The sequence below is a fragment of the Coturnix japonica genome, chromosome 22, assembly GCF_001577835.2.
Source record: "Coturnix japonica isolate 7356 chromosome 22, Coturnix japonica 2.1, whole genome shotgun sequence".
NCBI classification, from domain to species: domain Eukaryota; kingdom Metazoa; phylum Chordata; class Aves; order Galliformes; family Phasianidae; genus Coturnix; species Coturnix japonica.
Window position 1 is genome coordinate 3,021,922 of NC_029537.1, and position 144,179 is coordinate 3,166,100.

Below are 144,179 nucleotides of genomic sequence, written 5' to 3' on the forward strand. Positions count from 1 at the left end.
CTAAATCATCTCTACTCATTTGTTCCATGAATTTGCCTGATGAATGAATGAATTGCTTGTCTTTGTGAAGGAAGGAGAAAACACTGAAGCTGGAGTATGAAAGCATGAAACAAAGGGAGAGTGTAGGATGAAAGGTGGAAAAACCTGGTGGGTTTTACGCATTTCATGTATTGAAATAAGTACAATGTGCAGCAAAGAAAGAAGGCATAAACATACAGGCTATCAGCCTTCCCTCCCATTTCAAATAGCTGATGTAAATTCCAAGGTCTGCCAGCCTTGGTCAACGTTTGTTAATTGCAACTTTGGGAGCAGATATAACCCTGAATTTTAAGCAATTAAGTGCAGCAGAAAACCTTCCCTATTCACTGACTGAGAGCTGAAGTTCCACCTGCTGAGCTCTCATGGAGCCCTCAATTGAAATAGTTACAAAAATTGGCCACAATAGTCATTTTGTCCTTTAAACTGATGATTCTAATAACATAATTCAGGATAGTGCAGATGAAAAAAGATGGGCACAGAAGTAAATGATATCTATTTCTGGGCTCGTTCTCTTGTGAGAAGTAAAGAAATACAAAATGACAGGCGAGGTGCTGTTGATCAGCAGATAGATGTCCACTCAGCCTGACCACACAATTCCTCTATTACATTTTCCCACATTTATCAGTAATTCTACACAACAGCTACTGAAATAGAAATGCAGTAAGTTCCAGCAGGAAAGTTATTTCTATCTTAGTATGCAGGAAGACCATCAATATAAGCATCCGAGGAGTGAATATGGCACACCATTGTGTATTGGCCCCTTCCAACCACAGCCTGTGAATATTTTATGATTCCTTTGGTTCCATCTTTGCCTTCACATCTCTTGATTGAAGTAACGGCCGATCATCAGTAAAACATCCCTTAGCAACTTCATAAGGCAGAAGTGCCTGCAAACACATCTCTGTTCTCAGCATCCTTCCTAATGAATGTGGAAAGCTCTCTCTTCAGAGCTGTAAGTGTGCGAGATTGATAAAGATTCTATTTACTTTTTTCCCTTATAAGAACTTAATGAGACAAAATTGGTGGCTCGTAATCAGGCGTTGGCCTTTTCATCTCTCTGGGTTTTATTTACAAAAGCTTATTAGAGCAAAGCGCACTAAGTGATATGCAGTGATAACTGGAGTATTGCTTAACGATCCCTAGCAGGCAGCACAAAGCACAGAAAATTAAATGGAAAAGGTGATTGAGGGAATGTTACATCACGTAAACAGAACTTTTCCCACCACCAGGAGCTCCAGTTCTGGAAGCTGCCCCAGCTTACAGGGTGCAGTGCTGCCCATTGCTGCTCAATGGCCCCTGGAGCCCAAGCAGGGTCTGGCTCTGCACCTCATTTTCCTTAACACCTTTTCAGTATTAAGAAGAATGGGATCAACCAATGTTTACAGATAGAAGCTTCTCTCCATCTATACTTTGTTTTTTCTTCTCTGTAAATGGGAATAATAGCACTCAACTCTTCTAAACTTGGGAAGAGCTTAACAATCTTTTAAAAGCAAATGAAGAACAGGAAGTGAAAGTGAAGAGCCAAAGGAATTCTGCAGGGAGAAAATCCATCACTTGCTTTCAACAGAAACTGTTGCTCCTCTGCACACACTGACAGTTTTGCTTACAAATAGAGCAATGCAATTGCTCCCTTTCCCTCTATAATTTGCTGCTCTGGTTTCATCCTGATAAACAGAAACCCCATGCTTGCATAGGGAAAGAGAAGTTACTGTATCATAGGAAGCAATCGCACGTACACACAACAAGCACTCACAGTAATTAAAGTGCTTCCAGCCCCTTTCTCTATTCCTTTTCAGCATTGCACTGATGGGTGTTTGGTGCAGCAGAAGCGAAGGAAGCAGCAAGATGTTCTCACAGCAATCTGCTCACAGGAGGAGGGGAGAAAGGCTGAAGGCAAACACTGCGGTTTGGGGTGCCAGAACTCCTCCTTCTAAACAAATACTTGACCAAGGATGAGCTCTCCAGGCAGTTGCCCAGAGGCTGTTTTGATAGAGGCTTGCTGACTGGCTCTCTTGCCATCTGAAGGGCTCTGTGCTCTATGCAGATGTTTCTCCAGCACTGTAGCTGCGCTCCAGCTGTGCGGTAATTTGCACCTTGCTCTACTTTTTCCATCTGAAATGAAGATTTTTTGCATTAGAGGCACAGAGAGTTGTGCTGGCTGAATAAAGAACAGTGATCTAAAAGGAATAAGAGCTTTGATCCTAGGCAAATCAGAGAGTAACGTCCCTATTGCTCAGCTGGAGTGACAGTGAACTTCAATGACATACACAAGATCCCACATCAAGTGGGACGGAAATTGCCTTCCAATGTATTGTCCTCGTGCCAGTACATTAGTTACAAGGCCAACACTTTTATTTGCTTATTCTTTGTATTCAAATTCTTCAGGCCAGGGATTGCCTTTTCTGCCTTTGTGCAATGGGGATCTGATCTCAGCTGGGTTCCTGAAACAAGCAAGCTGAAGGAGCCCATCAGAATTCTATATGTGCAAAGCCACTGCTGCAAATAACTGATTGCCAAGAGTCTGAATGCAAAAATAAAGACTCCAGCAGGCTGAGGTTAGCCTACATTCTCATAGACCACACTTTGTAGCTCAGTTCATGCCTGACCCCACCTCAAAGCAAGTGGTTGGTGGAAATATGGGTCTTTGGCTTTGTGCCTGTTCCCCATTGACAGGCACACCACTCAAGTGCTCTCAATTTGCATCTGTCATTATCTTTTGCGTGCACCAAGGTTTAATGTGCAATAAATGTAAATGGGTGATGTATATTCTCCATTTTATTAGCTCTCATTTCTCTTGGCATTGTACACAGCTATGCCTCACAAAAGCTGCTTTCTGGTCTACCAGAAAGAGCCCCAGGTGGACATTAGTCGCTATCAGAACTGGATATTTCCTTTTGAAAAATATCAAGGCTACTCAAGTCAATTTCTAATTATTAATGAGGTCATAAACTCACTTTTCTCCCTGCTCTAACTTAGCTTTCAGCATCTTTTCCTTATGACAAATCTGACTGTTCAATAGAAACTGAACTGAAGAATCAGGACCATGGCCTGAGCTGGTCAAAGCACACACAGGTAGATTGTTCTCAGGCAGATCCCATTCGCCATCAGAGAGCAATACTCCTCTGTAGTCTCGCTCAGTTTTTACCTTAATTAAGACAAACATCCTTTGTCTACACTATAAGAAACAGAATGTTCTGTTCCTGCCTAAATTCCCCACCGGTGCTTGAAATCCATCCTTTCATCTTCTAAATATTCAAGGATGAAGGGGTAATATACAAAAAAACATAGCTTGCTTTGAAGCTGTTCAGACTAAAGACCTATAATTCAGGTAATGGTGATGGCCACAGACTAGCTCTTCAACAGATAATTTATGCCACTCTGCAGGGAGGTTTCACACCCCTTCTCCCAGTGTATTTTCCCATATGCAAAAGCCCTCCTGTGCTTCCATGCACCCAGCTGGCTCTCAGCACAGCTATAGGAGTGCAATGCGAGGGGCTGCTTCAGGAGAGAGGCTGCCAGATGACTTGTTCTGCAGCCTTCCAGCCCTCACTGAGCTCACACACACCAGGGGCAGCCGTGAGGGGTCTCAGGTTGATCAAGTGTGTGCAGGCACTGCTTTGTTAGCTCCGCTTGATGCAACAGAAAAGATCTTTATTAAATGTGCTGAAAGCCTCCAGGCTCACAACCATCTCCTTTTCCCAGACCATACTTGCAAAGGCACATCTAATACAGGCCCCAGAAGCTTTGCTGCCCTCCTCCAAGTCCCTCCACCCAAATGCAAACATGCAAGTCAGAAGGCACAAGCTGCACTTGCCTCCCATAATAACTGCAGGATGGATGCATCGTCGTTCATGTCTGGTGAGATTTTGTTCAGTGCCAATGTGGTTTGGGGAAAAATCACTCAATTTCCACTGCTTTTCAGATTTCACCCGTGAAATGGGGATAATAACCCTGCCTTTCTGCTCCCCTCACGTATGCACTATGCTTTTAGCATGTCATTGCATCAGGCAAGAAGCTAGCTCTCAGGTTATAGAAAAGATTCACATTCAAAAATAGCTACAATGGTTTAAATTATTCCTCTCACCAAAAATCACTCTCCTTTAAATCTCCACTGGTAAGCAGAAGACATGAACTCTTTTCATATGCTTTAGTCCAAAATTGGGCTTCATTTTGGTTGCTGCAGGAGGCACTGAGTTAGGGAGACCCACACTGCTTTGGAGCATTCCTACATGCTGGAACACCAGCAGGCTGATGGCAATAAAGGCAAGGCAGTAACATTTGGAACCCGCTTTGGCAATGAACATCTCATGGTCTTATCCTTGTTTTTGGAGCATTTGGCACAATTCAGCGTCTCAAATATGAGGCCTTTTCTATACTTCTGAAATAGCAGAGTATGCAGTGCATAAAGGGTATCTAAAAGGTATCCAAAAGGTATCTAAAGGGGTATCCAAAGCACCAGCAGCTCTTCAGCCCTTGCACCAAGTCTGGCAGTCAGTGACCAACTAGTGCCTCCAGGAAATGATGCCTACCATACAGGCCAGGGAGAGTTCAGAAAACACAGTGAAGAAATGGAAATGGAAGGCACCTCCAAAATCTACAAGTGCCCATAAAGCTGTGGGCTGCATCCACCTCTGAGGAGCAGCCGTAAGGTTCTAAGGTTGGCAGACAGCCCTGCTGTGCAGCAGCTCAGCAGGGGGACATTCTGAGCAGGAACATCACAGAACCTTGCTGCTGCAAAACACTGCCAGCCACGAGGCAGCTGTGTGCCGTGATTGCTGTTTATCACACTAATCACAGCCATCTCACTGACTTGCTGCTCCCCACATCTGTCTGCAGAATCCAGCTGTTGCTCCGTGTGTTGGACCATGAATGTTATCTGGGGGCAAGAGCACGAGGCAAGAGTTCAGGCAGACTCAGCAGCAGCTTGTCCCTGATCAGTGTGATAACAGAGACCAAGAGTTGATCATTCTAGGTACCAATTTAAGAATCTGATAGCTAGATTTTTATCAGTTCTGATAACAGTGACTAATTTTGGATCTAATACTCTCATGACAGCTACCAATATGTCTATTTCCACCATTACTACTACAGCTAATAGTAACACAATACATTTTTACCATCTATTTCATAATCAAACTACTTGTCTGCCTATTCCTGTCAGCCACTTTGGGATGCCTGCCTGGTCCCTCCTAAGGAAAGTTTCCACTGACCTATTGCAAGAAATAATGTTTAATTTTTGCACTTATGAACCCAAAAGGGGCAAATGAACATCGTTCTTTCACTGTGTCCTTATGCTGTCAGATCTGGAGTGCAGAGGACAGATTCAAGTGGAAAACCATCACTGCCTCACATAGGACTGCATTGCTTTGGTCCCCATTCCCTCTGCAGTCAGGAAGCTACACTAATTTTCCTTTGCAGCAAAAAGATGTGCTGTGCTGGTTGTTCCTTGGGAGGGCAACTGACTGTTTGTTCCAGTTCCTTTTCATGCCTTCTGGCTCTCATCAACAAGCAAGTTTACTCCAGATTTAGGAAGGTGTACGTGGTAGCAATGCCAAGGTGAGTGACAACGTATTAAAGCCTGGGAGCAGGAAGCAGCGACAGTCAGCAGCTCTGGTTTCCATGGGCAGCATTGCCACACTGACTCCTATCACCATGGATTCAGCTGGCATTCATCAGCTCCTGCCTGCATAGGAGGAGCTGCCAAACACGGCTTCTGGATATGAGCTTGGCTGCAGCTCCGTGCAGGCGTGACTCGCTGCTCTGCAAACTGCTGCAGGGCAGAACAGAAAGGGCACGAGTTCCTGTGGGCTCCTGGCCACAAAAACACACCAAAAAGGAAATAAATATCAGCCTTGGCAAAGCCACACACGGCTCAGATCATACTCGTAATAATGGGACACTGATGGTCTCCAACTGCGAGCCACATTTGCTTAGAGAGGAAGATACAACGTGCGTGGTATTCAGATTTATTTACAGTTTATGACCTTAGGACTCCTCAGCATGGATTCTGTGCAGCCATCCTGCAAAAGCAGCTCAGACTCCATCCAGTGTCCTCGTGTTGAGGCCGCACATTGTGTTGCAGCAGGAGGCAGAGGTCAGCTCCCCGTCTGACTCACTGTTATGTCAGAACTGTGACACTGGAAATAGTTATCGTTGAAATAAAAACCCGTTTTAAGTTTCTTTGTAAATTACTTATTTTATGGATCTTACAATAAAACTACCAAATAGTTTAATCATATACTTAAAAGGCCAGAACAAGCTAATAAAAAGGGAGCATATTGTGAAGATGGGTAAAACAATGCCAGCAATCTGCAGTTTAAAAGCTACAGTAGTAAAAAGACTTAAAGCTCACATTTATGGGGCAGGTTCACCATGGGTACAAATTACATGAGTAGAAGCAGAGGGAAGTTCACCCAAGGGGAGATTCTAGTGCTCCCAGAGATGCAAACAAACAACAGCAGATGCAATGAAAGAAAGGTTAAATAGAGTTTGACTAATATTACTCGTGCTTCAGAAGATGGGAGCAATGAGGAAACAGTCCTTGTCATCTCTAAGGTTATGTGTTTATGCCAAAGCTTATCTTGCATCACCCTTGTGAATTTGTTTTAAGCAGATCAATTACTTACCAATCTCTACTCCTCCTGTGATGCTTTGTGCTATTGCTCAATCCTGGCACTGCTCTCTTACTGGTGTACACTTGGTTTGCACAATGGCAGCAGTCTTAGGAGGGTTTCAGACCCAGTTCTTATTCCTCATTCTCCTTACAGATCCTTAAAACACGGAGCATTCCTGCAGATGTTTGGATCTGGAGTTAAATAAAAACATACAAATATCTCATGAATATTAGGAGGACCAAATGAATTCATTTCACATTTCATGCATTTAATCTTTGATCGTGGTATTTCTGCTATGAGGGCATTCAAATTAAATCAAAGCAGGGAAGAGATAAAAGCTTGCTGACTTCAGTTGATCCAACCATCCAGGGAAAAAGCATGCGCTGCCGCATCTGGGTTGCTGGTGGAAGAAAAGAGGACATGAAGTAGAAGAAGGCTCTGCAGGACTAAATGGGTGTCATTCATCCCTGTGCAACAGTCCCATGCAACACATGCAGCAATTTGGTCCCACTTAAAACTTGTTTCAGTGCTGAGGATGATTCCTCAGGGAACTACTCTGACTGTGCACAAAGTCAAACGCAAACAGCAGGGGAAGGTACTCGGTTGATTGCTTTCATTGGAACATTTATTGGTTCCACCAGGATGAAATGCACAGGAGCACGGAGTCAACTACAAAACCAGGCTCTGAATGACTCTACAAACAATGGAGAAGAATGCAGCTACATGCCTGCTAGCACAAAAAGCAATAGAATGCATTTAAAATCTGCTCTCAGGGCGGGTCCAAAGATACACATTACCATTGTACAGGCAGTAGCTTAAAGTAAAACAGGAAAATCATGCCAAATTCATGGAGAAGTCACAAAACAACACGAATTAGAACGAAACCAGAGTGTCTTCTGCAAATCCCTCACCCATCTCCAAAGTCAAAGCATGAAATTCCTTTCAGTGCCATCAGAAATTTAAAGAGCAGTTACTCTGGTTGCTCTTACAGTTAAGAGGTAAGGACAAGTATATCCAACATGGTAGACCTCAAGGATGAGTTGTGAGCACTTCTTGTAGTCAGCGACCTCCTATCTCCTCCCATGGGACTGACCAGGGATGGCACCTCCCATCACGGAGCCACGGCAGCTGCTGTTATGGGACGAGGAGGCAAGCAAAAAAATTATATAGTCAGCCTTGCTAAATTAGTTTACCTAAAATTGTATGTGTGAGTGATTTTAATCAAAATCTAATTTCCCCTCTTTTTAGAGTAACTGAAATGAGATTTTTCTAATTTACTTTTCGCGGTTCAAGTTTCTCATAATTCTTCTATGGTGGTGACAGCGCCGTGAAAAGCGTCTGCTGCTACAAAGCATTAAAAAAATTAGATTTTCAAATTGATGTGCTAAATTAAAAATGTTTAATGTTTCTCATCAAAGGCACAGGAGTATGCGTAGGGCCTGCAGTACAGTTAGAGGCACAAGACTTTTTTTCATCTGTTTCTTTAATTCACATCCCAAGGCAACTCTGCTGTGAAAATTAACAAGCTACGAGCAAAGAAAGTGTTGTAAAATAGGTGTCTTCAGAGAAACTACCTTTTAATTTCTTCCCCTCCCCGTTGCTGGGTTGACCTCAAGGATGTCATAATAAAAATAGATGCCGTGTTCTGCTTCTTGCTAACTTGAGATGGAGTTTTGCTGGATTCTTTCAGGGCAGCTGAGCCTCCGGGCAGTTTTAATTCTCTGGGCTTGACTTGCTAATTCCCACGTTTTAGGAAATCACATTATTTCTGTAAATTGAATAAAATTATTATTGCATTCAAATCTGGGCTTCTGACCTCGGTGGCTGCTTGCGAAGCAGCTCAAAGTTGAGAAGGGAATATCTGAGTTGCTGCTGCCTTACACGTTTCAGAAGTTTCTGAAGTGGTAAATGCTAAGGGGAAATGTCTGAGGTATTGCAGATTGCTCAGCTTGGCTGCTGCTGTCGTGCAATACAAGAGGCTTGGAAGCACAGAGCAAGCTTGCAGTTGACCCTATGGATTTGTGCTTGGGTCCCCTGAAGAGCAGAGCCAATTTAAAGAGGAAATGAAGATTCTCAATGAGATAACTCCATATATATCACTCACAACTTACCACACTGCTGGAAAGCATGTTTTCCTTCCAAGCTAAGAAAATCAGCCCAATGCTTGCAATGCCTACTGGCTCTTCATTCAGCCACAGCTTTTATGCAAGCACAACACTCATTACAAACAAAATGAAAGGCACATTTGCTCTATTTGCATAAATATAATTGCTTTGATGTTTAAATGCTTTTTCTTCTGCCCAGGTCAAGCATGAACAAAGCTGTCTGGATAGACAAGAGCAGCCATAGAAAATCTGTGTATTTCTCAAGCTCTGACCACCTAAGAATGGGTAAAACAGCTTTCTTGTTTCTTGTCATCCTCAAATACCTGGCAACTTGGTAAAGAAACAGAGGAGTCAGATACTGTGTGTAGTCAATGAGACCACTGAGCCGTGGCCTGTGTGTCCACTGAGGGAGGCAGCTTCTTTACCGCCTTTACAGGAACTGAAGAATATCAGCTTAAGAACTTCTTCCAATAAATTCAGAGCCAGTTCTCAGGAGCTGTTTGCAGAGCAGTGGCATTTCTGAAGCCCTGTCTGCCTCGAAGCATGCCTGTCTTGCAGAGAGAGCCTGCAGAACAGTGGATAGCAAGGCAACATGCAGGAGGGCTGCACTAGGAAGAAGAAAGCAAGGAGATCAAGCAGAGTATTTCTCTTTATCTCTGCAAGAGCAGAGATTCTGCCAAGAAAAAAACAAAGTGTGGCTCCTCCTTGGAAACAGGCTGTACCCTATGCTGGAAAACATCCCTTTTGCCTCCACATCTTACCTAGGAAGCTATCCACAGACCCCTACCAAGTGATCCTTGAACCCTGGGCATGTTGTGTATGCTTGTGCTCTCTGCCCTATGGGACTCACCAGCTGCACCCTAAGCTGTGTGCCTGACCCATAGCCGGACCTCCATCACTCAACCATCTCCCTCTCCCCCCACTTCTGCTTGATTACTGGGAACTGGGGGATGAAATACAAAGGAGGGAGCTATGCCAAGCATTTAGCATCTATCCCTAGAAGCATCCATGGATAAAATGTTGGACTAGTAGGTTAATAGTTCATTCAAATAACACAATCCCTATCTAAAAAAGGCAGTTCCTTAATTTAAACTCTCTAAGCTCTCAATTCCAAGTTCTGTGCTAACCCAAGGCAGCTCAGCTCAGCTTATCTGATTCAGAGAGAGGGAGGGAAGGAAATACATGCATACACACGCTCTTTATGCCATTCACAATCTGCATATGGCATATCCTCCTGCTGGTAATAATTCTAATCTACTCATGTAAAACCTCCTGAAATAGCGTTATCCTTCAGCAGGAGGAGATAAAAATAAGACATGCCAGACGCACGTTTCACAGAGCAGCAGTACAGATTCACATCCATTGATGTGGAAAGCTAAAAGTTTTGATGCCACAGGAAAAGGTTGGCTGGACCAGGATGTCACCTGCTACCTTCTTTCCATCGATCACTGACACTGAGGGTTGGCTGTCTCTATGTGGGGGGCACTTTCAGTGCTAATGGTTTCAGAATAAGCATCAATGATTGCATTCAAAACAGCACCTGAAGATAATTTGAAAGGTGTAGTAGCAGAAAATTAAACCCTGTAAGATACTGTCTGACAAATTAAAAGACATAATTGATTATATTAGCTCATTTTCAAAATTAAGTGCTGCTAATTGCCAGAGACAGTATTTATTTGGTACAGCCACTGTATCTAACCAGCTGATCTAAGTTTACATTATTGACAGGCAACTGAGCCAACGTTGCCAAATGTTTGTTCTTTGTTTTGTCCATGATTTGTCTCCTGGATACACAGAACAGCCATGAGGTTGTCCCTGACCTACCTACTACAATTTCCATTTGCAACAGAAAAAATTTCTGTGTGCTGAGATGTCAAAGGCTTAAACGTGCCTTAAAACTTTTGCAAGTTCACAAGAGGGCATTGATTTGGAATGCAAGCCTGTGCTGTGATGGGCAGCTGTATGCATAGCCCTCACAAACTGTCCTTGTCCAGCTCTAAGCTGATGTCTGCTTGCAAAGAAGGCTGGATTCAGGCCATCTCAATCCTACATTTTTACTCCCCCAGTATTTGAGAAATAAGTGATTTCAGTTGGAGTGCAAATGCCTTTGTCCATCCTGATATTTTGATCAGGTTTGCAACACCAGATCCAGAAATGTGGGACCAACAGGAATGGTTTGAGCTTCACCTTGTGCGGGTCTCCCTCAGCCCAAAGACATATGGAACTTCTCCATGCATTGCAGCTCTGTTATGACACAGATAACATTTCCAACTGCTGAATTCACTAATTAATAATATCTTGAACTAGGCTCATTATGTGTTCAGTGTACATTAAGGTTCCCATGAAAGACTGGGAAAGAAAGAAAAGAGACTCCCTAGAGGACAATCTGCAGCCAGTAGGACATTATCTACTCCTATAGAGCATCTCCCTAGTGAAAAAGTATCTGCTGCCTTTTGTGTCCAAACCAGGAGTGTCCCCAATGAAGGAAATCAATTGTTGACATACGAGAAGAAATATGGATTAAGTTTATAACGGTGTTTAGAGCACCGGGGGATGAATTAGCCTAATTGGTGTATTAGTCTCAGTTACACAGAGTAATCACTCCAGGCTGCCTCTGTTTTCATTAGAAATTTAATTAAGTTTATCAATGTTTGGCTCCTTTGGCCTTGTTTTCCACCATCTTCACAGGCACTCCTTCCTTTAATCAATATTTGTAGTGTGGTGGGAGGGAAACTTTTATTGTTTTATTTCAGACAAACAAATACCTATTGTTTTCTCATGACCCAAGTCTGTCCTCTCACACTTCAAAGCAGGTGAGGTCAAGGATATATTTGCTGCTTCTGCTGCCAAAATAGTGCTCACTGAAGGGACATCAAGATTCCAAGCTCAAGCACTTCATCATGAAGATGTACCTGTGCTGACCATGACCATTCCCAGGAGCACAGAGAGAACATTGGCTTTGAGTTCTGCCCATGGTGTTGCTCCTCAGGCATTTCTTACTGTGATGTAGCATCAGCATCTCAATCTCTACTCTCCCACCCTATCAACACGACTAAAGATCTGAAGACCAGTTTTTAATCAATAGAGGTTGGTGGCTGTAAAATAAGGCTTACAGGTGGTCAAATGGAACAAGCTGTGCCATTCTCTAATGCAAAGTGACAGAGTTGCATCTTCCAGTGCACTGGCATCGGGGCAACTTCCCTTGTTAACTCATCTCTTAGTGAACATCCTCTCACTTTATCTCCACAGCTTGAAATAGAAAACAAATACTTGACATTGCTTAACATTTGTCATTAGAGCAAGAGGTTGCAACAGTGGCTGCATGCCTCCTGCATTGTCTAAATTAATCCACTGAGGGATACTGAATCACTTAATCATGGTGGAAACTTACTGCCTTGGAAAGGCACGCTTTCCCTTCATTAGATTTAATATATTTCTCATTATACAAATCTGCCAGTGCAACAGTAAGTCTTGTTCATAAATCAGTTTGCCCTTTTGCTTCGCAGCCTCAAAAAACTTTCATCAAACAAGACATAAAAGGGACCTGTAAGATGGGAGGTCAGAGCAGCCTTAACCAGATATTAATATCTATTCATTAAGTTTATTTTAATACCACATTTTAATAGCTTCTGTGAAACAATTACGGGTCCTTCCTTTCTCCCCCCCTTCATGTTGGTATTTTTATACCTCAAAAATAAAAGGGAAGAAATGAATAATTACATCACTGGTTTTCATGGTTTGTTTTATAATAGAATCTGGAGAGGCCAAAAAGGTGTTTGGCCTCCTTGTGTTCGGTGCTGCACATTAAAGCTGGCTGCAGACCATTCTAATTTCATTTCTTAACATTTTTATGAAAGTTTTCAAGGAGATTTTCCCTGTAAATAACTCTATTTCAGCACAACATCATTTTGGCAATTGTTCTGTTCATGCATGTGTAAGGAGATGGCTGCACTTGCTCATAGCTTTTTCAGTACTTGGTTTCATGACAGCGTATCAGTTATTCTACAACATCTGGGACCAAGACACTATGAATTGCAACACAGCTGCACCCCAAATTATCTCAGTGGTTTCTACAATGGCTCCTGGAGTTAATTCTCCATTGGTGATATAGTACCAAACAATTTCTCAACCAAAACAAGAGTTAAGAAGCCCAAATTCTTCAGAACCTACTGCCAAAAATTCCTAGTGTTTCTTTCTAAGATGTTTCTTCTTTTTAACCTTTCTTAATGCTCAGTTGCACGAGCTACTCATGTCACAGTCGGCTGAGATGCCATCTCCATCACCTATTTCACTTTCTATGTTTCCTGGGGAAAAAAATCATCCCTTTATTTACCTCAGCCTTTCTCTGTTATGCATGGACAAGTTATGGGCTGCTTCCATCTTCATGAGTCATTTATCTCTAGATTTACTGCCTAACTCCATCTATTCACTCTCTCTCCCACACTCCATACACAGGATGAGTTTCCTCCCCACGAGGACGTCACACTAAACTTACCCAGTGGTAGCAATAAGTCTGACAAATAGCTCTGTCCCTCTGACCTGTTCTCTGGTGTTATATCCTGAGCCAATTAAGATGTAAGAACCCAAGGCAGCTTACACTATGGCTCATAGGCAGATGGGCTCACTGTAGTTCTTCAGAGGAGCCTCAGTGGAGCTGTACACAAGCTGCTCTTCTCTCTACCCCAAGTTTAGAAAGTCAGGTGTGCAGCAAGTCCTTTCAGCGCATGAGCTCCATTCATATCAGCAGGGCTGAACAAATCAGAAGGACCTTTTGGCTTTGTATACACAACATGTATGCCTAGGAATCTGCAAGGGGAAAGACTTCTTTCCATTACAGCAGCAGTAGTCATTGTTCATCTGTTTTTCCTATTTTTCTTCTTCATTACTTCCTAGAGAAGAAAACTTGTATTCTAATGTTTGTCGAAGTGCCTTGCACATCCACATGCTTGAGATACCTGAAGCTTTTCAGTTTCTACCATTATATCAATTGCACAGCATTGCTCTTTACATTTGCCATATGCTTTCAATTTTCCACTTTCTTTCTCCTTCCTCAGGTTCTTGGTTCTCCATTTAAGAGTATTTGCCTCAATTTTCCCTACACATCTGCTCAACAGCTGCAGTTCCTCACTCCCAGATGCACTTCAGATCAAGCTGATAATTACAGGAGGGGAAAAATATCTAGTGCATCATCTTTATGCATCTCCCTATGAGTCCAAAGGTGGCCCATTAAACTTGAGTAAAGAAAAATGTTTAGGACAGCCTCCATCTTCTATTTCCCGACATTAATTTCAAGGCTTTAGCGCTGACAGCTTCATGAGTAAGACTGAAGGTGTATTCAGCCATCTCAATGCTTAATGCTCCATGTCAGAGATTCCTTTGAAAGTTCATTATTAGGTTTAAGAAAAAAGGTTGCTTTAGAAAGTGTTCCGAGATGCACATTCCTATATTTCTAGCTCTTGAAAAGCTCTGTAGTCCTTCAGTATGTGCCACTGCTCATTTTACTATAAGGTCCTCAGGTGGGCTTAAGGTAGTTCTTCCTTTTCACACCAGCTGTATTCTCATCTCTTTGCTTTCCAGGCTTTAAGTAACTTTTCCTACACATTTCAAACACACTCTTCCCCCACAGCCCTTCTTTTCTTTAACCCCTAGATGAAACCTCTTGCTAGGGGATACTAAAGGGTTAAGTAAATGATAGAAGACAGGGACTTGGTGACCCATGTCTTTTAGCAGGGAGGGGAACATGGGAAGGAGCTGAGCTGCAGTTCTGAACACAAGTCAGAAGCCATGTTCTACTGTCAAAGGCACAGTTAGGGAAATCAGGACAAAGCAATAGAACAGTGGGAGTAGGAAAAAAAAATCTCCCTTGCTCAGGAGGGTTTGTGCACTTTAAGTGACAGTTTGAAATGTTACACTGAAAATGCTCGACTGAGTCTTGCATTATCTTTTTACTGTGGTTGCAATAGAAAAGGCTGGTAAGCAGAACATCCCAATGATCCTAACATTATGGTTACTGGATCACAAATTTAAGGCTTGTACTTCTAATTAAAAACAATTAGATATAGCACATGGTAAATATATGTGTGTTATCACTCAGTCTCTTCTAGGACTACTTAGAGCAATTCTACAGCAGGCAGAACGCACGTGTTGTAGTGCCTTGTACATCTCTCCCTTTGTAACAGTAAAACAGTATGACTTGTATCCTCATAAGGGACCTCATATGCTCCACTCACAGTACAAACAATAGAAAAGAAAACCAGCAATGCATTGGCATTGCAAAGCCACTCACCATCATGTGCCATGCTCTGATGCACAGACTTCCCCAAAGCATCAGGAGACTCTTCTTAAGGCATCAACACTCACATGGCAGGGATGCATTCAGTTACTTTGCAATTTTAACACTGGCAATGACTCCCAGGGTGCTCAAGAGCTGAGCTGCTTCTCTCAGGAAAACCAGCCCATGGTGAATAATGGATGTTTGTGGCTCATTTTTGGTGCCCTACAGTTATTTTTGTCCTTTAAAAGCGTGGTGGCAATTCAGTAATCTATTGACTTGCCTTTATTATTATTCTTTTTTTTTCCATAAACGCCCTGCCTGCTGGATGCATAATTTAACTCCACGCATAAACTGCGAGCTGTTTGCTTTAGCAACAGCTGTAATTTAAGTGGTAACCTCAGCAAAAGCAGTTCTATGCTGTCTCCATGTAAAGTGCAATTCAGCTTGGCTGTGCAATCTTCCTCTCTGCTATTTGAATTGGGGAGCTTTGCTCTTTAAAGAACTGCTTTTCTGCAGGGTTGGGTTTGTTCCCTTTTCCTTTCCCCACCACATGTAAACGAATGCTCTTGAGGAAGCCATTACAGCCACAGAAATGTCATCACAAGGCAGAGTTCCTTCATGCTGAGGGTCGGAGTGTGATAACAACAGCGAAGAGATGCACCAGAAGGACCTTGAAGGGCTGAGGGCTCCCAAGTACTCGAAGGGAGCATATAAACAGGAGGGGGAATGGCTATTTAAAAAGTTGGATAATAATAGGACAAGGGGGGAATGGGTTTAAACTGAGACAGAGGAGGTTTAGGTTGGATCTTAGGGTTGGTGAAGGGGTCGGTGGGGGGTCTTTGAGGGTATGACCGTTGGGGGCGTGGCCACATTGAAATCGAGGCTGCAGCAGTTTAAATCCTGTGGTGAGGGGCTGCATGGTGGGTTGGGGGAGGGGGAAAGAGCAGCCCCATGCAGCCCCATGCAGCCCCATGCAGCCCCATGCAGCCCCATGCAGCCCCATGCAGCCCCATGCAGCCCCATGCAGCCCCATGCAGCCCCATGCAGCCCTGTAAGTTTAAGGATGGTTGTGTCTGTGTTGTCTGGGAGGAAATGTGAATAACTAAGTATAATTAATGTGTTTTTGTGTTTTTTTTTTCTTAATTAATTATTTTTCAGGTGCAATTCATAGGCTATCACTGCAGTGCTGGAGTTGTGAGAGCCCAGTTGTAAGGCATGGAAATGGTGGCAGGCCTGAAGTTTGTGCATCTGTGGTGCAGCTGGATTCCTTAATGGAGTTATGAAGCTTTGGTAAGGAGGTGTAAATCGAGCAGTCCAATTGAAATGAAGGAAGAAGTGAAGCAGATTGGCTGTGCTGGGGGCTCTGTGGGTTGCAGTGCTTTGGGGGCAGCTCTGCACTAAAACCAAGGGCTGTGGAGCCAGGATCTCTGCTGGTTCTAGGAGCATCTCCTGTTTGAGCAGTGGAAAAGCTGAATCCAGTTAGACAGGGATATAGGAACCTGCTATGTTATGGCTGAGGTGCTGTATAGGGCTGCTCTGAGGCATCCTTTCCTTTGAGGCACACTGAGGGGGCTCTGTTTGAGAGATAAGTCATGCTCACATTTCTTACTTTATTCCTTCCAAGGAAGGGGAATAATCTTTCCTTTCTAACAGAAGCTTTGCCTGAAACCTGAATTAAAATTTCTAACCCTGAGTCCTGTTGGCAGCTTTTCAGCAGCAGAGCTGTGCAGGCCTGTTGTAAAAAGGGGAGAGGGAAGAAAACCCCTCAGAACAACCTTCAAAATCCACCGTCAATACAAAGGTTGTGCAACTCAAAGGCTGTGCAGCGGGCATTGGGAGTTACTCAAATGTCTAAGCTGACTATTGAAAAGCTTGTTGTGCCCAAGTCTGCAGGAAGATGCTACCTTTTCCCAGCATCCTGGGAATAGCAAAGATTGTAAGAGCTCATTTCTCTATCTGATATTTCCTGACCTTTGCAGCCTGCTCAATATGAACAGAAAAGATCAAGCTAAAGATGTGGAAGAGCTCTCAGATGAGCAGGTTATTTAGTCTAAAAATCCTGTCACAACGGAGCTTTATCTCATGCTTTAATATAGCTCTAAGCTTGACTTTGTCACTCTGATTTTTACCCATCCTTTCTGTTTTGTTAGTTCTAATTGACCTAGAGCCAACGACGGTGCTTGAAAGGGAAACGTGTGTTTGATTATTGCCAGGTTTTGCCACTTCAGCCTATGGAGAAGTGGATTTAAAGCAGAAAATCTGTAGTAGGGGTGGATGGGGAAAGGCTTTTATCATCGTGGAGGGCTGTTAAAGGGTGGGGAGGCAATCTGAAACAAGAACACCCAAATATCTGTAAAAGGAAGGAGGGCTCAGATATAACTGTTATGTGCATCATTTTAACCTGCAGTTTCCTTTCTGCTTCTTAATTTGGTTGAAAGCAGGAATGAAATTCAAAGACATCATAAAGAAAAATCAATGTCTTTCTTTGGGTACGTGGCAATATTACGACTTCAATAAGGGCTTTCTGTATAGTAATGTAGAAGTGTAGCTGGTATTTCAATATTTGTGTAATATTCCAAAACTGTTTGCAGATGGTTCTTCAAAACACAATGTTAAAATGTAAATGTTTTGTCAAGGCAAAGTTGGCTATTCCTTTAGTGCTTGGCTCTGCCCAGGCCCCTTTTCACACAGCTGAAATGCTTTGGTGTGAAATGCCTTTTTTCAGCCGTTTCCAGTTAACACTTGTCACCACAGCATTGCCCATGGAGTGGATGGATAAAGAGATGTGGCTAATGCCCAACTCCAGCAGTGTTTATCAGTGTCAAAACTTTCATTGTTGTAACTTCACTGCTATCAGTTTATACAAAGCTCATTCAGTGCTGCTACTTTTACCATCTACTTCCATCCAGTTGTATAACTTCTGTCATCAAAATGATGATGCTTAAAGACATAGAGCAATACATGTACTTCCCTGCTTTTTATGGGCCTCTTCCAGCAGTGGATGCCTCACATTTGGTCTCCATCATTGCTTCCATTCTTCCAAGAGCCTGAACTGTGCCTTGTGTAACACAGGGCTGCAACCCCCTGTTGGAGAGGAGGAAAGCTGTTACACAGGAGGTCTCCTGTTGACCTGTTAATTGAAATATTGTCTTCAATTGCTTTTAAGTGACACACTCTGTTGAGCTGAGATTTTTTTTTCCCCTGCTTCCTCTTAGCCAATATATCACTTTGCTCTTTCCTTCTGCGATGAGCTTTGACTTCTCCTGGCATTACAAACCAGTTTGCTCCTTCCAGGCTTGGCCAGGAAAAGCAGTGAGTGCAGTGGGGATTCCAGCTGTGCAGCCAAGGCTTTGTGAGGGATTTGTCATTGTTAGAGACAGTTTTATATTTCCTTAATGCAGTTAGCTGTTCGGATGCTGGTGGGGCCATTTGTCTTATTTAGTAAGGCTTTAGTTCTGGGCACGTAACATAGATTCACTGCTAGGGCGATGCTTATGGGTGTTTCATGCTTTTCACCATAGGTTTTGTAGCTGACTAGTTAGGATTTAATGCTATCAATGTCAATAATCGTAAAACTAAGGGGACTGATAACTTTTGGCTCCTTCAAGCAACATGATGGCTAGCAACTGCATCTCCTATCCTTGTAGGCATTAGAATAATGATAGTACATGAATATTTTACTTCATTGTTATCGGAATTGAATAACAGTAAACAGCAAGAGATGTAATACTTGAGGCGAGGAAAAAAGGAATGTGTTATGTTAGCTGTTGGCACAGAACAAAGGATCTAATTCTGACTCTTACAGTGCTGAAATTGCATTGGTATCTCCGTTCTATACTGCTCAGATCTTCCTAAATTACAGAAATCACACTGTACTTGAAATAGCCTGGTAAGGTATTGCGATGACATGGGCCCAAAAATTGCTGAAAAAATTTAATAATATCGTGTTTAAGAGTCAGGTTTGTCACCTGAAGGAGGGTCTCCATTATTTAAACGTTCAACTGCTTCCAAGATACTTTGCTTAAACCAAACTATTTTTATAACTATGTGCAGCTTATAACTAGAGGTAAAACAAGGGGACGTTAAAACCTGCCTTTTACTTTTTTGAAGCCCAATGTTAATTACAAATCCTTGAGGTTGCTAGGAAACCCTAGCTTAAGTGAATATACAAGTAATCAGGGTAGCTGCTGATATTAGAGATGCTGAGGAGATTGTCTTAGCCTTCCTTTCCTGAATGTGATGGGAGATTGATTTATATGTAGCCATGTCACTTTGGGATTTAGGAAAGTCATTCCTCTTCCAAGTGTACTGGAAATGCAGTAAGGGGTGGAGAGAACATTGTCTTTTATCACATCTATTTTGTAAAATGGGCAGTGCTGACAATACCCCTATTAAAACATGTCCTTGTTTCTTCCCCCTGCCAACCTCTTTGACTGAAAGCTTTAGGACTTTTAAAGACTTGTATTTCTAATGAAGGACAATATGGTTTATTGTTGTTTTTTGTTTTTCTCTTTTAAGGGAAGTATGGCTTGTCTAAATCAACAAGCCTAGAATGGAATTGTATAAACTAACAGTAGAAGAATATGCATCTGTGTGCTGTGTCTATACCAAAATCAGGTGCTGCCTGTCTCTGGTGCTTTGATGCACAGTAAAAGGCTACAAAGGCAGCAGAGCTGGGGTTCTGTTCAGCAGTGAACAAAAATTGGGAGCAGTGGGAAGGAAAACAGCCTGAGCATCATTAACAGCCTGAAAAATGGGCTGGAAGAAAGGACGTGTTCTATCTGTTAACCCCACATTCTGGATTCTGTTGGAAATGCTCTTTTGTACACTGTGTGCTTTTATAAATAAGCGGGTATCGTTCGTTTGCTTCAAACTCTGGTGGAAGTAACGTTGCAAAGTGGTTTATGTAGCTGTACCCTGTATTCATGCAGCCTATGTTTACTGCTGGGGCAAGGCAGCTGGGAAGGTAGGATGCTGAAGGTGACAGCTACAGAAGGAGGTTGCATTGAGTGGTCAAGATAGCAGTCTGAGGTGTGCCAAATGGAAGCTCCTTCTACCTCCTCTGTTTATTGTCTGTTAAAGACAGAAAGGAGGATGGCTCAGCAGTTTAATTCCATTGACTTTATTTGTTTTTGTCACAGGACAGAAATATCAATGAGATGGAAGCAGGTTGTAAGTCTCAATAGCTGGGTATTGATTTGAATTTCTTTGGTAAAACTGGAACCAGAGCATTGACCAAATAAGCATACCTAGTGCAGCAAATAGTTTATTGATGATCTGCCTGCAGTGAAGTCATGGAGTTGACCTTACTGCCTTTTCTTACAGGATTTTTCTGACTGCAGTGTTGAAAGGGCAGGAATAATACATTAATTTCATGTTAGAGCTGGGGGAATTACCTCTTTGGGTTTGTTTGTCATGTCAGCTTTGTTAATTACCCAAAGAGCTTTCTTGATGGTTATTATTATAGGCAATTTTATGCTTTCAAGCTCTGGAGACCAAACCTCTGTTAACAAAAAATATATGGGTCTGTTTGTACTACTCTCTGACCTGGGATTCTATTAATGTGTATATGTGTCCAGGGAATAAGTCGCCCTCATAGGAAGGGAACAAAATAAAGAATATTCCCAGCATGTGTCTGGAGTGAATGCTCCATTTAAAAGATGCTGCCTAGAAGTCTAATCTGCTGTTCCCTTGTCTAAACAGTAAACTCTTAGCCTGAAATAGATGTACCAAAGGCTCTGGGCAACAGTTCACCACTTAAAGAATAAATGACTAATGCAAACCTGTTTATATCATCCCTCTGAACCCAAAGCCTTCAGCAGTGCCCAGCACTTGGGAACCACAAAGTGGAGCATAGGGCTTCTGTTGTGTTCAGTATCCCTGAATGCTGCCTGGTTAGGGGCTCTGTGTGAGATATGTCTGCCTAGGTCTGCTTTCTGCTGCTTTATGTCACATCATTGCTCCAGTTCTAGATGATCAGTGCCTCTTATAGCCAAAGATCCATGGGGAGGAGGAGAGAAGACAGGAAAAATTCACTTGACCACATTAAGTCATTGGGTTTCTCATGTTTCTGTTTTTTCCACTCTGAAGTTAATAGTCTTGTAGCTGCTTGTAGCAGGATTTCAATGGCTGATCAATATTTATGGGGGCACCGCTGCCTTCTAATGGCACAAGGCATGTGTTCACGAGTGTGTGAGGGGGGAGCATACAGGGGAAAGGCTTAATGCCTTTACTTACCTCAGTGATTAGATCGAGGAGGAGAGGCAAGCTCCCATGATTTACCCAACCTCTCTGCCTAGCCAGGTAGATTTAGAGCCATTTGAATGGAAGAAGAAACATGGTTTGAGCTAAGGGAGGCTGGGGAATACAGGTGACTTCAGTAGCAAGCTGACCAATAGGTTTATGCTGGTGTAGACTGTAAAGAACAAAAACAGCAATAATGAAAGCCACCATTATAAATCTGCTCCTTATTGCTTACAGCTTCAGGCTGACTTAAAATCAACTTTTATTAGCTCCATATTAGGGGATTGTTTCCTCTGGATTTGATTACTAGGATGGATATATTTGAAATGTGCATTTCCATATAGATAGAACTGCTCTCATAACCCTGCTGCATTCCTGAGGAGGCAAAGGAGTTCACCAAGGCTGATTGCTTTTAAAGGAATAGTTGCAACACAGGCCAGGGAGGACATGGAGGTGAAGTATTAGGAGGGAAAATGTTATCTAGAATGAGTCCACCAAACATTGTTCTGTAATTGCATGGAGTTTTATTTCTATTAGACTAATGATTATAGTCACTGTCTGAGATCTGAGTGCTGTTACACTGAGTCTCACCTTTTGATGAGTAAAGAGATATGGAAAAAAGATCATCGTTGTCCAGTCCAGAAAATAAACTTAAGCAGAGATGATATTTTCCTACAGCCTTGTGAAGGGATTAAAGATGTTTAATGTGCTTTGAGCAAGACAAGAAAGCTTATCCTTACCCCTTGGTGAGCTGGGCTGCCACATGAGGGATTGTTCCTACCATCATAGAGTACTGTGAGAAAGATGCTGCCTTTGGAACACTGCAGCCTAAAACATTTAAGGGTAGTCTACCTATGGTAGACAGTGATGCATCTCCTGGGTCTGCTGTGTGGTGTACTGCATACAGAACTATGGTTTTGGGTTAGGTGAACCTTCAGACAGTGTAGGGGGAGAGCATGAGGGTTTTCTTTTCCTTTCCTGCTTTGAAGCCTTGCAATTTCACATCCTTCTATCTTGCAGCACTCAAGAAGAAAAATATCTGGGTGCTTTCCCCCCCCACCTTATTTCATGGAATGTTTTCTGACTCTGGTAAAAGGAATTCTTACAGAAATCAGCTGGGTTTAGGGACCTGTCTGCCCAGTGAAGACTCTGCTCTAATCCTACTGCAAGTTGTAGCTCCCAGCTGATGTGAGTGGAGTTTCCAGTGTTTTCTTTCCATCACTAGCAGAATGGGAGACCTCTGGGTGAACTGCTTTACTACAGAGTCTTTTGTCTACTTAAAAAAATAAAACATGTCAGTTCTTTCATGAAATTTTGACATCTGCAGACAAATAATGTCCCACAGCTTGTGCTGAATTCCCTCTCTTCATATGTAACCCTTGCTACAAACACCTTCTACCCTGATATTTTTAGTGACAAGTGGAAAATTGCTCTATTAGCAGAACAAGGAGAAGTTAATTCCTTCCAGCACCAGTTGCTGTTTTTTAAGGCCATGAAAACTTGGAATTGAATATGTAATAACAGGTAGAAAAGGACTGAGTACAATCATGTAAAAGCTGAATTACTCCAAATTGATTTTTGCCTTCCCTCTTACACTAATTTTGTACCTATTTGATATTGCAGAACTGTGCTGGCTTGGAATGGGAATTAATGTCAAAGATGCCCCTGAAGTCCAAAGCTGGAATTCAGATGAAAGACTTCTACAGAACGTTTTGGTGAGTAGTGATGCTTCCGCCTCCTCTGGAGGAGAAATGCTTATCTGTCTAAGTTAATGCTAGCCTACTTAGCTCTTTCAAATGGCCTCAGCAGCTTGTTTTGTGCCCTGTTGTGCAGGGGTTACAACACACTGGACTTACTGACCTTATAGTCCCTTTCAATTCTGTGTGTTCAGAGATAGAGAAATCCAGGAGCTGCAGGCCCTAAGTGTGTTCCCTAGGTTGCAGCAGTGGCACAGCAGGAGGCTGTCCTGTGTGGGTGCTGTTTGTTCTTGGATATTACAAGTGAGTGTGTCACTGTTTGGTAGGCAGATGTGTGAGCAGTTGTGATTTGAGACTTGCATTTCAGGTAAGTCTCTGAATGTGTCAGATTCAGCTCATAAACATGAAGGCAGGCTTGCAGGAAACTCACTTCTATCTCTTGTTGGGAGATGCCGGGTCCTCAGGTTTGGACTGAATTTTTCATGTATATTTAGTTCATTCTCTGTGCTGAACCTTAGGACAGAGCCATGTGATGCACCTGTAGCAGTGTAGAAGGAAAGGAAATGTATCTAAAACATGGTTTGCACAAAGATGCTTTCTTTGAAACAACGAGCTTTGTGTTGCTGGTCCTTTGGTGCCTCATAACATCAAATATTCATTCCTTGTCTGTATTTTGATTGAGATAATGTGATACGAGAAGACAAGGTGTTGCTTTAAGACAGCAAAATCACAGAGCTGTCTGAGGAGACTGCAGCTACGTGGAGCTCTCTCTGCAGAAGCAGTTAGGAGGCACATCTGGTATAAAGAACAGGCATTGGAAAAGCAGAGGGTACCCCAAGAAGATATAGATTTCTTGTGAAAGATGTGGTGCTTGGTTAGAAGATGTGAAATCTCAGTCCTTTTGTATATAGAGAGAAAAATAAATTTTATCTGCAAAACAACAGACTGCATAATAAACAGATACAGATACCTAAACTATTAACCCTGAACTGTTGGCTACTCAGGGTGTATAATAAAAGGTTCTACCTGTATTACCTGGAATTATTCCTGATATAACAAACTGCAGGTAATAAACAGGAACAATATAATATTCACCTCTTTCTAGAGACAGAACTATCATTTTTCCCCCCTGCTACTCTTGCCTTGCACTGTGCTACTGCAAAATGGACAGGTTTTGATGCTGTCACTTAGCCTAGGTCAGTAAAGTCTGTGTGGTTTCCTTTATGACAGCTGTTATGTGCCTGATAAGAGGAATTTTGGCAGTTATGAGGCATTCTCTGGTTTGAATAGCATTCTCATTACCAAAACCATTGGTATAGCTAAAACGTATCCATATGCCAGCAAACCAAACTGGCTGTATTATCAACCTCCTTTCAACAACTTCTAGGTTATCCATGCTGGGATTTTGCTGGTACTGTGTATTTTCAGCTTGGAAGAACTGATGGAGCAGGAGGACTTGTTGGCTGTCTCAGTGCTGAGAGTAAACCAAGGCCTGTGGTGTCTGGGTGTCAGGCTGGTGCTTTCATTCGACCAGCACTGAAAGGCTCCTGTGCTTTATTTTCCTAATGCACGTTCTTTGTGGCATCAGGGGTGTTGAGTTCATCTCCTGTGTTTGCCATAGTTGCTGGAGTTAATCCTACCTTTACATTCACCGGGGAAACCATAAAGGAGCTGTTAAACAGAGCTAGGCACAGGGGAAGGAACGTCCAGTGACCAGTCATAGTCAATAGTTACATAAGCTATTTCCCTTGGTGTTTTCTTGACAGCTCAACTTGAAGAACGGAAATGTAAAAAGACATTTGTCCTGACAGTTTTACAGTCTATGAACTTGTAAGAACATCCCTGTCAGAACTGTGTATTTGGCCTTGATCACAAGTAATTACACTGGACAACAAAGAAATGTTTATTAGGGCACATTAAATGAATGACCTGGTCAGGAAACAGCTAACTGCCTCTGTCCTGGGAGAGAACAGTCATTCTGGCAGATTAAAGCTCATGCAGGTTCTGCCTTGGGAGGGATGGATGGGGAGGCTTTTTTGTCACCCAGTGCTGTTGATGCTAAACCACCACAGCAATCTTTCCAGGCTGTGTCTTTGAGATTGTTTAGGCTGTGCATCTCTGTAAATGGAAAGTTGTATTTAAGGCACTTGACTAAGTGATAGGGTTTAATTCTAGAATTTGACATGCTTATATCATTGCAAAGAGGCTAAGAACCTTAAGCTTTCCATCCTGAAGTCCTGCATATGCAAGGTAAGGATAATGTTCCTAAATCTGACTTTTGCATTAATATTTCTTGTTAAATCACAGCTTTGATTCTGAGCTGCCTTGCTGCTACTGTTTTTGCACAGTGGCACAACAGGGCCCTGGGCAAAGGGCCTGGAAGTACTATGCGATAAATAGCTTCACAAAGCAGTGTGAAGAAATCCTAAGGGAAGGGAAGATATTCTGCATTCTTTAAAAGCATCAGAACAAACATCAGGTTTCATTTTGCTGAAACAGAATTTAAATATGTCTGTTTCAGCTCACTGATCAATACGAAATCAACATGGGGATGGAAATGAATCAGTGACACAGGATAGCAGTGGCCATCACCCATGCTGTTCTCATTCCCAAGTGCTAAAAGGAAAAGTGAACAGACAACAAATCAAACTGAGGGACGGATGTTCCCTGTTGGAGTCATAATCATCAACTGAATTATTTCTGTGTCTCAAAGGAACTTGAAGTTGATCCTCACTGAAAGTTATAATCATGAAAAGCTACAACAAGGCTTGTCTTAGTGCTGAGTGGTATAATCAGCCCTTTATGGATTTTTGGCAAAGCTCATCTTCTATCTCTGTTATATAAAGCTCATTATCAGAGGCTGTTCTGGAGATTCTTGGTGGTGGTCAAGATGATCTGATTTTTAACTGTTGAGATGCTGTAAGTGTGTAGTGGAAATGCTGAGTAGTGGCTTGAAGCAGGGATGGAGAACCTGGTGGGAAAGCAGGGCCAACCCAAGGGAGCTCAGCTGCATGCAATGCAATGCATTGACCTGGAGGGCTGGAGCCAGGATCCACCCCTTCCCAGCCCTCATTTAAGTGTTGGCAGTGGAGGCAAGAGGATTTTGCTGGAGCTCCCTGTATACCTGAGGCCTTCTGATGGCAAGCAGCTTTTTTCCTTTATTTTCGTGCACACGTTTAAGCAAATCCACACTGCTACAGCCTGGGACCTTGCTGTTCTGCTGTCATTACTGTGCTTTCCGTTGCATTACAAAGTGTTTGCTTATTTCCAGTGCATGTGGAAGTAGCTCTGCCTCAGCTGCCAGTGATTGTCAGTTTCAAGTATGTTTAATGTTACCCATTGCTTCGCGGTTCTGAACTCAAAGCTTGGAAACCAAAATACAGTAAGAAGTGAATCTGAGGGGACCATGACTAAGCTCGGGGTTTCTGCCAGTCTGACCTCTGCAACTTGATATTAGTGCTGGAGGAACAGCACAGAGCCAAAAACATGCTTTGTATTGGATGCAACTTAATGAAGTTCCTATGTGTTCAGTGGTTAACAAATCTACTCTGAACAATTTGATAGTACTTAGTTATTAGACATAACTTACTTTCTGTGCTCTCGCTCTGGAAGCTTGTCTGATTTCATCCATAAGAAGTAATGCAGTGATGGGCTTATCTGGAATCTTTGGACCTTTAAAGCCCTTCCTGCTTCTGGTTACAAAACAAAAAGGTATTCTCATGAGCTTGTGCTTAGTGAACTGTGCTGCATCTGTGTCTCATTTTCAGGCTTTTCTCTGACACAAGTGTCCTTTTTGGAATGTTTTCTGCTACAGTAGAAACTGCTTTTTCTCTTGTTGCTGTGTGACCTTTCATTGGAGGATGCCCTGATGGCGAGGGCTGTGGTCTGGTCCTGTGTCAGGGGAATTTACAAGCAGCGTTTGCCTCAGTGTAGAAAAAGGACCTGTGTGTTTAGAAGCTGATTTTCATTTACTTATGGACTTGAATGAAACTACTGGAGCTCCCATACCTCTGTGTCATTTGGAGCCAGAACTTCAGAAGTGTAACTGGAATATTTCCTCTGGCTCCTATGGGGCTCTGGCTGCTCAAGTTGACTCAGGGAGCACTCATTTGTGCCTGGCAGAAAAGCCATTTCCACTGAGGGGATGTTTATTCCAGAAATTGGACAGGTAGTTTAGAGAATGAAATAGATGTTGCTTATTATTTATTACAGTGACATCCCCAAAGGCCACAACTTGGAGGCAAGCAAGGCATCACAAATGCAGTCAGTCTATGGTCCAGCTGATGTCTCTGAGCTCCCCTCCTGCGTTAACCTTCTCAAACTGTTTGATCTGGATGATAAATAATAAGCCCAAGAGAAAAGTGCTGTGCAGCTCCTTGGTAACTGGTGCTGGTATAAACTTATCAATGAAAACATCAAATGAGGTGGTAATTAAAAGTAGCTATTTTATAATGGCATTACAGCTGTTGCAATTGGAATTATGATTTCCTAGGGAGGAAACAACAGTGAGTATGGTACAGACCAGGGTCCTCCTCAGGCTCAGAAATATGCTTCTCCCAAGGCTGTGTCTTTGTCCTTTCATGCAGGATCTCTAATAGAAAGATAAAACTGCTGTTTCTTTAGCTGCTCTCTGTTGCAATTAGCCCTCGAGAAGAAGGAACAACAGAGATGTAGTATTTCCAAACTATTACACACGACTCTGTGGAGGATTGGGAGTTTTAACACAAGAAAACCCACTGGCTGAATTTTATTTTTATACGTATATATTTTAAGAGCAATTTAAACACCCATAAAACTGATAAAACCTAACTTCATTAGCATTTAATAAAGCTGCTTGAGCAGTTTGAAGTTGGACGTGCTGAGCTGTCTTCCAGAACTGCACTAGTTCTATGCACATGCTTTCCAGGGGTTCAGTAGAGTTACAGCTGATTTACACCAGGGTTACCAAGGACATTTGAGCTCACGCTTGCTGCATTGCTCAGGAATGTTTTCTTTCCATCCCGTTTTCTCTGTAAGAAACACTAATTGAAATTCATGCTCATATGTCTTATGAACTATGAGTCAGAGGAATAAAAGCACTTAATCACTTAATGAAATTATTGCCTCTCCAAGCATGAAAGAGGTGGTGGTGGAAGGGAGGCATGAAATGTTTTGCGTGAATCTCTTCAAAAACAAGTCAGCCTCTACTTCTGTGCTATGTACAATTTGGTATGTTCCCTTCTCGTGCTGGCTCACAAAGAGAATAATTACCAATGCAGCTGCTGTTCTTCCTGAGCTGCTCTGAGGCTGGCAGAGCCAGCAGGCTGCCCCTCTGAACAGCAGCTGGATGGCGGCTCTGGGGAAGGTGGACTCTTAAGAGGGAATGGCTTTTCTGAGCTGGAAGGGTAGCTCAGGAGGAAGACTTGAATTAAATCATGACATGCCGTGGGGATGATAGTTTGTTAGAGCGGCAAGCGCTCAGCTCTTAATAGAAGGAAGAGCTGCATCTGTTTTCATTGCTGGAGTGCAGGCAAACCGTGTTGGGTTCACCTAGTCCTGCCTTCTGACAAACAGTTTAGAGATGCATCTATTCCCTTTATCAGCTTCCCTTTGTCTTGCTGCTCACCTGGTAAACCCAGGGGTTTTCTAAGCTATGCAGTGACACCTTTTGTGATTATGCAAACAACAATCTATGAGTTCTGGCCAAATTCCAGTCTGGCCAAGTCCCCTGTGTTCCTGAAGATGCCTCTGCTGTGAAACATGCTTTGCTACCAGCTCCAGCCTTCTTTGCTGTGCTCTGAATGCTCTCTAGCAGGATCTGTGTTCTGTTTAGATGGATGTGTGAACACTGAGCGAATTGATTCTTGTCAATTATAAAGACTGCAAGGAGTCTGGAGACTCCTTGAGATGAAAAGCACTGGGAAAAAAAAAAGATGTGCAACATTAATTATTTATCTCTTGCTGTCATTATTGTATAGGGTTTAAATTACTACTTCAAAATCATTTCTCATTACAGGGTACTGTCATCTTTGTAGATACAAAGAACTTATATACAGCAGATATTAAAGAACACAAGCTACTCTGGATTTATAAGGGAAGAGGATCTCCTCCCTTCCCTTCTGTTCGTCCTGCTGGCCTACTGGATTAGTTTGGACTAAATTAAATAGGCTCAAAGAGCCAAAAGAAAGAAGCAAATCAATATAGAATAAGAAATTAAAAATCCCTTCATTGAATTTATTTTAATCTGCAAAGTTGTAAAGTGCTTAAATTGCAGATCCCACACTCGGAAGAAATCCAAGGGGATTCTCAGTATGAATTTTGAATGCAGCACTCAGGTTTGTGGTTTTAGTGCATATGAAATGAAGTTTCTCTTGTTCCCAGCGGCCAACTAACTAGATTTGTACTTGAGGGTGGGTGTACATCATATGTTTTTGCGCAGTATCAATGCTTTGGTGACAATGAAGCCCTTTAGGTTCTGTGAAATCTCTCTCCCTCAAAATAAACAGCTGCTTTTGCTGGACCTGTTTCCCCCCTTAGATGGTGCATTCTTTCTTCCTGTGTAATACATCACTGAAGCAACTCATTCTGGTGATGAATTACTCGTACACGTTATCAGATAGGCCTGTTCTGATACTCCTGCATCATCCAGAGTATTACACTAATATATCAACAGACTGAACTGTTGCTCCGATTATGTGCCTTGGTCTCATATATCACAGCACTCATACATGTGTATGGATTCTGCTGGGACAGCACTGTGCGAAACTGGTGCATGGAGGGATGCCCCATTCGAGTGTAGGCTCAAAAGCCAGTGTGTGTAAGTGGGCTGGGGCTTCTGAAAGGGATCAGCCAACAACTTGTGTTTGTAAGGAGATGGAGATGTTTAAGTAATGTGACCCAAATATTAATTAATGCCTTTCAAAGGCAATGTATCTATAAAGTTTGTATCTCTTATGAAATGTGCTTATACTAAGCAGCTACTTCTGAAGCCTCAGATTTCCCCTCCTCTTTTCTGCTACGATCATGGCAGTGTTAACTGTCCATTATCCTCTAAGTGATAAGAACGCTGTGTACAACACATGGGGGCAGGCAGAGCTTGGAAGCAGAGCATAGATTTCTCAGGTTTATTATATTCAGGGACAGTTTGGGCAGGGAGAGTTGTTTTGCTTCCCGTGTTACAATGGAAGACTGTACTGGTGCCAGATTTCCCTGCTAATATTCCAGTGCAGGCTTCTGCCTCAGGCTGATCTATATTTGGATAGTTTGAACTTGTCTTTAAACTTGCATTTCTGAAGGCCTCTACTTTATCTCTAATCCTGCTTGATGCTGTAGTTACTTAGCTTAGGTTTTGTTAAGATTATGTTCAATTCCTCTTCCAAAGCCAATCTAAAATAGCCACACCTCACAAGCTTGCAAAATCAGCCTTTAAATTGGTAAGAACAGGGTTTATTCTCCTTAGGATCCTGGGACCCAAGCCAGAACTTGAAGTCAGCAAAGGTTGTTCTAGAGGACACTGGGTCAAGTGTCTGGTATGGAATAAAAACTGTGCTGAGCTGGCTTTGCAAATCCTGCCATACAGCTGTATTTTGTCCTAGGTAGTCTTTCCCTGCCCTGCCATATGTGCTTCATGATTGAGATCAAGATATCCTTGCAACCTTGACCTCAGGTACTTCTCGCTAAAGAAGATGCAGCTAAGAAGGCTGAGTTATTTGCATCTTAGATAAGATGTTCATGGATTTGGGAATAAGTTTAGAGATAGTCATTTTATATTCAGGTCGGTCTTTTGTAGTTGTTGCAAATGGATTGCAAAATCAAAATACAAAAAGCAAGCAATTTGTAGGGGAAAATATGTCTGGAGTAGGAAACTAGAAAGTAAATAACAAGGATTGTGCCACAGCCTCAGGACAGCAATGTAATACAAAGCATACTGTAAATACAGGACTGATTGGAGCTCAGGTTTGGCCACTTTGTGTTTACATGGGAATGTTCAGTTCAAAACTGTTACATCCTCTGTGTGTTTGGGGACAGAGATTAGAAAAGTGTCTGTGGAGGTGTCTGTCCTTATCAGCTGGCCCAAGCAGAGAAGGAATTTCACAGCACTGTAAATAAACTGCTTGTTTGAGTTATGTTTGCATTTAGTTGTGGTAACTTTCTAGAGATCTTTAGTCCAAAGAGATAAGAGGTGAGCTACTGGAAAGGTCAAATGAAGACGTTTGATAAACCTCAGTTTATACTGAGGTATACTTCTGATCTTTATCTGTCTTTTGGCACAACTTCAGGCAATGCTTTATGATACTGAGCTGGCAGTTGCATGTGGAAATGTAAATGTATAAATATCAAAGATGTAGCAGGTATTGGTGACCACACTGACCATTGAATTGGAAGAGAACTCTAAGCTGTCATCCCAGTTCAGGCACTGACAGCCCCACTTGTGTTGCCTCACTCAGGACTGCTGCCATCTCTTTGCACTGCCTGCCATTCCAAATGAACAGAATCTTAATGAATCAGTGCCTCGTGTTTCCTATGTCCAGGTTATTAGTTGTATGATTTAGGACTTATCACTTAAAAGAACCACCACACAACAGAATGTGAAGTGATCTTAGGGTGTATCCATGCCCCATCCCATGAGGACAGGAGTGTGCTCCTGGTGTGAACAGAAGTGCTGATAATGACAGTGTGAAGCCTCCTATCCTTGGAAAGGTAGCCCTGATTATTATTACATTTGCTGATGGCATGTTTAATGTGCCTGTTCTCACCAACAAACTATCATCAATCTTGAAAGATGTTAAAGCCAAATATGCCAGGCAGAATGACTTCAGTAATTATCCAGCCACTTTTACTCCTTCTAGATCTACTCAAAATGCTTAGAAAATAACTGCCTCACTTCAAGGATGTCACCTTTGTCTAAATGTTTTCTCAATACCCAGCACTCGCTGTGCACTTTTCATCTGACACAGCTATAATTTATTTGCCTGGCTATCTGATGTCTTCAGACATTTATATTGTGATCCTGTGCTGACTGACCAAGGGCATCGTTATGTAATTAAAACACTGAAAGTACGAATATGTATATTGCTAATCTACGCGGTATAATTTTGCATTAGTATTACAGCTTCTAACTTTGTTACCCCCTGACCAGTTTAAACATCCAAGGCAACCACACGTTAAGAAACACAGCAGACTTTTCCACTTCTCCTTTGTATGAATGCAGCAGAGATCAAATGTGATTTTGAATGAAACCTATGAGAACATTTTCCTCTTTTCTTCTCACCTTCTTTCATAGCAGTAAATTTCCACAGGATGTGGATGGAAGTGAATGGCTCCCATTCATTAAACAGGGGAAAAATGTTTGTACTCTTCCTGCTCTGAAGGTGCTGAGATGAAATCTCTTGTGCTGGGTGTATGATGCCCAGCAGCCCCAGCTCTCAATATAATGCACATCACACATGATGTCCTTATGGTTTAGAAAGAGCATGCCCACTCTGAGGCACAAACCAGATGGACATGAGCATCTGACATATATGCAAGCTATTTAAGTCCTGCATTCAATCTGCCTGGATTCAGCTGGCATGACAATTTGCTCTGTACTTCATTCTGAACGCTCTTTCTCCTCCCACAATTCCTGCCGTCTGAAAGAGGACCGACGTGTATCAGTTATGCTCATTAGCTTTGCAAAATGTGACTGTGATTCATAATCATCTGCTGCTTTGAGACAAACAAAAACCAAAAAACATGTTTCATCTTCCTTCGTTGGCAGTGGTTGTCTGGGGACTCAGACTGGAGCCTGGAAAATCAAAGCCTCGTGGAGATGTTAAAGCTGAAGGAAGAAACAAGATGGAACTGTTTTTCCAGCTTATGGACTCTGTTTAGTGTTGAGCTAAGCTAGGAAACCTATTTTATTTAATGTCACTAGGAATTCCTTGTGTGCTGGCTGCTTAGAAGTGCATCTGGATTAATTTTGGATACAGGAAATGTTTGCTGTTCTACTGTATGGCATTTGCACTGGAATCGTCTTCAGCATCCCGGTTGTTCCTTCATCCCTCTCAAGGGCTGTGCCCGTGTTGGGGAGTGGTGGATGTGGGCACGTTTCTGTATCCTCAGAGTTAGGAAACAGCAGCATTAGTGTGCTGGATATCTGCTGCAAGTCAGCCAGCTGGGGGAGCGCAGAGCTGCTCATACAGCTTTTCAGACTAGCTTGATGTTTTTCTTTGGTTTTTCCTATCAGTATTTTCCTACTATATATATATTTTTTTTAATTTTTTTTTTTTTCAGAGTTAGAGGACTATTTCCCTTCATTATTTTGAAATAAATTAGGACATGCTGTCGGGAGGGGTGGCTCAAACCCTTGGCAGCGTATTTCAGTAATGTGAATTTTGCCTCATGCAGCATATAGCAGCTCAAAGACCTCTTTTTGCTTGCTGGCTGCACACCCGAAAGCTAAACTCTACTCATTAACAATTAATGATGCTTAGGCTTCACGCTCCTAATAATGTCATTATTGATTACATTTTTTAACTGGCAGGACCCAGTTGCCAGGGATAGCATTGCAAGTCTGCAACCATCCAGCATCTCGGCACCAGAGGGGTTACTGGAGCAGGAAATGTTAGCTGAACAGTAGCATGACAAAGGGATCTTCGTTACCTTTCACTGGGAAATACATGAGTCATTAACGAGCTGTGGAGAACTGTAGCTGGCATTTTTAATGCAGCTTAAATAGGGCGTTGGGGAAGGTATGGTGCTATGTTGTTTTGCCACCCTTAGTGCTACCCAGGAGAACTATTCCCATTTACTGCTCCTCTAATTCCTGGGTCATCCCTCTCCACAGCATGTTCCCCCTGTGTGGAAGTGTTCCCTGTAGGGCCAATGTTAAGGGTCCCTAATGCTTGAGGAGTGGCCAACATAAAAAATGGAAAAGCCTGATGGCCAGTATGCTGCAATCAGTGACCAAAATCCAAAGCTGACTGTCCAAGCTCAGAATGAAGACGGTTTTCTAAAACCAGCCTTCACTTTTGTTTAATCAGAGCAGTATTTTTCATATTGTTAGAGGTAATGGTTTGTGAAGGAGGTTTTTGTGGTAGAGGAGAATACGAGTCCAGAAGAGGATTGTTCCGGGTGCCTGAGAGGACAAAGGCAAACTGAGAATCTATCTGGGCCATGCATTTTTATGGAACTTAAACATTTGAGCAGCTGGGTGACAAAAATGCCTGGGGACTTCTCTTGCACAGTCTCACTGCATAGTCTGCTCAGTGCCAGCTACCTAAATATCGCTAGTTATTTTACTGAAGTTATCCCTAGAGGGGCTATAATGAGGGAGATTGGGGAGTATATTTTGGAACCAATTAGCCTTAAAAGTCTATACTTTCTTTTCTGAGTGCAGTCTTCAGGGAGCTAAGTACAACATTGTCTAATGGGCTGGGTGTCTTCTATTGCCTGCACTCCATCTTCAGGGATGGCAGCTAAACATGAATCCTTGGCATCTCAAATTAGGTTTTAAAAGCCTGAGACTCAAGGAGTAAGAGGATGAAAATAAAGGGCTTTCTCAGCCTGTGCTTCAGTGTGCTGCACTTCTGCAGAAGGGAAGAATAAGAACCTTAAGGGAAAAGGAGGCACCCCTATAAAATAAGGAACGTCATTGAAATTAAATCTATTAAAATGGGTGGTACAGCCCAGACCCTTAATAACTCACCTCCCATGTTCATTTGCTCTCCTCACCTCAACTTTTATCTTTAATAACTGCATCCCATGAAGAGGGATTTGGGCGCTCAAGTGCTTTTCTGAGCTGGGAGCCAGGATGGCTGCTGAAGCACTGAAGTCTGGATTGGTCTTCAGCACCTATCTGTGTAATGAGCATGAGGTCATCTTTGTGTGAAGCAGTGAAACAGAGGTGCTGTGCTCAGCGCCAGCTCTGGAGATTAGGCAGGCTTAGAGCCACCAGAGCCTGGCAGGGCTGCAGACATGGCAGAACAGCTCGTGGTGGTTCTTCAGTGAGGCTCTAAACTCACCTCTATCGTCAGAGTTAAAAAACAAACACAAGCAAAAAGCCCAACTTATGTTACAACTGCAGCTGAAAACGTCTTTTTCAAATGAATATTAATGCCTTCTTTTCCTTCTCTTAGTAGAGAAGATGCTCCGTACCAGAGTATTTCGTCTAAGGAAGAGGCTGTTGCCTACTTCATGTACAAACCTTCTCTTTGCTTGAAGGAAACCTCACCTTGAATGTCCTCTATCAGGAAAAGATCTTTATTTTTCTTGATGTTGCTCTTAGCAAGCTGCCACCAGCGCGGTGCATGTAAGATGCATACAGAAATGCTCAGAGCTGACTGGCTAAGTTGCTGTAATAGCTCAAATACCCGTCTCTGCATAGAGTTTAAAGAGGCCTGTGTGGGAAAATGGTACTTCCAACATGTGGGACAGAATACAGAATGGAAACTTGAATTCTTCCACCAGAGTTGATACAAAAGGTTCTATGAGCCATCAGAGTCTACTTTACTTCTGAAACATCACAAAAGGAGTTTAATATAATATATATACAAATGAATGAATTATTTATTTTAATTACTGAAATGAATCAAGCTTGCTGAAAATCTAAGCTAGGTTGTAGCTTGCTTTCAGGGTACATTTAATACCATTCTGATAGCACAAAGTGACCACATGAGACCCACCTGAACATCTCATCAGTAGAGCTGTACTTAAAAGCATGGAATGTAGCCATAGTGAGAAACCTCCTGCTAGCTGGTGGGTCTGCACTTCTGTTTTCTTCAGCACCCCATAGGAAGTGGCTAAACTATCTTCTTGCTTTACCTATCCCTCTATATACTGAGAGGGATTGTATGGAAGGGATGTTGGTCTTGCATTGTCCCTTTGCTGCATTTTAACTTGCTCATTAACCTCTTGCTGCTACGCTGGTGCTTTTCTCTCCATGTGCATACCTGGCTGCTGAATCCTCTCCCATTCTTCCCCTTGGAGGCACTGCACGTATCCCAGGGGATGCAGGGAGCTGACAAGCTGCAGGCAGATAGGGGCTGAGATCCCAGCCTTCCCCTGAGTTTCAATCAATGCTCTGAGATTCAGCTGATGTTTGGATGACATAAGCGTTTGTGTCAAAGGTTGAGGAGCACAGAGCAAACCAAATCTAATCCTGAGCTGTGGCTGTTCTTTTTTTCATCTTCCACCTGCTGAAATCTGATTTGGCACCTTGGCAGCAGAGTGTGTGTTTCACTTTTTTAATAGCAGGAGGAGAAGCCTCTCTTCCTTGACGAATTCAAGCTGGAGTTTGTCTATCAGTTAACTAAGGAGGGGGGTTTATTTGCTGCTGCTTTTCAGTGTAGAACGCTATTCTGTAAACTAAGCAGGGAAGCTAATTAAGAAACAATGGGAGAAAAGAAGAAATTCTTATAATTATTCAGCACTGAGCTGAGTGCTGATTTGATATCATACAGCCCTTGTTATTGTGGGCTAGTACAGCATAGGAAGCAAACAAAGGCTTTCTTGAGTGTCTGAATGTTGTAGATTAAACCAGAAGGGCTGTGTGCACACCAGGCGCAGCCATGCAAAGCAGAGTTATCCCTTCCTGTGGGACTTAGCTGATTTAAGAGCATCGTGTTGGCAGAGCATAATTCCTTATCGCCAACTTGTGAGGACCTGGCGTTCCCGACTATCCCTGTAATCCAATCATTGCTATGAAAAACACAAGTCTCTCCAGAAGCTTCAGAGTCCTAATGAAACAGTTCAGTCAAATGGCAGATAAATTTAGCCTGAGTTGAACATGACTTCCAAAATCCCTTCAAGGTTTCAGTTCTGTGCAGGATTTGGGGGCTGCAACATGGCTTTTAAATACCACCTGTTATTTGGGCTGCTGGCAAACCTAAAAGACTTCTGAATGCTTTTGGAGGCTTCTCTGCTGGGGTAATGTGGGCACCACCTGTGAGCAGGGCTCTCCTTCATTCATATAGAAGGGATATTTCTTCCTCTTACATGATTGCCCATTTCCTAGCATGGGGAGAGAGCAACCTCAGCTCCCACACTTCCCCTCACACAGAACCAGGTACCTGGTAGGAATAAGTAATGTTTTTGATTAAAAATAATAAAGAAGCTGCTTGGTGACATCCAAGCCAAAACAAGGCCATCTGTTCCTGAAGCGCATGTGGGTTTGTGTTCAGCATACTCATTAATCAAAGCCAAACATTTTGGAAAACTTTCCCATCCTTCCCCTTAGAGTGACCTTCCAAATAACTTCGCAGCAGTTTTTCACCTTTCCATTAAGAAACATGGAAAACATTGCAAACTTATTATTGTTATTATTATTTTAGGAAACACCTCATTTAATTCAAGTTCCCATACTTAGCTTTTGATATGTTAGAATTTACAGGTTTCTCCCAGTCACAGAGTAGCCTGGTCTATGAGCTTTCTGGAGCACTGCACCATAGCTAGGGGGGCATTGCTGGTGCCAGGATTCTTAGTACAAACACAAGCTAATTCGGACTTCTATCACTTAGTATTTTATCTGTTTGTCTAAAATAGTTCTACTCGCAGGGAAAAGTGCGAAGCCATGAATTAGCTGTGCTTTGAAACTAAATGATGAGATGGGAGGCTGAGGAGATGCACCAATTTAACTTTTCCTTGGTCCTCACGGAGCCCTATTTTACTTGCTGGCCTGTCATGCTCTCAGCTTTCCCATCTGTTAAATGATGGCTATAATTAGCCTGTCTTTCACAACTTTTCATGTTTTGGCACTTTTGATACTTATCTTGCTGTATTTTGATTCCTGGGGAATATATGTGAGAACAAAACAAATAAGCCATTATCATTTCTCTACCTTTCTTCCTTCTGGCTCTTCCCTTTTCCTCTTGCTCTCCTGCATTGCCCTGCTGAACCTGAGGGCTTTAGTTCCTATTGCTGTTAAGTTGCTGTGAAATGACCTTGAATGATGAATATTTAATTTGAAAGCCTTACTAAGGACTGCTGCTTGCCATGGTTACCTCATGATTGGTTGCATATGCAAATAGTCTCTGGGAAATAACATTACGGAGGATGTATTATCTCAGCTGTAAGATCTGTTGTATTTAAGCACAGAAGCAGTGAGCAGTGGTGAGCTATGCAGTTCTATGCTCGCAGCAAGAGGAGCCCAGCTGTCTGAACAAGCTGCATGAGCCTCTGCTGCTGGGTAAGGGTGAGAAGCAGGGTGTCTGTGGGACTCGTGTGTGATGTGTTTTATGTGGATCATCAACAGAAATGTATCTTACGAATAGAAGCAAATTCCTCTTTAGCAACCTGAAACAAATGGATTAGGGGAGGGAGGGCCTGCAGAGCAGACAAAGTTTTTATTGCCCTGATATCAGCCTGGGGGAGCAGCAGCCCTAGGGCACCATATGGCCGGATGCAATCAGCTTTCTGGGGAGGCTGATCTATGTAGAGATGTGGGGCAGTAGAAGAAATAATTTGTGTGCAATAAGAGTATCACTTTTCCCCTACATCATACGAACATCTTAATTTGCAGGATTAATTTCACAACCCCCAACTCAGCATCCCCAAATAGAGGGGGTGGCATTCAGCACCTTGAATGCTTATATAGCATTCTATATGCATTCTATAGCATTCTATGCATTATATAGCATTCTCTTATAGAGAAGACTATAGAAGTGTCTCTTTGTCTTGCACTTGCGTCCTTCAGACCTCACTTGTCTGTTGCTCAGGAGGTTCTGGATGGTAAATCAGTGACATGGGCACTCTGTAGAGACTCCTTTCTGCCCAGCCTCTAAGAATGAGCTACAGTGATTCATATCCCCAGTGCTTTTCCTCCTGGACCTTTACACAACTGTAATCCGGTGACATGTCAGTCTGGCTGGAGCCAGAGCCCTGTAAGAGAGCTGACCCTGTCGTCTGCATTGAAAATATACGACTGATTACAGTCATACGGCTGCCTTGGAGGGCTCTAGCTGTAAAATACTGCCTAAGGGACTGAAAATGGAACAGAGATGATGAACGTGTAATTGCAGAATTGCAATACTTTCCAGTCCCAAAGTAGCATTTCACAGCTATTACTGCAAATGAGAGAGAGCATTTACTTTACTATTCATGTTTCTATCTCTTAGAGTGATTTTTATTTATTTTTATTTTGAAATGGGCCTCTGTTCTTAGATCTAAAAATGAAACACCATATGGTTTCAGGGGAAAATTGAGAGTAGGCTCCTGTTTTTGCTTCACAGAGGGGATGAAAGGTTTCCTTAATCTAGTAAAGAAAGGCATAAAAAGAACCAGTGGAATAAGCCAAAGTAAGATGGATGCAAATTAGGTGCAACGCTGTGGTTGGTTGCCAGTGGAACAACTACCAGGGGAAGTGCTACCTTCAAAACGAGACAGGGCTCCTTTTCAGAAGACTTATTTTAGTCAAAATTGGGTTTGTTCCAGGGCTAAATGAATAAAATGCAGTGACTTCTGTTATATGTGGGAGATCAAACTGAAGTGTTTGTTTCTCCTGGTGTTGTGGTCTCTGAGGAAGTTTTTGTTTTTCTGATTACTGTTTGACAGTCCTCCGTTGGATAAACTGCTGCATAGATCTGAAGTTTAGTCTTAACTACAGAGAAAGTGTTTTCCCTGAGTCGTTTTATGTTTTGTTGACACTCACTTAACAGAAATGCTCAAACAACCTTTTACTTAAAGAGCTTTTAAAGAATATATTCACCACCAAAACGTCAAAACAAAAGAATTTAAACAGCTGTTAAGAGCCTGTTAAGGCCTCATTAATAACAGGGAGCAGAGAAAATGGGGTGGTTTAGTGTTGGTGAAGAGTCCTGGTGCAATAAATGAAGAAACGCTTTCACATTTTTATTTATTTTTTATTATTTTTTATTTTTTTCCCCACTTTCACAGAGACAGAATTCTATATAAGAACAGGAAGATATGAATGAGATGTTAGAACTCTTGATTGCTCTTAGTGGGAACTGCTCCATAGAGTGAGGTTGCTGGACTTGGGTTGCTCATGCAGAACAGATATTATGTTGCCTGGAGAAGCTGTGCCTCCTTCCCTGGAGGAACTGAAAAGTCTCCTGGAGGATGTCCAGGATGGGTTGAATGACCTCCTGAGGTCCCATCTGACTCAGGTTGTACCACTTTCCCCCCTCACCTCATACTCCTGGGATTCAAGCACAAAGATGGATGTGTGAGTGGAATGTTGCTTCTGCTCCTCTCTGTCATCAGATCCAAAAAAGTACTGTGGACAGGACAAATGATCCAACCTCTGTGTGACACAGGGAATGAGCAGCAGGGAGATAGATGGGTGCAGATATGAAGCATGCAAAATGTCAGTCAGTGGGTTTAAAAAGAGTAAAAGAGTCCCCAGAGAGACTCTTTTTGTAACCAACTTATAGGATCTGACAGTCACACGCTCCAAAATTGAATTAATAAATCATTCACAGTGCTGGTTGGAATAGTTAATACGTGTTTTGTGCCCCAGCAGAGAGGAAAATGGCCTGCTTTCCTTGCTTTATGACATATTAGGCCTAAATAGAACTAATGATAAGGCTTTCTTACTTTATTTACTGTAGAGAAGAGCTGTTTCTAAGGGAATAGTAAAAGGGGAGGGGAGGAATGAGCTATGAATAGATTACATTCCTAATATAGGATTTTAATAACATGCAGCTATTGTATGCATTGCTACGTATGCTATAAGTGTGGGATTTGTCGGGGAAAATGACTTCACATGTGGTGATAGGAAGAGCTGCGCTATAAGACCAGATGGCAAGGCCTTGTCATTGAGCTCAGGTTTTCTCAAGAAGAAAAGCTTAAATTTTTGGAGTTCCATTGAAATATTTTTTTGGCATTCATTGAACTCCACTGTAGAGTACGGTGTTCCCAGAAGCCAGGATGCTTTCCTTGGAAAAAAACTAAAAGTGTCACTAGAAAAATTACCTTGTCTTGGCCCTTGCAGCAGTTTTTTGTCTCCCAGGCCCATGCACTCACCAAAGGAAATCATTTGTTCCTCTAATTGTCTCAATACTTTTGTCCATGCAAAGAGATTATAGAGCAGAGGACAGTACGGCTAATTAAACAGCGAAAGATGGAAGTAAATAGATAAATCAGCTTTTCCCCTTGTTGCTGTTGAAGTTAATTATTAAAACGTTAAGTGTATCAGACCCAGGGAATAATTAAGCCAGACTGTAAATTAAACATCCCTTTGACATAAGAGATTGGAAAAGAACATATTTCTTCCATTCCTCTGACACCACAGTGCAGTCCTTCTTTCCAGTGTGAGGAGAAAACTTTCCCTTCCACCTGCAGCACTGAATATTGTCTCAGCAGCAGCTTGCCTCTTCACTTGGCATCCTTTATTTTTCCCACTACTGAGCTTGAAAAACTTTTGAAAAGGATCTTAAAAGTTGTCTGGGAGATGTTTACCTGAGTGAATGTCAGATTTCCTTGCTAACAACAGGAGCAGGGAGGCTGTATTAGGAGATGGTACGTGCTACACTTGTCATGTACCTTGCATCCTTCCTAAGCATCTGTCAGTGGTTGCTGGTAGAGAATATAGAGCTAGCAGGGCTGGCTTGGCTCAATAGGAGTTCTTTCCAAGAACACAGCATCAGCAGGAAAGTCATGCAACCCTTCCTGGGCAGGATTTGCCTCTGTCTGAAGGGGTTCATTATGCTTTCATGATACACGCTGGGTGATAGCAGGACATAAAACCATGCTCCTTCTTTTCAAGGTGCTGCTCGATACCTCCCTCCGACTTTTCCTTATATCAGTTCTGTGTAGGGAGTTGCAACCAAAGGGTTTGTATTGCTTGTACCATTTATTTCATATTTGTTGTAGCTTTCAGATGAAGTGCTTGGCACTCAGCAATGTGCTGGATGCCAGAGGTAACTGGAAACACATACATAGTCTGTTTGAACTTGTAGCAAGTTCCTACGTGTTTTCCTTAAGAAAAATTTCACCGTCTTATAGGAACTCTGTTTTGTGGACCCAGCTGCATTAGACACCTTATGTTGGTCCATTGCAAATTCAGCCTATAATGTTTGTTATCCAGCAAGAATTTAGATGAGTGGTGTGGCTAGAGCACTGCTGTGGCATGCTAGGTTAGGAGGTGATGTATGATTTATGTAAGGTACAGACTGGAGAGCTTCCAAAGGAATCTTCTTTTCTCAGGTGAGGTATTTCAGGGCAGCATGATTCTGTCTTCTGCAGATCACAGTTTGAGATATTGAAGTGTTCTGCAGTATTGCACTGGGCTATCAGCTGCAGTAACAAAGGAGGGAGCAGAGTTCTTTGCAGCCTTCCCTGTTAGCCTGCCAGTAACCCAAAGCAGAGAGGGCAGGTGGGCACAACAGAGCTGCCATGAGATCATGAGTCAGAGCCTTTGGGCAAAGCTCTGCCCAATAAAAGAGGAGGTGAGCTGTCAGATGTTGGACATTGTTTCCTATAAACTTGCTGTAGAAAACGAACCTCATCCTAATGATGTTATTTAATCTTCAGTGTCTTTGAGAACAGGGTGTGTGATACAAACTGGAAGCAGACGAACTGATAGATTTGGACTTTTGGCAGTGTTTAGATTCATTGATTTCTCTGATTATTAACAATAGACAAGTTCCAATATATTCAGGATGCTACTCTGTTCTAACTGCTGTGAGGAAAGCAAGAGCAGTCAAAGAGTGGAAGTATAGCAAGGGGTCACGACTTGCTATTAACTTTACCACTTCATCTACATGAAAAGAAATTACCCTTATTTCAATGGCAAAAGTGCTACTTATTTACAAAACAAAACTACACCTAAGAGTTAAAAGTGCTTTTCAAGCTCTTTTTGATTTTCCCAAATGTCTTGCTGTGCATAAAATCTGCCTCTTTAAATAGCATACATCAGCATGGGCACAGTGATCCAAGGCAGGATCTGGCCCTTTCCATTAAGTGAGGCTGTGGGAGCCTAAAGCAGCTGCATGCATTGAGTGGTCCGGCAGCACAGTGCTATTGAGTGGATCCTGGTGTGTCAGTGAGCTGAAATGGCCTTAATATGGTCACAGTAATTCCTTCTGTAGTTTGATTCTTAACATCCTAAAGCCACAATTGGAAAGAAATGGCAGAAAGTTATTTTGCGTAGATAAAAGTAATGATTTTTGAAGCAAGCTGTCTTTTTTTTCTTCACTGTCTACATTTTTTTCAAGGTAAATTAATGAAAAATTCATCCAGTGCCACCCTGGACATGAACTCATCCTACAGCAATTCATTCAACCTTTAATCCGACTTAAAAGAAAGTAATTGTCAAATTAATTCATCCTGTAGAGATGTTATTTTGGATCAATTTTTACTCCCAAAGAGCCAAACCACTAAGAAACTGCAGTTCCTCAAGGTTTACCTTCTTGTTTGAGAGCTGTAATGAAAAGGTAAAGCAGTTCATTATGGCCTGAATATTCTGTTTAAGGAGGAGAGCCCTCATGTACACAAACACATCAAAGTGAAACTGGTTTAATTTTTCCCTGTCTGGAAGGGATTACTGAGGTCTTTCTTCACCTTGAACAAACGAGACTGCAAGAAGTGCCCTGTGTGTCAGTAGAGTTCATTGGTGGCTGAATGCAAGAAAGATGCTGGTGTATAATAATAAGTGCAGCTCTAATTTAGAGGGTCTTGACTGTTAGTTTAGTGTGATGTCCACAACAATTATGTGTATTTTGTTCTGAAAGATGGAGTCCAGTTTAGACAGGAGGAGGAGGGGATTTGGAGCTCTCTGAGCACAGGAAAATTGATGTCCTTAGTTCTGTGAAGTCATCAATTCCCCTGCGACTGTGCACAGCTCCACTGTAAATCTCAGACTACAATGAGCTCATTCTCCAATCAGCTTCAACTGAATAACCAACTTTAAATAAAACTGCTTTAATTCTGTGGCTGTTAAAAAAAAAATAGACAATGGTTCCTTTTTGGATCTGAAACTGGCACCATTTGAATAGAAAGGTAAAATGCTTGCTTTCATTATTTTAACTATGGTGGCTATAATGACACCTTAGGTAATAGCAGAAAGATGTCTCTTTCCTGACATTATTTCTTGTACACATTGTTATTACTACTTACTGATAACAGTGCCTGAATTTTAATGGACAAAGCTTGTCCATGTCCTTTAAATTCTGAGCAATCTGCTTTTGGAATGACTTCAGTCTCTATTTAAACTTCAGCTGATAAAAGCTTTGCTGTCATAGTTCCAGTTCCTCCCTGCAGTTAGCTTTGCTGGCTGAAGGACTGCCAATTATGCACATGGGGCAAAGGCAGACGGAATTCAATGAAGGCAGAGAATTTTATAAACTTTAGTTTCTATAGTCTGATGATTTGAGTCTTCGGTAGAGAAGGGGCTGAGTTGTGTGGACGCCATGTGTATTCATTACGAAACCATTGTTTGTAAATGTATCCATCAACTAAATGGATCTAGTGTAAGTTCTGTGGTTGGTTTAGGTCAGCAATGCTTTGGATTGCAATTTCTGTCTCCCTGAGCAAATAATGAGGCTCTGAGAGGAGTATGGCTGGCAAGCAGAACTGTTTAATGCTGCTGATACCACTGTTCATCCAATGGTCTTTTCCAATGTTTTGTGACACTTGCATATGGTAATGTCAAAATAACCTTGTTAAGGAGCTGAGCTTAATCTGACCTTCAAAGTACTTGGGCTCTTCTATTTAATGAAGTATGATTCATCATTACATCTGTCATCTGGAGCTCTTCAAATCAGTATGAATGGCTCGCAATGATGATATAACTTTGAGAAGAAACCCAGGGCCACATCATTGCTTGATGTGTGAATAAGCAAAGCTTCTCTGATGTGGAGGAAGCCAGTGGATTTACAGCAGCTGAACACCCAGCTTTGTGGTCTGGCTTTACTCAGCTAAAAGGGAGCTGCTTAGAGTTTTCATTCTGGTGTTGATAGAAAATATATAAACTTAGAGATTACATTGGTTTTGTTTTCTGGGTATAATGTTTCAAACAAATATGGAAAACTTGTATATTCTCTGCACTTTGCAAACAGCTTTTGAGTGTGGCATAATGTCCATCATGGCGATCTTTGTGTGCTTCTAGGAACTCAGACTACCTCATTTTATGAACTGTGGATCTCTATCAGCAGCAGAGTGCCTCAAAGACATACAAGACAAAGAATGGCTTTGCTAGCTGAGACTACTATACACTCCCAGACAGAAGACAGCAGAAGACACCTGGAAAGGTAAGGTTACATCTTCCTGGGTGTTACCTTTAGCTCAGTGAGAGGAAGCTGAATGATTTGTGAAGCAGAGTTGTTTTCTTACATATGGCATATTGATATGCAGATATGATGCCACAACAACATAAACTTCACACTTACTGAAGCAGCCCACTTGGTGTTAGGATGTTACACCTCTGTTATTGTGCACGTAGCCCATTTGCCTTGAAATAAGACGCGTTCAGGCCATTCAAGCTTCTATCTATTATAGCTCTTTAATATTTATCTCCAAGTAACAGGTATGTTTCTTTGTGTTAAATTGACCATCTTCTAGTTGATTCCCTTTAGCTTGCTAATTAGAGAAGATAATAGGCTCTGAATTAATAATTCTGCTGTTGGTTATTGTAAGCATTTTACTTGAGAGAAAAAACAGCCAGTTTGGCTTCAGTAGGCTGCAATGAAAAGAATAATCCATTTGGAAAAGAAAATCTGAGACTGTATGGTATGCAAAACTGTTTTGACATGTGGAAAAATTATTCTCGATTGATTCATTTTACTTTTCTCAGTGTTGCTGCCTAGAAAGGTGTTTTATCTCTTTAGAATTGAATCAGTACCTTCAGATGCACAAGGTCTGGGCTCTGAAAGAATTAAGCATCTCTGAAAAGAGGCTATTGGTGTAGAAGCAGTGAAGTAATAATATTTGTCCATGTGTTTTGAATTCTGCTTCGTTTATCAATAGCTTTGGTTGTACTTAGAGCAATATAGGAGTTGAAATATGGGACATATTTTGAAAAGCAAACACTTTTTCCTAGTCTGTTACAGTCATGTCTCCTTTAAGTCATTCTCAGTGACTGCATTGAGACAGATTTGTGTTTATTACTCATGCTCTGACCTCAAGCAAAGGTTGAAAACCAGAACTGAACTTGTGAGGTAGGTATGATTTAGAAAATATTTAAACTATCAGCATTCTGGTTTGATCTGACATACTGCAGTTATTGCTGCAAGCTTTCACTGTCTGCATGAACAGTCACCTTTAGTTAATGCCTGTGTATCTGATGGTTCTGTGCATTAATTGCATTTCTTAATTTTCTTATAAAGATTTTCTCATTGTGTATTTTGTGGAAAGGTGCCTAGGAGTGTACTTCTTGTTTTTAATGCTATTTCATATTACGTATGGTTTTTTAACGCTTGCTGTTCCTCTATTTAAAACAAAGCCAAACTATTCTTGATCTAACATAAGCAGATGTAGCTTAGTACAGTCTTCTGACACCCTTGCAGTCAGGTGAATGATATTACACAACGACCTTGATGAAGATATTAATTAACCTTGTAGAACAAATATGAAGATTCCATTGCTGAATACCTCATGATCTTCATTCAAGGGCTTTGCTAGTAGCCAGCCACTGTGCTTAATGTGCTTAAACAAAAGAATAACAAATTATTTGCGCTTTGATGTGTGGGCCAAAATGTCACTCCCTTCCTGAGATAGTGATGCTTGACCTACTTACATCTTTATCTGCCACGTGCCATGTCCATTTCTCTTCCTGTACCACTTCATTTGTAGCCTCGCTTGCTCCATCAAGCCTCTAACATACACTGCAGTCACTTGCTGTCAGAAGCATTCACCCTTTCTTCCATCACTGCTCAGGAAGCCCGTATCAATAAGATACTGTTGTTATATAGCTGTCATTTCTGCCCTCCAACAAATCTTGTCGCTGCAGAGTGTCTGGAGGTTGCAGATGCCTAATACTGTTCTTTCCTGCTCTGTCAATTGATTTCAGGGCTGTGTACCCTTGTCAGACCAAATGTTTAGTGCAGGGTGCAAGGAGCCCGCCTGTGCTGAGGATTGTGGAGATCCTGGCAGTTTCACATAACACCCATTTCTCTGCTACTGTTCATGTTCCCCAATCCCCTGCTCTGGTATTAATTTCTTAAAGCTTTGTCAACACCTCCCTCCATTCTCCACTGAAGCATCACTATGTTTGCAGAGTAAAGTGTATGTGAAGCTGTACCTGCAGAGCCCACATCAAAACAAAGTCAACAGCCAAAAAGAGCATTCTATGCATACATATAAGTCCAGTAGTCTGAATCTACCCTTAGGGGTTTGAAACTTTGTGATATTAGAAGGTTCTGTTGTGGTTGTATTATGAGACATGTCCGTCATCTTAGAATATTAAAAAAGTCTTGCAGGTTAACCTATGAAAAGGAAAATTCTTTCCTATCACAACCTGTTAAATTTCTACTTAAATTTACAGGGATCTGGGGAATATAAAACAGCTACTTTGCGATAGAGGCCTCTTCACTGTCTTACAGTGCAATGCGATTTTAGGCTGCAACTTGGTAGAACTCACCAAACAGCCATTGAATTAATAAATTAGGAGGATTGGAGGAAGTCCTCTTGTCCATAGCTCTCATTAATACACCATTTAAGTCAGATCTGTTGCCTAAGTCTGCAGTGTGCTGCACATGTATACAGGTATATGCACCATACACTTGCATTCACTCTTTTCAATAGACTCTCTTTGGTGTTACTGATATTGTTGTTTCATGCCGGGTCTTCTGAACTTGTCTAATACAATCAGTAACAAGGTATATTAATCTAGAGGATTGAGAGGATGAGCTGATAAATCAAGACATAAGTGTAAACTCATTTCTAATGAGCACACATTGGGTAAAATAATGGTGTATTACTGACTGGGAGATAATTAAAAAGACAAGAGGAAGAAAGAGGGAGGAAGATCTCTTCAGTGGGTGGCTAATGATAGGTAGTCTCACTGAAAGCAATGTGCTTTTACTCTGGAAAAGGGCGAGAGTTGTCACCTTGTGCTACGTGCCTACTTTTGTCTCTGTCTTGCCTGAGCTCTTATGAAATGGCGACAGTTGAACACTGAGATGAGCTTTCTACAGCTGCTGGGAGCCATTCTCTGCCCTGAGCGTGGCCTGCTCTATCACCTTTCTGATGCTTCCTTATTGAAGTGCATGCAGACCTTGCTTGGAGTGTTTCATTTGGTGGGGGTAAAAAGCATCTAAGGAGGAGAAAGAGAGTAAAAGAGATTCCAAGGGAATGGAAGAGCTGAAGAGGGGAGGGTAAGGGTTGATAATAGCTTGATAGCTAGAGTTTTTTTGGATAGTTGAATTGTTTCCTTCCTGCCTATAACATGTATTACTGGTTTAAGCAGGAGAATCAACATAAAACCTTAAAATTCAGGGCCTCTGAGCTCTTCAGTCTTGACAGCAATTAAATGGAAACTGAGGCAAAGAAATATGGTAAAGTGAAGAACAAATATTAAGACCTGTGTAGCAGATGGGAAAATAAAATGCCTGAGATCTTGATTAAAAAGCATTGAAGAGAAAACATCTACATCTTCCTGAATTAAGGGAATTTTTGGGCAGGCTGACATGATTCCAAATTGAATTTTTCATTTGTGTCCTAATGACATGAATATTCCAGTGACAATTTCAAGGTATTGGGCAACTCGTTTGAGAGAATTTTCATTCATCACGTTGACAGTGATGTTAATCAAATTGACTATCCTTAACAAAAAGCCCTGCTTCATTTGAAGTATATTGCTTTTCTGCCTAAGGGGAACATTTATGCAATTAACAAAACCAGATCGAATGCTAATAAAGAAAACAAATGAAGATTTATGCATAATCTACAGAAGGACTGCAATTATTTAATTAAAAGCATATATAGCAGCCTTTGGAAGAGATAAAGTATTCTTGATAGTAAATGAGAAAAGGCCTTTGTGTGTCCAGATAGCAGTCGAGGAAGTGGTCGTCTGCTTACACAACTTTGGTTGTAGCGCTGCAGAAAACACCAGTGCTGATGAGATTTCATTGCTTTAGATACGTTTCAAACTTGACATTCGTGCTTGGGTAGCATCCTGTTTAGGAAGAGAGTTAAGTGATACCATCTTATGGTACATACAGTTTTCTAAGCCATTTAACTTAGCCTACCAGGTGGACTGCATGAGTGTCTTATCACTATAATCACACTTTTGCAGCTCTCGTAACGAACACTAATAGGTTATCAAACACTAATAGAATATCAAAAACAATAAGACAACAAAATCTCAATCCATTATGGGTTCTTTCCCCTCTTTAAAACATCAATTCCCTTCAGTTTCTGTAAAATAAAGAAATAAATGCTTACATTTTCACATTGCCCTGTGGGAACCATTAGAAGTCCTGAGTGTTTCACGTTCAGTTACAGAGTGCACATGTAGGCTGGTGTTCCTATTCTGGTTAGCCAAGGCTGAGTGAAACTGAGGGATGCTGAGCACAAGGTGGATGCTGATTTTGGTGGGGAAGTGTAAAGCTGTGTGGTCGTTGTCCTTTATTGATGGCAAATCATCTATTTATCTATTGTGACACAGACATATTAAAAATTGGAAGAAGGTTCTGCAACCTTTAAATCCTTTCATGTCACTTTGTGTTCCTGCTGTTAAGCTTTTGCTATGTTAATGTCATCCTGGGTTGGTAATATTTACAGCATCCAAATCAATGTTGAGGACATACAGAATATTGAAGGATCAACTCTACTTATTTCAAATGCACTTTAATATTTTGACTGCCTGGCCTGAGTTCGGGAAATCACTGTGGTAGAATGATAATGAGAAGTTTAACAGTTTTATGATGGTTGAAGCGGACTTTATGGAAGTTGATAAATTTCATCTTGTAGGTTTCAATTTCTCATTCCCTACAGAGAGATGGAGAGAATACATTGATACTGCATTTCAAATTGGCTAGATAGAAGGAACAGCAGCTAAAATCCATTACAACCCAATTACATCCATCAGCTGAAGCTGTGTGCATTCATTCGTGAACATCAGCATTTAATCCATAAAGAGGAACTAATGAGAAATTTGAAAATGGAATCCATGCATCAGTAACTTTGGAGAGATTTTGCTAGGATTAATGAACTGCCAGAACATTGTCAACACACTGAAAACCTATTCTCTCTAGGTTTGTTTACTGACCAAAAAGGTTTTTTTTTACTATTCTTTCTTCTCTCCAGCATGGTTTTGTCTTACAGTTGGATTTCTGTTGTTTGTTAGTTTGTTTTTTACACTGTTGGTGCAGAAAATGACACTTTTTTCACTTGAAGGATGAAATGCAAGTTTCTTTTCCATCTGGCTGGATGCTTGTCTTGCTTCTAAAGTCAGAGACGCTGCAGATTAACATCTACAGTACCTCTACCTGGCAAAAATATTCTCTTGTGCAGATTTACAAACCCAGAGCATGTGGGCAGAATCATGTGTTGTGACACAGAAGGAAAATGGAGATATCAGCGAGTAGATTTTGAAGAGTACTGCAGGATATTTGTTGGAAAGTTACTCGTGTTCATTCTGAAGTTCACCTTTAAGATTCCTTTGTAAAATGCCATGTATGTAATGGATTTTCTCTAGAGCTACCAGTAGGTCTTTTTCCAGAATACAGATTAAAATGTGCCCACAGCAAAGCTGATCTCTCTAATGGGAATTAAAACACATAGTAATTGCAGAGATATGGTTAGGCTGCTGTGTATAAACAAGGCAGTAAGCCATCACTCATCAAGACTGTGCATTTAAATGACAGCAAGTGCAGACGATTTTTCTAGATGCTCCAGGGTGTAATGTTGATATCCATTTCTACCACTTAATGACATAAAACTGTAATTATATTTGGGCTACGGTTAAATTGTGTATTAATTTCTACATGCCTTTTACCTGGAGATGCTTTAAGAACATGCAGGTATTTCAAGACCAATCAGTGAAAATTCTCTTGAGCTTTTCTGCACATAGATGCTCTGCCTGTCCAAAAATAAATCTCCTTTATATTCTCAGCCTTATTTTCCCTTGCTACCCAAGTGGTCTAGTAAGGTTTGATGGCTTAATATTTATTTCTTATTTATTTTGATAGATCTCTGTCATATCCACCAGCTGGATGAAGTTCCTATGCTTAACAGCAATATAGCAATTTTTCCTCCCAGGAATCATTCCTTTCCACATTTAAGCAGCAGAGCTGATCTCCAAGTAGACAGATCTGACAGGTAGCTCCTCTGAGATCCCCTTTCCAATTGCACTCTTGATGCAGACATGACAGGTTCAGGAAGAAAAGGATGGCAAGGAGGGGGCAGGAGAATGGAAAACAGGAGAGGGGAAAGAAAGCAAACCAGATAATGTGCAATATATTTCAGTACTAAGCAATAAAGGATGGAGAGAGAGAGAGATGAAACAACTGCAGAGAAGAGAACCGGGGTCAAAACGACCAAGCGATAGCGGCATTTATCACATCAAGCAAAAATATGGAGGGGAATGGAGTGAGAAAGGAAACCTGAGTGACTCCTTGGGTGAACTGGGGCAAAGCACTGAGACATGATGTGCTTTGGTCTCTGCCTGCAAAAGCAAAAACATTCAGCCAACTGAACAGCACGCAGTGTGTTCAAAGTAACGTCTGCGCAGTTCAAACAGTTGCATTGTGAAGGATCCATGTTTCTCTGAAGGTGCTGAGCCAAGATGGGAGCTGGGATGCTGTGAATGGGAGCAATTAGGTTAAGCACAGTGCTGCTTCAGAGTATCCATAAAGCTTCTAGCTGAAGTGATGCCTTGTCTACCTCTGACTTGTTTTACCAAATGCAGATGTGCCCCCAAAGGTAATTTTCACTTTTTATCACCAAGCTCATGTTTAGGCAGTAGGGATGGCAGTTGCTTTTCCCCCTTCAGCCACTTTGTGACTTTGAGCAAGTTGTTTCCCACCCTCCTTCATCATTTTCCACCTGTTGTTCTGCAATATTTGCCCTTTAAATGAACAGTTTTCTTCTTTTGTGGGGAGCGGTAAACAGAGACTTGAGTTGTTTAAAACTGTGCTTCCAAATGTTGCAATTCAAGATGAGTAAATTGGGCTCACTTGCTCAAATACAACCACAAAAAAACCTTTACAATGATACTTTGGGATAGAAGGGAACAAAGAATTAAGAGAACGTAAATGTGAAGAAGGGTAAATGTTTTCACAGCTGTTTTAACCAATTGTATCAACCCATTTCCTTAAATCTCCTGGGGTTTGAAGCACAGAGGTTTTTTCATTCCTTTTCAAATGTTTAACAAAATAAAAACTAGGAAAGTTTCCCCAACAACTGTTGCCTTCTGCCTGACATATGTGGCCACTGTCTGCCACTGAGTTGTTATTTCTCAGCTGGAGAACAGCACTTGAAAGAAATACAATCCTTTCATTACTGCTTCCCTTGCACCTCACGTTGGGGTGTAAATGACATGCCTGATATCCCAGTGCTTTCCACAAGTAGAATCGAAAGCAGAAATGTGCAATAAAAGCTAATGGGTAAGAAGTGAAGCTGCATCTAGAAACATCTCTCAGTGTTCGCTCCATCAATGAGATATCTTAACTACTCTTCAGCAATCAATAGAATTCAGAACTCCGAAGGTGTGAAACAAGTACTGAGGTCCGTTCTGAATTTCTCTGTTTGACCTCTGCTTTGTGCTTGCTGTTTGTGCATCCACCCTGGGCACTCATAGGGGTCTTTAGGCTGTGATGTTGTACTGAAGGTGAGAAAGCAAGGGTGAGCTTCAGTCTTCTGCATAGGGGTGTCCTTACAGAACACTGCTCTCCAGTTTTGCTTGAGTTTTGCTTTAGCATGACTGGTCTCTTCTATTGCTGTTTCCATGGCAGAAGTGGAAAACAATTGAGATTTGATCTTCCCGATCACATTAGTAACATACTAGGTTTGGTATCTGTATATGTAATTATGTCGGGAAATTGTTGTGAAAAGGAATGGAGCTAAAAGATCCTTTGTTAGTTTCATCTGTTTAATTTAATCAGAATTAATAGACAGTCAAGCTGTGAACGTGAACTAGTTACTGCTCAGCACGTGAAGAGCTGGACGAAGCTTAGAGTCAGTACAGACTGCTTTGTTTGCTTTTGGGTCAGTCACCATTAACAGTGTATGTTCTGAATCTCAGAAAAATGAGACAAAAGAAATTGGAATACTTACACACAGATACAGCAAATCCTGAATTGTAACAGCTTCTATTACCTCAATCTGCAGAGAGCTTTTTCTCCTCTTGTCTAAGCAGAAGCTACTGACTCAATAGTCCTTTTCTAAAATAAAACAAAGAACAGCAGCTTCGGTTCTTAATGTTCATGGATATCTGTTTCTTTTAAACCAGAAATGTGAGAGAAAGTGGGAGAGAGGATATGGTTGCACCTGATGTCTTATTAGTTAGGAGCACACAGTGCAGCGAAGACTGGCAAGTTCAAACCAACTCCAGATTGCAGAAGGCAGTGTTTACAGTTGCCTTGCTGGTTGTAGGATGACAGACTTGCAATAATAGGTGAAAGCAAGTAAAGGTAAAAAGAAAAGATCAATAGGAGCAAGAGGATTATAGCAGGAACATACCGTCTCTGTTTGAAATTGGGGACCATAAACCAAAGGAGCACAGGTCCCTGTCCATCCGTTTCTTGTCTCACCCAGTGATCCATCAGTTCTGATGTTGGCACCTCTGAGCCAGGAAATGGGGCTGGGAGGATGCACGGCCCTGCTTGCAGTGGCTCTGCAAGGTGCCCATTGGAAGTGGAATGCACACACCTTGGTAGGACAGTGTTTGCCACTTGTTCCACAGATACAAACGTTACTCGGAAAGTAATGTTTCATATTTATTTCCATCTTTGTTGGCTTTTTTCCCCTTTCTTTTTGCTAAGAACCAAACTGTTGCTGCTAATTAAGAAAAAAAAGTAGCCAAGAAATGGAAACCTCACAGAGCTGACATATAAAAGCATATGCATTTCTGTGTTTCAGATTTCTCTTTAAATAGAACAGGCATAGGGGTGCCTTTATATTATTTATATTCTATCCCTGGCAGTGTTGGATTTCTCGCTGCAAACTGTACTCAGTGCTCTCTGAAGAGTAAATAACAGAACTCTTTTGACAAGTACACCAACCGTATCTCGATTACCTTCTCTTGCTAATGAGTGCATCCAAGATGTTATAAACATTTTTTGACTTATGTGTCACCTGTAGAGAAAATTTTAAGGGATCTGGAAGACTCCAAGCTTGTGGGTATCTGCCATGTTTTGTAGGACTTTGAGCAGCCCAGAAATGGGATGGAGGAGGTAGAGCTGAATGTCCTTTCCAGGAGCAATTCTTTAATTTCTTTTTAGCACAAACCTCACATGCCTGAGTACAGATTGCTGCTCATTGTTGTGAATCATCACTTATCGTGCTTCAGTAGAAATATGCTGACCTGGAATAGCTGGGGGGGGGGTCCTCTCATAATGTCCCTCATGTTTAGGAGCACCATATTCTTTATCCTTCTTTATCGACTTTAACCAGCTTCGCAAAATACAAATAACAGAATCTTGTAGAGGAATCAATCTGCTTGGTGGAACTCCCACTTGTTTCAGATTTCTGAATGTATGCTGGTTTCGTATCAAATTCATGGCTGTCATAAGAAAACCTCCATAAATCATATTCCAAGAATGGATCTTAACTACCGACCGTTTTCTTTTCAAATACCTATTGTTAATCATCCTGACAACTCAGACACCAGTGGCTAAAGCTTTGAATGCTGCTCATTGCAGGCAGCCCGAAGCTTCGTGTCAAAGGGAAGGATGTATCCAGCATAAAAATACAGTTCACCTGGTGTATGTATAGGTTAACCTTTTGATCAAGTATATAACATGCATGCTTTACCCATACAAATTACTCAAAGGACGTTATGCAAATATATACACGAGTGACTTGTAGATAAACAGTGATGTACATGATGCTGTGTATGAATATCATGTTTTCAATGCTCTGATGGTTTTACACTTTAAAATAGTAGCTAGCACTACCTGAATGTTTTCAGCTTTTCAAATCATCCCAATATTGCAGCAGGGTGTTTAAATCCTGCTCTCAGTTGACTTCTGTTGTTGTGTAGATGACACTGAAGCAATTATGGTATAAGATCATGTGGTGTTTTTTAACCTCACTTGAAAGGTGTGCTGAAGAGGTGATACAAGGGTTGGCTTTATATCCAGAGGTCCAAGATCAAACCAGCTGCTTAGCTGAGCTCGCCTTCAGAAACCTGCCCTGTGTGCAGGTGTGCAAAGCTGTGCAGAACAGCAGGGCAGCTTGGCTGGCTCCCTGTGGGATCAGTTCTGCTCTCACTGAGCCTTCAGAAGTAGAAAGCACAGATGGCTCAGGCCTCTGATAGAGAGTGAATCCCAGGTGCATCTTTCACTTACTAACATTGTCAATGTGAAGTTTAATTCTGACAGAGGTCCGATTACCAGCAAAACAGGTTTCTGATACCACCTGGAGGCTGCAGTCCCTTTTATAGGGCCACTCTCCCGTCCCGCCACCAACTTACTTCATCTATGTGCACATTTGTCCCTAATCCTTCCTCTCTTGGAAATTCAGTGACAGGAAACAAGTTGGAAAGCAAATCCTGTCTCTACTGAATCTGATCGCTTCCAAGTAAATATTTGCTTTCCAAGTTGAAGTCGAGGTGAAGGGATAGATTTTGACAGTTTCTAAGATAAATTCCCCCTTCAACTATCCAAACACTGGGGGTCTATTTCTACTTCTGAAAATAAATTACTTAAAATAAACTCAGTTATGAAGTCTGTAACTGAGGACCTAAGTGACGCTTAGGAGCTTATTTGTTTGATTCAGTGATGTAGCCAAGGCTTTTTTGGCAGCACACGTTTTTCCTTGGAATGTTGTGTGTAGAGCCAAATGCTTTTCAGGGATACGGATCAGTTTTGTCAGACTGGATCCCAAGATCAAGTTAGAATTTCTGAAAAATAGCTGTCTTGAAGGAGTCAAATCAGCAGAGAACAGTTAGGGCTGAAGGGCTGGTAGCAGACTGTATGGGTTAGGAACAGGGATTTAAATCATAATGGGACTCAGAAGGGAGCTGGAATGTGTAAGGCTTTGACATCCCACCTCTGCAACCAATGGCCATGATTGATGCTTCCATCCAGCTGCCCTGGCTGCCCGCCCTGCCCTGCCCCTTACACTGGGAGGAATGGGAGCTGGGCTGGGGGCAGAGTGCAGTGCATGGAGTGGTTTGTACCATGGCAGAGTACACAGCAGCTTCAGCTCAGCTGCAGGCAGGAGGGCAGCTGAGAAGGGCAGCATCCTCAGTCATTTCTCTTTAGTCTGGGGAATTCCAGGTGGGAAAGATGCCCAAATCCTGCTGCCAGCTCCTTTGATAATGCAAGACAAAACCTGATCTATTATTACCAAGCTCTACATTACTCTGAATTCTCATATTTCTTACTAAAGGACGACCTGCCAATGGTCTTTTCCCTACTTACTGCGCCAGGACTGTGTGGAGTATTCTTGTCTCTTATTTATTGCTGAGCTCCCTGTATAAACTGCCACTGGCATCACATTCAAGAATTTTCATTTCCTCACTGTTGTTAAACTATTGTTCTAATTAATTCTGTGACCTGAAGTAAATGATTGACTTAGCAGACTCGCTCTTGTTTTCTGTGACAGGTCCAGCAATAAACAGGCCATTAGCAATTCGTAATGAGTATCTCCTGTTTGTCTTCTGTGTGTGCTAATTTTGTTCTCTCTCCCTGACATCTCAGCCTGTCTCATCCCTTGCAGGCTTGAGAAGAGTGGTGCTGGGTGACTCTTGTGCATTATGCTTCCTATCAGGAAAAGCACATAGACTTCCTGGATAAACAATGAGTGAGAATAATCTCTACACCCAGTCCTTAATACCAGAATGGGAAGGGCATACATTCAGTCCTTGATCTTGAAGTCTGTTTCAGAAAAAAGATTTTAACCCTTCTTTATATCATGTAGACCTGTAATGATTATATTGTCTGGTTTCTCTAACATAATATAAACCAGTATATTTCATGTATTTATTCAGCTAGAGTCCCACTAGCTTGTCCTTGATGGATCCCAGGACAGAGCTTGATTTAGACTAAAAGCATTGATTGAGAATTCCCCCATACCTTCAGTAGTTTATTTCAATTTTTAATAGCTCCCAACATGGGAAAACTCATTTATTTCAGCCTCAATGTGTACGAGTCAAGCTTTAATCTTTTCTCTCTTATAGCATCTGAAATTCAGAGTAAACTTTACTGACTGAAATGCAGTTATACTTCTGTAAAGCATGACGGAAAAGAGTGAATGTTTTTCCTATTCTCTTGCTTATGGATTATGAGATCTGCCTGATATTCTCAGAAATGCCATTGAGACTACGTGTAAATCTGAACAAACCGTGTCCAGTATGTCCTTTACTTCTGTATCTGCTTGGAAGACATGAACTGCAATGTGAGCCTGATTTCTATCCCACTATGAAACTAAATTTATGTAAAGCTCTCCAGGCTAGATTCAAATCTCACTGTGGTAAGTGCTCTGGAACTTATTTATTTGGGCTTTTGCTGGTAAAGAGATTTTTTGCAGTTTCTGCTCCGGCTGTAGGAGGCTGGAGAAATGAAGAAATACATTCCAAATGTGAAAGCCACTAGACAAATTAACACATCACTCTGGCTCAAGGCAGTGGCCCTTTGCATACATGCATCTCATCTCCCAGGCCTTACTTGAAGATAGGACACGCCAGCTCACATGGAGATGTGAGCATCACAGGGATGCTGCCTGAACAGCTCAGTACCTCCTTGATTCTTGTGCAGCCAGCTCCAATACTGACCATGGCATGGTCAAATTCATACCACCCTGAATATTAGGTGGTATGGTTAGGAAGAGAAGCCAGGTTAAGAAGAGAAGCAAACTTCAGTCAGACTGGAATTCACAAGGCAGTTCTGTTTGCTGGCACTCATTAATTGTGAAGGGTGGAAAGGCTATTTGAGCACAGGCTGACCCATCTCTGAGTACAGGCAGAACAAAGTGTAAGCTGAGAAATGTTTTCATGGCACAGGATTTTAGCAGCTTTAATCTCTCCCTCTAAAGTTTACCAGCTAGACTTGCACACCTCCAATGATTTACAAGCAGAAATGCTGCCACTTGGATGCCTAGCCAATAAATGGATCCTGTCAGTTAATTAAGTTTCTACATGGTATTAATCAAGCTTCCAGTTGCAAGCCACTTGCGTGGTCTAGAAACTAAGACTTGACTTCAGGTATGATCCGGTAGTTACAGGCTCTAATTCCATTTCTGTCTACAGACTTGCTCTGTAACCTTGGAAACTAAGTTGTCTGCAAGAGGTGGGGGAATGGTGCAGCAGAAGGACTGAACAAGGTGTGCTCATGGCTGAGAAATGGGGGCAGAATGCAAGAAATTGAGATTTAATTTCTCATCTTTTCTGCCTGATTCTGATCATGACTCTTGTGGCTGGGAAATATACAGATACTACAGTTGTAAAAAGCCCTGATAACGCCTGGAAAGGTGTCTACAAACTGCTACTGCCAAAAGAAGGCAGGTTTCTAGAGTCTGTGACATATTTCTTTTGGGAAAGCCTTTAGTAGCTGAGAACTGAGTGCAAACAAACAGTTAAAGCAGCTGATACAGAGATACTGCAGTATATAACCACAGGAAACGTGATCCTTGGAGATAAAAGCTTTCAGTTTTAAGGACATATGTAATGAATGCAGTCAAGTGGAACAGCAACATGGCACTGCATAAAATAAGTGGAATGTCACGTAAATTGATGTGAAAATTACTGGTAGTTATATGAGTCTCTGACAGAATGATTCACATTATTTCAAGAAAAAATTTCCTTTCACTGTTAATGTAATGCCCAAGCACAGGGGTAACCAGCTGTGAAAAGGGCCCTGGGAAGGCACCACTCTTCTCCCTGCTCTGACTTGTTCCTTGTGCTTGTGGAATCGTGAGGCTGTGTGCCTACACAGCAAGGGGAAACTCCACCATCATGAGAGGGAACCTGTATGAAGTGCATAGAATTTGTCCTTTCAGTGGGATTTTGGATCTAAATGAGCTTTTATGAAGTGTTCATTTGTTGCATCTGATCACTTTTTGCACGTGCATCAGATCATGAAAGCTTTGCTTTGTACTCTCAAGTGTTGCTGTGCATTCCATGCAGCATAGAATTTTTCCTCTTAAGCTCTATGGAAAGAAAGTCAAAGCCCAATTCTTGCAGCCTTTCTACATGCCATTAAATGTGCATACTGTGCAAATGCAACTTAACTTAAAATAGAGCAGATCTTTTCCTAATGTTTTTTTGGCATGCTAAAGGAAAAGCTTGAAAATCAACTCAGAAATAACTTCTACCTGTGCCCACTCTCTGCTCTCTCTTGAGATATATTTATTGTTAAGAAAGATGGGAAAAAATAAAGATAATGTTATAAAATGATCATTTGCTGGTGAGGAGCTTAGAGAATTCCTGTCAAGCAGTTCTCCCTCCAAAGCACTGATGTTAATAGTTTCCCTGTTGTCACTCAGACCTGAAATAAAGTCTATAGGAGCTGCTGGCAACCGTCTTTCAGTCACAATTAGGTTTTGCACTTCTAATGCATGCAGGCAGTGAGGCTGGCTTCTCTGCTGTGGGAGAGGTCAGCAGCACGAGCAGAAGGTCATCAATTCCATCAGTCATCTCTGGTTATCCCATATCCATATCCATATCCCATATCCATATCCTATATATGGAGCAGAACTGCTGGGATCTCAGGTTGGTGCCACCTTGGCCAGGTGTCAGAGTGTGCAGTCTTAGGGAATGCACACAGAAGTTCAGATGCAGAATGTGCACGTATTTGTATTCGATTTTAATCTCTTCCATAGGTTTTGAATAAGAAGTACATCTGCAGGGCTCCATAAAGAAGCAATGGCTGCTGGCTGATGGAGATGCTGAGAGGAGCACACAAAGGGTCCTCTTTGTCCCTGACCTCATTTCAGAAACGTTTCCCCTTTGTTTCCTTTTTTAGCATTTCAGATCTGACAGGTGCAGATTTGCCAAAATGAATGTTAATTGCCTATTTACTGCATCCGAGCTTGTTCAATTTACTCATAGATCACTTCCTATTCAGAACCCAGCAGCAAATTTGATTTTCTCTCTCTCCTGTTAATCTCTTTACAATGTAGGCAAATGCCATTGGAGCAACCTTCTTTGCACATTAAAAACATAAAAATCAATTTATCTGCACCATCCCACCTTGCAAAGCAGTGAAGCAATTGTGAGAAGCTCCTCCTTCAGTCTCTGGTGCTGCAGTCAAAAGACCATTTCTCACCTGTGGCTGCTCTTCCTCTGTTGCTCAATGAGGGGTTACATTTGTGCACATGTTAAGGATCTTATGAGCATTAAGAGGATGGATTCCAATTGTACCAATAAAATACTCCATCAGTATGAACTGACTAAACAGCATTTTGTTGCAAAAATGACAGCTTTCACTGTGAACTTACTCCGTGTCATTGATGGATTTCTGTTCCATGATAGTAACCAGCTTGGAAGAGTAAATAGGTGGGAATAGTTCATGAAATACATCAAAGGTGCTAAAGACATCTTTCCTTCCATTAACCTAAAAATAAGGGAGCGTTTCAAGCACCAACCAAACAGGTGCAAATTGCAACATCTGGTATGTTTGCTGAACAGGAGCCCAAAAAGGATCAAACAAGGAGTTCTGAGGGAAAAAGTAAGAGTTTGTATAACAAGGTTAACTTCACTCAGGATTTGGAAGCTATAGAGACAAAACCCATTAATGATGCTGTGATTTTCTTACATGCTCTCCATATGTGACTGAAATTGAGAACACTTTTGTACTCAAGGAAATCTCTCTGCTCTAGGACCTCAGTGTCCATTTTAACCTCTTATTTTCACAGAGATTTACTGTAGATCTCATTTCCATTTACTGTAGTGGCTGCGTGGAGACAGAACCAGAGTACAGTAGGATCACAGCTAACAGTTAGATATGTTGAAAGCCACCTATGCTTAGAAACAAAGAAATCCACACATCTGGGGAACTGTGGTGCTTTTAGTGCATTCTAGAATGTAGTTCTCATTGGATCAAGACATATTAAAGCATTTTAAAACTTCAGAAAATCCCTTTAGTGAATCTCTCCAGAAGTCTAAATACAGTAATAAATGAATAAATAAAGTCCCCCAAATCTGGCTCATGAAAGCCTAAGCTGTAACAGAGGTACTCAAGAGCTTAAGCATGGGAATTCCAAAAGTATTTGTGTGATCTGATAATTTAAACCCTACTAGGAATCAACAAGACATATATTCTTAAATGCCCATCGGCTGCTGAAAAATGAGCTTATTGCTCATAATGTAGTCACTGTTCTTCAGAAGTGTTGGCTTATCAAATCCTGAGGTACAACAGCCAGCAAATACATGTGATTACAAAAGAAAAAATTAAACCCTTTGCTTCTGTGTGTATTCCCTTCTGTTTCTAACAATGTTGGTTGAAATCCCTCGACTGCTTTTCACTACACTATTAGAAGCAATAATATAGAATCATTTAAATTTTTCCCCAAGAATGATTTATCTGTCCAGACTAAAGAGAATAAATAAGCAATATAAATCTCTATTGCCTGAAAAAAAAAAAAAAAAAAAAAAAGGAATTAAGTCTGTACTGTTCAAATAACATTATATCCTTCAGCACTGGTAATATAAATCCTTCTTTTCCTATGAAGAGCTCTGTTTGGTGCCTAAATTAGTTGTCTGATTCGCAGAGCATCACTGGATGTGCAAGTCAAGCTGAGATGCTGGGTCTTGTTCCCAGCTCTGCCAATGGAATGCCATGCAGCTTGCTTTGCCTCTGTGTTCCACTGGTGCTTTGCCTGTCACATAGGATAAAAAGGTATTTAACTGCTATGAAACACCTTGAGCTCAGTAGGACTGCACGTTATTACTCTGATTGTGGTGTCCTTATGGGGAGTTAGAAAGGTTTAACAGCCGCAGCACCACAGTTATATCTGTAGTTGTTTTGTGCTGGTGGTCATCAGCACCGGGTCTGCCATGTGTTTGCAACTGTCTGGCTCTGATAACTGTCAAGCTACAGTGAGAAAAGGATCTTTAGCTTGTCAGCATACTTGAAATCTCACAAGGAAGTTGTGGAAGCTTCTGGTATGACTGCTTTATTGTCCACTATAGAGAGGAGCGTGAATTCCACCTGGGCTGCAGGAGGAGGGCACTGCTAAAAGCTGTCCTACAACAAGCACATGGCAAAGGGATGCTGCTGGGCCTCCCACAAATTCCTTGTCACCTTTGCTGCCCACGGGATGAACCTCTCTCACTGTTCCTCTTGCACAGGAGGGTTTGTCAAGTGCCAGAAGCCAAAGCCTTGAAAGACATCTCAGTGCTGCTCGCTTACGTAACGCCAAATCTGCTCGCACAGTACGAAAGCCTATTAAATATTTAAACCCTGTCCTTTCCTCAAAAGCAGAACAGCAGAGATGATTTTCCATGGAATTTAACATTAAACTCTGGCAATTTGTACAGCTGTGCATATAAATGGTTTGCACATCATCTCCAGAGGCTAAGGTCACCGTGCCTCATACATTTCAATGCTGCAAGTTACATAGCAACAACCTTCCCATTTCTGTTTCCATGTTATTTCTTGAAAGGGACTTCAAAATTGGGATGGAGTACCATTGGGTTTTGAGATGAATGAATGGAAGTTGATTGTAATATTTTTTCTTAATAGCTTAATTTTTGTCTCTTCATAGAACATAATAATGGTCCATCAGCGATGGGGACCGGGTGGTATAAAGCCTTTTCCAGGAGAGGAATCAGAGCAGACAACTGCTTGATTTCACTTAATGCAATTTGTTCCATGACTGATCTTCAGACCCCTGCTTCATTACCTTACACAAACTTAAACCTGCCTTCCAAGAAGGAAAAGCTTCTTATTTGCAATTAGAACCACCCAATTACACACTACTCATGAAAACACCATGCATATTTGGTTCCAATGGATGACAGTTGACTTTTAAAATGGCAGAGATATATTTCTTCAAATAATAAGAGCTTAAGAGTTAATATCATGGAAGTGTTCTGCACCAAGAAAGCACAAATATCTCAGAATTGATTTTCACTCCTCGTACATAAACAGCTCTGTAATATTGTTAATGTAAGGGCAAATTCTATAGGGCAGCATTTCCCATGGTGAGGGTCTGTTGGAAAATAAAGACAAGATGGTTAATTAACTGAGATTGAGAAGATCTGATCCTTTGCTACTGACCAGGAATTGACCTAAGGAAGATGGTTTCCTCTCTGTTGCAGCTGTAATCTGCACCCTTTGTGTGGTCCCAGCTTCAAGGTATTACAGAACAACTCCGGTGCATTCCCCATTTTCATTTGCAATCTACCTTCAAATAGCAATTGGATATTGAAAAACACTTTTCTCCATATTGTTGAACTCTCCCATGTTCATTTTACATGGAGCCAATATTTGCTTATTTCATTCCTGAACATTTTATGTACTTCTTTATCATTTGGGTAGAAGTATGCTAATTGACTCACTGGTAATTCAAATGCCTCCTGCTGTGGATGCATCAGATGGAATTGGTTGTTTTTGCTGGCTCTCCAACTTGTTAATTGAGAAGCTATTCAATTATAGGGAACATACTTTTATTGCTAATAAGATATTCTGGTATCAACAACATCCCCAATTCTGAAATTAAATTTGCAGGAATGATAAGAAATTTGAAACTACTCAGCAAAAAGGTTCCAAAAATTAACCTCATATAGAAGTACTTGAATAACCAGCAGGTTTAGAGAAGTGAAAAGAAAGTCCTTGTTATTTACCTTATTTATTTACTCTACTTTGGGATTGTTTTAGGAGGAAAATCGGTGAGAAGGACAACTTGCAGTCATCTTTAATGCAGATTATCAAAGAAGATATCTAAAACCTGGTTAATACTGCTCTTTATAGTCTAATTTGCCAAGATTCTTTTATTCATCAGTTCATAAGCTCCTCGTGAGCTCTGGCATTAGTTCTGAAGAACATGCTTGGTTCTCTTTTTATTGATTTACAAAACATCTGAGCCCAAATCCAGCCATGGTGCTGTCCATAAAGGTGATATGCAGTTATTGGCAATGTAATTGTAGGCACTAATGGAGGCACTGTGCCTGGAAGATGTGGCCAGACTACACCCTCAGTATCCAAATAACAGTTTTTGGCATTAGTTTTCTTTCCTGTATTCTGAATTTGAGTCTATTAATGTAGCTTATACAGAAAAACAAGAAAAAACAGAAAGCTCACCAACCCCACGGAGCCAAATCCAGAGTCTGTGAGCTTTATTTTCAATGGTACTGCTGTAAATCAGCAGCACTGCTGTTATTCAGCAGCATTATGCTGTTGTGAGGTTTTGCTGCTTCCCATGCAGCCAAAGTGTGCTGTTATGGTCTGCCAGAGGCCCGCAAGGATTTTAAGGATTTAGGACAGGTTTGGGGTTTATGTCAAGTAAAGTTGAAGCAAATTTATGCAGTTACTGGAAATCAAATCTCCAGTTAGTGCAGATTGTTGTGCATTGTACCTGGATGGAACGTGGCCTGGTTGTGCCACCAGTTCCCAGATCAGGGTAAGAACTTCTTCATTGCAGCTGTCAGAACACTGTAAAGAAAATCATATCTGCATTTATTTTATTGCATCATAAACTTAATTGTTTTGTGATTTGCATGAGTAAGCACACATGTTTTCTGCAGGTATACATTCAGGCTTGGGTCATATTTTGTCTTAGAAAAGTGTGCATGTCTATATGAACAAAAATTCATTCCTTGCTCCTACGAAAGATGAATCCACAAGCTGCCATTTTCTTTTCACATTAGACTTTGGCACCAAGAATGCATCTGAATTTTAATGCCCCGCTGCATTCCCTGAAATATTCTAAGGTGCTTTACTATTCTGACCTTTCATTATTTCATATTTTCATTGGGATGGCCATTCCATGCTGCAACGTGTCTCATTGGAGCTGTAAAATGGTGAAATGAGTGGAATGTGACTATAGCAAGTCACAATACCGAATACTGAAAAGGTCATCACAGCCCCTTCTCCCACACTGTAGCTCATGGAATATACAAAAAATTCAGTATTAGCTGAATAGAGCTTGTATTGATCTGTGTCACAGTGTAGGCAATGAGCAGATCATGGTTGAGAAATGGTAAAGTTATTCTCCACTTTGGGGTCTGGTGCTTCCAAGAGGCAAATCATTAGTAGCATCGCTCAGATTCATGTCTGATGCCATTTCAGTGGTGGAAGCAAGAAAACTGGGTTGTATTTTTCAACATCTTAAATGGATAGTTGTCTTTCAGACAATGAAATCCAGAGTTAAGCACCGTCTGCAGTTTATTTTCTTCTCTCTTGGGATCTTATGAGTGAGTTTTTAATTTTCAGCAAAACCTTTGCAGTTCACCTTTAAATCAAATTTTCTCTCTTGGAGGAACCTCAGCAGCTTCCCATGGGAGACTATTCCTTTCACTTAATGAGCTCAACCTCTGGAGATTTTCCCATCTTTATTGTAGTCCCAATGATACACCTTTTATGTACGAGTCTTACTGATTGTTCCTTATTTGTGCATGCATTCGGTAGGATTTGAGCTTCTGATATAAACTAAGTAGATTTAGGTTTGTAGTTACTCAAATCTTCTTTGAAGACAGGCTCTAAGAGTTGAGGAAATTGCATTGCACGTCTTCTAAGGGCTTGGCTAAATCAGGTTCCTTTAAAAGGTAATCAAAGGGATGTGTCTTTTTAGAGCCTTAGAAATGTGATTCACTTTGCCTAAATCTGACTTATGACCCACTCTGGAAAAGGCAAAGCAATTGTCTATGTTGATCAGCAGATCCTGCCTTCAGTTTGGCCTCCTTGGAAGTTATTCACTTGCTTAAGGGAACAAAGTGAGAATCAGTCCAAAGAGTCCCCTGTGCTCTGCTTCCTTCACCCCTGTGCCACAGGCTGCTGTTCCTCCTCTGTCACCATAAAATGGTTCCGTAAGTACAGCATTAAGAACCACTGAGTGGCAAATCGATACAGAGCTAAACTCAGGCTTTGCTGATTTCTATTTCTACCTAAGCAAGTTCATGCTTTGGTTGATTTCAAATGTCAGTGTATTTATCTATTTGTCTCTCTTCATTTTTTCCCCCAAAGGCAAAAGATGTTCACAGCTACAACAAAAGGAAAGAGGAGTATGAAAAGATTAGTTTGATCAAAGGAGTATCATGTCACACCAGAAGATTGATTTTCCCTTTCCTCCTGGACTGCCTGGCCCCTTCTCTCCGTGCTGCCCGTAAGGCAGCTGCAGAGCTTGCTTCCTTGTCTCACCATGCCTTGCATGCACGTCGTTTGATTATGGCTCATCTCCTTTTAATATCAGACAAACAAGGCTCTGTCATGTCCCCAGTGCTGTCTGTCTGACCTATTTGTTCTGTGATGGAGAAGGATAGAGAGTGCTTCAGTTATCGTGCTTTCCCTGCAGGTAGGAGCCTCGGGACAGGACATTCAGTCACCTCTCCTCTGTCCTGTATTGTTTAGGAAGAGCAGATAAAGGAAAGAAAAGTCTGAATATTTAAAGGTGAATCAGTGCAATGCTGACCATCTTTTTTGTTTACACCAGCGCTGGATCTTCGTGTACAATGAGCTCCCGCTGTGCTGCAGAGCGCAGGCTGGAGTTTTGATGGACAGGGAGGCATAAAGCAATAATATTTTAACACTTGGTATCAAATCACCTTTTGTTTAGTGGAGATAAGGAAACAATCCAATTTTAATAATGCCTAAACAAAATAGGGGTTGGGGATGAGAGGCTGCTAAGAAGTGTTGCCTGCCAGGGGGAGAACATGTTTTAATCCCATGAATCACAAAAGGAAATTGCTAAGGCTATGTCCCGTACAATTAAGCCAATTTAAGCCTGGCTATTAGGGGGAAAGGGCTACTTGTAAACTGCATCATTTCAGCACGGAGTTGTGCAGCAGCTCTGCTCTCACACAGCCTCAATCTGTGCAGGGCTGCCTTTCTGCACCCTCACACCCAGGGCTGCTGGGAGCAAGTGGAGTTTTGGGGAAGTTCAGGGACTGGCTTACACAGATTCTGTTCTCCTCCAGCATTCACCTGGAGCTGCCTCCCCTTGCAGCAGCAGGAGGGTGTGGGGGGACTGGGGAGCATCACTCGAGAGCCATTCCTTTAGCAAAGCTGCCTTGGAGACCTCTCTTTATTTCTGTTATCCATTTGTTTTCCCCTTTCCCAGTCAGCTGCCACAAGCTGCTGCCATAACCAGGAGCTGCATTTCTGTCATTTCAGCAGCTTTCTCCCCGAAAGCTTTTCTGAGGGGGAAAAAATTTACAGCTATTTGTGATCTGTCTTTGCAATATGCTCCACAGCTTGAGCACTTCCAGTATAACAGATGAATTCTCAATCTCTAAAAGCAAACATTCTATATAGCGAGAGGGCTTTCATTATCAAAGTGGTAATACAGTATAGGGGGGGGGAATTATGTTTTGTGTTTGGGTGGCTGGATAATAAACAGGCATTCTTATTTAAAAAAGAGAGAAAAAGGAAGAATAAATTGCGTGGGTGATTTTAACAGATTGATTTTATCAGCCCTCCGCTGGAGCTTTGATAGCTCTCTGAGTGGCTGCACTATAGGGAACATTGCAAAGAGATTGAGTAGCTACAGTTTGGTTTCCCAGAGCAATCCCAGAGCAAATGAAAGCTCTGAGTGACCCGATATTAAAAAAAATCATAATAAAAGGCACGACAACAACTCAAGAGATGCAAACATGAAAGTGTTTGTTAAATTGCTGTTGCAAAGATTAGAAAAGTTCAAAGAATAAGTTTTTAAAATTGCAGCCTTTTTGTTGTTTTGTCATGACAAGCTGTGAAGACTACAATGAAATAACAGATGCAGAATCTTTTGTGATGCAGATGGTTTAATCTGAGACTAAATATGAATAAACAGCACTTGTTACAAGAGACTTTTGCTGCTTCACTGCAGCCTATTCTGAAAACAATAATACGCATAACAGTGCTTCATACACTCCCATGAAACTTTATAAGTGTTTTACAATGTATGAGGAGCATCATTATCTGTATATGACTACAGGGAAGCTCCCAGTCACATCCTGGAGCTGCATAATGGCATCCTTTGCACCTCACAAGATAAGTGCAGCTGTTCTCTTGCATTAGTTGGGTCCTAAGGTGTCAACATTAGTAATAAATGAGGGAAGGATCTGGTGGAACCTTTGGTCTTTCCTTCCTGTTGGTTGGTATGGAACCTCCTCCATTCCATTGAGATCAATCGTTATTCTCAGGTGGCTTCTGCATGCCCTGAACTCATCCTGCTGAGCACTGTGAAGCTCAGCACAGACTGCAGACCTGTTTTCTGTTTAAATCTGAGTAGCTTTTATCATCTGATTCTGATACGGTGTAGTCTTAAGCTAAAATCTACCTGACTTTACTTAAAGTGTTTTAAGTTAAATGAATGTAAATTAATTTTCATAACTGCAACTTTGACAGCCACGTAATAGGACTTTAGGGCCTCATGAGCACCGCCAGGCAAGAAGTCAGCACCTGCATAGATGCTGGAATTGGTAGAAATTGCCAGTGAAGGATGTCTGGTATCATTTGGTGTTGTTAGGTTTCTAGTTCAATTCAAAATAAATCCCTTCAGTGGGCTTAGAAAATCAAGGAGGTGTGTGTACCTCCCCAGGGTCTCTGTCCTGATGGAGACTGGTGACTCCACGCTGAGTTCAGTGTTCTGACTGATTTAGAGATGATTCAGAGTCAGTTCAGATAAATGTCATGCCAAGTGATGCTGAGAGGAACAACTCGAAACACTAATGCGTGTTCACATGCTGCCTGGCCTATAGCAAAATCTTCAGTCCTTTTTTTCCTTCTGACTTTCTGCCTCTTAATGTGACCGTAAAGCTAAAATCCTTACAGCAAAATTTTAGCTCAAGCAGACAAACCCATGAAATGTTTCAGGTTTGAAGAACTGTACTTGGTGGCAAATGCCCTGACTCCTGGAACCCTGAAGCTGCAGGATGAGACCCCTATTGTTGGGATCCATGCACACGTACAGCCAAGGAATCACCGTGTTTCAAAGCCTAAAGTATGTCCCAGGGAAATATGAGTGTAGGCAGGTGGCACAGTGCCAGGTAGTTACGCAGCCATAAGATTATACCATAAATAAGTGGGCAGAATTAATATGTTATCTAAGGAGCTTTCAGGAGCTGAGGATTATTGTGGTACGTATGGTACTGGTACCAAGGTAGGGATGGCAACATCAGTAATTTGGAAGAAGCATTTCTGGTTATTTCTGTGTGAGGAACAAGTCAACAGTGCCCTGGAGGGTGTTCATTGTCATGCTGGCTGGCTGAACAATTAGCTTCTCTTTAGAAGGCAGTCTACCAAAGCGTGTTCTATTTGTTTATCACTATGAAGAGCAGCATTCATCAGCATCACTGAAACGAATATTAGAGTCTCAAAAAGCATCTTGCTGTTCTTTACTGTAAGTTAACATTTAAAGTATTGAAAATTGCATTTCAAAATACGTTTTTTAAAGATAAAATTCTTTCATATCCAATTATAAATAATAACCAATATTCCGTAGAGCCCTTGATAATAGCTCCTGTTAGGCCTGTAGAGCAGTCAAGCAAAAAGTACATTGTAATAAGGTCACAAATGCTGTAAATTACTGGGTTCTCATCCTTGCATACACCTCATGGTGGGCCAAGAGAGTTTCACTTCATTAAGCGTGAGAAGTCACAACTCATACTAAATCATGCTATGGCGTCTGAATCATCAAATAGAGAGCATAGGAAATTGCACTACGTGGAAATGTTTCTCCTCTCTTCTTAACCTCTTATTTGCTATCAGCACAATTTCCCCTGGCTTTACAGGAATATTGGCCTACTGACTCTTGGCTGGCCATAGCAGCCTTTGGATAATTAGCTGGTAAACGAGTCCAAAGACAACTCTGTGGTGGGCTGGGGGCTCTGCAGCCCATAACAGCTAAGCAAGCCTGTTCTGTTTAGGCAGAAATACAAATGGGCCAAACGAGATGCACTTATTGTTCAGTAGTGTTGCTTCCTACTCTAACTGCATGAGTATACGAGCTTATGGCTTCCATCTGTGTTGTCTTTGTTATAAGAAATTGTTCTGTAGATAACTATTACTCAAAGTACACATTGCTTTTCTAGCAAACCACCCACAGCTTGTATTCTGGATCTCTTTTACATTCTGTGAGTCTCCACGTGGCCTCTGTGTTCTGCCATCCATCATCTTAATCTGCACTTCAGCTTCATGTGCACGGTGGCCCAGAACCACTGCTCAGAACTGCGAACCCACTCTGTGCTACAGATCTCCCCACTGAGAGCGACAGCCCATAAATATTAATTGCAGGTCTATTAGGCCGCTGCCAAGGTTCACTGTCCTTGGACAGGACAAAATTTTTCTCTGGTCTGATCCTCTTTAGAAGCTTTTAGTTCACACCAGGCTCTTTTTCATGCCCTGTCTCCAAGCACTGTCTTCTCACCATAGCGGCAAAGGTGATACTTCTTGATCTCACCCCATCCTTATTTCTTTTCACCCAAATGCATTCCGTGTTTCCTACAAAGTGATCTGTTAGAAATTCATCTGTTTCACATCCACTTTTATCCTAGATGTTTAATCTGGGACAGTTAATTAAGTTGCATTGTATAGAAGACGAGAAATAAGCTGGAGATCCTTTTGCTCTGCGCTTCACTTCGATCTTCTGTTTGCCTCACTGAATGCAGCTTCACACCCACATCAGCAGCAGGACAAAGTCAGATGAAGCACTGCTGTGAGAGCCACAGCTGGGCAGGCAGCCTGCTGCAATTGGTGAGAAGCACAGCAGTCCTACACAGCAGTTTGGCAGCAGGTGGATGACCTCAGTTCTCAGTGCCTTTTAATTATCATCTATTTGCATTTGCAGCTTTTGGGGTAGGGAAAAACTTCTCATGTGTTGATGCAGCTCTTATCAGGATAAAAACCTCGGCCAAATTCAGTATCCCATGTGCTGCCAGCATATAAATAGCAACTGTTTAAATCTCCAGGCGCCAAACCTCTTGAGTACCCATTATATTGAATGAGATTTGTGAGGGCACAGCAGAGCAGAAGTGCGTGGCCTGTGATCCTCTTGTTGCTGCTTGAGAGGATTTGGCTTAGATGGTGCTCCCTAAACTCGGGTCCTAACACTGGGATTTAGAACCCAGAAGAAATGCTGCTTTGGCAGGAGAACCATTTCCTTCCATCATAGTTGGAAAACTCAGTCTGTTGCAGCCATCAGAATTAAATTAGAGGCTCTTGCCTGCTGCAGCATTCACTTCTAAATATTTATAGATGACTGTAAGACTTCCAGAGCCTCCACTGAAGGGCAGCTACACACAAACACAGCTGCTGCAATGCAACTGACGGTGCTGTGGCTCTGACCTCAGCCTACCACTTTGGTATTTTTCTTTGGGAAGAGCTTGATTAGCGCTATGTCTACAGCACACAGCTGCCTTATACTTTAGATTGATAGTTTGGGGACAAAGCCCATCCCTGTCAGTCAGTTTGTACCATGTCCAGAAAAGGACTGGGAGGCTGAACATGCAGATTTAGTACCTTCAGGTTAAAAGGAGTCCATCCAGTTTTAAAGCCAGGAAGTATCTCAACACTGAGGACTACAGGACTTATCCAGATCAGTTCCTGCTTTATATATAGCATCTGTACTCAAAATTTACAAGCAGTACTGGCATAATGTGCCAAAGATTAGATATGAGCATTTAAAAAGAGGGGAAGGGTGGTATATATTTCATCTGAATTTATGTAACTTCAGCATTCAGCTTTCACAGCTCCTTGTGTCTTTGTCAGCTGCTATCATACTGCTGTGCTCCCTGCCAGTACTTCAAGATTACTATCAAGTCATCCCCAACTGCTTTGTAAGGAACTAAACCCTCTCTTTGATGAGCTAAAACTTTAAAGAAAATATAAAAGCTTATTTTGGTCAAAAGATTCTGAAAATCACTGACTTATTTGTTGTTGTTTTAATAATCAGAGTTATTTTGATCCGTTATTTTGAATTCTGTTCCCACTCAGAGGAAAATTCAAAGAAGATGAGAGGGAAAACATGCCACTATTAGAAATCCAAACTTTGATTTTAGCTCATAAATCATGTGCGGATGGAACAGAGAAAGCTAGGTAATAGGATTCATCAAGTTTTGCTGACTTTAATAATAAAAGCTGCCACCCCAAAGAAATAAAGTACATTCAGCATGCAAAGGGAATAAAAATATGAACTCATCTTGGCTAATGGCTCTGAGAAGTAATATAAAGATATGCATAGATTACTTTGAACCTTAAAAAAAGAGAGATGCATCTAATTTGCATAAAATGTTAATAGTAATCTTAGGGGTAAGAGATTTACTTTGAAACATAGGGATCATTACAGGGAATTGTTAAAGTGAAGTCTGTCCTTGAATGTTTCCTTTGGAGTTCCATTAAACATGGGTGATGAAACCTCTGTGGTTTGGTTCTGCTGAGCCTGGCTGATGGGATGATACCAAAGCCCAAAGCTGCCTTTTTGGGTGGGAATTTCTTCCATGGAGGTAGAAAAATGTGTGGATGGGTAGAAGAAAGTGTGAAGATTAAACTGATCACTGTTGGCTAAAACCCAAAACAATGCATCTAATGGAAAAGGCCTCTTGCAGTATTGGTTCAAACTGATCTTTAATTGTCGTGAGCAATTTTCAGTATATTATCAACTGTTTTACATTCAAGAGCTTAATTATTTTTGCAGTCTTTAGTTTACTCCTAATTGGGAATTTAAGAGAAAAGACCCGAAAGTTCTGTGGGATCTCACTTGCAGTACATGTGTGTGAATGCTGATATCATCCTGAAGTGAACAGGAGGTGCAGGTGATGCTGGAAACTGGTTGTTCATGTCACAAATGTAAGAGTTCAAACTGAACTGTGGAGCAACATTATTCTGAGGAATGATAGGAAATAGAAGTAATACCTAATAGCGCAATGATTGGGCTATTAAAAGCTGTGCGTTATAGAGCATAATAAGTCTAAGTGAAAGAGATGGAGAGTATGAGTATGTTGTTATTGCTAACAATAGTGGAGTATTTCTTCAGGCTTGGGCAAGGGCAGAAAATATCTATGAACTGGAACAGTAGAAATGAGAACCAGCAATAGGTTTTAGCAGGTGCTAATATTTCTAATCATGAATCAAAGCAAATCACAAAGTAAAACAAATAACAGAAAAGCTTTTTTTCCAGCATGGAGTTCAATCCTCCCTCAGTTCCTGGGGCCAGGTGCTCTAAAGGTGCTCTAAAGGTTGCTGTCATGATGCCCACAGCTCTGCCCAAGTGAAGCCGGGTGTGACACAGCATGCACAGCAGCAGCCAGCTTCTGCCCAAATGCTTTGTAATTGAAGTGGACACTACAAACAAACAACAGGAGCGCGGCATTATCATTGCTCCAACCTCAGTGAACTGGAAAATGAGGAACAGGGAAACTAAACCATTTACCAGAGATCTCACAGGGAGTCTTTGGCAGATACAGTGGCGTGAACGTGGCAGCAGCTTCATCCCTTCTGATTTCTCCTTCATACCCACAAGGGAAGCAAAGGAGCATCCCCAAGCGGTACATCTGTCCTGCAGCAGCTGCCACCTGGGAAAAGCAGAGCTGGGATTTGGCCCAGTGCATACCCAGTTGTGCCCAGTTACTGTCCCAAAATCCCCCCTGCTATCCTCAGGAAATGACTGCACATGCAAAATTAAAATAAGAGAGAGACAATAAAATACGCAGTTTAGATTTGCTCTGCAAGATACGGGTTTTATTCCAATCCATCCTAAAGGTTCAACTGTGAAACCTTTTTCAAGCTATTATTTTCTTTTCCATCTTTCTTCTTTGGCCACCAAACAGCTTTGTTGAACTGGATGCTTCTTTATTAATTACCCCTTTCCTTGGCTTACCATGTAGATCTTGTTATTATTATTAATGTTTCTACAATCATTTACTAGAGGAGTCTCCTCCTGCCTCCCCTCGCAAAAACAAACACACATTTTATCAACAGAGCTAACATGATTGCAGTGCTGCCGTTATGTTTTATTTATTTCCGTATAGGTTTGATTCCATTGCAGTTTCTCATTTTTGCCTGATGTATTATTCATGATTTATACAATATTGGAGCTTGTGTAGGACACCCTTATTTTATTAGCTGTGCTATAATTTTCTGAGGTATATAAAAATAAAACACAGTAGGCTCTCCCTCATTTTCTTGTGTGCGCTATTTGCAAGAAAGCAATAGCTATAATATTTGGTTAAAACAATTACCAATGCTGCTTTTAACACCTCAGTGACTGAAACAGTGCTGAAATGAAGGACCATTGTACTTATTGATGAATCTTTAGTGATGTGATGGCCAGTTGTATCAAAGTTGGTTCTGTTCAGTACATGCAGACACCTTGGCCAAGGCAAGAGCAGTGCGGTGTCTAATTTCATGAACGCATGGCGCCCTTTTGGTTCAACCTGATAAATTGGACTAAATAACTGTAGTTGTATCTATTGTACAGATGTGAAGAAAAAAAATGGGATTTAGGGTCTTAAATTATCCCGAGTGCTTTATAACCAAATTCTGCAGTACAGATACATTAAGTCAAATATCTGTGAGTTCCTCCAAGGCCTCTTGGATCATTTCCTTCCTGATTTGCTCAGGCAAGGGAACCTGCAGCTGAGGGGAAATGGAACCAGAAGGTTCATTTGTAACTGCAGGAAAATCCCTGCATGCAACAGTCTTGGAATTTTAGCAAGTTAAATATATGAAGGGCACAATACGTAGAAGGAATAAATAACACAAGAGAGGGTTATGATAATACATCTGATTTGTCTTTGTAGGAGATCACTTTGGAGAATATATACATTTCCACTGTTGGGATTGAATCTCACCCGCAGCCCTCTTTAACCACACAGCAGCTCCCACTGTATCAGCTCTCCCAGCCTGAGTTCTAGATCACAGAACTATTTCTTCTTCTCCCATTATTGGTGAATATATTAGATCTAAGTAGTTCTGTCATCACACTCCCCAGATGATAACATTTTCCCACCTTAGAGTGAGTATAAAACTTTGATATTATTGACTTGAGCACATTTCAGCCAAGCCAAGGTGTTATTGATTTAATGACTGTCTCCTCTTTTCCTTCCTCTTTTTATTCCGCTCCACTGTTAATTCTCACTTTATTAGAGCTGCTGGTTCTCCAGGCTTTTTACTGCATTAGTATGAACTCATTTCTGAGCGTGAAACCATAAATTACCCACTGACCATTCCTATACTGAATGGGAAGGTAATAAATATGAGGAAATTCAAAGAAGTTAAACTCAGATCTATTTGCCCTCTGTCTCTGGAGTCAAGTCCTCTCCCTGAACAGCCATGCTAGGCTGCGAAAGAGATACAAATGTGCTGCAGCATCTTAATGCCCGCCAGCAGCTGGTGGCGATGTACAGAAAGGGAATGCTTGCATAGCTGGAATGGCAGAAGGGCCTCATGTTCAAGAAGCAACTTGGAGCAGACAGCTTCCAAGGTTTAGCACTGACACTGCATTAAATTCCTCTGCAGATGTTGGAACCAGGCTGGACCAAGACTGAAAGTCTTGAGGGCTTAGGAGACTGGTTCCTATTTTATCATGGGAGAAAAAGTTACTGGCAGCTCAGGCTTGGTGAAATTCTCACAACAATACCCCACTGTAATTCCAGCTAGAAGAAACAGTGGTAGGAGATTTCCTTTTGAGGTAGTCAACCAGATCTCTGCAATAATCAGCCAGCTTGCATTATATTTGGTATGAATGCATTGTTTAGTGTTGTCCTGGGGGATGAATTTTTAAGAAATAATGGATGCACAGTTATTACTGGTCATGCTCTGCTTCTACTCTGTTAGGTCTGGGGAACTGAGAGATGGTCTGATGGGATTATAATTGGTTGTAAACACAATGCATGATCTCACAGAATACATTTTTTTTCTGTATGATGCTGAGGGCCACAGTCATCAATTTAGTATACTTTCTGTCATATGCTCTGTCATTAAGAAAAATTAGTTTGTGTGCATGTCTGAAGAGTTAGAGGTCAGTAATACACCAAAGGATTTGTTTTCTTTATTACATGTGTTGAATATATGCAAGATACAACTCCACACCACAACCTGTCCTCCACAAGATCACTAACAACTTGGTGCAGAGCTAAATGGGGTTGCTAGGGAGCAATGTGATGTAAGGATAGCCTTAGGAGGGCATGAGGAGAGGTAATTTAAATAGAAGTATCCAGATCTATTCCTGGTCATTGTTACACCAGCGTAGCTCCAAAGATTTCAGTCCTGTTTTTCAGCAGCTGTGGAAGAGATTCATTCCCTACAATGTCTTCTGCTTCTCACTGAATCACTTAGTAGCAGAACTGATTATTAAAAAAGAGAACAGTAGGCAGTGGATCACTTTAGAAGTGTGAGCTTGTTTCACTGTGGGTCATTAATTGCATTAAAATACAGGAGGAGGCACCTGTGGTTTGCCATCAAGCCTTCAGTCCCATGCATTTTTGTTCAGTGCAGTCTTACTCCCTTGCACAAGAGACAAAAGCTGTAGTAATAATGGATGCAATAATGAAAGTGTTGCTAGTCCAAAGCTGTTCCACCCAGCAAAAATCATTTATTTGTCTCACTGTAATTCTGCTACAGAATGTAAAGGGTTAACATATAAACATACCTTATTTTTGCATAAGTTTTTCCACATGTGCATGTTTCTTTTCCATCAGAACTTCAGTAGGTGTCCATCCATGGCAAACACCCAACAGGACAGCAGGGAATGCTGACAAAGGGAATGGAGCAAGTTGCAATGCTTCCTGGTTACTGCATGGAGCCAATGCAGATGGAAGCATAATGCAAACCAGTCTGCAGGGCTGAACTGCCACCCCTGTGCTCAGCAGGCTCACAGCCACTGACTCCTTGGATAAGGCTATTAAGGGAAAAAGAGCAGAAATTTCAAAGGTTGCGGGGAATAATAATTTAGAGATGGGGAAGGAAATGAGTGAGCTTTAGGAGGTCCTTTGAATCATTAACTGAGGTCACTTTCTTCCTGCCCTGTAAGAAGGCAGATGTGGGGGAGCATTGCTCAGGGACAATCACATGAAAACAGCTTCTACCACAGCAAATGTTTAAGCTGGGCTGGAGTAAAACAAGGTCACAAATACAGGAGTGGAGAAGAAGGATTTGTAGAGTAGAATGGGATGTGCATTAAGAAGGCTTCATCATGAGAGGGGACCAGCCCAGTAATTGCCCACCAGTATTATCCTGACCTTCATTGTGGACACATTATGAGGCACATAACTTTGTGACCTTGCTCTATCAGTTGTGTGGAGGCACAGGGAAGTGCTAATGCATTAAAACCCATTGTTTTACCTTTGTGTAAATCAACTATAAACTGCAGCAAGGGAGGTGGCCCCATCCTCCATCACTTTTAACAGTAGGAAGAGTTGAAGAGGCTTCTCTGACTTTGCTGTCACAATTTGGAAACGAAAGGACAGTCCCACCACAAGGGCTATGGCAATCCAAGTGACATGAAATACTGCTCTGAGCACAAACGCAGATGCGGAGGTCTCTGTGATGCTCTCCCATGCTGCTGGCTGCTGTCCTTAGCTGTGTGATGAACAGGATTAACGCACAGCCTAAATGTCATCTGTGGTGGGTTTTTAGGTTGGTGGGATGTGTCTTCACTGGGGACAACATGGTCAAATCTGGCAGTATCAGCACTGTTGGTGCTTCATACAGAAATGCAAATGCCCAGAATCAAACAATGGGTGGATTTATGTGCAGATGAGGGAGGGAGTAGAGCTCCCTCTGACCTCCTGCACCATCAGCTGCAAACTCTGTAGGTTTGGGAACACGCTGCTTAAATGATTAATGTCTTGAATAATGAATCACTGTACATGTAAATGAGCTATTGCTATAACAGTTCTGAATAAGTCTGTTTCTGGCACATTTCAATGATTGTTTGGCCATTAACTTTGGTAAATATAAGAATGGGAAAGGAAAAGAAAAAAAACAATATATAATTTCCTTATTATTTAGCATTGTTTTAAATGAAACCCTTGGAAAGATTTATATCATTTTAATTTTAGTTCCAGAGGCTTTTATGTAAATTAATAGCATTGGAGAATTGGCAAGAACATTTATTCAATTTAGAACAGCCATGATTATAAGCTTTACATTAATATAACAACAATTTAACAGTGGCTGATAGATGGGACACAACCATGTAATTATCAAAAGTGAGCCACTTTCTTGATCCCTAATTAGTTCTATAAGCAAATATAGTTTTGCTGGAACTAATTGCTGTGTTATAGCTGGCGGTGAGGTGAGCGCTGAACCTGCGATCAGGTGCTGAGTATCGAGTGTTGCACATCCAAAGGTTTTTCTATTTTCTGATTAAATCGGATATATAATTCAATTATGCATGCCGGGCAAAAGCAAGCATTTGTGCGTGTAGGAATAACCTTCTGTTTGCTGCAGTCTCCTTTGACTGCTTTATTAATAGACAGCCATGACCTAATTTGGGGTTTGTTTCTGTCTGGGAACACAGGTATAAGGAACTGCCATTACACTGAGAATTATGGGCAGTTGGTATTTCACCCCTGTTTAGCACAGACAGCACAGCACGTAAAGGCAAAGGAAAGCAAGACCTGGATGGAAAACAATCATATTTTCCCCTTTCCTCTGCATTTTGAGAGATGAAATCTTAATTTGGCTAATCACAACCTTGTCCATCTACAGCTTTCTGCTGCAGGGGACTCTCACTGAGGCTGCCCATGGTTGGTCATCATTCAACTTCCACTCATTTATGGCCTCTCATTTGCTTGGCTGTTCTTTAGCCACATAGCTTGGTTTGCTTTAAACATCCATTTTCACCCCGGCTCATTATTTAATGAAGCTAAAAATGGAAGTCAGAGAACTCACTTCAATTATTCATAGAAAGGCAGAATAATAATTCTGTTCTTAATAGCGCTGTAGTGACACAACTCTTGCACATTGCCTACGTGTGATTTTCTGTTACAGGACCTCTAAAGCACAGCAAGTGAGAGCTGTGTCCATGTGCTGGAGAGCACTGATTTTGTGAAGTCTGTTTATTCCTGTCATTGCACCATAAGCTGGATTTTTTTGCTTTTATTGCCTATATCTTCTTCAGAAATACTTTCCCTCACTGGAGTAAACCAATTACCAAGTGCCAGTGCTTTGTTCCAGCTCAAACTGAGCAATTGTCCTAGTGCTAATTACTTAAGGGCAACTACCACGATCTATCAAGATCATCGCTGGGCAATACTGATGCATTTAGTGCAAAGATTATTGAATTTACCAAGCATTTGACCCAACACAGCTTCTAACAAACGCATTTTGTGAATATGACAGTCCTGGTGAGTGAATTACACACCCATTCCTTGGGCTGCTAGAGCCCTTTGAATGGGAACCATGATTCTTGTCAAGGCCATTAGCTCCTCTGCAAAACAAGGGCTGTCATTTCATTAAGTAGCTGTGCACTCACAGGCTCTAGTGTACAATCCAGTTGCTTCCCATCTCTTCAATAATTCCTTATGGAACCTGAGCTTTTCCTGTCCAGGGACTTCTCTCTAGGTGAGGTGGAAGCTTTTTTGTGCAGGAGAGGTGCTTCTGTTGGATGCAGAATAAGTTATCAGGTCAGCAGACAGAGCTGAAGTGAGCAGCGTGAATTTACATTACTGTTGTGAGGAGGAAATAACAAGGATGGGATGGCAGCTCTCCTTGGGGTGTATATAATTTTCTTCTCTGTTGTTTATGTAGGAAAGGGCTCCTCTTGTCTATGCACGGCTCCACGACCTGCACATCCAGAGGTTGTTCTCTAGTGGAATTAAAAGGAAAATAAGAGCTCTCCATTTTTGTGTTGTGTCACAGTGGAGAGGAACTGTGTTGTTCTTTGTGCTGAACAGAATGAACCCGACAGACCTGGGATTTTGTATCTTTGTTTACTTGATGCAGTCCGTGCAGTGGGGACCGTGTAATTACAAGTGCATGAAAAGAATCTAAACAGTACAGATAGGGAAGCTGTGAAAATGAAAATAAAGTGGAACTCATAGATCTGATTGCTCTGCTCTATTGTAATCCCATCTTCACTTTAACTCGTGTTAGTGATTCAAAATAGGAACACTGAATTTCCATCTTTGCTGTTTCTATTCTCCCTGGTACAAAAGCTTTTGTGTTGTTCTTTTTGAATGGCACAGTGCAAACCCAGCCCTGGTGACAAAGGCACCTGAGTGCTCAGAGCCACAGGGGTGAGTGGAGCGATGGTCTCCCTGCATGGAGAGCAGTGTCAAAACTTCCTCTGTCTTCATCAGCATGCAGTCGTGCTCCGAGAAAAGAGAGATATTTCATCTCCAAACTTCCAGACAGTTGTTTTATAAAGCATAGAAAAAAGTGCTTGAGGAATTATGAATAATGCCCCCCTCCCAGCATCTTTGTCACAATTTTCGAGGTCAGGAATGCAGGCTTTGTTGCTGTCGGCGGGGCTTCAGTCTGCTGCTGCTCAGCTATCACTCCTCAGAATTCCCCTTACCCTTCCTTGCGTACATTCATTTTCAAAGGATGGGATTATGAAGCAGATCTGCAGATCGAAAGGTTTTTCATTGCCTCCTGTGATGTCAGAAATACTTGGCTGGCTGACATCTCTTCCCTTCCCCACTCAACTTATGGTCCTGAGATCTTCCAGTGCTGGAGGTAGGTGCAGTCGTGTAGCCCAGGGCCATTTTCTGGTCCATCTGCTGTGGCTGTAAAGTATGGGCTCTGCATACGGGCCTGGCGGTTCTCTGGTGAGCTGGGGCTCAGAGCAACAGATGGTGTGCAGTGCTTGCAGATCTCTCACCATGGCACGTCACAGAAGATGTACGCAGCCTCCTCTTCCTGCAGACCCTAACAGGTGGCCTGGGCTCAGCTCTGGGCAATTGTCGGCACATGGCTGCTGCAACCCCTTTTCAAATGGGAATATTCTACATTGGAAAAAGAGCCTGTACTCCAAGATGGAGCTATTGGGGAAGAAATGAAGCTATTGTCCTTGGGGAAAAACCTCATGTTTCGTATAGCTCAGAAGATAGATCACAGCTACTTCAGCTGGACAAAAAGAGCAGAGGAATCTCTGTATTGAAATTCTATAATAAGGAGCAATAGAATATTATGATCCCAGGATGAAGTTTCCTATGTCTCAGTAATGACTCATTTGTGCTGTGCAAAAAAATGTACATAGCTGTTAATGCATTTCTAGGTTTAGTGATTTTTTTTTCCGTTGTTGTTACTCTTAGTTCTGGGTCATTAAAATAAATGTTGATGTGCCAGATTTGTCTGGGGGACTACAGAAGAAATGCTGGGGATATGTCTGCAGTGATCACTCACAGGTGATGGAAGCAGCTGAAGTGCATTGTGTGAAGGTGAACATGCAGAGGACCCGTTTGCTTTGATTGCTTGGTGTGGGCTAGAGAACTCTCATGTGAACAGGTGATGAAAGATCTGTCCATTGGAGCTGCAATACAGCTGCTTTCGAGAAGCTCCAGCTCAAAATGCCTTCAAACCTGCATCCCCAGCATTTTGCAATGCATGCTGAGGGTTATTTACACAGTCTGTGATTTTCTTTGGATACTTGTAGCTGACCACAGCAGCTCAATTTGTAATTAATCAGGAATTCCCTTCTGTTTTCTCTGTATCATCAGCTGTAGCATCTGCTTATGGTTTGCAGGGGGTACTTAATTCTGAAATCATGCAAAAAATAATTGCTTCATGTCGAAAAGCCAGAGATGAAATAGTGGTTTTAGGAGAAACTAAAGTATAGCATTTTAATAACTATGATTGTTATTGTCAAAGCATCACCCAGAGTCATGAGAAGCATTTTTCTCTCCTATCTATGGATCTTATACCTGTAGATAAGCAACTGATACTCTGTAGTGTGGGTCAAGAAGTGAGCAATAACACTAAGAGAATAATAATCTGGTCAAGAGTGCAGGGGAGGAAATTTCATAACTGGAAGAGTGAAATTATTCAGACTGGAAGATGTCCAGCAGGTATGGAGCACTGCCAAGGGCCGGTGAGAGGACTTGATGGATCAGCCATCTGATGCAGCCTGGCAAGACTCACCATATGCTTCCACATAAAGGAAATGTATACCATCAGCAGTCATCTCCTGACTCGCTGGGCTTGACTCTCAGTTATCTAAAGGGACTTTTTGCAAAGCAAAAGCAGAAGAAAGATCAGATTCTTTGTGTTCGATGAAAATAATATGTAAAAATGACAAAGATAGCCAGAAATTGTCTTTGTGTAGGGATCTGCTTCAATTGAAATCAGTAACTGATTTCATAGAATACCTAGTCAATCTCTTATTGGTTCATGTAAATGTATTTGGGTAATTCTGGGATAAATTTGATGTTAAACACCTACTGGGTTGTTTTAAAAGTATGCATATACATGTGGTAATCCAGTCTCTTCCTGGGAAAATGCAAACTAAATAGAAATGCTCCATCAAATTCACCTCATTTGTGAAACATGTTCTGTTTGTTATCTATTGTCCAGTAAGTCCCAATTGACTGTACTAACAAGTGCTTGAACTAGCTTAATTTAACATGGAAAAAGTGGAGTTAGTTTATAATTTCATCATAATATACCATAATAATCATGAACCTTGCATTATTATAAAAATTAGCCATTCTTCATCTTTGTTCTGTATTTCAAGGGTTTGCCTTTTTATTTTAAAGTAATTGTCTTCTTTCCCAGGTGACCGTAATTTATTTCTCCTTGACCTTTACATAATAAGGAATGCTGTTATTTTTCGCTCTATTAGCTCTCATAGCTTTCTGCCTATGAACTGTTGTTCACCTCTTCATGACTGCTGATGCAAACTGTGCCCTGAAAGAAGAAAGAAAATGGGAAGAAAGAGCAAAAACCAGAATAGATTCTCAGCTGATATCTGAGTTTGCTCTGGCTGATACAACTCACTTGATAGGTTATCCCATTGAGAAATCAGAGCTTCCTGTACACTTCTACTCTTTATCCTGTCATTTTACTTGGAAAGCCACTCCAGTGAGGTTGTACAACCAACTCCTCTGAACAGCCTATGCCTATTTATCTGTTTATCTACACTGAGGACTCTCTCAGGTTGCACGTTCTATTTGCTTTCCAATAAAGATCTTTCATTGCTATGTTAGTAGTAACCTTGGTACAAGGGCCCACAAATGTCCTGAGGCTTAGTTAGAGCAGAGAAGTCTTCGGTGATCCTTAACCACTGATACTGCCCTTCTATAATGAGGAGAAAAAGTCACTCTTAGAGATTCTCATAGAAACCTTCAGGGTGATAAACACTCATATCGCTTCCATCGACCACTCTTGTAGCTGACTTTTCCCTCTTTGGAGAACTGAGACAGGCTCTGCTTAGGTAAGATTGACGTATACAGGTCCATTTCCTACTGGAGCAGACAGATTTTCTCTGCACAGCGTCACGGCTGGAAGCAGGAGAGCAGGAATTCTGCTCTTTGCTTTATCTCTTGCTGCAGATCATAAAGGATTAATTAAAATTGTATAAAGCTGAAAGAGTGCCCAAGGTAAACATCAAACTACATGAAACTGTACTGAGAAGCACTTAAAGTGCTGTTTTCTATGGCTCAGGGCTGGGACCATCTTCATACAGCACTTCAAACTGAATATACAAACTAGCAGAACTGAGGCATAAGAACATTTTGTTTCTGTTATTTTTAAACAGAATCAGAATTTTATTTTGAGTCCTGAATTGACTCAGCAAAGCAACACACTCCAGTTCTTTCAGCCCTGGGAACAAGACCACAGGCACATGGATGCACTCCTGAGAACACAGCTCCTTTCTTCCTGGCTCTTCATAATGCATCTTGTCTCTCATGCACACCTACACACAGAGCTCATCTTGAAGCTTGAGCACTTCAGGTACCAAGGTGTCTTTTAAATGTCATTGGTATTTTAAATTAGATATAGGGGTGATAGGGGTGATGTGGCAGGCCTTTATGCTGCAGGGATAATTAGATTCATTGCAACTGCATGGAAGGGAAAGCTGAGGCATGCTTCCAAACCTCCAGGTACACCCAATTGCAGTAGAGCTGAGCTGTCCTGAACCACTGGGCTGCTTGCACTGCGAGCAACGTGTGCAGCCTTCACCTCTGCCCAACTGCTGCAACACCGAATCTCTCAGTGCCAACACCTCCACCCTTGGCTGAGTCTGATGTCTGTCTGTAACAGCTGCAATGCTTTATAGCAGCACACAGGCTAGGTGTAAAGAAAGCACAATCATTATTTCTGTTATTATTGCTGGTAGCAGTGCAGCCCTTCCATTAACTTAAACTCTACTCAGACACCCATGGAACACCGTTCTACTCTGTGCTGAGAAGATCCACGCAGGAGATCTCTCAGCCCTGTGCTGAATGGATGGCACAAATAGAATTCAGCATTGGCTATGGCTGCTTCTGATATTCTGAGATTATTTGTGTGACCCCATAGCTGGACAAGTTACTTTTTTTATCTGGCCTGCCATAGCGCAATCTGTTCTCTCAAGAATATGCACAAACTACAGCTAATTGTGAACCATTAATGCTGGGAAAAAAAAACACCAACACCAAAACAACATATGAATAAAGGGCTGATTACTGTTCTCACCATGTGCGAATGAAATGACCTCTGTGGGATTTGTCTAGCCTACATCTTTTGTGCTGTGAGCAGAATCCAGCCATAAGAGTCCAGGATTTATAATCCTGATAAGTTGGTCTCATACTCGGCGCGCTGTGTGTGAGAGCTAGCAGCTTTTCTGCACAAAATAACTAGGTTTGCCCTTTGCTTTTCTAATTCCAAAATAGCCTCGGGCACCAGTTCACCTTCTGGAAGAATAGCTTATAGAAACCTTTAGAAGTATATAGACACATAGATTTTTAAATTACAGCACAATGAAAGAGGAAGGGATGCAGGGGCTCCTCCAGGGCAAGACAGATATTTTGGCAAGGTTGTCTGGTATCCCTGCTGTGGGGTAAGACAAATAGGTCTTTTGTGCCACTCAGACTTGTGACCCTTTTTAATTCAATACTTTCTAAGCCTGCTTAGATGTGTTTGGTACCGGTGGTAGTAAGGACTTGGCGAATGGATTTCCAGAATTCTAAAGGGACTCACAGAATTTGCAGTGGTCTAAGTCAGTATGAAGTCACTGAGTTTTTGGTAGACAAACTACCAAAGATGTTCACCTGTGTGAGTGCTACTGATGAGCCAGTGATGCTCTGAGCTGCAGTGCTAGAGCTGCATGCATGGAGCTGCCCTGGCAAAGCTCTGCAGGCACTTGGATTCAGTCCCACCTGCACAGCAGGGACTGCTGGAGGCTGCTTGGGAGCCTCAGCTCCTGAGCATACTGTACATCACAGCTCACAGATACAGGGCTGGTAAATGAACATCAGCATCTCTACCTTTCAGACCCAAATGCACTTCTCCTTTCCATGAATGCTAAGTGTCACCAAGCATTATCCTCTGCAAAATTAGCAGTGCACTGATGACTTCACCACTGCAGCACAGATTGCACAGCCTCTTCCTTCTGTAGGTGTTGCTCAATGCTCCCCTGCAGCTGGAGTATTTCCATATGTCTATGAATAAATAGTCACAGTTTGTGTCGAGGTACACAGCTCAGTGTAGAGGTCTGGACCTAAATAACACCACAGTGTTCACAGACAGCATTAGGGAACTGGACCCAGAGAGCAGAGGTTATAAAACACAAACAAGGGTTCTCGTGGTTCTTCTGTTGCAAACTCTTGTTGGGAAATCCATCCACTTCTTCAGCACTGCCCCAATTTAGCACGTGAGAAAAAGCCCTCTGGATTGTTTGTTCCCAAGAAAGTCAATTTAATTACCCCAAATTAGCAACCTTATTATTTAGACTCCGCAGGCAAAGATGAGATATCCTTAAAAATAAAAATAGAGCAAAGATGTTATTTATACGAGGTGACTTTTTCTGTGACTCCATGATCAGAAGTTTCACTTCACCTTTAATACTCCATAGTGGTGAAGCTCAAAACAAAATTTGCTTTACAGCACTTAAAATCCCATTTCCAGATGGATAATTAACCACAGACCTCCTGTTAGCTTTACATACACATCTATTGCAGACAGAAATATTTATATCTTTCTGTGTTACCACTGTTTGGAGCGATGTGGAGGAAGGAGCACTATGTGGTTTGGAAAGAGCTGTTAGGAGCTTTGTGTGTTTGGGATATTTTGCTGTAGTGTTTTACTGCGAAGGAATGGGAACGTGAGCAGCGAGAAGCAGTGGGGTATGGAAACCCAGGTGAAGAGTGAGTGAAGCAGATGGAGGAATTTAAAATTCTATGCAGCACAAAGACCTTGAAAAACTGAAGAAAAATCAAAAATGCAAGTTGACTTTTCAAATGCATCTTCAGGCAGGGAAAATAGATGGCAATTAAGTTCTTCCAAGAAGACTTCAGTACCTCTAATGATAAGCTTTAAAAGACCAGTGTAATGAAATGTCACAGGGACACCAGCTGGAACAATTCCCTGTATCCCGGCTGCCAAGCAGAGCTTTACCTGATGGAGGACAAATTACAGGGGGGGATAAGATAAGTGAGCGTTAGCATCTTTATCCCTGCTGTAAGCCCATTGAAATCAATGGTGTTATACTACAGATAAATTTGGCTGTAGAATTTTAAACAGAAACAACTACAAAAGCAAATGCCTTGAATGAGAAGCAGCCAGGCTTCTCGAACCAAATAGGAATTTTCCGTTGTGTTATTGTTTAATTCCCACTAGCTGTTACCCAGAACCTCAGGCTAAGATACACAGCATCTCTCCGTACCTCTGCTGCCGGTTGGCTCTGCCTCAGGTTTGCACCTTAGTGATGTTTTCCAGATGCAGAAATGTGCCATGGGGCTGAACAAAACGATGGTGCCTGAAGGTTCCAAGGGGCAGTGAGTGCCATACAGCTGTTCCTTCCTTCCTGGGGTGACAAACAGAGTATTCCTCCTCTAAAAGAGATGTTCTTTGCTTCATGTTTTATGAAGCTTTCTGATATGAGCACTGCGTCCCTTTGTATTTGTGCACTCCATCTTTTTATTTCAAAGCAAAAGGTAATTTCCTTTCAAAGCCTGACTGCAGTTCAGGATATTCAGACTCACCTTCTGGCTGTGCTACGAAATACCTTTGCACCCAACAATGTCCTTCTTCTTCTCAGATGTACTAGTAGCCAAATTAATAAAAACTGTATTAAAATTGCAGCAAGGAGGTGTCGTTGTTGGGCATTAGGAAACACTTTCTGAAGTTAAGACTGATAAAGCACTGACTGCAGAGGCTGTGTGATTTCCATCACTGCACATCTTCAGGAAGAGGGCAATGCTCTATCTGCAGTTACATTGGTAGCATCGATTCTGCCTTCAGGCACATAGGTGGACGAGATGATATTTCAAGACACAGCCATGCCTGTCCCTGTACAGCTCTGATCTAAAGATGCTGCTGTGATGAACACGGACATCTTGGAAAGGCAATTTTGGGGGCTGTGTAGGACACGCTGCAGTTCCAATTCATTGTAGCGTTCTGAAAATGCCTTCTTCCACAGATAGGTCTGTGAATACTTTGCTCCTCTGTCTCCACAAAAGGCGCTGGCAATCACAGATGATGACAAAAAACACGTCTTGTAGCTTGAGCTGGAAAATCAAACACACAGTGGGGTCATTCTACACATAAACTGCGCCATGTTTTAATCCTATCCTGAAATCCCATTCTGCAAGTGCAACTCCCTCGGGGCAGGAAACTAACTCTGAATGCATCTCTTCTGACGACCACATCAACCTGCTTTAAAAAATATCTATCTATATTTAGAATGCATAATGCTAGCATCTCATCTTCTAAACAAGAAAGTAGGACACATTCTCAGCCAGGATGAAAAGGTAAAATGAAAGAAAGAAAATCTGAATAAGAAAGTTGTGAGAGCGCCAGTAAGGTAAATGCAATGTCAAACCAGCAGGTATTTCTTTAATAAGATTCATGTAAATACAAATACAAACACACGTTTCTGCACAAATCACATAAATGCGGATACACAGCACAAAAGGGAATGACAAAAAAGATGGAAAGAGATGAATGTTTTTGCATCCTGCCTTGGCTTCTGGTGCACAGCTCAGGCGGCGTTTTGGTCTGACTCAGTAATTGTTCTTAAATCTCTTTGATGCAGAGGAAAACCTAAGTGGAAATTTTCGCAGGCTCCTATGAGTCAGCAAATGTAAACCAAACTTTAATGCCTGGAGTTCCTAACTTCCATTGGGCTTTTAACCACAGCAAGTAGCTGCCTTTCCAGGAAGCAGCTTGAATCCACCATTTAGACCAGTTTTGTGCCATTGGACTGGAAAATTTGTGTCCCTGAGGTGGAGTTTCCAAAATCAGGGCTATTAGAAGACCATTAAATCTTCCACTGACATCTCCTGGAGCAGCTACTGAGAAGGACTCAGAGCACACTGTGTGCTGCTCAGGCATTGGGGCAGTCCTGCCTTGTGGGCAGCAGGAAGGCTGAGGCTGCACCCCATGTATATCCACATGGCAGCCCTGCATCCCCTGAATGTGGGGGAAATCACTTTTTCCTTTTCTCCCAGAGGATGGGAGCAGCTGTGGAGTGATGGAGATATTTGACAGGACAAGGCTCGATAAAACCACTATAAACAAATGGTTAAAGGAAATGTTATTGAATTGTCTAAGGAAGCATTTTAGTGATGATGATGTGTAGCTATAGGGTATTGCTCATGTGGGCTACGTAAGAGAAAATGATTTTTAAGATGGGTTTTATGTTATTACCAATTTTCACTTGTGTTGGCTTAAAAGTATGTTACAAACTTCAGCAAGAACAAAAGAAAAGCACAGGTTAAAACGTGCCAGTGACTGTGTGGGTAATGAGGCTCACACTCCTTGCTCTAAAACATTATTTCCCATAATTAGATTTGATAACATTTTTGCTATTCATTAGGAGCCACTGAAATTACCAGTGTTATTAATTTTGCATCAGTGGCAATGAAGCCACAATGTGTCAGATGTGATGGATCCATGTGAGGAGCTGGCTGGGCACGTTATGGGTCTGTGCAGCTTCCATGCAGGGCAGTGGGTGTGCTTTGTGTGTGATCCTTCAGGGGCTGCTGGATTATCCATCCACACTGTAAGGGGATTTTTATCCACATGGGAGCAGCTCAATGTAATTGGTGGAATGTCCCAAGCTGGGAAGGACCGTGAGGGACTCTTGAGTCCCACTGCTGGATCTACAAAGACCTACCTAAAAATGACACCGTGTGTCAGAGAGCATTGCCTGGAGTGCTGCTAGCAAAGCAGAACTCCAAATCAAAGCTGTCCATAGGAATATCCCATTTCAGAGTGCTGAAGATTTTCAGCCTATGCAGCAGTTACAGCAGTCAGGCTGCAGCTGCCTCCATCCAGCAGCATTACAGAGTACGTGCACACAAACCAGTAGCAGCTACCCCTTCCCCCCCACCAGTGTCTGTCACTGTGCTCTCAGGGCAGCCCTCACTTTCACATCCTTTCCATTTCCAGTAAACACCTCCGACCTGGGGCAGCTCCAGCAGCGTCTTGCTAGCACTCAGTGAAGTGTTCCATCACTTGGCTTCCTCCTTGCCTCTCCCCCTCTCCCTCTTGCTGTCCCTGCAAGCGTTTCCATCGAGCAGCAGATTCACATGTCAACAGAGAGTGTTTACAGACCTTAAGTGCACCGTGGACCCATGGCAGCCTGCAGAGCCAACAGCAAAGCTATGGCAATGTGTGCCGGCTGCCAGCCGTGGTGCCTGGCCATGGGGAAACCAGGAACAACAGCAGCTCTGTCTGCTCCTGTTAAGCTTGGGCTGCCAGGCAGGGAGCTGCAGCTCTGCCCCATCACTCATGCTTCAGTCTGTTCCTGTTGAAGGGTAGATCACACCTTTTTTGTTGCTAACCAAAAAGAAATGATGTCTCTCCCTTTTTCCTCTACTTGTTGTCATTGGGAAAGTTGTAACCTCTCTGCAAATAGCTATGGGAAAAATGCATGCTGGTCTTACACCCAAAATAAGTCTTCATGTCTGTCTCTGGATACCAGCAGTGCTCTGCAGGCAGCATGCACTAACAAAACACTGTATTTAAAATACAGAGGAAGAGTTATAGGCCTTGTTTTTACATTAATGAGCAGAGGCAAAATTCCGTCCAGCACAAAGCACCAGCACAACCTGTATGCTATTTGGGTAATTGGAGGGAAACTTGTTTGGCATTCACTCATACAGATATTGATTCTGGAACACAAGGAGATTTTGGCATGTCCTCCCTTTAGCTTATCTCCAGCTGGCCCCACCAGCTCTCAGCACCGCTCGAGTAATTTCTAAATCAGCATATCCTTTAATTTCTTTACTATTTGCCATGCATGATGGATTTTGCCATGAATAAATCAAGACCTTCAGATTTTACATGTGGAAGTGAAGCCCGATGACGGATTCCTTGATGGCAGAAGGATTAAAAAAAATTACATATTTTTGTATGCATTCACTTCAATGGCCAGATCAGTTGGAGCGCGCAGCTCCCAGGCAATAGTACCCTTGTAGCTTGTTTGTTTAATTGATTGCAATGCTATGTCAACTGTCCCACGCAGAAGCCTCAAATATTTGCAAACTGAAATTCAGATAATGTTTGGCATGCTTTGAACCTCGCTGCACCGCATCTGCAGCTGCTGTAGTTTACACAACGGAGACTGGAGGACAGGAATCCAAATAAGCTAAATTAATTAGGGTTATGTCCATAACCTTTATTTAGTTCTGTCAGGTTTGTGTAGGATTGCGTTCCCTGCTTGAGCTCAGCCCTGTTGGTTACACAGCCTGGTTTCTGCTTTCTCATTTGTGGTGTTAAAGACCACCGGATGATTATAGCGCCCAGCTCAGCAAATATTGGCTTTCTCTGTCAGAAGATGCCACCAATTCCTCTCCAGCCTTTCTCTTCTATAGAGATTCATCGCACAGCAGCTACTCCTTAAAAGCTGATATTATAAAGCAAAGATTGTATTGGGGGGGGGGATAGCAATGGTTGTGTGTAACCCATAGGAGGTAGAAAATACAGCACCCTCAGTGTGAGCCCTGAGTCATTTCTGCTCACATCCCCATCAGTCAGACAGCTCCAGGACAATAAGCAAATTGTGCTGTGGATTCAGAGTGGTGCATTGCTCTCTATGAGCCCACAGAGCAAGCAATAAATGTTCCTCCATGACACCAAAACAGTGCCAGCTTATTAACTGTTATTACTTTGATTAACCATGTTCCATCTTTTAAACTGAGGGAGGGATAATTCATAAACATCCGTGGTGAAGTCTGTTGAAAAGAAACTGCTTCCATAACTAATTTATTTCCCTTTGTATTTTCTCAGAGATGTCCATGTAGATGTTTATCCAATAGATTTCAATCCAATTAAACAGTTCATCAGCTGAGAAAATCAGCATTTGAATAATCCTGCTGCCTTTAGTGGGACTAATGTGGGGCTTAAAGTTATTTCAGAAAAGCAATTTGTCACTGCTTTTAAATATCTTTTCACCACTGGCCCTTTTAATTTTCATGTCTGTCTGAAAGCAGCATTACTTCTTGGATGTGTAACAGATGAGCAGGAGCTGCTCTCAGCCTGGCAGGCACGGCACCGACTGCTGAGCCTCTTCCCAGTTGGTACAAATAAGAATTTGGCCCTAAGAGTTATAGTATTAATCAAAGGCTTTGCATGTTGCTGCTTATTTTCTGTGGGGTTTTATCAACATCTTTCAACACCGAGGAGTAATATCTGAATTTACTGCAGTATTCTTTGGGTTGTGCCGGTTTGATGTGATCAGTGATTCCTATTGTGATCATGAAAGTCTCACCTTTCCAATTTATTTCCTGTTGCTTTCCTTATGTTTGATACAAGAATCATAGAATGGTTTGAGTTGAAAGGGACTTCAAGGCCATCTGGTTGTTTTCTGGTCTCCCAGACCTCTTTGTTCCTTATATACTCTAGAAGAATTATCGATGTAACTGACCTAATGACTTTGCAGCCAACTTTCCTATCCTGACACCGAATTATGACTGTGTATGAAGAAACCTATCTGATATAAATCTGCATTATGTAAATGAAAGTTGTTTTATTTTACAAGCTAAATACCTTGTTATGTGTTCTCTTAGAAGGGTAGGGAACCAGCTGGACAAATCCAATGGGGGAGCAAACAGGAGTAAGAGTTCAAAGAACTTTTTGATATATTATCAAGTTTGGTAGAACCAAGATGACAGCACCACGACTTGTCTGTCCATCCGAATTCCCTACAAAGCTTTACATATCTCCCAAGATAGCCACTGCCTTTACTCTTTCTTTCCTTTTTATTCTCCTCCCTTTCTCTTACTTTGGTGGTAGCTGGCCCAAAATCTGAATCAATTTACCATTTCCAAAAGAAAGGATAATAAACCTGTCATCTGTGGCCTGAGCACAGAGGTTGCTGCAGATTCACTGACATTAAAGCTGATTTGAAGAGGACCAACCATTTCAGGAGTTGGTGTCATCCTAAGAATCCAAATTATTACAGGGGAAAGAATTGCAGTGACCCAAAGCACGCCTTGAACTGCCAGGGTGATTGAATTCTGACCTAAAGGAGAGTATTGCTAAAATATCTTACCTCTGAAGGTCTGTGTGCAGTCCTTTATTTTATTTTATCCTCCTCTGGAGGGGTAACGGAATGTCAGAATAAAAAGCAAAGAAGAGGTTTGTGTTTTGTCTGTGTTTGTTTTCAGCATCTGAAATATTTCTAAGCCAGCTCTTGGAAGGATTTACTGAGAGCAGCCCAAATCTTGGGATTCTCCAGAGAGATGCTTCTGGGTTGCTCGGTTCCAATTACTCCATGTAACCTAGAGCTATTTCTTCTATCTGACCAAAAAGCGAATCCCTTGAGTGGTGAAACTTTGCAGTCTTGGACAGTGTATTTCACTGTAGGATCTTGTAGTAAATAACTTTGTTAGATCCTGTCCCTACTAATTAGAAGCTGGCTCATCGACTGACAAAAAAGGTTTTAAGGTGCAAGGGTGGTTTTGCTGCAGGTGGAAAGTTATTCCTTAAGCTCTTATGGACTCCGTTTCTCCCTGCATCGTCTCCATCCAAAGCACTGCAGCCATGTTATGTGTGTGCGATGAAAGCCTCAAACATGGAGTGCTCTCCCCAAGACACGTTTGGGTCATGGATGGAGCCAAGAGACCACAGAAAGTCTGGAATGGACTTTCCTCTATTGTAATGATATCAGCAATTAAGCAGGAAGATATCCACATGAGTCCCTTCAGTTGTTTCCAGCGATGTGATTTGCACTGCACATCCATCATCAGATTATGTGCTATTTTCTATGATGCAACTTTACAACAATTTCGCAGGCCAGATATGCTTCACTGGGACAAACTGCAGCAGGAAATTGCTCCGAAACACAACTTTTTCATTATTTCCTAGCTTTGTGCTTTCACACTGTGCAGAAATATGCTTTCCAATCTCACAAGTCACTCTCTGTGCTGACATATTTGCATGTTTTGTGGAGCAGCCTCCCCCTGCCCCTCCTATCTCTCCCTCGCTTTCTGCAACATGCCCTGCTTTCCGTTATTAATGAGTTCTCAGTGTTCCTACACACTCTCCTGCTGAGAGCCTTACATCTCCCATCATCAGAGAGGGCTGAATCTGCCCCACATCTCCTTAAACAGATTTCACCCTGTGCGTTTAGGAGTTCCATTCCCCTCCAGGACAAGCAGAGGGCTGGATTAATTAATTATAGTTTTTGGCCTACCCAGGATGACACAGTTAAATTTAATTAGCTTATTCCTTTCTTTCCAAATCTTTTCACCCACCCCAGGGAGATCCTTTTTTTTTCCTTTTTCAGTTGATTTCTATGATAGATGGGGAGGCCAACCTGCTGTGTGTAACACACAGGAAAAAAGGTAAAAAGGAACAGGAAAGCAATGGAATGAATGTAGGGCATAGAACGCTTTCAGAAGAAAATACATCCAATATCATCATAATCTTATAATCACAGGTGTCACTTGTACCACTTGCTTTGCCCTGACCCCGTTACAGTAATGCCCTCATTAATGTAGTTGCCTGCTTTGTTGTCACATCACCTCTCTGAATCAGAGAATCATTTTATCCTTATTTAAAGGATGAGGCAAACACTGATTAAGGAGCTTTGAATAAAATTTTGCATAGTGGTGAAATAATGTTCAGAATCACACACAGGAAAATGTGCAACACGTGGTTGTGATGTAGAACACAAACCTCAAACACATCCATTTCAAATAAGAATTCATTATGAATCTCTACATACACAAACAACATAGATCTGCTCAGCATTGCATTCAATGCATTTTCATTGCTCGGTGCTTTGTTCAATGCAGTTTTTAAGTACTTGCTCTTGTGAAGCCCCAACCCAAGGTGCTGGCTGCATACTTGAAGGTACTCTCTGTTCTTCCCTCTATGTCCCACTGTAACCTGCAAAGGAAGAGAAGTGCTGGGAGTGAATGGCCCTCATGGAAAGAGCCTGCTGTGATGCATCACTCTTAATGCGAGTTCCTGACTAGTGATCATGTCTGGAAGCAGCAATAGCATCCCAGGAGCTGAGATCCTTTATTTCCTATGAAGAATATTTTCTTTAAAACAGAAAGTACCAGAAACAACTGAGATACCTTTGTGACATTGCAAAGGGGAAAAATGCTGTCCCTTCAACAATCACAACCGCAGCCGTGACAGAATGGAGCTGTGATCATGGGTGTGTAATTTCTTGAAGACGGAGCTGGGCTCCCAAGGTACCCCTCTTCTAATTAGATTAACTGTTACTGTCAGGGCTATCTAATTGCTTGTACTGAAGAAAGCAAATTGCAGACAGTACGTATCAGTGTAAAATCAAACACAAAACAGGTGTTTGCTAATTAAAACTGAGATTTTAATGAATGACCTGTGTGGTTTTGGAGAATAAATACCACTCTCAGCATCTGCTGTGTAATTAGGTTCCAACTTCTTATTTATTTAATTATTTATTTATTTTCTCCTGAAGTACCTGTAAATAGCCACAGAATGCCAAGTTTAGCTGAAACTTGGTCATCTTCCTCCTTTACTGGGACAAAGGTGGATGTTTCCTTCCCAAGAATAGCAAGCAAAGAAAAAGAAGTGAAAATAAATTATATTTGAGGATTTTTTTTTTTCTCTCTCTCAAAGGTTTGTACAATACGGGATGCAATAATAAGGCAATGCCAGATTGGAGGGAAAATATTGCATGAAATCCTAATGCTGCCATTTTGTGCAACATTTGAAGAAAGGCAATTGACTGCACCGCTTTAACAGGGTGACTTTGCAGAGCTTGGCAGGAGCAAAACGCTTGTTGAAGATGATAGGACCTCTTCCACAGACCTTAATGAGGTGCAGATAGACGGTAGGGCAGTGCCATCATCCATCTTGTGAGCTGGGCCATGAGATGCTGGGAGAGGAAAACATAGGTCCTTCTGTGACCTGTGTAATGTCCACTAAAGTTCTGTGCAATCAAGTCTAGGGAGGTCTGGCAAGCCTTGACATTCATTTTGCTTCTCTTCCTGCAGTATCAAGGCAGCCATCCCTGTTCTTCCCTCTGTATCACCGGAGATGCAAGTAGATGTACACAGGTTAATACAAACCCATGATCCTGTTCTCCTGTTACTAGAATCCAGCTCCATGGTAGGTAAGGAGTAGCCCCTGTTGCAGCTGTTCTGTACTATTTGCAATGGAAGAGCATTCCCATCTTCTGTGTGCAGTTTAGTCACGCTTTGTAATTAAGAGGAAGAGCTGCATTTGAGTGACTCAAACTTATATTTGCAAAAACCTGCTAATGTGGCATGATAGATGCAAATTGCACAATGAATTCTACTACATATGCACCTTTCATATCGTATTTAGGGAAATCATAATACATTAGTGAGACATTCTTGAAGCACCAAGAATATTAGCTGCATTTCCAAGAGCTGGAGAATTTCATTTATCATCTTTTTTAGACTTTAGAAGCTCTGCTATGAGTGCTAATGCCCAGGAAGTCATTCAGAGAATTCCACTAACAAATTCCATGGAGTTCATATATAATGATAATACCCTTCAGAGGTGAATTCTACCCCTGTGCCACAAGGCAGCACGTTGCTACTTTACATCACTCACATCTCTCTGAGGACTGCAATACTTGTGAAAGCAATATGAACATGGACGGATGTTGCTCCACGAGTAACAGGCCAATGGAGAACTCTGGCTGCAGGAACAATTACACGAGCCCTGAAGGGCCTCAAAAAGCAAGAGTTATGTGCACCAGTTCCACGTTTATGAACTGGCAATCACAGGCTTTCTCCCACTGTTTGTTTTATAGAGCTTCTGTTGTTGCACTACTGATGCACAGAGCACCTACCTACCTGAGTTCTGCCTTTGGTACTGTCTCAATATAAGCAGTGCTAACTAATGAGACTGTAATGAACAGAAGGAATTCATCCACTGGGAAGAAAGATGACAGTTTCGCACTACAATCCCTTGGATGTTACACACAGTGTATCTAAGGGGAAGAAAGTGTGGGTGGAGAAGAAAATGAGGCTCAGCTGGTCTTCTCCAATGAGACTTCACTTAGCAAATTGCAATATTGCAACACTGAGACTCGTTGCTTGGAGTTTGAATGCTGAATAGAAAGTAACTGCCTCCCCCAAAAGAGGGCACGAGAACATTACTTGATTTGCAGAGATTAAGGTTTGTTTATTCGCTGTGCCGTAGAGATGAAGGTTTATACAATGCTTTTATGTTTTAAAGAAATATTGAAACCTTGGTCATTGTTCTTCTCATGAATTTCTGATCACAGAGAAAAAATAGATGAAGAAAAAGAAAGGTGTCAGTGATGAAGGCTGAGGATAAATCCCTTCTTCCACCCGCCTCCAGGCAGGCCTTTCTCCTGATCATCTCAGGCCATAAAAGAAAGAAAAGTCATCTAAGTGACAGGATTTAACATTTTGCTCCTCATTTTTATTTAAGTAATAAAGCATTTCCAGCACCGATCATGCAGCATTCATTGGCTGGGACCCAGAATGAGTCCTCGATCCTTTCTTCTGCTTCTGGTTATGTGAGTAACATCAAAAGTAAATAAGAACCATTTGCAATGATGCATAGGAGCCAGCAGTGCTGTTCTGTAGTGTCTGGGATCAGAAGCGCTCAGTGGGCTGCGTGTGTTTTGTGCTGCACATAGAGTGTCAAAGTTCTTGCCACCATCAGAGGTGTGAAGAGATCCATTGAGATGAATCAGGGAATGAGATCATTTCATGCCAGGGCTTAAAAATGGATCTGCTTTCTGTGAACTTTTTGACTGTACATTGTTTGAGGAGCAGCTTCTCTCACCCAGCACAAGTACTACACGTGGCATAACAGAAGTCTCTCTTTTGGATAAGATGCAACTCTCATTCAATATTAATTTGGAAGAAGAAAAAGATTTATCAAGAAAAAGATGTTTAAAATGCCAGGGTGTAGAATATACAAAGACATAATCAGATGTAATCTTTACTGCAATAAAAAACAGATTAGAAATCAAGATCCGCAAAGTATTGCAATTACTTTAACTGTCAGAAATATCGGCAGGGCCGGGGTGGTATTTGCTTTTGCAAAAAGTGGTGAACCCTTGTAAAAATCCATAATATCTCTATTACTAATTCATAATCTTAAGAGATTAAATGTCTGAGTTTTTGTCTTGGAGCTCTGCGGATCCGACAACACAGCACAGCACTTTTGGGGAGAGGGAGAGACTGAAAGAATTCAGAGATCTGTACCCTTAAACTCCCTTGTTTCTATGATAGTTTGTTATGAACGTCACATCACCTCTCCTGGATGGCAGAGAGTTTCACCTTACTATTTCTGGGTTCAACTTCAGATTTAAAAAGGCTCTGATCTCAGCTGTGAGAAATGTAGTGGTGATGAATGCATCCACTCTTTCAGAGTTAAATTATTCTTAAAGAAGCGACACTGTAGTTTTGTGCATTCTGATATTTCTCTTATTTTGGATGAACTCCTCTGAAGCTCTTGGGGAAGAGTGACACACATCAAGTGGAGAAACCTTAAAGGAGAGATCTCAAGGGTTTCCTCTCCTGTGTTCACCACACAAAAGGAGTTTAGTAAAATGGCCTAAACCAATCTAAAACTGTGATTAATATGCTGAGCCACATGGCTGCACCAAATTACATCCCAACGCGGGGCAAAAGGCTGCAGGGTTATAAACAAGAATCTCCGTGGCTTCATCTCTCCAGATGCTAACGAAAGCACTTGACATTTAGCAGAATGCACTTGATTCTCGATAGAAAATGGAATTATTGCTTCTTCCCAGCAACTGCCCACAAGGCACCTTTCCATCGACGCTCCTTTGCCAGATGTGCTCTGCAGGCCAAAGTCAAACCTTCTCCTGGGGACGTTCTCTGAACAAACAATTTAAAATGATTATATATCCGTCCAAAAAAAAAATTAAAATAAAAAATCTTCTGATTTTTATTTCTTTACCTGCAGTTTATTTCAGGAAGGAGATTGTTTTTGTGGAAAAGCCTCACCTGCCTTCAAGCAATGAGCACCAAACCACCAATGGGCACCATCCCAGCACCCATTTCACCCAGATCACTGCTATAGAAACTGGATGTGACCCAGTGAATACCAGTATCTCCATTTGATGAAATAATGCACTGTTCTTTACTCCAGGCTTTGCAATATTTCTTCTTTCTTTCCTTATTTTTCTTTCATGTGAAATATGGGGCGGTTGGTGTGAGCTCTGCATCTGGTGACTTGCAATGCTTGGCATACAAAAGGCGTGCTCCCACCATTGTCTTATCTCATAATCTCATGTATGCTAGTTACTCGTATTGTATTTAGGAAACATAAAGCTAGGGAAGAAAAGCCTGGAGATGGGGTTCTGGGGGGCTTGCTTAGCAATTGACCCTTCTTTGAAATGCTAAGACTCTCGCATTCAATGATATTGCTAGGCAACTGAACAGACATTTCCTTTCAGGCCGTAAGTGGATACCAGGATTAATACACAATCAGTCAAGATACACATTTATTCACCTTCCCTCACAACAGTAATAGGATTTTTCTGGGCGCAGTTTAATTCAGTCGATGAGGCTGACACTGAATTAAAGCTGCTTATGCGGGTTCATAATAAGGAGGTGAGAACCCAAGGAAGGGAGAGAGGGTGATGGAAGCGCACGCCCAATAGTGCATCAATTGGCAAAAACAGAGGATTAGAAGTCCTGGTGGAGGAAAAAATACCATTTAATAAGATTTGAAAAATCCACTTCAAGTCATTCAACTTCATGCATTTGCTCTCCCTCACTGCCCTAAGCTTCAATGCAAGAAGCTGCAGCCCTGACACGCAGTCTGCAGCAGTGGCTGTGGTGCTGACTTTATCAGTCTCTACTTGTAAAGGGATCTTACAGGGAGTGGCAGGAAAACTTTAAACCATTATGCACACAGCATAAAGCAATGGCTCTGCACTCCAACAAATCATTCTCTTTGTTGCTCTTTGTTGTTTGCAGTTAAATTAAAGGCCAACAGCTTTTCCTTGTTTGTGGTACCACCCCTCCTCTCTGCACTCCAGTTCTCTGCAATTTCCAAATGACTGCTGCCTTTAAACTCAGCCTTTGTGCTTCCACTGTCCTCAGACACCTTCTGATGTGGCCATTCCATAAGGGACAACATGGTTCTGGAATGCAACCACTGGTCTGTAGCACTTCTCTGGCAGAGGCAGATCAGCCAACACAAAGATTAATTTTTTAAATGGAGAAAGGTCTATTAATCTATTATTAATTAATATTCCATATGCCGTCTCGGAGGCAGAGTGAGTCTTTTGAAGCCATCTGGTTTCTCATTGCACTGGAGGAAAACTATTGCCTGTCTCATGCTCTTGAATATGGTCTGGAAAATGGAGATGTGATGTGTGTATTGTCCAGATGTCTGCTTATCTCTCTGCTCCTTCAAAAAGAGGAAGCAGAGACATCTGGATTGCAGCATCAGTCTCATTAGAGAGTAACATGGCAGCTGCATATGATCACATTTGCCTTACACTTACAGGTACTAAAATCCAGATACAGCCATCGGTCCTATTTCTAGAATAGGTGCCACTGTTATCCCTCAATATATCAAGTCCCCACTTTTGGGGCAGGCTACTGCTCATTAGGAAGCACAGACCAGCAGGAATTTCTCTTTGCACGAACCGAGAATATAATTTCAGTGCTGTATATGAGGTTTGCAAGAAAGAACTTGATTACGGTACCACATGGGATATTACAGTAAGCATAGGTATACTAGGCATGAGATTAATAGAATACAGGTTTGCTGCTTCAGCATGGAAGGACTCTCATGGCTCAGGAAGCAGAAGCCCCTTCCATTGGTACAGAGCATCCCAGGCAGGTCCTGCATGCAGCTCTACCAGGAATCCCCATGTTACCCTCAGCCCTCTCTGCTTGCTGCTCTCCAGCTGTCACATTCTTCAGGTTATCCTTTTAGCAAGAGGAAATCACTGTCTTTGATATGATGAATGATTTGGATTATACTACGCACTACACAGGCAAACGGTAAAGAGCAGCCTATGCTTCAGAGAGCTTTCCATTCAATTAAACCGAGGTGACAGTAAACAAAAGGGATGTGCTTGGTTGGAAGACTGGTGTAGCTGTAATAGAATACTTTGTGTCTGATGGACTTTTTGGTGGACATGGAACCCAAAACATGTTGTTACTCCATCCGTTGTTGCTCAACTCCTTCACTTGATGCTGCTCTTCCTGAAGGAAGCGTTCTCTGCTGCATAGCATGAGTCTGAGGCTACACGCACATCTTTCCCTGTGATCACGCAAAGAACACCACAATCTGTAGATGGGAAGGGAGAAGGCTCAAAGAAGCATCGGCATATTCCAATTGATTTGGGAAACAGATGGCAGGTGAAGGAGCCGGCAGCTTTTGTGTGGACAAAGCTTTGTCTCTTATACCTCGTTTACATGCACCTTTAGATCTATGTATTGCTGCTGAATTTTCCAACAGAGTGATTTTTCCCAAGGCACTGCCTTCCCCTAAATCAACAGGCCAGACTGCAGCAGAATTATAAACGCGGCATCAGTGAAGGCCATATTGCTCCGAGTGGGATTTGCATAAACTGTGCACTAAAAAAACCCTAATATTTAAAGTGTTATAACAAAGTAGGAAAAAAATACTTTCAAGCTGTATGACAACCTTATGAATATGCAAATTAGGATCCAGAGACAATCTTCTACTGGTTTGCGGTAAATACTGAGGCATAACTGTGGAGCTTTAAGTGGCAGATTTAGGTCCATTCTCATTCCTTATTTATTTATTTATTTATTTATTTGGGTACAACACTCAGAGACCAATTTTATTATAATGCACCAAACCTATCGAGTATTGCAGTCAGCTGATAGCATTTTTAAATCATACTTATTTTGGCATTTCTTATTGAAAGCAATAGAAGAACAACCGGCGGTGATAAATTTGTTTGTGGAAAGCAGCCTTGCTTGTCATACTTGTATGCTGTTGTAACTAGGACAAAATTACACTATAAATTCACAAATTTATTGTCCCTTTCCTTTTTTTTTTTCTGTTGGCAATGACCAGTTTTTCATACCCTACATGCAGACGTGTCTGCATTCTGCCAAGAGAGAACTGCTATGAATTCTGTTAATGCACAGCATTGAGGGGCTGGGGTGAGGGGGGGAAGAAGCTGACACGTGGCTCAAATCAACTGAGGAGACTTTCGTATGTTCTTAAAACAAAGAGCACATAAAAAGGTGAAGATGGAAAGGTCTAAAAATTCCTCATTACCATATTGCTAACAATGGTATGTCCCATTTAAACTTCTAACTTAGACAATCTGGCTGCTTTCTAATAGTATATTTATCAAGAAGAGGGATGTTGCTGTGCGTGGTGAGGATTTTTCACTTGCTGTTCCACATCAGTCATTTCCTTGAAGCACAGCCACACTGCTGCTATGCAAATGGAAAGTTTCATCCCAGACTTTGGCACACAGAGTGCATGTGTTACCAGCAAATTTGATTTGCCCTGGTACTTTAAGATCAAAAGCATTCTTCCTTTCTTTCTATAAATTTTAAGCACGTGTAACTCCACTGAATTAATTGCATTCCACTGGAACTAGCATTGTTAGTGCATGTCTGGTGTATGCAATTTAAGTGTGAGCATAGCTGGGTACCACTTGCTGCTACACCTTTATATCTCTTTCTTAGAGAATAAAAGCAAAGAAAAAAACCACCCCTATGTACTTTATGTTATAATCCCTAAGAACTCCTTGCATACAAGGCCAATGACTGCTGAATTGACTAAACGCCACGGCACTGCAGTTTATTTTAATTATACTAGGAGGGAATGAATATTATTGTTGATATAGAACCACATCACAAGAAAAAAAGAAAAGATCATTGTATCCATGTCTTTCCTTGAGACGGTTAAGCAGCAGCATATTGCTTATCATTGAGATTTCAGGGCAGCTGAATCCAGAGAGATGCGTGGTGGGGAACCAATTTAGAGAGCTTATGCACAAATAAAAGCTGGAAGCGTCTCTGACTCTGCGGGGAATTTACATTCCCAGGTTTGGTGGTATTTAAGAAGTTTTATCCATCATCCACAGAACATACCAGGTTTCACTTAATGTTGGGAAAGAAATGAACATGGGAAGCTGAGGGAAAGGAAAGCTCTTGAAATTCATCAATTAAAGCGTATTGCTTCTAAGTGTCATTTTTTGAGCAGCTCAGCTCCTGGTTTATCCCTGCTGTGTGTCCTTGCACCCCTCTGGTTTCCCTTGGCTTACTGGGTGCACAAGAACTGCTCTGGTACCAAAGTCTGGTACAACCCGAGCTGTTCACTGCATCTCTCAACATATTTTCCTACCTAAATGATCTCACTAAGAAATAAAGTATGTTACAGCAAATCCTTCTGTGGGCTTATACAGAAACCCTTTGGTCAGAAGGGGAACGCAGACGTTCCCTGAGTCGCCTCCTGTTTCTATGAAGCAGTGCCAGTAAGTCGCTGAGATTTCCAGAACGAGGAGCACGGAATCTGATTAGAATGAAAGAGCAAAGTGTGGGATTTGGTGTCCCTCACTTCAGCTCAGGAATATTTTATTTGGAAATGACACGGTGTGGTTGGACTCGTTTGTTAGATCTAATATCTGCGTGCCATTCATGCTTTCAGTCTGCATACAAATAAAGGGATGAGAAAACAAACACTGTATTTCCCAAAAGAGAAAGGCAGCGGTGATTTCCTCTGATTATTTTCATTAGGATTAATATAACAACCTGCAGGAGCTGTGGAAATAAGAATTACAACCTACTGGCTTAAGTAAAAACAACAACAACAGCCAAACAAACCCACTACAAGTGATGCACAGATCTCTCCAGATTCCCAGGTGGAATCTCACCTGATAACATCTCTCACATTTCAGCTGCAGTCTGTATGAAGTGGGTGGGATAGCAATTAATGAGAGCCTGAGGTTTTAGTCAGTACCCAGGTTAGCTGCTGCCAGTCCTGCAGCTGCGCCCACCTGAGGGCACAAAGGGACTGAGCGCAAAGGTGGGCACTATTTCCTACCCTGCCCCTAAATCAAATGCTTCTAAAGTACCTGAGAGAAAGGGCACTGCATTAACATTAACTCTACTCATATTTCAGGGATTTCCATTCAGCATCCTCATGCAGATTCTGAATAATCTATTATATATCAAACACGTCTGATGTATAACTAACATCTGTCTCATTTCATGTGAAGGAATTTTGCCAGCAGAGCACAGGCAGTTCCTTAAATCCTTGTTGGGGGGAAACAACCTGAAATCAATGTTTGCCACATAAATTGTATAGAAATAAAGGGGTTTCTTACAGACCTATATTCAGCTCACATGTCCAAGTGTCACCTGTGACAATTATTGTAAACTGAAACAAAGATTTTGGCCTCCTGCATCCTTATTTTGTATTTTTTACACTTGATTTGAGCAGCAAATGGGTTCTACTTCTAAATATTTTATTTTATCTGTATTTTGTTGTCTAAATCAGCCTTAAAATCAGCCTTAAAATCAGCCTGATTTCATCTTTCCTCCAGTTTATGGGTTTGCTCTGTGATCCTGATGTACACAGTCGCGTTTGCAGTTTAATAGAGGTGTATATATGTGTTTGTGCAAGAGTGGCGTCCCACTCATCAGTAATCCAGCATCATGGATTCGATTCCAGATAAAGTACCTTCTCTTGAGGAGTGGAACGTTACAGTGGCAGCATTGCTTTTGTACAATCTTGAAATAAGGTTCAGAAGACCTTCTCTGTAGTATTTATTAGTAATTATCAATGGATAAGTTAGATGGACAACAGTTTAGTGACACAAAGAAGGAATTATTCTGAACCTCAAGGAGCATCCCCCCCTCATAGGCACTCTCCTTGCATAGCTGTAACTCTCTGATGTTTTCTGTCACTTGTGTATCCATGTACAGGTTCTTCTGGGCTATTGTAACAGAACTGGGGTCTTTACAATGTACATTAAATTCTGCTTGCAAGATAATTTGTTCTCCATGTCCCAGGAAAGATAATTATTGAAGCAAATTATCCGAGCCTTTGAACTAAAGGCTGAGTCTGTTGTTCTCCAACAATAGATGGTGACTTCACTTTCATCTGAACCAAACAAAAACCCACCTTCCTGCCTTCTTCTAAGCATTAGCACCGATAATCTCTTGCAAAAGAAAAAAGCTCTTCATCCAGTCCAGCTAAAAAACAAATGGAAACTCTTCAGTCCATCTTTAGCTTCTATTTTTTCTGTACGTGTTATTGCAAACAGTCTCATGTATTCATAACTCAGGTTTTTAAGGATTCTTTTGAGTTTGTTTCTCAATCTTTTCTGGTACCTTTTCAATAAATTTTAAATACAAGGTGAAACTGTGATCCAGAAAACATTGCCAAGTCTTGTATTGTGAGTGTTATAGCAAAGGCATTGTATGCATTGTATGCAAGTAGTGTATATCTGTGACATCCAAAACTTTGTTTATTCTGGGGTACAGATGTTGGAAAAGAATGGCATGCTTAACAGCTGAAGGAATACAATAACAATAGTTTCTCATCTCTATTTCATTCCTCACGAGGATCCAGGCAGCAGTTTTTAGGCTATTAGCACATAGAACATATATCCTTTGTTATCTGAATTTATGCTATAATACAGCCATGTTTTCTTAGCAATACCATCCTTCTTTTTTTCCCCCATACCACTTCTGTATGAAAAGAGCTCTCTATAAAAGTCTGCAGAGCCAATAGACTTTCGGATCACATTCTCACCTTCACATCCTGCATAAAAATCCCTCTCTTATAATAACTTCAAAATACTTTCATTGCAATTTAGATTACCTGTATGTTAAGACTATTGCTTATAAACACAGCTCTCTGATTCTGATCTTTTGCTACCCTCAATTATGTGCTGCATCCAGCCAGAGTCTTTTATCCTATTTTTAGTCAGCCAGCTCTTCAGCTGAAGGGTAATTTTTTCACCTGATGTTTATACAGTGTTCGCACAAGGCCACGGTGATCAGGTGGGAATCTGCACTGGGTGGAAATGTGAGTTCAGACAGAGGGGTTCAGGGGTCTGACTTGCATAAACAGCCTGAGAGGAGAGGAGGCGAATTCTGTTACTGCTCAGACCTCTGTGCTTCTTTCTGGTTGTTGTTAGAGAGGTGATGATTGGGGAAGGGAGCTGAAGGCCATGGAATGGACGCATGCTTCCTTAAGCAAAGGGCAACAATTTACTCCTCAGCTGATTTTCCTCAGTGCGGTACAGAAGATAAAACACTGCTGTAATCATGTTTTACCAAAGCCATGGCTCAAGGTACACTAAAACAGTCATTTTCTCTGCCTTGATCTGGAGCATTCAATTTAATCTCCATCTTGTTAAGAACAAAATCATAATTAAAAGAAGGAGAGGAGGGCTTATTTTACAAGACCGTATCCTGCATTCAGATGAGTAATTAGAGTGCCCTAAATACAGTGGTTTGCCTTTATCTCTGTGAGATGACTGACTTTCATCAGATGTATACAAACAGAGGACTATAGAGCTGCAGTGTTAAAACTGTCACCACCAGCTCAAGGTGTTTCTAACAGTCACATCAAAGGGAAAAGCTCCCACAGTGAGATCAGGAGATGCATAGACCACAGCCTGGCTTTGTTACTGCATTGTCGTGCAAAAAACCTCATTAAAGTTGCATTACAAGAAAGTAACAATAAAAGATTTCATTATTCCTCTTCTAGCCCCGCTCCACCCCTCTCAGAAAAAAAAATAATAATAAAAATAGAATTAAGTACAAAGCGAAACAGATGTTCTTTGAAATGAGTGTATATTCAGAGATAATGTGAGCAGCAGGATACAGCAGAGTTAAAGGCGAGGTGTGAAAAAGAAGTCACACTGCATAGTCACACAATGCACACTGCATTACTGGTGTGCATGTGTGTACAGTGTGTGTATGCATGTAGTAGAATGGCTCCGTGAATTTCCTTCCCTTCTTTCCCACCCCCTCACTTTGGTGGTTTCTGTGATTCACTTTCCCTCTGCTCCTTGAATATTAACCACCGAGTAAATATTTGACCTTTGTGGAATGATTGAGAGGATCCATCTTTGCCCCTGCTGGGCAAATACCCAGACCACAGAGGTTGTTACCCTCTGCTGGAAGTGACAAAAACACCATAGTCATATATTTAGGATTCCTTTCAATCATTTTCATGATGGTGAGCTGAAGGAGACAATAGTTTAGAACTTTAAACTGAGTCAACACATAAAACATTTCTATTAAAAATCTTCACCTGAATTATCACCTTGAAATTTTGGGAATTATATATCTTGTTTTGTCATCAAACGCATAATACCAGAATCAAAGGTAGCAAAACCATTGATCTACAGTAAGACAATATTAATATTACCATATAGCTTTTATAATTAATTTGCTGCCAGATGAAAGGGAAACACTAGGTCCTTTTAGTGCTGGTGATTAAAGCAAAAGTAAATCTTTGAAAGCCAGATTTGCATGTACAACGTGTTGTGCTAATTCCAGCAGATGACTTGGAAATTTATCGTGTATTTGGAGTCATGCTGCAGAGTTTGGAGAAAAGATTCATTGACTTTCAGGGGACAATTTGATTTCTGCTAGAAAGCTGGGGATTCCAGTAGGTCAAATCTTGCTAGTGCATATTCTAGATTAATTTGGGTGCGTGTTTTCTTCCAGGTCAGGTTTTTAGCAAGTTGTAGAATCCACATATGTGTATATAAAACCTATGAAAGAAGAGACAAGTTGATTGATCCTGTAAAGATTTCATATATGTTTAGAAACAAAGTATCCTAGCTTGGTTTTGCAGGTTGTCTATATTGTCAAGTAACTGGATATTCAAATTGAGATAAGGTTGATAATTTGGATTAACGCTGCTTGTCCCATCACCTCCAGTTTCAGCTCTGTCACTGGTGACTAAATGTAGATCAAGGTATATGTAGTCATGCAACTCCATTCAATGACTGCCTGTGAAGGTGATGAAGCTTAATGATTTCCTTAACCCCTATCACAATGGCACTGTCACTCCTGTTTCCAAGTGAGGCTTTTGGAGAAATAGTGTAAAATGCCTGAAAACAACTTGATTTCAGGTAGGAAATTTGAAGATGCAACACCTCTGTTCTGTACCTCTCTGCATTCTGACAAATCAGCCACAACCAATCCAACTGACACCACTGGGTTCATCAGACAGAGAACCCATTCAGTGTTAATGACCACAGAGCTGCAGTAGAAACAATTTCGTGTGACTTTGTATAAACCACTTATTTGCATCATGCAATAAATTATAAAGGCCTTCCTGATTCCCAGGTGCAGTTTGAAGCTTAATTAATTAATGCCTGCAAAGCACTTTAAGATTTTAGATGAAAGGTATCACAGAAGAGCAAATATCATTATAAATGAAATATTTTTGAAGAAAAAGCTTTGAGGTGTGATTGAAATTGACATGTTTCTGGAGCATTCGACTTCTGCTAGGTGAGGATAGATGCATTCCTTGCAGATGTTTGTGGCTGTATTGATGTGATGGCGTGGTTTGCATGATTAGAAGCTGTCTTGCACTTCTGTCCTTCTAGGAATAATTGAGAAGCCTAATATTGGACTCAAAATATAATTTGACATAATCCAAACACATACTCTCGAAGGAATTTGCCTTCCAGCGCTCAATTTTCACAGTGATTATAAATTAGTTGAGTTATTTACATCTTTCACTCTTTCTTCACTTAAGGATAGTCAAATAATAAATAATTAAAAAACTCCAACCCTGCAAACTATTTTTCCTAGTGTTTGATTTTCTCTGTATAATTATGCCCTAAAGGCCAGTTCTTTGTACTCAGTCTTCAGCCCTTGATGAATGTAGAAAGGACAGAGGGGAAGAAAATATCCAATACTTCATCCTGAGCTTTGATTTCCGAAGAGGCAAGTCACGTATGTTACCTTTCAGTAGCCAGATCCCTTTCACCAATGGTCCTTTTTTAGTGCTTTCTTTTTGATAAGGTGATACTCTGGGGCTGTGGGCAGCCATGTAAGCTCTCCTGCTTTGGATGTCCTCTACCCCATTGAGATTAAAATAAAAACGGGGTAGCAATTTCTTAATCCTTCCAACCTCTCAGGACCTAAATAATTTTTGCTGAATTAATGTGTCTCTTTCACCCTTCCACAGTTTTCCTAATCTATGTGTTTACAAGAAAGCCAAAGCACTTAGATGTGCATATACAGCACTGAGAAAGATAACAAAACACTTATAAATGAGCCTGTAAACACTATTTATGAAGTTTCGTTAGCGTTTAAACCAGTAAGTTTTGGAGCCACTATGAAATATGAGTTCCATACAAACATATTCTTCCATTGCCAAAAATTCTAACACTCTTTTCCAGTGACTTAATGAAAGCAATGGCAACAGTTGTTCCTTACAAGAAATCCCTTAATTTCACCTGTGTTCAAAACTGGATGCCATTTTCACTTCCTCACAAATAATTCTATAATATCAGAAAGGAAACTGTGCTGCACTCCTCCCTCATTACAGCTTGGAATTATGAGTCTGTCATTTATTGCCAACCTAATGATTCACTCCATCTTCACCATGTGAAACAAGAACAACGTGAAGACGAAAATAGGATTCTCCATTTTCCAGTTTAAGAAAGCATTAGAGAAAAAACAAGCTGTGCCCATTTTTAAAGGCTTTCATTTATCCGACGCTGTCTTGTCACACAGACGCTGTTCATTCTGCAACAGGATAAAAAATACATAAGCAAAGAGAGTGTTAAGATCCATTTGGATGAAAGACATTGTAAAATATAATGTTATGGTTACTGCATTCCGTATCAATACACTTCTAAGGCTGGTTATAAATCTTCCCTTCCTCTGGCTGTAACTAACATTTAAGAGACATATTTGTAGCATTTTCCATTCAAGTTTTCTTTAACAGCACCTAGGGTTTTCATAAGATTAAGAGGAAAATAATTATAAAATAACCAGTATTTAAAAAATCTTGTTGCACTTTTTCTTTTCTTTAGATAAGTGATTTAGAGAACAATAATTAAATGTCAGGAAATGAATCACAGATGAGATACTGACATTTGATAGTGTTTTGTAAACAGACTAAATGAGTCCAGAGAGAGGTAGAAACTATTGATGTTTCCATAAAAAAAAAGTCTCCAAAGAGCCTCGGGAAGGAGAATGTGTTACTGCATGTAAATTCAGGAGCCTGGTCAAGAAAGGCTGCAATATATTAGGGAAACAAAGTGCTTTGGGTTCCTGATAATTTAAATGTGAAGCTTGTGAGACTGATTCCCACCAATCATTATCGCCTGTAAAATAAAGAACAGGGATCTCTTTTTTTTCTGTGTGACTTTTCTCCCAGCTCATTTTATGAAATGAGCTTCTTATGAAGTAAGAGGTTTGAAGACTTCCATTGCACAGCGATCCAGTGATAGGAAGGCAAAACCCAACGTGTTCCAATCAAATGTGAATAGTGTTTCAAGCTTAAAGAAGGTAGATTTAGGTTGGATATATGAAAAGTCTTTTACAGTGAGGGTGGTGATGCACTGGAACAGATTGCCCAGAGATCTGGTGGATGCCCCATCCCTGGAGACTTTCAAGCTCAGGATGGACCAGGCTATGAACAACCTAATCTGGCTGTGAGTGTCCTTGTTCACTGCATGGGAGCTGGACTAGATGGCCTTTAATGGTCCCTTCTAACCCTAAGGATTCTATGATTCCATGATTCTACTCATTATCAACAGAATGAGAGATGGGAGGGAAAGCTTGGAAGACTAAAGAATTACTGATTATTTACTAGAAGTATATTAGCTTCATGCACTTTGTAAGAGCCAGAATGCACATATGCTCATAGCTTTCCTTTCTTTCTCTTACCAGGCAGACAAAACTAAATGCCTTTTTAGAGTCCTTGGTTCTACTTCCAGTCTCACCCTTATAAAAGTTAGAACTGAACCGAAAAGAAAGGCAAATGTTGGAAAGGCAATTAGAAGCACTAACATTTAATGATAGTAATTCTGTACCTGGCCAAGGCCAAAGCCAGGTAAAGGTGAGCAATCATTTCTTGACTGCAGTAAAGGAGGAAAATTTACTTTACCATATGAAAGAAGACCACAAAATCCAAATAAAACTGTAGTACAGAGAAACACATACATAAATATGGCAAAGCAATAAAGAAGGGAAATAAGGAGGAAGCAAAACATATATAGTAAAATTGCCATAAGTAGGTCAACGCTGAAAAACAGCCGAATAAAATAAGCCACGTTAACTAACAGAATTAGAAGATAATCAAATCTTGAAAATACAGCATAAATCACAGAACTGCAGGGGTTAGAAGGGACCTCTGGGGTTCATCAATCCAACCCCCTGACACAGCAGCTGTTCTCTGCCCCCTCATATCCAATGCCTCCGGGAACAAAATGTACCATAGTGAAGAGCTGCCCCATACCAGGGGTTGCTGGGCTGGCTGTCAAGGTGCCACTGAATCCTTTTTCTACTCCAATCATAGTTCCAAAATAATTCTACTCCGTGTCACTGAAATTTCTATACTGCTACAGTGCTAACAAAAGTATCTGCTCTCCTAATATTATATCCATAGACTCATTATGTGTTTCTTAGAAAATTCAGAAGTGATTCAAATAAGTCCTTCTTCCAGAACTTTGTGCATTATATTTTTGAAAGAGAACTAAGGAAAAAAGAAAATTAAGGGCAGCTCTTGTGACTAGTGCTTAATTTACCTGAAAAGGACTATTCAGGGCTGAGTGACAGCTATTTCCATTGGTTATTGTTGGGTTTGGATCTATTAAGGCACTGTGGGAGATGCACAGAAAGGATGCCGCCTGAAGAATTTAGAGCGTAAGTGCAATACACTGTGCAGTAGTTGTTACAGTCTTAATGTATGTCAGCACACAGTTTGACAGTGCAATAGGAATTTAAGGATTTGATTAATTGAATGGAGTGATCTCACTGCCTGAATTATTGTTCTGCAGGAAATTAGTATAGCAAGTGGGGTTTGTCACAAAGATGTATTTTTCCTATTCCTACACCTGTACCATAGATTCTGCAACAAAAGGCAATAATTAACCAGTAAGCAAACAGGTGCCATTAAAAATGTTCCCTGAATAAAACAGAATAGGAAAATATTAATTAAGTCACTGTTGTAGCAAATGGCTTCACAGCCATTAAGGCAAAACTGCGAGGAGTGTCTATTGAGTGTATTGGCATAGCTGTAGAAAGATGAGACTTAATTAAATGTTCAAAGAGTAATGCCTTTTCCGAACGAAGCCTTGCAAGGTAGGAAGGATCTTGCATCCCCACAGACCTCTGCCATTGCCACAGAGTGCTTTGAAGGGCATGGCCAATTCACACACAGATTTAGGCACGCAACCAAAACAAAGTACGCAGTTTAAGCCTGCATGTTGAATTATGTCATCTATCCTACACAATTTAGCTTATGTGAAAAAGAGAAGACACTTTTCTTTCTTTTATAGCTTGTCTGTTCTGTCTGTCTAGATGTAAGCTTTTATTCTACAGTATGCATCACTATAAAGCCCTCAGCTAGAGGGCTTAGACGTTTAGATGGTGCTTTTAAATAATCAGTATTTCATGCTACTTTGGATTCAAGGAATGTTATTTATTAGCTTGTATAAAGCTTAAATTAATAAGGCTTACGTGGAGCTGTGATGAAAGTGATTTGGCCATACACCTCAAGTGCATTGGCATGGGGAGCAATGATCTTTGTGTCTCGATTGTTCCAAATGGGGTGATGAGCTGCAGCAGGTGACTGCATCCTCCTACTTTTTGGATCACAAACAAAGTTAAATGTGGCACGAGGTACCAAGAGATGTATAAAATCAAATACCTTGCTGATAGGTTTTTCTTACCATTATTTCTGCAGAATGAAATATGCAGTTGTGATAAAAAGAAAAATACATGGCAAAAGCTCCCCAGGTGAAGGATTAAAAGTTAAAGCTGTTTTGGTTCTAATTTCCTTTTCTGATGTTTCAATCCATCAGGTAAATGCAGCTGATTTTCATTCTGCCCAAAGTCACATCATTTGATATTTTTTCTTGCATTAAACAGTAGAAATGTGCATTTACTTTTAGTCGAGCACCAGGAAGTAGGTCAGAGAGCTTCTAAAGAGGAATTTTACTCATGTGCAACGTAAACATGCTTGCAGTTTCTTCTCTGTACCTTCCCAATTGACTCTGACTACAGAAAAGTTCATTTACTGTAATCAATATCAATTTATCTCACGCCTCAACGAAAAAATACCTTCTGTAGTCAATAGCAATTAAGGAGACAGACAGGGACAGAAATATTGATGGAGATGAAACCAAAGATTTATACCTGCTTACTATCTCTCCTGAATATGTAATGGAACAACTGCTAATTGTAAAATACTCTATTAGTAAATGTTCATTGAGAAACTGCCTGGAGAGAGAGTAGCACTTTTAGTGGTGCTGGAGACATCGGGTCTGGTGCTGTAGTTTGCTGCACTTCCATGGAATGTAAATGCAACATCAGAGGAACAACAGCAGAATCACCCAACTGGAAATGAACACAAAGTCTGCAGATGGGGCTGAGCTGCAGGGATGGTAGAACTGCCCCCACCTCCTTCCTGCAGCAATAATGATCTGGGGATCAACTGGCTTTTTTTTTTGTTAACAGTAAGGATAATGAGCGACTTGAATAATGTATGTAGAGATGGTGTGGTTAATTGGTACCTGCCGCCTTTAAATAGAAATTATCTCTCTCTCTAACAGGCATCTCATACATCAAACTGTTGTCTGGTTTACAGGGAAGCGTCCTCTGCTTGTTTTATAGAAGTCAGGCTGTCAGCGTCATGGAGGCCCATTTTTGCCTTGTTAAACTTATAAACTGCATCTTATCCCCAGTCTTCCCAGGTACAAGAGCAAGGCTTTGTAACCAATCTAGTTTATACACTCTGAGCCCACTCCACATGTCAGCCAAGGCGTAGGAAATAGAGATGATCAGGCAATTTACTTCAAAAGCACACTCCTTATCTGAATTAAGATGCTAACCAAAAAGCCAGCAGCATTTAATTCCTGTGAAGGAAGAGCTGAAAATGTAAAATCAAAAGCAATGAGTATAACTGTGTGCTTTGGGTTGTAATGTACACACTGAGGGAAATCCACCTTCCTACAGAGGTCCTCCAGGACGTCCCATCTCATCTGTATGGTGCAGGGCTCAAGGCTGAGTGCACTCCTGACATTCCTATCACTCAGAAAACCTGAAAATATGAGCTTAAAGATTCTTTAGGAAACTGTAATGTGTTAACTTGACCTGTGAGACACTCCTTTCATAAAGCAGTTCCTTGCCATTTTTATAGCATTCATTTGTATTACAATAGTGTGCAGGATTTATCATTGCAAAGCATTTCCTGGTGCTTCCACCACACAAGTAGAAAAATACCCTAACAACTTATTAACACTGCCTCTCCTTTTATTTATGTTTTGTGTGATGCTATGCAATATAACAAAGGTTGGCAACGTCTGTAGCTACAATAAAGAAAGTGGTAAAAAAGATAGCTTATGAAATTCATCTGTTGTTTCATATTAATATGGACCTGCTATTAACTATCTACCTAAAGCAGTTTATTTATCAGAGCTGGAATCTGGTTCCTGTCTGCCTGGTGAAAAAACCTGTGAAGATCTGCTTGTTTTGATGGTGCTTAAACCATCTCCCATAACAATAAATTCTACATGAGAATTTTATTTCAGTGCTATGAAAAGCAGAACTTGATGTTTTATATTTATCCTCCTCTCTCTGGCTGTTTTTCATTAGAATTACAAGTCTTTAGCTTTGAGATCCGGTGTCTCTAATGACAGGATCATCAGGACACTCTTCTCACAAGCCTTTTCATATTAGAACTGAAGTAAAAAGATAATAATGCAAGATTCAGTCGAGCGTTTTCTGCATTTCAAACTGTCATTTAAAATGTACAAACATTCCTGAGCAAGGGAGATTCTTTTCTTCTCCCATCCTTTTATTCCTTTGTGGTGGCTTTCTCTAACAGTACATTTGACAGCTAAACATGGTTTCTGACTTGTGATCAAAACTGCATGAGAGCTCCGTCAGTTCTTCCTATACCTCCCTTTCCTCTGCCAAAGTCTGCACTATAAAAGTCAAATCTGACGCCCCCACTGAAAGACACCAGTTATCAAATAAGTAATTATTTCTGCAGTCACTCTGTTCAACCTTTGCTACCCCAGCGATGTATTTAACTGAGGTGGGGGAAGACTAATTGAAATGTATAGGAAATCTATAACTTGGAAATGGAAACACAGAAAGAGAGGAGTGTAATGGAAGCACCACCTCGTGAGCTTCTGATGACCTTTGAGAGGAAACAGCAATGACAGCTCTGCGCTGTATGGCTGCAAAGCTTCCCAACAGAAATGTGTGAGTGTGGCTCCCAGAACGAACACTTTTTTTCATGGTCTGCAGGCTGCATCTGTTCAAAAAGAATCTCAACCAAAAGATGCCTTTATATTTAGCAGCGTAGCATCAAAATTCCTGTGTGATGCTTTTTCCCCGTACAAAGTCACTGGTTTTCTGCCTTTAACACACATTTCAGTATCCATCATTTCTCTCAACTCAAGAACAGAGGAGTTCAGATGTTAGAATGTTGATTCACTCCCATCCATGGCAACTCGCATGCTTGATATTATGGAGTAATTTCTTCTTAAAACTCCACATTTAATATTCTTCCCTAAAAGCCCTCTTCTGTTTGTAGAGTGCAAGCTGAGATAGGTAAAGCAAATTAATTAAATCTTCTTTCATGGACAGTATGATGAAATCTTAATGGCATTTTTTTGAGAGAGGATGCATCCTCTTATCTCTTTGTTTAGAAGCTGTTGTAAAGAAATGTTCTGATCATTTGATGGAAGGAAAGAGGAAGGTGCTATCTGCAGTTGGGCAAGATGGGTACTTTGAGGGCTATTTCAGGTCAATTTCAGACCTATTTATTAGTCGCCGCATTTGGTATCTCATGCATGTGTGATTTTCATTTTGCACTTACTGTGGCATGGCAAGAAGCAGCAGACAGAGATTTATGTGTGCATGGCAGTGCAAAAGCTTTATGGTGAAATAATAGTGAAATAGTGCTAACATGATAATATTGCTTCAGTAAATTGGGAGAAGTAATGCCAATAAAAGAGCTTTTGTATCAGTATAAAGTCAGTGTCAGGGAGTGCATTAATCTCACAGCAACTATCAAGGAATGGAGCAATGCAGAAGCTATGCACAGGGGCTGCTGCTGAAGGGATGAGATCCCAACTGCTCTGAAACCTCTGGAAAGGCTTTTAAACAGAGAAACCACTGGAGTATTTCTGCAGACAACCTGGCCTGCCCGAAACATACAAACAAAGCAGAGGTCCAGTGCTTCCTCCAGCCTTACTTTTCATGTTACACACATACTGCATTAATATAATACCTGTGTATTTTATGCATGGCTTCAGAATGCTGTTAGCTGTCAGACAGAGACGTATTTTCAAATGTTTTATTCATGCGTCACTTGACTGCTCATTTGCTAAGGGTTTACAAATACTCCATCAATTATTAACACTCCTGATACCTCCTTGGGTTTTGTTGTTTCATTTTTAGGGAGGTGTGGGAGGGGAAAACCATGAATTTAAGAAAACAGGTAGTAAAATAGGAATTAAATAACTCACATCTGCTTATTTTGTATGGCCAACTTAGTTTTTAAAGGAAAGTGGTTATATGAGAGACAAATGGGTTTTGTTTGTTTCTAACAAGCTCTGAACACCGACGTTCTGCCCTGGTGCACACAGAGCGCTTCATATGCTCTCATGGGAGAGAATACACAGGAGGTGGTTTGAAAACAAAACATAAGCATGTATTTAACCCACTGCATCAACTCCAAGTGAAACTCAGTGCTGTGCCAGTGGTGCTCCAAGGAACAAAGATCTCATCACCTTTGTTAGAAAGCACAAGAGAGGTGTTCCAGCATCCGAAGAGAGATGTGTTTTAATGCCTAAAAAAGGAGAAAATCTTTCAAACTCTCACATACCTAAGAAACTTCTGCTGTTTTTCTACTCTATAAGTACAGCGACAAAATGAAGGCTTAACTGAATTCTGACATAAACTAAAATACGTAGGAGAGTTTCTTTCACCTCCATAAGAATAAATGGAAAATGGAATGCTGACTGCACACCGACACAACTGGAACACAACATTCCACTGTCGCCTCCAGAGCTGCTGTGTTTTCTCCTACCTTTACAAACCGTTCTGGAAAGATGCAGCTCCCGTTGCTGAAAGCCCTGTTTTTACTGAACAAATCAATACATGGGATTTCTTTCTACAAAGCCCTTTGAAGCTCAAGCAATTGTCTTGATGGGCTCTGACTCACTCACAGGAAGAGCACAATCAATTATCTAATCTCATAGAAACAAAGTGCAGGAGCGAGGCGCGCAGCGTGCGGTGCCATGGCTGGTGCTGGGCAGCACATTAATGACTCCTACATAGCGCCGCTAGAAAATACAGCAGCGATTATACAAACGCCAGCCTGTTTTTAAGAGCTAACGGTGGCCCTTCAAAGGGAGCAGAATAAGAAACACGAGGGTGGTTAAGTGGACTGCAGTATTCACAGTGCATGGCGCTGCTGCTGCAAGGGACTGCAAATGGTGGCTGCTCTCAGGTGCTTTGTGCCCCTCCACTTGCTGACTCCATCTTTTCTGCAAGCCATGTGCAGTTCACTTTCTTAGCTGTTAACAAATAAACTGATGTTTTCCTATTGGGTTTGTAATCACACAAAATGTACGGTGAATGCTCCCAAGAAGTAGCAAGGAGTACTCGTTAACGGATGAGTTCATTAGAGGCCTCTCGTTGCTTCCTGCAGTCTTTTACAGCTCCTGGCAGCAGGAAGGACCTGTGTTGGGGCAATGACACTTTCAGCTGTTCTCTGAGTTTGGGGCTGGTTTGGAATTGCCGCTGTCAGTGATGGAGATGAATATGACCAAAGGCCTTGGTGTGTTCTCCCATGTGCTTAGACTATGAAGAACTGTGTGAATACGTGACCTTTGTGAAATGGCTTCAAAGATCTGCATCCAGCCCCTGTTGGGCAGATATCCAGACCACAGAAACCATTATCTAAGCTAAGTTAACACTAATTAGTTTTCTTGTTAGCAATTTCTGAAATGATGCCATCTCCAGGGTGAAATGTAGAAGCTAATTAATAGTACTTAATTGGTGTGTTATTACGATACACCACTAATACATAATCACAACAATAATATTAACAATAATATTAATCTTTGTTACCCAGGATGTTATTCAAATCATACTGAACATATCACTGATCATATTTCTGAGCCTGGCACAAAGGGAACCAATAATATTTTCGTTGTCCTTAGATACAACTGAGCTTATTGTTCATTTGTTTAACAAAAATGATGGCCTTCAGCTTTTACAATTTTCATTTTGTCCTAAATCATGTTTTATGATATATTTATGTACTTTCATACTAACTCTTATACTTACAGACAACCAATTATACCAGGGATCCCAGAGTTAATAATTTTGGTTTCAAAGCTTCATTTTATCTGAGACTCTATAAATAAGATTCTCATGAAGTATTTATACACACTAACCCAGCTCAGCGAAAGAAATAGGAGCAATGGGTAAGTGATGGAGGATCGGTTACTATTTGTATTTTTGCACTCTAAAAACAGATATCGTGTTTTAAAACCAATCTGAATCTTTAAATGAAGAGCAAAGCTTACTTATCACATAAAACAGGGACTCACTGTGGGGGAGATGCTGCATTCATTGTTTTTTTTTCCCATAGTGATTTGGTTTTGTCTATTTGAAATAATATGCACTGTATTTATAAGTGTATCTAGATCTACATATAGACAACATCTTATATCCCTCTCTTATATAAGTGCATATATTCTGTGTACAAATATGTCTATATTTGTACCCCTGAATTCATACCCACATAGCAGGTTAGTTACTTGCCATTTTCTCTGGCTATGTCATTACATTTACTTTACTATTTCATCACCTTTTCCATAATTTTTTCTGTGCATTCCTACTGCTCGCACTCTTTCTGATGATTGTTTTAGGGACTTCTATCTCCATACAGGGTTTGTTTCTGATGACCCTTCGGTGCCTTCTAAAGACATTTATCCTACATGCATTGAATATGATTTGATTTAGCGCTCTTCCTACCCGTTTCATAAACGTTTCTGAAACATACAGCTGTAACAATAAGCTATGATTCAGCACATTTCCATCACATAAAAATCAAATTTCAGTAGCTCTGATTACTTCTTATTGTACTGAGATCAATAGATGGGAGAACCCTTAACCTAGCAGCATGCCAGAGTGCCCGACATGTATTCATAAGAAGAGTCTGTAAATTCAATAGAAATACTAGGTTGAAGGGGCATTCATGCTTTGAATAGCAAGGGTTGGGTTTTTTTTAAAGCTTTTCTACCTTGCTTTACACAAATTGAATTTCTAAAAAGGCTTTGAGTCCTTCAGAGTTTGTACTACTTTGTAGGTGGGTAACAGAAAGATAGAGATAGTTGTACAACATCCACCAAAGTGAAAGTTCTGTGGTGGCCAATTCACACTTCATTTACATTCTCCAATTATAGCATTAATTCTATATTTCCCATTCTGCTCTCCCATTCTGCAGTTCTATATTGTAGAGTATGTGGCATCACAATATATTGTATTTCATTAAAATAATTTCTACACAAGATTTGTGCATGCTTAATTAAGAAGGGCCACGTTTGCCTTCAAACTCAATGAAATGAATCTGGAATGTTCTACTGTTTCCACTGGAATTACTATAATATCTCAGGGTACAAATAAGAGGATGATTTGAATCTCACCAAAAGATGGACAGGAAAATATTATGTCTCTATCTCCAGTAACAGACACTGCTCAAATAAATGAAGTGCTGTGCCTTAACTTAGGTTTAATTTTTTATGGTTATTTTAATGCTTCAAATGATGCTAATTAAGAATATTTTTCAGAAACTTGAAGGTGATAATGTTTTTGTTATATGCACAAATATACATCCTATATACTTGCTCCAATTGGACAAAATGTGTATTTGTTAAGAGAGCAAACATCATTCTTAGGTACGAGTTAAGACTTCCCCTTTGCAGAAGAAAGGGGTGCCATCCATACTACCCAATAAACCAGCATTCCACTCTTATTCATTATAGATTCAAGTCCTCAAGAATATGAACTGCATAAAAAACATTTAAGATTCTGTTGCCGAAACCTTTGAACCTTTCTGCTTCTGTGCAGTAACTAGATAAATAAATAAAATAAACCTGTTCTTATTTATTATTCTTCGTATTATAAAAATGTCCTCTTAAGGGTTGATGAAATTCTTTACTAAGATGTAGACTTTGATGAATTTGTTCATACATATGGGACTCATGAGGAAGGAACAAGGATACTTTCTTTTGGCAGGTATTTCTTCTTTCTCTTCCATGGAGTATAATGTTTCTTCAAAGACATGAAATCAAAAGCCTCCTGCCAAAGGCAGCTTCGTGTGGTAGTTAGTTTAATTTTTCTTGAAAATTTTGCCACGGGCTATTTTGAAAACTACGTTGCTGTTGAGGGTGCAGAGGAACACATTTGTTTCACATGAATGGCAGCAAATTCCAAGACTGACTTATACACTTCTTGATGGTTTTCTAGCACCACTTTGAGAGACGGAGTCGTAGTTGTGTGCACATTGAGACGACATGGCTGACTCTGGCTGTTAAAGATTTATTTAACTTGAGAACATGTTTTGCTTTTACAGATGATTACGAATGGCAAGGTGGCTGAATCCTGGCATAGGAGATAGGACAGCGTGACCCCGATGAACTACCTGATAGACATGGCAAAACAAAAACACCCTTGCATGTTTTGCAGGACTTATGAGCAAGTAGTAGCTGAAATAAGAGTCCATTTCACAGGTAATTCTTATCAGTTTGTTAATAGTAACATATGTCTCGTAATGTTCCCACCTTATGAAACGAAATTCAACATAAAGTTTGTCTGAGCACTCAGAAATCATGCTATATATTAAATTATTATTATTATGTGAAATAGTTCAGATTTCATCCAATTCCATCCCCACAACAGTGCAGGAGTGAATTTGCTTAACCAGAAAGATACGTTGCTTGCAGTATTTATCAAAGCTGCAGATAGGCTGAAACTGGGTCTTAGAGCTTCTGAGTGCCTCATCCCTTGGCTGAGGGTAGTGGTGTATTTGAGCTTCACTGTAGATCAATGAACAGTTATGTTGGACCTTATGCCTCCAGGCAGCTATGAACACAGACCTCTGTCTACATGATTTTCTGCAATGAGTTTGTTGTTCTCTTGATCAAAATCATTTCCAATATGTATCACCTGCAATGCTTAGTTCAAGGTAGTAAAGGAGTGTGCGTTCTTTGTCTGTTAGAAATTCATACCTTGAGAATGAACAAATGATTTGGACTGTGGCTACTACAGTGATGTCCATAGTCCTATAAGAAATAACTTAATCACAGTAGTAGAGATGAGTATTGCCATCGTCTGTACTCCCAATATGCCAAGTGTAATAGTAAGTAAGGAGACAGTATATATATATATATATATATATATATATATAATGGTACAGCATCATGCCTTTCTGTCCTGAATAATCACAGGGCTCAATATTCCATAGATCATGTAATAATTTCATTCAGGAGCATAATAAAAGGCAAATTGGTTTCTGAGAGACAGTTATATATGGTAATCTGTTTTACTGCCCTCTCCTACTGACCGTATTTGTACTGTAATATTAGTTCCACTATTGAAATTCTGATGGGGGTTTTCTGATAGATATCTATATGCATTTGAAGTTTATGTTTACTGAACCATTATGTAAACTGAGCTGTAAGGTTCTAAGAGAAAAGGATTTGTAAATTTTTATAGTAATGTTCATTGGTAATAACTGTATGTTCAGATATAGCACATTTTTCTCTTTGTTAAAGAAGATTTCAGTGGCCATATTTTCCGAATACTCTCAAAGGAATTCTGAGTGGACCTTATTTTGACAGTACATTGAGAAGCCTGAAATTGTTTACTCTCCTCCTTTTAGCTAAGGCAGAATAACACAAAACTTAAGATAGACTTTCACAAGGTCACGAGAGAAATTAACTTTTCTACATCAAGACTTATAGGTCTTACAGGACTCTACATCTTCCTCGAAGTAGTTTCTTGTCAAAGAAAGACTAGGAACATTTTTAGATACTTACCTTTAAATTAGAATAGTTGTTGAAGAGAGCACAAACAAGGGATATTAAGAAAGCAGTTGATTTCATCTACTGTAGATGTGCCTGTGGGTTGGTAATGCCACCAATGCGCTTTTTTATCGTTATTATTCTTTCTTGTCTGCCCACTTTCTTTTTCTTCATTGGTACAGCATATCTTCATTGGCTAAATCAATCTTTCCTGTCCTTCTGTTTTTTATTAAAACCATTGTTGCCTTTTGTTGTATGTCCAGAATTGATCCCTTGTGATGAGGAAAGGTTGGGCGGAGGGAGGGCCATAAATAGAGTAAATCACAGCCAAAAGAGTGTGATATTTAACAGCTTGGGTTTGCAGCAGTAAAGGGCAAATTCGCAGGTGTCACTTAGAGTGCTTTCATTGCCCAGAGGGGCAATTCCAACAAGGACTGCCTGCTGCAAAGTACAATGGTGTGAGGTGATTCGTGGGTCACCTGCACACAGTTCTCTTGATGGATTGCAGAAACTTTCTCTTGTACTGATCTTAGCTACATCCTTGCTGCCTGGGGTTTTCTGACAGGCCTTTTCTTCTGCCAGTAATGGACTCTTGCCTCCCGTTCAGTATCTTTTTCAAGGTAGTTACAGAAAATCCCCTGTGATCTATTGCATAGAGCTGGCAATCCAAAGAATTGTGCCCATGGTGTACTGCTTTATTCTTTGCTCTCTCTGAAGCAGTTGACCCTCTTGCAGCATTGGCAGTTGGATTAATGTACACAATATGCACTTTGCAGATAATACTATTGCCTATATCTTCACGTACTGAGCAAAAGGAATCCAGAAGGCTAAATGGGATTTCTGGTGACTGGAATGTGATTAACTGCCAGATATAACGCCCCATAAAGTACGCAGAATGATTTCAACTAATTTTGTTTGGACAGTGGAGCAAACCTTTTTGGACTGCAACTGAGAATCTCAAACAGTAAAGTTTAGAAAGAATAGAACTGAAGGGTTGAAAGGGGTAAATAAGCTTTACATATCAATTGTACCAGGGTAAAGCTAAAGTACTGTATGAGGTCTTCCTAGCGGCAGCCATTGACAAGAGTTGGACCACTCAATCCTTGCCAAGGCATCATAAACAAAAAATTAAGTAGTTTTAACATCAGAACGCTGTTGACCTTTAGTGACTGAGTATAAACATGCACCCACACACATTCAAAAATTGGAAAAAAATGTGGTCTAAATGCTAGAACTGGAGTTGCTCCAAATTTGGATAACGAACATCAGAATTTAACCTCCTTGCTTAAGAAAATGGGTAACAAATGACATTTGGTTTTGTCCCAGCAATTTTAAGGCATTCCACATCCACTGATTGGTGGCAGTAAGCACATTTTCTTTCTGAAGTAAGAGAAATTGCAGAGGCGTAAAGAGACACAGTTCAACTGCTCTTCAGATATTTCACTTCTATGAAACCGGTGCAGCTCAGAACTCCACACCAATTAAAAATAAGTGAATTACAAAGAAAAATCAGCTCTGAGAACATGGAATAATTGGACTGGAAGGGGAAAAATAATAAAGTGGATACATATTTTGAGAAGTGCTCACAATAAATAAAAAGGAGAGACACTTTGCAGCCTCTCCATTTTCGCTTTATATAGAGTGATGCTCAAGGCAGGGTGATTCATGTGATGAAATAGAGGATCTGAGCAGATAATAGTTTGCCAATTCCCTGAGCTGCTTTCAGGACACAGAAGGTTGTCCAATTAATCCCTCTTGTTTGGATTAATCATGCCAGCCTGTTCTACAGAAGAGGCAGCAACCAAACAAGAACTGAGAAGATGCTGCTTACACAGAATTTCCCCGAGAAAAAGACTTTGGACTAAATTTATATCCCGAATTCATGAAATAATATTCACAAATAAACAAAACTCCCTATCTTATTAATGCTCGATCTCTGTCAAACAGGATAGACAATATAAAATAGGACTAAGCAAGTGTTACTATTGTTTTTTTTTAAATGATGTTCTGATTTTTGTATGAAAGGATGTGATTATTGCCATTTGTACCATTCTATACCAGTTTACATGAATTGAACACTCTCCTTTGTTGTAAGATAACTAGTGTTAGTGTACACTTGAGGAAGATATCCTAAGACATGGGAGTGCTGCATGGAAATGGCTGTATTCTTAAAGGGAGTCTCACAGCCAGTCTTTCTTTATCTGCATTAATTGCAGAACACACGTAGGCATTAGGAAAAGGGGAGATTGAAAAGGCAGTGAAAATCTACACCCTGCATCACTTTCTTCTCAAACACATCTTGAAAGTTAGAAAGAGGCGGTTGCACAAATGGGAAATAATCTTTTCACTGAGCTCTTTCTCCCCTTTACTATTTGTTGTGTGTGTGCACACAGATGCGCTGACTTTGATTAATATAACTACTTGAAGCAATACTGAGTTGCTAAATATTTTATGTGCCTGTGGAAGGTTAGTCATTAAGCACATTGCTCTGCGGGTCTCATTCACAGCCATTTACAGCTAATTGCAGCAGGACCTTAGAAGGTTCAGAGCCGTTAGTGGCATAAAGTCAGATAAAACTTGTAAACACTGAGGGCTGCGGGGAAGGCTGCCCTGTGTGTTTTACTGCTACAGAAACCACGATGTTACAGTCTGTGCATCTAATTACACAGGAGGGTAAATGATCAAAAACTACTTAAAATGTACCTTTAATTTATTAAAAGAAAAAGAAATGAAGATGGGCGTTCAGACCCCTGAATTGAAGCTTCATAACAGGACCAAGGTCAACTACCCAGTACTTGTAGTTTCTTAAATGAAGACTTCATATCTTTCTAAGAAATAGTTAAGCTCATATTGTGCTTTTGAGCTAGAAACAAAAATTACTGAGGATCTTGTGACCTTTGGTATTAATCCACAGAAAAATGTTTTTATGTTTACACTGTTTTAGTGGAAATATTCATACAGATCAATTTGGAAGCATTTACTTTGTTTTTCACGACTAATATGGAAGTTAAAAGAGAAATTCATTCTATTTTCCCCTTAATATTAGCCAGAGTCCCAAAACATACCCAAATACCCTTCAGCTCCCTTTGCTTTGGCTTCTCAGTCCCCATGCCCCAGTGTTTTTCCTGTCAGCGTTAAGCACAGACATTCACACCACATGTCAGTGTACAGAAGTGTAAAGCTGGCACTGGGTCAGAATCCACTTCGTGGTACATAAATCAGCAGATAAAGTTAAGGTTACTGAGCCCCGAGTGAAAATGCAGGAGCTACAGAAACTTAAACTCAAGGGCACTGCTTTTGGAAACGTGAAAGGAAAGTTTCTAGGGAGGTGCTCTAATTTATTTTAAGAGGCTTTGTCCATATCTTCATCTCTCATTTCCATCCTTTCTTCCTTATGAGTGCTCAGAGATTAGTTTCACAGTATCTATTCGTGCTGTATGTGGCCTGAAGACTGAAGGGAAAGTCAAGGGAGGAAGAAAAGCCCTGGCCAAGCAGGGACTGAATTTTCCCTTGGGGAGACTTGTCTTCTTCTTTTTTTTCTGGCACAGCTTGTATTGATAAGAGAGAGGTGTGATTCTCACGTTTAATGAAATTCCTGTAACTTGAGGCATTCATTTAACATCTGCTGCGTAGTGAAGAAGCACTGAAGGTTATTCTGAGCACCGTAGTTGGTTAAGAGGACCTGTTGGCATCTTCCCCTGATCTGCAGAAAATCAGAATCTGAAAATGGTCCCGGTGTCTGTTTGGAAAGCCAAATCAAACCACCTGACTGAATCATTTCCTAGCACATGGAACACCTCTTGTCCAATCTTGTAAGCAGTCTCACTTCCAGCTGCCAAAGGGGTTGGTGTCCTACAGAAATAAATCAAGGCTGGCAAACTGCAGTCTTGCAATAAGAGGCACCCTGGGTTGGAGCTGCATGATTGGCAACTGTGATAAATTTCTGTAATTACTATTGACTCTAGACAGACTTTAAGTAGTTTAACATATTGTTAGAATGGTGAAGTTTTGATTAGTTTAAAAAGATGTATTGCACGTAACTTTCAACTGCTGGTTAATTTTTGTGTCTTTGTGCCTTTTTAAAGACAGTATCCTGCTGAAGAGAACAGTGACAGGAAAGCAAGCAGCTCCTGTTAATCCTTTTGCCTAAAAAACTTTTCAATATTAGTGACAGAAATTATTGCTCTTGCTGTGATCTTGCTAATCTCTTTGTAATGTTCTATCCACCTCAATTACTCATCTCTTTTTTCTCTGTACGTACGTTGCTATTGCTACTTTTGTACAGCAGCAGTACTGTGAAGCGATGCCTAACTGAGTTAGGCACTGAGGTTTTCAATGGCAGTAAACAGCTCAGTAAATGCATGCACTACCAGCCACCCCTGCAGGAGATATAATGATCGTAGTAGCAAGGACTGGTCATTAACGATGTGTCTAGAACATACACGGTGAGTAAAAGAAATACATACATTTTTTGGATATAGGTATGAAAGATAATGGTGTCTTAATGTAAGTAAGAATCTGACACTTTATAGCACCAAATTACCTTTAAAAACATAGAAAATTTAAATGAAATGTGCTTCAACTAGTGATTTCCAAAGAAAAAATTGTTCTTGTTGCTTGTGGTCATCTGTCTGTACCCTGAGATTCCTGAAGTTGGCTGGAAATTGACTAAAACTGCATTATGCATATTCTCCAAGGCTAAAGAATTTTGCTGCTTGGTCTTGGCAGCAGTCCTCACTGGAGCCAGCTAGACAGGGGCAGGGAGAGCTAATTGGCTAGAGAGCAAGTGAATGACATAATTGGCTGCAGCATATCATTATCTTGGTGCACCAGCTATAATGACTGCCATTTACTCAGGCCAGATGCAGCATCCCAACAATATGCAGCAGCAGAAAGATTATTTTATCAGCGGTGCTCATTCCTGATTCTCAGCTTCAATTGTCATCACTGGGAGAAACGAGCATTGCCAAAATGCATTAAACCCACAAAATGCACATTCATGCAAAATGTAGCACAGGAAAGATAGTAAAATTAAAGGGACAACTCACTGTAGCTTTGCTCAGTACATGAAACATAAGAGGGCACAGTGCCTTGCTGCTAAAAATCCCAAACTGAGTCTTGAGTTCTGTTTCCATCCCAAAGTACTTTACAGTACTTTACATGTATAAATGTACCCCCTAAATGAGACCTTCTCTTCTAAATGCAAAACAAAGATCCAATAAATTCAGGGGTGAAGAGTATTTCTCATACCTCCAATTGTAATCAGCTACGGAGAGGGATTTGTAGGTAATGAATTACCTGCACAATCTTTAACCCCAATTACCAGCTGCTTGTGCTCATCCATAATTGTCTTTGCTGAAAACTCTTTCTTCCTGAGAAAGTAAATGATGAATTACAGTTGTGCCTGTCTGCAGACAGCTCCAAATTGATGCATTGTTTGAAGGTTCCTGTTCCCTAAAACACAGATATTAGCAATCTCTTCAGACACCACATAATCCTTCTGAGCACCTTTCCCATGATGAAGGATGAAAGAACTGCCATATGGAACTTTCTCTTATAAAGTCAGATTAAAAATCACAGGCGAAGGAGTGACAGAGACAATTACCTGTTATTATTTACTGAATTGGCTGATCTAAGTCAAATTGCATTTAAATAGTTGCCCTTAATTTGAAGTAATAATGCTTAAAATATTGACCAAGCTCTGATATTGTGACAGGTTATAAGTGTCATGGGTTTGATTCAAGTGCTAAGTTCTTCTCGGTTTCTAGATTGTGACTGGTAGTACTCAAGCAGTGTTTTCAAGTACTTATCTGAAGTCATAAGGATTAGAAGTACATTGAAGAAACCTTGAAATGCATATTCTGTCCAGGAATGGAAAACACAAAATCTCTCCATCAGATTTTGCCTGACGTAACACAACTGTTGATAAGAATGGCTGCACCCCATGTCTAAAGTGGGGAAGGGCAATGTGATGAAGTGCTCTGCTACCGTTGGACCACATGATAGGGGGAATATAGCCCAGCTGGTTCTAGTGGGGAGAAAAAGAAGAAAAATGGAAAGGAGAGAATTTCAGCCTGGTGGGTCTCTTCAGTTTTGTCCTACTGGGTAAATCTGTGTGTAAGATAACCATAGTAGACATGCAGTCTGAGTAGAGTTTTTATATATGTAATTTCATCTCATGAAATGATGATGGCTGCATTAAAGACATCCAGATGATCTATGGAAGTATGGCTTCAGATATAATAAAACAGAAAATAGAGTGGAAGTATATGGATTTTAGCACAGATACAAAAGCAAGTGTTTTTGTGATTGATAGCTCTCTTGCAGGCACTGAACTGAATTGCTAGTAGCTTGGCAATCAATGGCCTCAGGCTACTTAGGAGGTAGTATTTAATATTGCTAATTTTCCTCTTCTGATACGTTTGCAGAAGTCCTGCAGTGTGAGGAACAACTCACGCATGTTTTCTAATTTTTGAATAGTTTATTTAAGTAGGGAATGAAAATAGACTGCCCATTCTATCAGGCATGTCTGATATTTTTGTTATGTCCTACTTTATGGGCAGAGAAGTGTGGTTGGCAGCTTACAAGAGAGAGAATCTCTGCATCTCCACCAACTCAATAACTCCCCCTTCTCTCTTCCTGAAAGCTATTTTTCTTGTTTTTATAGCATTATTTATGATCCATTGAAAAGCCTCATGGTGCACGGATTGGCAGTGTTGTTCTTCAGACCCATCGCTGCTGTATGTGGCACATAAAGTAGTAGTGGGAGGTGATGGGTAGGAAGGAGAGGAAAGGAGCGGAGTATCTTAACCTCACATGAGATATTTTTAACCGTGCATGTGCATGAAAATTCAAAGCAAGGAATGACCTTGCAGATGATAAATATTACTTTAGATGGTACAATGGGACCATGATGCAGGAACACAAAATGCACAAGATGATGGCGCAAGTGCAGGCAAGTGGGAGAAACGAAGCTTCTGGTTCATTTAATCCTAATGACATTAGTCTGCTATGGAGAGCCGGGAAATCAGAACAACCTCTCTTTATCCCTCACAATTGTGTGCTCAGCCACACAATGGCTGGAAGGTTTTGTTTGAACTTTTGGAAAGAAGAATAACAAAACATTGTGCCAAATTCATTATGGCTTAAATAAAATTGAGAAATGATAATCAGGAAGGACTGTGCCATTATAGCTGGGTAAACACACGCATTGGTAGCTCAATGCTTGGGAAGTATAGCCTCAGGTATTCTCCAGGAGCAAACAGATGTAATTGTATTGAGTGTAGCTGAGTGATGCTGGCTTATGTCAGCAGGAGATCGGGTCCTGTATATCTACCCAACTAACAGAGAGAAGTGAGTACCTGCAAGCATAAGAATAGAGAAAGGGAATATGCCCAAAGAACTTCCAGCTTATTCCTGCCTTTTACTCTTTCTTTGAGACTCAAAATATGTGTCTTTCAGCAAACAAATTGTACTAAATGTGGGTTTTTTTGCATGTAGAACAATAATGCTGAACATCAATTGAATGTTCTGAGTGCTGCAGGAATATGGATGTTATGATCTAATGGGTACAGATTGCCAGTCTACTCGTCAGAAAGAAAAATGCTGGGTAACTGAGTTTGCAAAGGAGTTCAGAAAATCTCCTAAAACTCAAAGCATCTGTTGCAACATTTGTGGTGTTTTATCAGTTAATATAAAAGGTGTTTGCAGCTCAGTGAAGCCCAAACATTAAGATTATTGCACATTTTATTGGCTTTTCCCGAGCTCTGAAACTTGAAATTCATCTACCTCTAACCTTTTCCACCCAAGTCGGTTTCATACATAAGTAAAGAGCGAGCTGAAATTACAGGGAGCTGTTAAGGAATGAATTGACTTGCTTTCTTCTTTCAAAACTGATATTAAAATATATGAGGCACAGTTGTCAAACTAAGAAATTGCAGGATGATTCATAGGGAATGAATGGGCAGCCCGCTAGTCTTGCTGCTCCCTTACATTACTGATGTTTAATACTCTTTGAAAGGGAAGACATTTTCTTGCCATCTAAAAGAAAATAGAAATGGGGAGGGGTTGAAGGGAAGGCGCCATCCCTTCCCAGCTGCTATGAGCATATTGCAGATAATGCCAATCACCAGAGCATGCTGGAGATGTTAGATGTTTTAGTAAACAGCTTGCAAATGAAAACACAGAGGAATTGTATCTACTTTTCCCCTCTACCCGCTCTACCATATTTTATCCTTCCCCTTTTCTATAAGATACTTGTCAGGCAACACCGTGTTTGTCAGTGTCGTAGCCCAGCATCTAGGAGCAAAATATATAGCAAAATTGATTTATACATTCAAGGGTGAATTTTCACTTCAGTTTGCTGAGCTACAGCAGTGAAGCATGTCTATTTAATTTGCAATATAAAAAGGGATAAGTGCCATGCCAGCTTTGTGAATGCTATTGGTTCTACATGGGGTAGCAAGGACTGGAAGAATCTTATAAACTGGGGCCTTGATCCCAGGATTCAGCACAGATGGGTACGCTGCTACCTTGTAATGCAACTGAGTGAAGATATTAGGCACAGTTCAATAAGTTTAATGTAAAAAGCATCCTCCAAAGTGCATTAAAATCAATTCCAAAAGGTTCATTTAATAGCGCTGCATTTCAGGTAAGTTCTGTGAGGACATTCACAGTCTCCAAACCAGACTCTGAAACCCCAGCTGTACATCCTGTCCACCAAGACCCGCAGAGAGAATAAGAGGTAGGCAGAAAACAAGTAGTTTTCAAACTGCATGGGGTGTTCAATGAAGGGATTACCTGAACAGTGTCTTTTCATAATGAAATGCCTTCCAAAGTCAACGTGCTGGCTGTGTTCTCTTCACAGCTTCTTCAGATAATGCAGCAACAGTTTCTCTACATTTTTCTTCAAACTAAATTGTCACCATTTAGCCTGGTTTGGCCTAGGTTTGGTGACAAGAGGGGGAGGGACCCACAGACCATGTGTATGGGAAATTGGCAATCACAACCTGAACCTCTGATTAATCAACTGAGACAAGTGTTGGGTCAGCTATGGGAGCACACATGAGAGTAATTTAGCTGTGCTCCTGGAAGGACGGGAGCTTGACTCCACCACCTCTAGACCCTATTTAAGGGCTGACCACCACTAAGGCAGCATCTCTTGGAGATTACTCCCTGGTGGAGACTGCTTCAGTGGTTCCCAGCAGACTGAAGGCTTCCATATGGGTGAGTTTTTCCTGTAAATAACCTTTTGGCTATTTACCACTATCATCTTTTCATTATTGTCACCATACACCATGGCATTTCTATTTACTACATAGAATTTATTGAACTTATTTTAGATGTGCCCTCATACTTCTTATTTTCCACCTTCTGCATATCCCCATGCTAAGAGGCTCACAGTAACTGATATAATACTGTAATCTGTAGATTTTCTCTTAATTTCCCTCTCATTCATTCTTGTTCTCCTAAAGCAGATTCTTCTGACGAAGAACATCCTCTTCCATTTTATCATGCAAATTTTCCTTGTCAAAGTATTTGCTTACTTTGATGTCTTGACATATTTTATTTCTTTCATCGGAATCCAAATATTCTCAGTTATCTCTAACTGTGATTTCCTTGCCTGGACATCTGTTATCGTGGCATCTATTATGCTGTCAAACACGAAAGGCAATGTCATATAGATGATGACTATTGTGGTGTCACTTGTAGTCTGAAGTCTTCAAGTACCTGACATCTGTTCTTCAAATTCGATTCTTAATGGTGACTGGAGGTCTCGTGTCACTTTTTGTAATGCTCTCAACAGTTTTGTTTTCCTAGAGTTTGATGCTTAGTGTCAGCACACAGATGATCACTGGCAGTATTACCAAGAGAGCTCTGAATGAGGCTGACCATTTACTGCAAGAACTGCAAAACATTCCTACAAAAACAAATCCTGCTTTGTTTAGTCCAAGCTTTCTACCCTGAGCACTGCCTACAGCACCTTCCTTGTTCTGAGTTATTCTGACATTCAGCCATGCAAAGAAGTCCAGAATGTTTCTTGCTTTGGCTGCAGCCCCAATTCATAGTAGTACAAATCAGAAGGACTGGAACATTGAAAGCGTGGATTTCAGCACACAATTAAATTATTGCTGTTCATGAGCATCACTCACAGCTAAATGGTTTGCCCAGTGACAGAGAGGCTGATTGTCTGACTCCCTGAATTATATTCAAATAACATTGTCCCATTCCTCCAGGGACCCATTGGTGCACTTACAAGCTCTTTAGGGCTTTGGCTGGGCTTAATAAAAGACGATGGATTCGAACTGGCATCTAATGCAGCGAGGCTTGTGTTGTAGATGCCAAATTAAAACCAAACTCACTCCTGTGCAAAAGTCACATGGAACTTAACTGAGAACAAATATCTGAAAGGAAGTATGAAGAATTAGAGAGTTATTTAGTAGGAATAAATTTTTCCATCAGAATTTATAATACTTTTTAAAAGAATCTTCAGAAGGGTGAAATCTGCAGAGGTGACAGGTTGCTTAAAATGAAAACCTCATTATGACATCTAAAGAGAATGTTATTTTCATAGGAAGTGAGGCAACAGAAAGGAGGGAAGATCAGGACTGTTGAGGCTGGGAAATACTTCAAAAGATGGTAGAAATATTAAATATTGTAAAAAAAGAAATATAGTTTGTTCAGACAAAAAATAAAAAAATTAAAAAAATAGTTCAGGATGGGTGAGTTTGGAGGCCGAAATACTACAATGGAGTGGAAGTGTGTGGCATTCAGCCTTAACTGGGACCTTAGAATTAGTATAAGGATATTTAAGTGAGGGATTTTATAGTCATTGTTTCCTGAGTGAGTGGACATGCTCTTTTGCAGAGCTCCGCAGAGCAGTTGCAGGTATTTGTGTACTGGTTGCTCACTGCTGGCTGCCAGCTGGGTGTTTCTGCCTTCCTTCTGTGCGTCAGCCAACACAGCAGTGCCCACAGATCAGCACAAAATCATCCAAATGAGATAAAACCACTTCAATCAGCATTTTAGGTTCATTTGTATGACCCTGAAGTGAATGAAGGGGGCTCCTGTATCTTGTTGTGTCAGTTCAGGTTCGAAGATAAGATGCCTTAAGCCATCCTAAGTGTTTCTTAAACAAACACCTCTGAAACCTGGGAATCAGAGTAATGCCACAGAATTCAGAACAGGTGCCAGACACTGAACTGCCAGTCGGTCTGTAATTGACCTGCAAGTAGGAATGAAGCTGCCTTTCCCATTGTCAGAATGTGGCCTCCTGTAATCTGCCCTCCTGAAATAATATCCCAATTAGGAAAGTGAGCTGCAGGGAAATATTCCCATCGTGGGACACGCTACAGAATCTCTCTCTGCCTGCTCGGAGTAATGAAGAAAATACAGGGAAAGGACAGTATAAAATGTGCAATTTGGAATAGCTTTATGAAACTGCTGTTAAGGCAGGAATAGGGCAGCCTGTAGGGCAGATGCTCAGTGAGTTAGTGAATAAGATTAATTAATAAAATAAACTTATGGAAAATCCTGCATCTCAAATGCAGCCGCACACCCTTTCGAATGTCTCCTCTATGTTATTAAATAGTGAAGGAAAGAACTGGGGAATAGGTCTTATTTTGTTTTTTGGACTATCATTTTGCTTGAGCGCAGGTCAGATCCCATCGGATTCCAAAATAAATCTGGGCTCTTGACAAAACGGTGTAAGAAGCTTTGCTGAGTGCTTGGGTGCAGTCTCCATAGCAAAATATATCTGATACAGCTTTTGGTTTCTTGGAGGATTACTTCACTTAATCATAACTGTTTTCTGTAAGCATTTTAATCAGCTGCTAATCTTCATCTCTTCATTCACATTAGGTAATTGAATCAAGATATTTTTAAGTGTTCACTCAAAACCAATGATACTTGTGAAAATGGGTAAGAAAGTCTGTGAAATGTCATTATTTTGGGAACTGTTCTATGTGTTTTATTTAATATGAACATATCTTCTGTCTTCATGATGCACAATGCCCCAGTTTTCAAACAACATTATTGGGGAATCGCTGTTAACACAAATCTTCTTAACACAAACAAATTGTGCAACCAGAACTATAGAATAGGATGAGATAGTTTTGCACCTCTTGGGGAGATGGAAGAGTGGGTGAAGGGGAGTAAGCAGAATCCAAACCTAAAAGCAATAGATCTATGTGACAGGGTGTTACCAAAGCAAATAGTGAATGGAAAGACTCTGATTTAAGTCTAGCACAATAGAATGTGATCAAAAATAAATCTGTGTTAGTCCTCACCTTCTGAAAGGCACTGCTGAAGATTGGCAAAGCTTCACAATGAAAATGACTTTTTAATAAGATGCATAGTGGTTTTACATTGTTCTATCAATACTTTTCCATCTAACAAGAGGAGCGCTGCTGATATCTGAATATCCAACAGTATCTTGGCATCATTTAGGAATTAAATTTCAGGCTTGTGAGCAAAACCAGTGTTAGAGAAAAGGAAAAAGCCAAAAACTCTTCCTATCTGCTTTCTGCCACGAGTACTTGGAGGATCTAATCAGGGTAGTGTAGAAGAGCCACAGGGCAGAGTTTGCTGGACGAAGCCATTCATCAGAAATAGAAATAAGAAGGAAAAAATACACTGGGGGCAGGGGATGTCTTATAAGTTGGTTTATGTGGATGAATGCTTGGTGTTCTCCTGATCTTAACTGAAAGGTATTGGCTTATTCTGAAGGAATGGCAAATGGCAGTTTTCTGATAGCGTGTGTTCACCCTATATCCTTTTAGCTCTTGGTTCTTATTTATATTCATAAAGGAAAATAATAAATCAAATAGCTTTATTAGTGGTGTTAGCTCACCCCAGCAGCATTAAAGTAGATTTCAGATAAATGAAGACGTTTGTCAAAAATAGCAATAAAAAATTATGCAACCAGTAATAAATATGCATTGAAACCCCACAGATATATCTGAAATGCCTTGTTAGTTGTGATTGTTTTTATGTTCCACTTTTACTTCCCTTGAGTTTTGTTACTGTAGTTAATACCAACAAAAATCACCTTTGCTGTATGATTATCTGCCTTATGAATCCTACAGTCATTGAAACCTGTTTGTGGCATTTGCTGTGATCACAGCTGAGATATATCAGAAGTGAAGACCATCAACCCTTGGTCATACATACATGCTGGGCAGTGCTGAGAAATGCAAATTGTCTTTTGGGTTCTTGCAGTACTCAAACTTCAGGTGGAATTGGCACAAGATGCACAAAGCTGTCTTGGATCAGATGCTGTAACTCCACAAGGTGTTAAAGGCTGCTGATCTCTGATAGCTTGTTCTGTGGGCTAAGTCAGTAAACAGCAGGAGAACATATTTCCTGAAATGTCTGAGTCACTGTTAGTGATGGAATAAGGCTTTTCTTGGTACTTTTTAATTGTTTCCCTTCCAACTCTGTGCTCCCAGGCTATTTACTCATCTGTAGCAACAGCAAGAATCAAAGTCTGAATCTTTTCTCAGTGGCTTAAAAACAGTGCCAGCCTACTGTTTCTCAATTATTTATGTCTACTGTTTCTGAGGAGAACTTTGTGATATAAGCAGGAGTTACATTTTAATTATGCCTTTGTTTCTATATACCAAGTCACCCTTGTGCTAGCATTAATGCACACGTATTGATTGTAGCAGCCACCAATACCCAGGGTTTACATCTGTAAACGAAACAGTTCTGTTCTACTAGAGAGTAGGAGGTGCGTAAGTAAAACAAAGTAATAAATTAAGCAGTACAAAAACCAACAACTGTTTCCGGCATTAATGTGCAATGTAGGAGACTCCCAGAGCATATCAAGAGAAGCTCAACAGGGGAATTCTACCAAGTCTCGACTCCTTGAATATCAGAGAGATTATTTTGTGTAAGCCATCTGAAAGGTATTGTAATACAATTAGTTGTTCAGAGTTGTAGGAAGCTGCTTGCCAATTCTTCATGGATTTCATTTGTAATTTGCCTCAGGAGTGTGGAAGCTGCTTCAAAACCTGTTTAGAGAGAATTCTGCGGAGGTAAGACTATAAATATCCATGTAAGGTTAAGCAGCATTTGCATGGTTGAGCTTTTAGAGCCACTGCCGTTTGGTTAAAATGCAAACAAAACTGAATTCAGTTCTGTTGTGGCCATTTGAAGACCACTTTAAGTAGGGAATAGCCTTTAAGTAGGGAACTGCCATGATCTGAATGGACATTTCGTTTGTCACTACTTTGTAGTTCAGCTATTAATAGATATATCTAATTACATTCTTTGTAAGTTGCACTGAGCAAAGTTGCTTATTAAAATTCTACATCTTTCCTTTTTAAATGTATGACTTATTAAAACTGTAATCATTCAATGGGAAACGAAGCATTGGGAATTCTATTTATTTATACAGAGAGCTACAGCCTTCTGAAGTCAGTGGAAATTTCTCTATTCATCTCAATGACTTTTGCATCAGAGCTGTGAAATGCAAGTAGAGGCAGCTTCAACCCCTCTTAATTGTTTTCGTGTACAAGATGATATCTGATGGTTATGAGCACTTGCTTTTTGTGTTCAGCACGACAAATGCTGCACAGCAGCTTTGGCAAAAGGATATGGGGAAATCCTGCAGTTAATAAAAAAGCTGTAGTTGGTATTTTTGAAGTTACAAAGTGAATTTTTGAATAATAGTGTAAGTTAATGTTCAATGTCTGTAAAACATTGACCCAAAAGGAAACTGTGCAGCAGGTCGGATGTTGGAGATGGTTTTGACTTTGAGTTTTTTTAGGATTTAAATTAGAATTTTGTAAAAGCTTTTTCCTTATTATTTTTCTTAGAAAATTTAATGACTGGCTGGTTTCAACATCCTCTGTTCAATCCCCTTCCACCACTGTGCACAAGGCAAGGAGCCACTGCGCTGGTCAGAACTGTGTTGTGGTCTTAGCTGGTAATGACAAATTAACCTCCTTGCTTGGATGACTGAAAAAACAAATCATTATTGCTCAGGGTTTAGACATATGAAATCATGGTTCTGTTGGAGTCAGCTGGACCTCTGCCTCAGAACCAGGACTTTGTGAGGAAACAGTGAAAGCACTGACATTAATTTACTTCAGATTCCCATTTTTCATCAGTCTGATTAGAAGCTCGGTTTCCCCCCTTTTCTTCCTCTCACCCACAGACTGCTTTGAAAATCTTGGCCATTGTGTTTATTTCTGAGGCATAAGATTTTATCCTGATTCTGTCACGTTTACACCTTATTTTTTTAATCTTTTTTTTCATATGAAGGGATATTTTTAACTGAGATGCTGAGTTATGCAATAATATATGGAAAATCTCCTTGGTGATATTTTGCAAAGGGGAAAAATAAAGCTGTCATGGAAGTGATCTTGAGAAATACACACTTTATACTGGCTGCCTTGCTTCATGTTACGTCCAACTGCAGCCCTTTTGCTATGTGGGAAGATTTCCCCCAGCTTGATTCACATACTCCACTTTCAGTCTGTTGCTTTGTCCTGTGATGTAGAGCAATACAAATATTACGATTAGTAATGGCCTTGCATCCGCCAGAAGGATTGGCAGATCTGGTAGTATATAAGGATTTTTAGATAAATTTTACCTCTGGGAAATCTCCAGGTTTTCATTACATTTTTGCCCTCTCCTTTTGCTCATTTCTAGAGGGAAAGATAACACCTTTCTTTCATTAATGAGTCTTCTTTTATCTGAATTATTTAAAGACAAGGCAGTGTCCCTGCTCGTTCTCCTGCAATATAGGCAGACCTATACTGAGATACTGAGGACACTTCTAAATGAGATTTAATAATATAGTAGGACATTTAGCATATATTAATTAAATATCAGCAGATGGTAAGGAGAGCCCTCGCTGAGAGTGAATAAGTACAGAGAGAAATATAACTGCCATGTAATTAAACCAAACCTGCTGAAACAATGAAGGTGCAATTACTTTTTTATTAACACATTACACTTGCATGCAATGCTAAGGAATTTAATTACTACCTCGCTTCAATTATCGTTCAGCTCTGGAGATGGTTTAAGTAACAAAGTTCTGAATCTGAAGACCTGAGAAGTGTGAAGGTGTTGGGATCTGCAGTAACTCACCATCAAAATTGGGATCTGTTGTGCTCTGAGCAGTCCAATGAGTGCTAGCACAGAGAATAGGATTTATAAACCACTGTTTTTCCTTCTTTCCTTTCTGCTTTCTTTTAAGCCCCATCCATTGATATCCTCCACTGGAAACCTCTTTGTGTAACGCTACCTGGTCACAATTCCATCTGAGCTTAAGTTGCTGTGAAATACTGGAGTGTGTGGTTGCTATTTCCGTAGCCTATATCTGGTGGTATGTCTGGAGGGGAGACTGCTGGAGATGATTCCTATAAGGCACTGCTGTTAGAAAATTGAATGATAAAGGAGCTCCAGTGAGGATATACTCAAACAGTCTGAGGTCTCTATCATGAGTCAGCCTGAACGTTGGTTTAAAACAAAATCTAAGTCATTTGAATACCATAACCATACCATAACACTTAATGCATCACTGTGGCAGCAACAGATTCCACAGTTTTTAGGTCATAGAAAGAATGAGCTTTTTCCTTGTCTCTTCCAAGCAAAGGTGCGCTCAAGCTTCTGACTCTTTTGTGACCTCAAAGTCCTGTTTAATGCATTCCACATGATAACTAAAACGTAAGTACATAATATCTTATTAGGATTCAAATCCAACTTTTATCAAAGATGACCTAAAATCCACAGTGATCCATGAAAGACATTGGTTTTTCACCCCACACTTATGCTGTTTCTTACACTAGAGCTCTGTATGCTGCTGAATGATTTTGTTTAGCAGATGTTTTTCTAGCTAGTGCTCTTTAAGTGCATCATGAAACCTTCATCCATCTTTCCTAAGATTCATTCAGCAGTCTTACAAGCTCATCAACTGAAGTATTAATATCATTACAACTTCTTTTCTTCAGCTCATCTTTCCTCTGAGAAGCCCTTGTGGAAAAACCTAATCACATTCCCCAGAAGAAGATAGCAGCTTGGCTGTTGCTGCTCTTCTGTGTTTATATCAGAGGTGTGAAATTGAATGCCTGTGAGTTCTGCTCCGTGAGGATCAAAGTCCTTTTATCCAGATGAGTGCACAAGGTTATATGACAAACCTTAGAGCTGAGGACCAGCCAGATTCTAACTAAAGTGTGGCAGGGGCTGGTACGTCTCAACTCCAGCTAACTCCAGTATAAAAATAGATTTAAGACAAAAGCAATCTAGAAAATGGACAGCAGTGTGAATGCCATTGTAAAATAGAGTGGATACGGTGAGCACTACACTATATAGGGGTTCTGCATCTCTCTGTTAATGTAGATAGGACTCAAAGCTGACAGACACCAGCAGCACATTATGGTGTGAAGATCAAGTAAATGCATAAGAGATAGTGTTGAGACATCTTCGTCAACTCGTCATCAACATTAAGCACAGACCAAAGCAAACGGTATTTTTCAATCTAATTGGCTGGATATCGCGTTAATTGCTCTATTTAGTGAGCTATTATCAATGAGCACTGGGAGTAATGCTAATATATTTATTTGAGGCATCTACCACAGGAAACAAATCTTCTATTTAATACACAAATAGGTTGCACCTTATCTCTTCTTTCACAAGGGATTTGTTTAACCAAGACTCTGGCTGATATTAGCAGTCTCTTAAATTGAAAAATTGCAATTCATTCCCCCACAACTTTGATACAAGTCTTATCAGCACGAGGAAGTGACAAAAACATCTCTCTTCTCCAAGACATAGTAAGGATTAGCCAAACAGCAAAAGAGACTTCATTTTGTAGCTCAGAAATGAAAATAATGGGTGAAAAGCTTTGTCCTTTATTGAAAGCATGGTTTTAGACTCAAGTTTGCCCCTACTTATCAGCTTGACTGCATCATCTTTTCATTGCTGCTCTGACTTGAACTACTGCAGTGGTTCTTGGAGTATGAAAGATGTGGGGAAAAAAATAAAGGGAATGTAGAATAGCTAATTAGATGATTAAAATCATTGTGCTGATCCATGCCACTGGGTGTTATTAATAATGAATTGCATTGGCTTCTGTAACACTGCCTGCTCTGTCTTATAAAAGATTCTCATAGGCCTGTGTCTTGTGTATGGGATGGGCTCTGACTGTGTAGAGGGAAATACATGTAAGGTCTCTTTCTCACAGTTTCTCAGCTGCACATAGATGTGAGTGGAGAATGGAATCACTTCAGTTCCTCCAAACTGGGATTGCTTTTCCACTCCTTAGAGAGAAAAGATAATGCAATTGAAGTGACATTGTACTAATGGTGGATCATGTCAGCTAATAATTAGTCAGTGCGTTACATTGCCACATTTAGGTTTTCTTTTCCTATTTAAATAGCAGCACAGTTCAATTCTTGTGTGTGTTAAATCTTTTCTGGTAGACGCTGTGAGCAATGAATTAAGTGTGAACATCAGAACAGCATTCTGGAATGGAAAGGAAGTTGTCAAACTAATTTCTGACAAGTGCCAGGATGCGAATCATGGCAGTTTGCATGTAAAAGCTGTGCTGGATGGCAAACTTCATGGGCCATCAAATTTAAGGACCAAAATGGAAATGAACTTGTACTTTTTTTCAGTATAATAAGTAGTATTTTTACCTTACTTTCTACTACCTTTGTTATTTAATAACCTATTTGAAGAAGAACATTTCCTTGTACTTTTATTACTTCAGAAGGTATTTAGTTTTCCATTCTATCATACCAAATTCAGGTTTTAGAACTCTAAAATTCCAAAATGTTTTACAAGTGGCCCTGATCCTACGAAGACCTACCCATCTGTTTAGCTGAATAATAATAATCATTTATATTCCAATAGTGCCCTTTATCTTGCTTGGTCTGTACACAGAACCATCTACTTTAAATTGACTGCCTTTCAGGCTCAGCTCTCCAAGAGCCCTGACCTCGTAATCTCATCTATGCCTTTGACCTTGCAGAGCTCCTCTGAATGAAGGATTAGGGTCTGCCACACACGAGGCAGCTTGTGAAAGCAGGGTCTAACATTACAGATTTGTAATTGAAGTCAATGAACTTTTTTCCTCAATACGACTTGAATTTCTGATTTGTTTTTCAATAAGACAAAGCAAGAAATGGAATGTAGGCTCATTTGCTCCACGTGTCTTCTCATCTGAAAGTCTCTTCTTGGCCTGCTAAAGCAGTAAAGTAAATGTACCTCTGGCTGTTAGACTGGGCTGTCTATTCCACCCACTGATTTTTCTCTCTTTTCCAAAGAGTAAATGCATTTTATTTTTCATTACATAAGGCTTAGAGAAACAAGTAAAGCTATCAGTAGAGAAGGGAGTACTTCCAGCAAGCAAGCAAGATTGCCTGCTGAGGCATGTGTTTGATGGTAAATGAATTGTATTTGTGAATTGCCTCCTATTTACTGTAAGGCTTTCAATAGTAATCTTTCTTGAGCTAAATTACATTATCACAATGAAGTTAAAAGGAACATGATTTCTTCAGCCAAACCTTCTTAGTCATCAAGAGCCCCAGCTGCTTTGAAGTGTTCCTGCAGCCCTAATAGTAGAGACTTGCCAACGTGTGGCCTTGCCTTTCATAGAAACATTATTGGTGAGGTGTGGAGCACACATATGGAATATCAGTGCAATATGTCTGCATGGTATTTCCAATTTCACAATGGCTCTTCTGTGTCTTCATGTCCCTTCACTCTAACACTGTGAAGCTTTGGAGGATCCAAAATTACTTCCTTACGCTCTGTATACCTGTCTTACATCCCTTTTCTTAGCCTTAAATTCTTGTCAATTTGTTTGTTTCATACATTCAGTGACTGCAGTTCTCAGAGGAGCCACTTAAGCCTTTTAACAATGGACCCTGATTTCTTTGATATTAGAGTCTACAAGAAAAAGAAACATAAAAGTCTTCCAAACTGTCATATTTTGAGTGCAAATTATGCTATCATCTAGAATTTTGAATGATCATCCTGTGGGTTTCACATTTTGGTCCTGCTTTGAGCAGGGGGTAACATAGGGTGACCTCCAGTGTTCTTCCCAAAGCAGAGTATTGGAAGATACAGACTATGATTTTCATCTATCAGGTGATGTTTTTGAAGCAGGCCCTTTGACTCTGCAGCTCTGAGATGCAAGAACTTAGGGATGAATATTTAACAGCAGGGTTTCTTTGTGCTGTCCTGGTTGCAGCCATGCTTTAAATTAACAAGTTATCTTAATTGTGGTTTTGGCATATTTTCTGTAATAAATTATTTGCTTGTAATTTATAGCTCATTTAATGTTTTTCTGTAGCACTTTTTGCAAACTAATAGGATCTGTTGTCTGAAAAGTTAGACAATGTAAGAGATATTATACACTGTAATTGTATGTAATTGCTGCTTTGTAAGCATTCGTGGGGGAAAGAAAAGACTTCCTTATTCTTTCAAATTCGAGTTTCTCTGTACAAATGTTAGTAAATGTGGCTTTTTCTTTTCTAATTATGTTGGCTACATCCTAAAACAATCAGAATACTAAGTGCTGCCTCTTTGGGGCAGTAACAATTATTTTACAGTGGTGCAGAAGGTGAGGAATGGAAAATACACTCTCATATTTCAAGCTGCTATTTCAAATGGTCCTCAGTGGCAGAGGACTGCCTTGCTATGGTCAAAAATGATGGAAGGTATGGATGGTAAAGAAAAACAGCTGGCAAAGTGTGGCAAATGATCTCCATTCTGATAATTTGAGGTGTTAGAAAGCTTTCTAATGTTTGCTTTCTCATGTGTTTTTAACATGTTTCTCTGTCTTCCTCTGGAATGAGTTGTGCTCCATGTAATTAGTGCCTGTTTTCTGCTAGGAAAACAGAAAGCCAAGGGAGGAGGGGGGGGAGCCCCTGAGATGATGTTTAAGCAATAAGTTTCCAATGTTTTATTGAGAATCCAGCATTTCCGTTAAGTAATTTCCCCAAGCAACTGGGATTTAGTCAATGTTCCTAGTTATAATTAAATGATAAATCTTGGCATGGACAGTATCCAATATAGAGTAAGTCAGTTCTGCTGAAGCAGGGTAGCACACAAGATCCATTTCCCTGGTAAAACAATCCGGGCTGAGGATGCTGTGCTCTCCTGTCACAAGCCAGACAGCAGGCAGACATCACTGCTTAGTAACACTGGAGCTGTTTGACAAGGAAAGAGTTGCAGCCATTTTCTGTATATACGCATTTTTCTATGAAATATATTTATATAAGAGCTTAATATTTCATCGTCAACGTGAATTATTCTTACAGAGCTCTTTATTGTTGTTGCTACTTGCAAGGAGAAACCATGCTAAGAGTATGTCAATTACTGAAGACATTACAATGTGATTATTGCATTACAGATTTTCCTGATCCTTCATATCAGTCAGTCAGCCTTCATAGAATATTTTAACAGAAATGTGAATTACTAAGAAGCATTTTGGCCTTTCAGTTGTGTTTTGCACATCTCAAAATCACATTAATAGTCTAAAGAGGGAACATTTTAAAGGAAAGCTCAGAAAAGAAGGCAGGATAACAGCCTGTTTAGTGCTCAAAACAAAAGAGAAAAGGAATAGATAAAGAGAAGAACGTATTACTATGGAATACCATCTTGTATTGTTTTATGTAGCTTTTTTTTCTATCATCATGCAGCTTCCAGGGTTGAAAATAGATACCAAGCAGTAACATAAGAACATATGGACCTTATTAACAACGTAATAATATTTACTGATGCTGTTCCATAAACTTACACATAGCACTTGACAATGGAGGTTGGCAGATCTCACGCTGCTTTATGGACTGGGAAGCTGTGGCACAAAGAGACATAGAAGGATTAGTAGCAAAACCTGGACTAGAATCCAGATTTCTTGCATTGGGTCACAATGATGCCGCCCCTCAGTACATAAATGTTTCCCAATGGCAATGACAGCTGCCAAATCCTGTCCAAAGACTGAAGGAAGCCATGACAAGATGTTTGCCATTGGATGGAGTCCCTCTGAAGAGCAGTAAAGAAGAGGACATAAGTTCATTAGAAAGAGAGTGGGTGATACAGACTGTTGTATGGCAAAGGTAATCACTCATTTTGGCATAAGTGTAAGACTTTGTGGCTTTTATTGCTTTGCACTAACACAGATTTTTGTTGCAGATTGTTTTTCTGGAGGTTGGCCCTTGACATTTGGGCAAAGAAAACTCCAGATGGCTGCAGCCTTCAAGATGCCATTTTTGACCTGGCCAGCATCTATCTGCACCTCTCTGCTTTA

General features: G+C 40.9%; 1 long non-coding RNA gene across 1 annotated transcript; it reads left to right on the forward strand.

Annotated features, from left to right (window-relative positions):
- The first annotated feature begins 16,196 nt into the window (after nt 1–16,196).
- LOC107323731 lies at nt 16,197–120,613 on the forward strand. The gene is made up of 4 exons (XR_001559328.2): nt 16,197–16,322; nt 22,899–22,990; nt 44,994–45,135; nt 120,463–120,613. It is a non-coding gene; the product is annotated as an uncharacterized LOC107323731 (long non-coding RNA).
- The last annotated feature ends 23,566 nt before the right edge of the window (nt 120,614–144,179 follow it).